The following is a 116,078-nucleotide window of genomic DNA, read 5'->3' as shown; positions in this document are numbered from 1 at the left end:
TCATGGGCAGCCCGAAGGCGGGTGTGTCAGGGTTCTTTCCCAACGCTGAACTCAGGGGTACAAATGTGGGAACCTGCATGCAAGACCCCTGAAGTTTATTTTTACCAGCTTAGGTTAAAAACTTTCCCAAGGCACAAATTCTTTGCCCTTGGAATGTATGCTGCCACCACCAAGTGATTTAGACAAAGAATCAGGGAAAGGACAACTTGGAGTTCCTGTTCCCCCAAAATATCCCCCTAAGCCCTTACACCCCCTTTCCTGGGAAGGCTTGAGAATAATATCCTAATGCTCTAATGGTTAGAGCAGCTAGGGCATCCGAGCCTGTTGCCCCATCTGCCAGAGCTTGTTGTTTGGCCTTGGGCAACTCACTTCATTTTTGTATGTCTCGCTGCTCCCATATAAAACGTAGAGAACGCCTTACATGCACAACCTGCCCTTCTCGCCCCCACAGCCCCGGGCTGTTGCTATGAGGGCAAGTTAATGTTTGTCTGGTGCTTTGAGCTCATACAATCCGGGGTGCCGTTTCAGATTTTGGTGGGGGTGGGGGGGCAACTTTAACCGTGATTCCTGGGGCTACTTAGGCATTTGAAAACTAGTTTTTTGGCAGATAACTTAGCAATCAGCTGACAGGAGCCCTGTATCTAATTCCTTTATAAAAGAAAGAAAATTAAATAAATATTAGACCCACTCAGTTTTGGCCTTCACAACATCCCCTGGCAAAGAGTTCCACAAGTTGACTGTAAAGAAATACTTTTTTTTTAATCTTCTGCCTATTAATTTCATTGGTTGATCTCTAGTTTTATGTGAAGGAGTAAATAACATTTCCTTATTCCATTTTTCCACACCATTCATGATTTTATAAACCTCTATCATATCCCCCTTAGTCATCTCTTTTCCAAGCTGAAAAGTCCCAGTCTTTTTAATCTCTCCTCATACAGAAGGTGTTCTATACCCCTAATCGTTTCTGTTGCCCTTCTCTGTACCTTTTCCAAATCCAATATATCTTTTTTGAGATGGGGTGACCAAATCTGCATGCACTATTTAATATGTTGGCATACCGTGGATTTATATGGAGGCAATATGATATTTTCTCTTATTATCTATTCTTTTCCTAATGATTCACAATATTCTGTTATCTTTTTTAAATGCCACTGCACATTGAACCGATGTTTTCAGAGAACTATCCACAATGACACCAAGATCTCTTTATTGACAGGTTCAGCTAATTTAGACCCCATCATTTTGTATGTATAGTTGGGATTATATTTTGCCAAGTGCATTACTTTGCATTTATCAACATGGAATTTCTTGAGCCATTTTGTTGCCCAGTCACCCAGTTTTGTGAGATCCCTTTGTAGCTCTTCGCAGTGTGCTTTGGACTTAACTGTCTTGAGTAATTTTGAATCATCTGCAAATTTTACCACCTCACCGCATACTCCTTTTTCCAGATCATTTATGAATATGTTGAACAGTACAGATCCCTGAGAGACACCACTATTAATCGCTCTCCAATCTCACCTTTTATTCCTACCCTTTGTTTCCTATCTTTTAACTGAAGTGCCTGGCAATGCTTTCAGGATCATCTAAGGATCCTTAATTTATTTTAATGATAAGCCTTTTGTTATCTAAATCACCCTGCCTGTTTATAAACAAACTCCCTTCCCCAAAGGCTGTGCAGCTCCCAGCTACCGAACTCATCACATATCACACTCAAGCTGTTGCAGTTAAGAGCTCCAGCTGGGGCTAGGGTAGGTAGACCTCCCCTACAAAACTCAGGGCTAGAGCCCTCCCCTGCCATAGGCGCCAACTTCTCCTGGAGCCGGTGGGTGCTCGACCCCCCCCGGCCCCGATTTCACCCCTGCCCCGCCCCCATTCCAACCCCTTCCCTAAAGTCCCTGCCTCAACTCCGCCCCTCCCTGCCCCTATTGGACTCCTTCCCCAAATCCCCACCCCAGCCCCGCCTCTTCCCTGCCTCCTCCCCTGAGCACGCCGCATTCCCGCTCTTCCTCCCTCCCTCCCCCAGCTTGTTATGCCATGAAACAGCTGTTTTGTGTGGCAAGTGCTGGGAGGAGAAGCAGGGACGCGGCACTCAGGGAAGGAGGCAGAGGTGGCGTTCAGGGGAGGAGGTGAGGCGGGGCGGGGAGCTTGGCTGCCGGTGGGTGCAGAGCACCCACCAATTTTTCCCCGTGGGTGATCCAGCCTCAGAGCACCCATGGAGTTGGCACCTATGTCCCCTGCCCCCGCAAGTGGTGCCCCTGCATACAATGAAAAGTGCTGGGGAAATGTAACTTTCCGTATGCCCATACTATCTAAGTTCTCAACCAACATAAAGCTGGTTTCAGATTCTCAGCCTTGTCAGGATGACAGGGGTCAGGTCTCTACATGCATCTCTGAAGTTGCAGGTAGCTGTGCTTCCTTGAATCACCTGCAAACATTAGGGCTTCACAGTGAGTCACTTTATTATATAAATTATCAGCTCCTCAGCACTGTTTCATTAGTAAGAGTGAAGGTGACAAGAAACAAGGTGTGCATTATGGTCCGGAGGACCCCTTATAAAATACATGACTGAGGGTATGTCTACTCTGCAAGCACGTGTGATTGCAGCTTATGTAGACGTACTGGACCTAGCTTTAATTAGTTAGCTCAGGTACTGGAGCAGTGAAGATGCAGCCGTGCACATTTCTGCGTGAGCTAGTTGCACAAGTAACTACCCAGGAGCACTTGTACAGCTCCTGGTGAAGTGTGCACTGGCACAGCTTCACTACGCCTGTATAGAGCTGGATGGGGAGGGTGGAAATGGTTAAGGGCCAACCAAGTCTGAGGTTGTTGGTGAATCAAAAAAGTCTGTTTCGGGTCTGTTCCTGAACAGGCATTTGAATGTAGGTCTCCCACATGCCAGGTACCTTAACCACTGAGCTAAAGGTGATAAAAGTGGGAGGGGGTAGGAAGGACAGCAGCATCATAGCTACCTCTTTAAGCCATTTGGTAAATAGCCAGAATTAATCATGTCAAATTTATGACTAGTTTTTATTTGACTGTAATCACGTTTTTCTTTGAATAACCTACTAATCTGAAAAAATTCACCCAGCTCTACTCCAGGACTTGACCTAGATAGATTAAAGCTAGTTTGTGTATGTCTACATGAGTGTAGTGCAGACAGACCCTGAGTCAAATAAAAATGTTAAAAAATTCTTATGAAATCATATAATCATGATCTCCTTTGTAAAGTGCTTTGATATCTGTGCTACCATGGCATCACTACTGTTGGTACCCAATCAACTAAATTAAAGCCAACTAGGTATGCCTACGTGTGTTGCAATCATACTTCTTAATTGCAGGGTAGACAAATCCAAAAATAAAGGGAGAACAACATTGACTTAAAGCCATCTTTCCCACCTAAGTGCAGAAATAGAGCACCTGAGAATCAGGGCCCAAATTTCTTTCAGGTGATCCAGTAGAGAATAAGAACCTGATGGGGGACAATGTTGATCCATAAAGTAACCATAGGCCCTAAAAATGCTGTCTTGGAAAGGAAAACAGATGAGCTTGGTTTGGGTAAGAAGCCAATGAGTTACAGAGGTGGGAATTGAAAGAATGGTAACCAGTGGTTTTAAGGTGACCTGCACAGGCAGAAGTTATTTGGATTATGTTCTTTTTTGTTTCTCTGTGATATATTTTTTAAAAGCCTAAACTTTTTTGGCTTTGTTTTAATATATTTTCCTGTATATTTTACATTAGAACTTGAGCTTCAATCTAGGTTGGATGATTGTAGGGTGATTGAAGGGTTCATTGATGAGACACATAAAAGATAAGCTATTAAAGGGATTTCTGTTTAAAAACCTTTGGTTTTGACGTAAAAAAAAAGGCAAATCCCAATTAAAAAATCTTTTGCTGGTGACTGGTGAGGGTGGACATTGCCAAAAGAGAGCACAGGGTGTTCCTCTCCATTTATTTTCTGGGACAACACTGCCCTTTGTCCCATTTCCTGGCCAGGCTGAAAATAAAGTTGGGAAGGCATTCATGAGCTGTCTCACTTGGGTCTTTTGCTCTGAGTCAGAGGTGGATGTTTGGGGTCCCAACTCTGGCCCAGGGGGATATGAAGTGATAAACAAGCCCACCTGCTCTTTCCAGGGTTTCTGGTCTTCTTCTTCTTCTTGGATTGTCTGATTTCAGATTTAACTGGCCCTAACTGATATATTACTTTGTACGGTCCTTGGCATTTACAGTCCTTTGGATTTGGCACTTGGGAGAAGCAGAAGTATCCAATCTCTAGGTTTAAATGTGCTTTCCTGTGGAGGAGCCTTCAGGACCCCCAGCATCCTTTGTCCAGGCTTGGCTGGCCTTCGAGAGGGACCAGGCTGAGGCACTGCAGTTTGCTGGGCCCCACAGGAGGCTGCTGTTTCTGGAACTGGGTGTGATACACTGTATCTAAGTAGCACCCTGTAACCCCCATATTCATCATTTGTATGTGGTTGTGATATTTCATACAAAGCATGCCACATGAGATACCATATGAAAGGTCATAATCTGCTGAATCTCATTGTTCTGTCAACATATGTATATCATTAGTATGTATGAATTTTTAAGATTTTATAATATAATTGTTATTGAAATATGTTGTGAGTTTGGGAGACACCCACTGCTAGCTCTCCAGTGACAACAAAGTGACACCCAAACAGGCATTAAGCGACCATCATGAGCCATTGACCATCAGGGGAATTATAAATCAGAGATTTACACTTTTGTAAGAAACAGTTGCATGAGCACCACACAATGGGGATTGCTCAACTCTGGGACTCAGCAAGGCCCACAGGACACATCTGGGCCAGTATCTTCTCTGGGACATGAACTGAGAGTATAAAATAAGGGACAGTGGGATCACGAGACCACCTCCTCCTGCCCCACCTACAATGAAGGCAACAAGAACACTGGGAAGACAAAGACTTTGAACTGAGGAGATTGATCTCAGACTCAGAAGGAAATTCAGCCTGTGTGTTAAGAACTATAACCTACCTGCAACATCCAGTGGGGGGGGTGTGTGTGAAAAAAACTGTTTGATTCAACTCTTGCTTAGTCTGAAAGTTTAGGGTTTAGAACACACGTTTATGTAAGAAGATAAAATATAACTATCTCTGACCTTTATGCCTACCACTTATAATCACTTAAAAACTTTCTGTAGTTGATACACTTGTTTTAATGTTTTGTCTTTACCAGTGAGTTTGTCTAACGTGTGTGGGGAATCTGCTCAGATTACACAGGCTGTTGTATGTCCACTCTCCTTTGACAAAGTGGCGAACTAATTAAGGAGCTTACATTATTCAGGAGAAGGTCTTGAGCAGTATAAGATGGTACATTCTGAGGTGCAAGGCTGGGGGGATTGGCTGGTGTCTCCCTTTCTATAGTTCATGAGTGGCTTGCAGAGCATTCATGCAACTTAGCTGGCTGTGTCTCTGCATTTTGGTGGCTGAGTGATAAAAGCACCTGGAGGAGTTTGCAGCTTGGCACTAGCAAAACATTGTGAGAGACACCCCAGGCTGGAGAGTAAAGGGGGCACAGTTCCAGGTTGTACACTGGGGATTCCATCACACCAGAGGATCACATTACACTGGGGCATCAGGTCACTGATTCCCCAGAGAGATTCTCAATGGGGCTGCACCTAGCCCTTGGTCTCAGCCTGTGCTGATCCAATCAAATAAGGTGCTTCCAGGATGGCTCACTGAACTGCTGTCACCACTTGCTCAGACATCATCAGGAAAACCTTCGAGTCATCCTCAGGGCCCATTTTCATGAGGTTTCACTGACATGACTGTGGCTGGCCAGGTCTACAGCCCCTGGAGATGAAATCCCAGTAAGACCCTGAGGCTACATTAGGGCCACTACCTGTTGGACCAATTGTTGCTGCTGTGCCCCTAAGTCCCGGATCTGCTGTTGCTGCTGGACAGCCAGTTGCCACAGGAGCTGCTGTTGCTATTGCTGAATCTTGGTCATCCACTTTAGAAGGCATCCCAGATCCACGCTGTCACCATCTTACCAACTCACGACCTTAGGTCGAGGGTGTTCAACAGTCTGAGTCAGTCTCCAGGGATGGGAAGATCATGCCCGCATTCTCTACCACATGGTCACTGGGTTCTTATGCCAGGTAGGGTTACCACCTTTGAAATGCAAAAAAGCCCGCCGCAAGCCCAACCACAAGGCAACTCCACAACCCCCCCCTCCTTCTAGAGCCACTTCAGAGAGAACACGTATAGATAAGATTGATAACATCATTTTCTTATTTAAACTGCAGAAATAGGAACACTGCAGCATCATTAGCTGGGCACAGAAACTTTTAACATTAGCTAGCCCAATGTATTGTGATGATAATAATACAAACCTTTAGACCCACTTAAAAAATAAACAAGCAGATTAAATTATTTTTCTGGCAACTGGCAAATCCGTAAAAAATCTGGCCAGGCCAGTCAGATACTGGCCAGGTGGTATCCCTAATGCCATGGTGCCCCTTAAAGGCCAGGCCAGGCTCCAGCACTCATCTAGGCCTCTGCTCTATGGTGTCAGGGTATTCCAACACTCCAGTCCAGTCTTACAAGGCTCAGCCCTCCGGCTGAACCTAGGGTTGCCAACTTTCTATTTGCAGAAAACTGAACATCATTACCCCGCTCCCTGCCCTGCCCCTCCCCGAGGTCCCTACTCTACCCCCTCCCCGAAGCCGCACCCTCCACTCACTCCATCCCCCCTCCCTCCATCACCCGCTCTCCCACATCCTGGCTCACTCGGCCATTTTCACCGGACTAGGGCAGGGGGTTGGGGTGTGGGAGGGGGTGAGGGCTCCGGGAGGATTTTAAAGCCCTTCATAGTACTTTCCAAATGTCCGCTATCATGATAGTTGTGGGAGGAAAGGCAGGAAGGTGTTTTTTCCCTGTATACTATGTCTTCATTAACTTTTTCTTTGTTGATTTATAATAACCATACAATAAAACAAAAGCATGAGAATGACACTAAGGACCCAAGCCTGCTCTCAGTGAAGTCGATATTAAACTTTTAGGTTTGAAGTGATTGTTTCTGGATGTAAAATTCATACACCATGTGGAAAGTAGTGGGCAAAGAATTCAATTCTGGAATTCCCTACAGAGCTCTGTTTTCTGTGTGCTTTGTAAATCTGCATGTCCACCATGATGAAAGCTCTAGAGGCTAAGAATGATGAAAAGGCAGATCTAAATCTTGCTTAGCGTCTCCCTGTCTCCTCAGCACACATAATAGCAGACAAGTTACTCCAGTTACTAGCAGGTTAGGCTAGATGCAAGGTTATTATTGTCAGGTTTTGCCCTGCCCTCTATGCACACTCCCCTCCTATAGCTACGTGTCTGCATCTCCATTGCCTTCTTGCTCTGTCTATCACATTGACTGACAGTTCTGGGTAACTAGGTTGTGGGAAAGAAACACCTCTTCAGTCTGTTTACTGAGCTGCAGAGTTTTGAGCTTCAGCTGGGATCTTACTCTCCAGTGTATTTGCCAAGAGAAATATATCCTCTCAGCATGGCTCGTAGGTAAGGGAGAATCACACTGGCCCACTATTCCTCTTTTTTTAATGCCAAATAGACAGAGAGTTGTGCTTCTCTGGGGCACCTATATTTAAAGGGGCTTTAATTGGAGTGCAGCATTGCAATAACATTCTGCTTATTGTTTCTGTTCTATTGTAGTAACTTGCTTCAAGTTGAAAAGCTGCTGGGGGCTAAAAGGGCAACTGAATCATATGCTGCTTTATGTAAAATAATGTGATACTAAGATTAGATGTTTTAAGACAGCTGATGTTGTAGGATTCCTTGCAAAGCTAAAGTTATAATGATTCAAGGCCCTCCTTCTAGACTTTCATCAAGCCCTCTTGTGTTTTTCCTGAATTATAGGGTCTTACTAGACTGTTTATTGCATTGATACAGTTGTTATTATCTTGAAACTTGAAGTGTGATCACCACTCTACAGATACAGTTCTGTTTAGTGGATCGGATTCTTCTCTCAAATGTATCATAAGGTTGTAAATCAGGTGTAATTCCACTGGAGCCCATGGAGTTGCACCTACACTGGAATAAATGAGAGGAGAATCAAGTCAATAGTTTATTTCTTTTACTAACAATTTCATACAATTTTAAGGGAAACTTTACATGCATGTTAAATCTTTATGCAAAGGGTTTGCTTAGCAACCTGGGCAAGTGTTTTGCTTCTTTTAAAATCACAAATGATGCGAAGATTAGGAGGACTTTTAAAAATCGCCCTGCTGCTGAAAGTCTCCTGAGGATAAAATTACACTGCAGAAGATGTACACATCCCAGCCTTCTGTTTGGGTGTTGCACTGCACATTTACAGTACAGGTTTGGTTGCATTGATTTTGTTGAATTCTTTAGAACTAGCTTTCAGGCTGGTTGTGTCTGCTGGTTACAGCAGCACTTATTTCCTGCTCAGAAACTATTTGGACAAAGTGAAAACGGGGGGGGGGTGGTAAGCTTTTACAACTGAGTTGCACAAAAACCAAAAGGCATATCATGCAAATGTCTTGTTTTGAATTAGCAGCAATGCTAAGATTAGAGTTTTAGTTTAAGTGTACAACTGTTAGAATATAGTAAAGTTTCAGTCAAGAAGCTACATCCCAGCAGCCGTCTTGCTTCTTACACTCTCAGTACACCTTTTATTGCAAAGAAACTGAAAGATCTGAGATGGCTGCAACCAGCAACACTCCTGCAAAATTCACTTTTAATCCTATGCAAAACACGGCCTGTCTTGTCCTGCAAAAATTGTTTTAATCTTTTTTTATATGGAAACACTATGCTAGGAATTGGGGTGATTTCATCAAGAGTATGGAAGGAGGAATAATAGGGAAGGGATCAAGAACATACGTGACTACTCTCTGATTGCAAGCCACAGATGCTATTATATTGAAAATTAGAGGGGGAAGTATTATAATTTCTTTCAAGAAAACTTTTATCCAAACATTGACTGCATCTTAAGATGTATTATGTCCTGGGGCTTCAAAGCCTCTGCTTGAGGTTATCACACCAGATGGTGAAGGTATTTTTGTGACATTTAGAAATACTTTGTACCGAATGACAATGTAACTTGTTAAGTAAGAGCTCGGTCTTGGCAGGGTTTGGTTTTCCCTTTGGTTTTTTTTCACCTTCATTCTAAACTTCAGGTACAATTTGTGCATGTGCTCTGCCCTGTTTGAAAAGAAAAGGAACAACAAAAAGAAGATGGAAAGTCCCTAAGTTTATGGATGCCATTTTGATATTTTGGTCACGGATAGGGGAGAAAGGAGAGAAAAGAGAAAGTCATTGTGTCCTGTGAAGTGACTGCATTTCTAGGCACACATTTTTTGAATTGCTGGCAGTAGCATGCTTATTAAATTAATATCTGAGCATAACCACTGTCTGTGTGTTCGCTCACTCTTGGTCATCCTCTTTTGACTAAAGAAGCATGACGTGTGTTGTGGGGATGGGATGGGGGAGTAATTTGGAAAATTAAAAAAAAAATTACCCTAGAAGAGGAAAGTGCAAATGGCACCTTCCTATCCAATAAACACTGCCAATTTATAATGCGAACAGATGGGTGACTAGCAGGTGTTGTTCCATTGGAGACAGATCTCCCCTATATGAAAGAGAATTTTTACATAAATGCTGTCAAACTCTTACCTTACTAAATCCTTATTTACAACTCCAGCACACAGCAGATTCCCCGTCACCATAGCAATTGGCTCAAGTGTGAATATTCTGTGAAGCCTAGCACAGAGGTAGTGTAGCTGATGGTAGTAGAGTTGCCAACTTTCTAATTGCACAAAACTGAACACCCTTGCCCCGCCCCTTACCTGATGCTCTGCCCCTTCTCTAAGGTCCTGCCCCCCACTCACTCCATCCCCCCTCCCTCTGTTGCTCGCTCTCCCCCACCCTCACTCGCTCATTTTCACCGGGCTGGGGCAGGGGATTGGGTGAGGGCTCTGGCTGGGGGTATGGGCTCTGGGATGGGGCCGGGGATGAGGGGGCTTGTGGTGCAAGAGGGGGTTTTGGGCTGGGGGTATGGGAGGCGGGTGAGGGCTCTGGCTGGGGATGCCGGCTCTGCGGAAGGGCTGGGGTTGAGGGGTTTGGGGTGCAGGAGGGAGCTCCGGGATGGGTCAAGGGGTTTGGAGTGTGGGAGGGGGCTCAGGGCTGGGGCAGGGAGCTGGAGTGTAGGAGGATCTACAGAGTGCCAGCTCTGGGCAGTGTTGACCTCAGGCAGCTCCTGGAAGCAGTGACATGTCCCTTGGCTCCTAGGCACAGGGGCAGCCAGGCGGCTCTGCGGCGTCCGTGCTGCCGCCGCCCGCAGGAACTGCCCCCACAGTTCCTGTTGGCCGTGGTTCCTGGCCAATGGGAGCTGCAGAGCTGGGGGCAGTGCACAAAGCTCCCTGGCCGTCCCTCTACCTAGGAGCTGAGGGACATGTTGCCGCTTCTGAGAGCCGCGCAGAGCCAGGTAGGGACCCTGCCAGTCCCGCGTCAACTGGACTTTTAATGGCCTGGTCAGCATTTCTGACCGGAGCCACCAGGGTCCCTTTTTGACCAGATGTTCCAGTCAAAAACTGGACACCTGGCAACCCTAGATGGTAGCAGCAGAAGCAGGGAGATAGACAGCATGAATGTACAGAATGAATGGATAATGGTAAGAGTAAAGGAATAAAGGAAAACAAAGAGTTCAGTATATGAAGTTGTCCGTTGCATTGCTATATTTACTACTCATTTTAACCTCTTCATCCCTTGTTTGTTGGGTTTTGTGTTTTTTTGTTGTTTTTTAAGATCTGTGGGATTGGGGAAAATCATTAGTAAGTCGGGATGATTTGTGGAACAGCAAGAACAGCAGCACTGGATTGGAACGTGAAATGAAAGGTAGTAGGGAGAGAGAAGGCAAGGTCAGAAGTGGGAGGAGCTTCAAAAGCAGCTAGGAAGGAACATAGGAGATGGCCAGTTCTGTGACATTAAATGATTGTAGCATGATGGGAGTATGGCAACCTGTTGCTTCCAGTATGCTCCCTAACATGCAACTGAATTGGCATTTTGGTAAGAAAAGAATTAATTTGACCTGCAGGTACGGTCTGATACAAAGGAATCTGCCCAGGAACACAGTAAGTGAGCAAAGTGACTATTGTTATACCACTGAAATTTATTATTGGGGCCTTGTGCTGGGAGATATTTTTAACACGATGTGAGGAAAAATAAAGGAGACCTGAGTTCAGTTTCTGGTTTTGGGGCCAAGTTCACCCTGATGTAAAAGCCTAAGTCAGCACCAATAATGGATTTAACCTTTGTTCCAGGTGCTTAATGCTAGTGATGGAGGTCCTTATTCCCCTTGATTTCAATGCAAGTTTGATTGAGCCTTTACTTCCTCAGACCAGCAGGAGCAGGGAGTACCTCATATCAATCAATGACAACCTTCTTCGACTAATGAAAGAGAATGGTTTAATGGGATTTGATGTGTATTCTGTCCAAGGCCTTCAGGGCTAAATGAACTGTGGCTGCTGAAGAGGCCTGGATTGTGTGTAATGCTAGAAGGAATACAGGCTAGGGGGGCGAATCCACAGGGCAGTTATTGCAAGGAGACCCACATTTCCACATCCCCTTTATAACCAAAGCCATTGTTTTAAGGGCAGTTTAATATTTGTGCACATATATTGTTACTGTCAGGGAAGCAGTGTGTGGAAGTTCCCGTTACCACAAGACATGGAGTTGATTTTTAATGTTATGTAGATTTGTATCACATGGTGCATACAAGAGCCTGTCATTTCCTCAAGTGGTCTTGTTTCCTCTCCTGCACTTACATGGCATATTTTCTGTGGGTTTTGTAATCAGCGTCTGATTTCTACACCATGTATTGTGGAGTAATATTATTTGGCAATTCAGTTTTTTCAAGCAGCCTGTTCTAAAGCTAATTTAAGAACTCCAAATAGAATTACAAATATCTAAAAATAAATAGATGCGTGTGCACAAAAGGACATATGCTGTTCTCTTTCACTTTCATCCATCTTTTGCTTATGCTTAAATTCTAAAGGGCAAAACTCTGCCCTCAGATACATGCAAGAGTCTCCCATTGAAGTCAATGGGACCCTGCATGAGTGCACCCAAAGGCAGAATTTGGCCCATAGCTGTCAGTTTAGACTTTTGATTTGACACCATTCAGACTGGCATTTCAGTGATCAGTGATCAACGTCTTGTTTATCTACACTTGGTTCTTGTGCCAATATAAATTTGCATAAGTCCTCATTGTATCTTTCTGAACTAATGTGCTGGACTTGCCAATTCAAATAGTTAAACCAAATAAAGTTTACTTTGTAAAGTCAGAGGGATTATAAATGAGCCTATTTGAACAGTCACAGTAGACTAAGAAACAGAAACTAGATAGGTCCTACTGGCTGTATTTTCATATTGTCCAGACCCTGTTAGCTTTCTTCACAGTTGAAAGAAATGAGTCACAATCACTTGGTGACTAAGGGTGTATCTTCACTGTAAAGTTAACTTTGGTGATTAGCATTTGGGTCTGGGCACCCGGATGGGCCTAGCCTGGGTGCGAGCAGCCACACTGCACAGCCATAGCCGAATTACTGTGTCCTCACTGGTACTACGCTCACCCATGTGAGGCTCTAGGAGTTCTGGGGGGCACATACATTCAACAGTTCTTTGTGCTCCAGTAACCTGAACTTGCCTGATTCTTGCCTAGTGAATTGTGGGAGAACTTGTCCTTCTGCACACATGGGGGGAATTGGAGGACCGTCAGCGCTTGGGTGGTTTTGCTTGTGTCCTCAGTTCAAAATGATCAGGTACCCAGGCCAAGTGAAAGCCTCACTGGGGCTTTAGCCTGCAGCCTGAGATGAGTCAGCTAGTCCGCGTTAAAAGCACCACCACACTTGGGTCATAGGGTCTTGTGTATGGACTGGAGCGAGGGCAGGGGTAACACCTAAGGAAGAGCCCCAGTGAACTCTCAACTACCCCAAAACGAAGGCTAGTTCCTTAAGCTTAGCGCCGCTTGAAGAAATAGGGTCAAAACTCCATTGTAAATGTAAAACAAAGGGAAAAATACTGTAACCAGCCCCACTTCAGGGTACTGTAGTGAGTGCTGTGGTACATCAGTCCCCTTTGACCCCTTGTAGCATGTCCTGTGTACCACGCGCTCCAAGCATTAGGCTCTGCAAGGTCCAGCCCTTGTTGGGTTCTCATAAATACTCACACATTTTGAGTAAAAGGATTGCTTTACTATACAACCAGTTATGCTCCATGGTGGAGGGGTGGGGTCTTCTATCCTGATCCCTGCAGGCAACTGATGCATGAGATTTTATTATTGTCATTGTTTTAATGCAGAGCTGCCAGTGTAGTGAGCACATTGTGGGCAATGTAGTCAATCCTGTTCTTCCCATGGACCACAAAGGAACGGGATGAATAGGCTAGTGCCCTCTATCCTCCAGCTCTGGCTACTGCTCTCCCCTGCCAACAACAGAGCGTGTCCGGCCCACTCTCAGTGTACTCATCCCAACTCATCCCAACTCTCAGGTTGACTTCTATCTGGCCTTCCCGCATGCTGCTGTCTCTGAGCTGCTGTTCCTGGACTCATGCAGCTTCTGTCCCCTTGATAACAGTTTTCAAGTACATAAAAGGTTGTTACAATGAGGAGGGAGAAAAATTGTTCTCCTTAACCTCTGAAGATAGGACAAGAAGCAATGGGCTTAAATTGCAGCAAGGGCAGTTTAGGTTGGACATTAGGAAAAAAATTCCTAACTGTCAGGTGGTTAAGCACTGGAATAAATTAGGAGGTTGTGGAATCTCCATCACTGGAGATTTTTAAGAGCAGGTTAGACAAACACCTGTCAGGCATGGTCTAGATAATACATAGTCCTTCCATGAGTGCAGGGGACTGGACTAGGTGACCTCTTGATGTCCCTTCCAGACCTATGATTCCGAAGTCTGGTCCACTCTGACCTCAGCACGCTACTTCCTTTTCTTGCATTCTCAGGATTATGGAGCTCTCTACTGGCTGGATGGTGAACTGGAGTGCCCTGCCCTGCACTCTCCACCTCAGCCAGGGTGGAGGTAAAGTAGGAACCCAGTTATCAGCTAGCAGGTTCGTCACAAATATTAAAGAGAAACAAAATGTCACCTTCACAAACCTTCGTGATGAATGCTCCTTGCTGGTGTCTATGTAATTCTATTTCTAAGTGAGGCAAATGTCTTTTAAAGTGTGGAGGGGCCAACATCGTAGCCTTGCAGTGAGTGCTTAGTGCCACTACATGCTGGGAGAAGACCACAGATACAAGACTCAATTTATCCCTGGATTATATCCCTAGTTTTATGCTGGTGTTTTCAGCTCCACTGTTTTTTTTGGAAGGGAGGAAGCACCATGAATTGCCCCACAACAATCTTCCTGACTGCTCTAGGAGCAGCGCTGATGTACTCTGAAGGAAGTCCCCTCCAACCTCTTTGAGCAAAGGAAAGCTGCTCTGACAGGGGCATTTGAAGGATTGGAAGGTGGAGAATTGGCAGGAATAGGGAATGTGATGAAATAAGCGATCTTCCCTAGAAAACCAACCATAAAAAAAATGGAATTCTTCACTTCTTTTTCTATTCTGTTGTGTAGTGTTGCTGTTGGCTGGTAGACATCTGCTGCATTCCACATTAGAGATGGCTGCCTTTTTGTGATGAACCTATAGAATCCTTCTAGATGAATAGTTGTCATCTTTATTTTAAATTTTTTTATTAGTAGAGTTCACTAATTATAAAATAAAACTGAAATCTACTGTTCAAAAATAATAACATCAATTGCTTTGAAAAGGAAACATTTTTCTTTAAAACTTACAAAATAAACCATTTTCCATTTCTTTATAAAGTACTTTAGGTATTATCAGCAGACCATACTACTAATTAATATTGTCCCTCAGGTGAGAGCAGCACTGACTAAGAGTGTCATGAGGCGAGAAAGCTCCCTTGATATCCTGAGAGCACCCAGAACGCTACTAAAGTGGCACCAGAAATGTGGATGCGGCCACTGACAAAGTTGTGTTGATCTGTGTCTTCTTTTTTTAAGCATTGATATTTTTCTAAATTTCTTTGCAGGCTGGAGTTAAATCATGAACTTTCTAAACTTTTCAATGAGCTATGGGATGCAGATGTTAATCGCTTTGTGCCCGGGAAAGATTATACAATTGACTTACAGGTAATTTAGCTACTAAATATCATGAGGAGTGAGGACAGGATGAATCTATATGAAGTAGCGGGAGTAGCAGCACAGAGGGTGTAGCTCCCAGAACTGCACACAATATTCCAGCGGAGGCCTCACCCAGTGCCAAGTAGAAATGGACCAATTACCTCCCGTGTCTTACATACAACACTCCCATTAATACATGCCAGATTGACTTTTGCCTTTGTTGCAACTGCATCTCACTTTTGACTCATTCAATTTGTGATCCACTATAAACTCCAAATCTTTCTCTTCAATACTGCTACCCATATAGTTATTCCCCATTTTGTATTTGTGCATTAGATTTTTCCATCCTAAGTGTAGTACTTAGTGCATATCTTTATTGAATCTCATGCTTTTGATTTCAGACCATTTCTCCAGTTTGTCAAAATCATTTTCAATTCTAATCCTGTCCTCCGAAGTACTTGCAAATCCTCCCAGCTTGGTGTCATTCACAAATTTTATAAGCAAGCTTTCCATTCCATCATCCAAGTCATTGATAAAAATATTGAATAGCAGCATACCTAAGACAGACCCCTCTGGGTTCCTACTTGATGTGTTTTCCCTGTTTTACATCGAATCATTGATGACTCTTTGAGTATGGGCTTTCAAGCACCCACCTTATAGTAATTTCATTTAGACCATATTTACCTAATTTGTGCATGAGAATATCATGTTGGACTGTGTCAGAAGTCTTACTAAAATCCAAATATACCACATCTATTGCTTCCCTGCTGCGCACTAAGCTGATAATGCGTGTGAGTGACTCAGGGTATGTCTACACTGCAATAAAAAACCTGCAGCACCAAGTCTCAGAGCCTGGGGAAATTGAATCAGGCTCACAGGACTCGAGTTGTGGGGCTAAAAATTACAGTGTAGATGTTCGGGCTCGGGCTGGAGCCTGAGCTCTGAGACCCAATCTGCTCATGAGGTTTCAGAGTCAATAGTTAAACAGTTTTTTTCTGACAGATATTCAGCCAGGGGTAATTTACTGATATTTAGCTGGCACAAAGCATTTAGAGAAGCATCTGCTTCTCTAACACTGATTCTTGTTCAAAATCCATGTATAGATTAAATGTACTAGTCATCTAACATTATTGCATCAAAATGTTCTGCTTTTCTAACAGGATCCTTTAGGAAAGTTTTGCAGTTCACATGTGTAAATCAGCTCAGAACTCAGCAGCATAAAACATATTCCACTAAACATATTCCACTAAACAGAATTTTTTGTTGATGCCACATTTGCGGGAATTATTCTGAATACTGTTGCTGTTATAAATTATATACACTGGGCTCAGTTCTGCCCTCATGAAACCCCACTCACTTTGAGGGGGTTGCACAGTCAGGGCACAATGTAGCTCACTTTGCTTTTTTTTCTTTTCTTCCTATGGAGTTAACAAGATTTGTCAGATTTCTTCCTCTTATGTAATGCCTGCCTTCTCTAACAGAGACCATGTGGGGAAGTGCCAGTACAGTTGTTAATGCTTTTGAGTTTTTTCAATACCAGGTAAATCAAATGTTATGAGAATGAGGAAAGGAACGTATTTTGTGATGCCTGAAATTAGCTAACTGCATAATGTAGCAATGGGGGCCAATGAAATCTAGCAGTAACACGTTGCTTATGAATGCAATATGTTTTTAGCTTGGTAGATGTCTTCATTTAGCACATCTAAGGCCAAATTCTGCTTTCAGTACCACCCTGAAATAAGTAGAGTAGTTCTGGATTTATGCCATGTAATTAACATCCGAATTCAAAAATGCTGAGTACCCAACAGCTTCCATTGGCTTCAAAATTAGACCCCCTAAATCCATACTTGGGCACTTGTCTCATTTTCAGAAGCTTCAGTGGGAGCTGTTTGGAGCACTGTTGAAAATCAGGTAGGTCTCTATATAGGGATTTTAAGCTCCTGCTTTTGAAAGTCTGGCCAGAAGGTTTATTCTGTAACAAATCTGTCTCTTTATCAGATATTCATCTGAGTTTCATTGTATTTCCATATATATCTATGATCTGGGTTGGTCCCTGGAAAATGTTCCAGAATCATGTGACTATTAAATAGCTATCTGCTAAAGAAGCAGATCTAAAGGGAATTTGGTCTCATGGTTAGAGCAAGTGATAAGAAGCCAAGTAAAAATGTTGAACATCATGAATGCCACAGGTCCTTGAGGAATTCTGTATTCCATATTCCTTGGTGATAGCATACAATTTCCTGTTTAGAGGTCAGTTTCTCTCACCCCAGCAACACCCCTTAGTCACTGAGGTCCCAATCCTGCTCCCACTGAAGTCAGTGACAAAATTCCATTGATTTTAATACTGTAGGATCAGGTCCCAAAGCAACCACCCGTAATGAGTTGCATGAAAAGCTGCTGAAGTGTCCCACCTCACTAAAATGTTGAACTTAGCCAATCTAAAACAAGCAGGAGATCTTTCATGACCTTAATAAGCATACCCTCACATCCAAAAAAGGACACAAACCAAGCATGGGACCTACCCTTGATGTCATTGGTATCCAAATGATCTTGGAATTGAACAACCACTGCCTTCTCAGGTATCTAACCAAAAAAGAAAAGGGTAAAAACTGGACCTCAATTGGCAAACACTCCAGCACCAGGAGGTGAAATCAATGAACCAGTACAGCAAATCAGTCAAGCCAGTTGATTTCAGTAGGACTATTCATAGAGCCCTGCAAAGCTACCGATATCTGCTTTATATCTGCGGATATCTATATCCGTGGACCATGTTTGCAGTCAGATCTCAGATGGATGCAGATCCAAACTTTATATCTAGAGCCCTGCAAATCTGCGGATATCCACAGAACATGTCTGCAGATCTCCGATCGGATGCAGATACAAATTTTGTATCCGTGCAGGGCTTTATTCACAAGCTAAAATTTATGAATGTGATTAAATGCTTTGCTGGATTGAGGCCAGAGTGCTTATTATTGTTTGTAATTATTATTATAATAATATTTATTAGTTTTACTAAAGAAATCCACTGTGCTAGTGCTCAAAAGACAACTAGCTATTGAATTAATATTCAAGTGAGAAGTAAATTAACACAATAATTCGTAAGTATCAGAGGGGTAGCTGTGTTAGTCTGGATCTGCAAAAGCGGCAAAGAGTCCTGTGGCCCTTATAGACTAACAGATGTATTGGAGCATAAGCTTTTGTGCATGCACCCGGCGAAGTGGGTATTCACCCACGAAAGCTTATGCCACAATAATTCTTAGTAAGCTAGAAAATATTCCATAGTATATTCTGTAAAAGTAATGAAATCTTAGTAGTAGCAGACCTCTCTACAGTGAGTCTGAGCTTATATTTTGATCATAAAGTGGGAAGAGATGGGTGTGTGTGTGTATAAGTTATGAGGGCATGGACTGGCAAAGCACAAAGTAGTGAGGTTCTCCTGTCTAGCAGAATTCTACCGTATACAGCGAGAAGAAACAGTTAACACAATGGCTGGTGAAACCACCACCTCTTCAGAGCATTTTATAATGCATGGCAGGCAGGAAAACAGATAACTCTCACAGCATCCATTCAGAATGACAGTTCTGTTCTTCAGCTAGCCGACATGCACTTGGAGTAAGAGCAGCGACTTCCAGCAACTGAAATATATAGAAAGGCAAGTTGGCAAGTGTCAAATAAAAAATATTAGGGGAGTATTTTTTTTAAATGAAGCTTAAGTCTCAAAAGTTTTGTGCAAATTGTTTTCTGTTTTCTTCTAAAGATATTGATTTATCTGATTTCTGTTGTCCATGAATACTAAAATTTATTAGTGTTATAATTTATTAACACCAAGTGCTAAGTCTAGACTCCTCCCTTTGCAGGGGAACTGGTGCGGTTCTGCTTTGTGATGGAGCAGGGAACTCAATGTGGGAGGCCCTGCAGGGGATGTGCACCCCTATTCAGTGTGGAATGCAGCAGCACATGGGAGTGCACCATATGGGTGGGCTAGGGGCAGCTGGAAGTGGGGCTAGAGGATCAGTTGCTATGTTCTTCCTCCTTTCCTTTGCACCAGGGGTTTGGGTATGTACACACCAGCTCCACAGTGCATCTACCCAGTGCTTGGCCTGGATGCTACACTCAGGATTTGAATCTAAGAGAAGAATTTCTACTCAGAAAACTTAAATCTCTTGTTGAAACAGGGCTGACTTTCAAAAACACAAAGGACAGTTAAGTGCCCAACAGTCAATGTGGGTTGGGTGCCTGGCTGTCCTTTATAGCTTTGACAATCTCCCCTTCTGGGCCTGATTCCACAATTCTAATGTAGGCACCAATTCCCCTGAAGTCAATGGGAGTTTTGCTTGTGCCAGGAGAGTAACATCAGACCCACATTGCTCCACTTGATTGCTTATTATTTATATAACACAGAGGTGTCCTTGGTTATTCATTATTGTGATGCCCCCAATGAGCTATCACTGTTAGCCCTGAGAAAGAGGCAACAGGACCCTTTCAAATACTTACAATGACAAAAAAGAGTATTTTTTCTCTCTGCTTGATGTTGTGATTTATTATATAACTATCTCTATTGTTTTGTAGTATAATAAACAGTTTTAATAGCAGTTAACTTCTTGCTGTGCTTTGATTACTACTCGGAGAGGGATTATCCCCTTTAAATACATTTTGCATCCTTCATTGTTTCGTTCTGATGCTTCTCATAGGAAAAAGCAGGCTTTGTACAGCAGGGCAGCAGCATTGCAAGGGACAGTGCATCTGAACCTCTGTTTCGCTACGTAAATGAAGAGCGTCTGAAGAGCACAAAAACTTTTGCAGGTGAGATCTTCCTGTGATTTGTTCTTCAGTAATTGTGCATCCTTTCTTCTCGTTGTTGTTTTGGTAACATGGGAAATGGAATGATGAATCTGCATTATTTTTTTTAAATGTAGACTTAAAATGTAGCATTATGTACAGCTTGAATGATCAAACAATTTGGAGCTGAAGATCAAACGTCATTTGAAAGGTAATTTCCCGTAGATTTGCAATCAGATCTTGGAGTTTACCTGTGGCCTCTATTTCAGAAAGTACACTGATCTCCAGAAATCCAGAAATACGCAGGTAAACAAATGTACACATTTTTGGTAAGATTGGCTAGAATTATATGTATTTGCAAGAATAAACTCAATCAGCAGAACCCAGCAACTTTTAAAATTTAACTTGTTTACACTTAATACTTTCATTGCTCAGACGGTTGGCTACACTGGTATTAAAATAGAGTACTAACTACAAACAGTACCTTTATTTCAAACAAACATCTCTGAGCAGTATTCTGATATCTATTACACCTGTGAGGCAATGCCAATAAAATCAATAGAGGCAATGTCTCTGTATATACACAGCCATGTAACTCAGAACAGAATTTGGCTTTATGCCTATTAAATGGCAGTTCCAGAAACTGCTATTCCAATTTATTACTTATTCCTTGGTGCCTCTAGAAACTAATTAATTGGTCCTAACATTATTTCTCATATTGCAGCCATTCAGGTTCACACTGACTCCTTTTCTGCCTGGAGGATGTTTTCTGGCATTACTACTTCTACTGTGGAACAAGGACCTATTATTCACACAGATCTTTTTTTGTCAGGATTAGCACCCACTCCAGGGTTGGGCTCACCTGGGGATGGACAAACTTTAGATTGTTGAGTAGAAATGCCTACTGGGCCTAAAACCCCTGATCAGAGCAAAGATGCAATGACAGAGTGATTAGTGGAGCTTCACCAGAACACTGCTATTTATATATCTGCTAGATAGAATACCAGAACTGATCTTTTTTTTGTGATTCTGTTGCCATCTAGAGGCCAAACTACAAAGGTGATTTTGGTCTACACACTGTTGAACATCTATACCAGGTGCCCTGCTGAATGGCATCTTTCTTTGCAGCTTTTGTTTCCCTATTGGACAACTATGAAACGTCAACTGGTGTAGCAGAAGTTGTGACCCCACAAGAAATGGCTGAAAACAATCGTTTTCTTGATGCTATCTTAGAAACAGAAGTAATGAAAGTGAGTACAACAGCTCTTCGTGCTTTATCACTTGCCACCGTTAACTGTAAATTAAACTAATTATATTTCCTTGTTTTCGATCCTCCAGCTTACTCATCAATATTTAGTTAGAAAAAATTGGTCAAAACCCAGTCTTAACGATTTCAAGTCTCAGCTCTATGACATCTGGTTTCAGCTATACACCAGGGAAGCAGGAAAGGGGTATGTATGGTCAATATGGATCCTAGTAGTAACCATATTTAATAGGATGTAAGAAATAAGTCTTACATGTATGTCATACAGACATAACCACAAAAAATGGAGAAGGTTATGTATTAATTGGGCGAAAGTAATTTTTAATGTCCCACTGTTTCTGTAATAGACTGTCCTGGCTTGTCAAAGAGTATTTATTTTATTTGTCGATGACTGAATGATTATTAGGTACATAGTCCTTTTTATGAAAACAGATGCATTTGAGGGACAAAAAGCAATTTACAGATAAATGTCAATTTATAATGGAAAAGACAAATAGTCTGGTCCATTGGGTTTTTTTTGTTTGTTTGTTTTTTACTGGTAGTTATTCCTTTAACATCAAATAGCAACTTAGATTTCGTGACCAGATCTTTATTTTAAGTTCCACAAAAAAGAAAAACAAAACATTCAGAACAGGAATGTTAATGGATAACTCTTAGCAAGTGCCAATTTTGTTCATTTTCTGGCCTTTTGCATCCAGCAAATTAAATTTTTTAGCTAATTATTATTATGCTGATTTTATTGTAGGCCTGATTCCTGTGGATTTGAACACGTGTTTATCGGAGAAACAAAACATGGAAAAGAGATTCTGGGTTTGCATAACTGGGTACAATTTTACCTTCAGGAAAAGCATAAACAAATTGACTACAAAGGCTATGTTGCCAGGAGGAAAAAGAGCAGGGTAAGAGAGACTTAGGGTTGTCTGTTTGTATGTGTACAGTTTATAGATAAGGTGAGTAAATCTACTCAGGATGTCTCTGGTAATGAGTCCAGGGCGTGATGGTGTTGGGGGAGACAGATTATTTTTATTTTTGCTGTGGATTTTGTCTGCTATTAAAGCTCAATGCCCACCTAATTTTTAACTCCCCACTGAGACCCTAAAATTCTCTCGGGCCACCTTTTCCCCAATACCTCTTGTGGACAGAGGGGATTAATAATCCTCTAGTGGTTAGTGTCTTCATTGACTTTACCATGCTGGACCCAAGACAGTGGGCCTGATATTGAAAGGTGCAGAGTGTATTCAACCACAAAAATCCCTTGGAAATTCCTCTGCCTTTCATACGACATTGGACAGAACCCCGTATGTTTGCTGCCTTTCTGCTAAGCCCCAATGCACTAAGTTTCAAAGGGCCCAATTCTGGGACCTGATGAACTCTGTTAGGATAATGGGTTCAGACAAGTGTGTCCAGAAAAGCAGCATAATTCTGTCATTCACATGATTTATCAAGGTTAAAGAATGGGACTGGGGCTTTTTGTTACTTTCTTGGTCTGAGATCTTGGGACTTAGGGTCTGATCCAGTACCCATTGAAGTCATTGGAAGACTCCTATTGACTTCAGTGGGCTTTGGATCAGGCATTTAAACATTGTGTACTGTAGTTTCCCCATCTGTAACACAATGCCAATAATACCTAGCTTATAGTGGTGTTGTGAGGCTTAATTAAAGGGACACTGACAACTTAATCTGCTGAGTTTCAAAAAAATGTGAATTAAAAATAGTTTTGGCCTTGGAGAACCCCCTGCCAATTGTTTGGTTTAACAATCGTTTTCTGATTTAAAAAAAATGATTTCTCTGCACTATGGCTGTGTGAAGTGCCTGTACAGACAGGGGACGCTGACCTGACTGAACAGAGGGAACAGTGAAAATGACTCTTTTTCAAACTGCTAGCTAATGCACAAAGGGAACATACAGAACATACAGAGAAAATATTCTCTCAAAAATAATCATCGTAGGTGTTACTTGTAACAATAGTAGGTTAAAATAATCAAGCAGGTATCAACTTGAAGTTAATCGTGCCCCTTAAATGCAGGCTATGTACTTTGAGAGCTGTGAGTGAGAGGTGCTATAGAACAGTGGTTCTCAACCAGGGGTACGCATGCCCCTGTGGGTACACAGAGGTCTTCCAGAGGGTACATCAACTCATCTAGATATTTGCCTCGTTTTACAACAGGTGACATAAAAAGCACTAGCGAAGTCAGTACAAGCTATAATTTCATACAATGACTTGTTTATACTGCTGTATATACTATACACTGAAATATAAGTACAATATTTATATTCCAATCGGTTTATTTTATAATTATTATGGTAAAAATGAGAAAGTCAGCAAGTTTTCAGTAATGTGCTGTGACACTTTTTTAAGTAGTTTTTAGGTGAGGTGTAACTTGGGGGTACGCAAGACAAATCAGACTCCTGAAGGGGGTAGAGTAGTCTGGAAAGTTTGAGAGCCACTGCTATAGAAGTGTTTCAGGGTAGCAGCCGTGTTAGTCTGTATCCGCAAAAAGAAAAGGAGTACTTGTGGCACCTTAGAGACTAACAAATTTATTTGAGCATAAGCTTTCATGAGCTACAGCGCACTTCATCGGATGCATGCAGTGGAAAATACAGTGGGGAGATTTATATACACAGAGAACATGAAACAATGGGTGTTACCATACACACTGTAACAAGAGTGATCAGGTCAGATGAGCTATTACCAGCAGGAGAGTGGGGGTGGCGGGGGGGGAGAAACCTTTTGTAGTGATAATCAAGGTGGGCCATTTCCAGCAGTTGACAAGAACATATGAGGAACAGTGGGGGGGGGGGAGGGAAATAGTTTTACTTTGTGTAATGACACATCCACTCCCAGTCTTTATTCAAACCTAAGTTAATTGTATCCAGTTTGCAAATTAATTCCAATTCAGCAGTCTCTCGTTGGAGTCTGTTTTTGAAGGTTTTTTGTTGAAGAATTGCCACTTTTAGGTCTGTAATCGAGTGACCAAAAAGATTGAAGTGTTCTCCAACTGGGGTTTTTGAATGTTATAATTCTTGACGTCTGCTTTGTGTCCATTTATTCTTTTACATAGAGACTGTCCAGTTTGGCCAATGTACATGGCAGAGGGGCATTGCTGGCACATGATGGCATATATCACATTGGTAGATGTACAGGTGAATGAGCCTCTGATAGTGTGGCTGATGTGGTTAGGCCCTATGATGGTGTCCCCTGAATAGATATGTGGACACAGTTGGCAGTGGGCTTTGTTGCAAGGATAGGTTCCTGGGTTAGTGGTTTTGTTGTGTGGTATGTGGTTGCTGGTGAGTATTTGCTTCAGGTTGGGGGGCTGTCTGTAAGCAAGGACTGGCCTGTCTCCCAAGGTCTGTGAGCGTGATGGGTCGTCCTTCAGGATAGGTTGTAGATCCTTGATGACGCGTTGGAGAGGTTTTAGTTGGGGGCTGAAGGGGACGGCTAGTGGCGTTCTCTTATTTTCTTTGTTGGGCCTGTCCTGTAGCAGGTGACTTCTGAGTACTCTTCTGGCTCTGTCAATCTGTTTCTTCACTTCAGCAGGTGGGTATTGTAGCTGTAAGAATGCTTGATAGAGATCTTGTCGGTGTTTGTCTCTGTCTGAGGGATTGGAGCAAATGCGGTTGTATCGTAAAGCTTGGCTGTAGATAATGGATCGTGTGGTGTGGTCTGGATGAAAGTTGGAGGCATGTAGGTAAGCATAGTGGTCAGTAGGTTTCCGGTATAGGGTGATGTTTATGTGACTGTCGCTTATTAGCAAAGTAGTGTCCAGGAAGTGGATCTCTTGTGTGGACTGGTTCAGGCTGAGGTTGATGGTGGGATGGAAATTGTTGAAATCAGGGTGGAATTCCTCAAGGGCTTCTTTTCCATGGGTCCAGATGATGAAGATGTCATCAATGTAGCGCAAGTAGAGTAGGGGCATTAGGGGACGAGAGCTAAGGAAGCGTTGTTCTAAGTCAGCCATAAAAATGTTGGCATACTGTGGGGCCATGCGGGTACCCATAGCAGTGCTGCTGATTTGAAGGGATACATTGTCCCCAAATGTGAAATAGTTATGGGTGAGGACAAAGTCACATAGGTCAGCCACCAGGTTTGCTGTGACATTATCGGGGATACTGTTCCTGATGGCTTGTAGTCCATCTTTGTGTGGAATGTTGGTGTAGAGGGCTTCTACATCCATAGTGGCTAGGATGGTGTTTTCAGGAAGATCACCGATGGATTGTAGTTTCCTCAGGAAGTCAGTGGTGTCTCGAAGATAGTGGGAGTACTGTTAGCGTAGGGCCTGAGGAGGGAGTCTACATAGCCAGACAATCCTGCTGTCAGGATGCCAATGCCTGAGATGATGGGGCGTCCAGGATCTCCAGGTTTATGGATCTTGGGTAGCAGATAGAATACCCCTGGTCGGGGTTCTAGGGGTGTGTCTGTGCGGATTTGTTCTTGTGCTTTTTCAGGGAGTTTGAGCAGATGGTGTAGTTTCCTTTGGTAACCCTCAGTGGGATCAGAGGGTAATGGCTTGTAGAAAGAGCTGCCAAGCAGCCTCTTGTTCATATTCCGACCTATCCATGATGACGACAGCACCTCCTTTGTCAGCCTTTTTGATTATGATGTCAGAGTTGTTTCTGAGGCTGTGGATGGCATTGTGTTCTGCATGGCTGAGGTTATGGGGCACGTGATGCTGCTTTTCCACAATATCAGCCCGTGCACGTTGGCGGAAGCACTCTATGTAGAAGTCCAGTCTGTTGTTTCGACCTTCAGGAGGAGTCCACCCAGAATCCTTCTTTTTGTAGTCTTGGTAGGAAGGTCTCTGTGGGTTAATATGTTGTTCAGAGGTGTGTTGGAAATATTCCTTGAGTTGGAGACGTCTAAAATAGGATTCTAGGTCATCCCAGAACTGTATAGACGTGCTGTACATAGTTCTATTTTGTTTTCACAATGGTGCAGTTTTCATTTGTGCCTATAGATGTCACCTTTCAACCATAAAGGAGGCCATAATTTTAGACACTGATGCAAAGGATACTGACAGAGATGTCACTTGACTGTGCTAGTTAGGGCTATGCAGTAAGGGCTTTTAGGCACCCCGCTAAGGGGCTTAGGAATCCATCTCACACTGAATTTCAGTGGGAGTTGGGTGACTCACTTCTTAGACTCCCTTGAAAATCCCAGCTACAATTGAATTGAAATGGAATTCTACCAAAATATAGGATATTTCTGAGCATGCCACAAGCACCATCCTTTTTCTTACTGCCCTCATGAAATAGGAGACCACACTCCTCAGCCACTTGGATACTTACAGTGATGAGTGCTATAGGAAAACTTAAGGAAATGTAAATTGGCATAAATATATAGTGCCATTTACTTCAGAAGTACAGGATTGGCTTAGGATACTATTCTCGTTGTTAGGAAAGACAAACCTGCTGCCTGAGTTCTTGACCCATAAACAACAGGAGCGTCTAAGATTCTAAAGAAGATTTAATGTGAGATCCAGGGCTGTGTAACCCCCTATAATAGGTCTGTTTTACCTCCCACATTTTACATATACACAAGTGATACAAGCACTATAGCTGCTCAGAAGTAGAGTCTCCCACATTTGTATTTGCAGAATAACCCTGAATGTGAAAATGTGTCTGTCTGGTCATATTCAGTATTCAGGGATTTTCATGTCTTTTATTTTTGATTACAGTCTGATGAAGATGATCAAGTTCTGAGTCTACAGTTCAGCTGGAAAGGTCTAGTAAAACCTGTGGGAAGCACCTTTATTGGTGTCAGCCCCGAGTTTGAATTTGCCCTCTATACAATCATTTTTCTGCAGTCTCAGGAAAAGGTCACTCGTGAGATGGTGCAGATAGAGGAGTATGAACTACAGATAGTTGTGTATCGCCATGGTAAATACATTGGAACAGCATATCCTGTCCTCCTTAGCAGCAACAATGAAGATTTGTATTGAAAAGGATCGAGTTAACCTGAAGTTCTTTCTGAGTTTAATTGTAATTTTGTATAATTTTAAATGGTCTGTTTGGAATAATATCCTTTTGTTCTGTATTAAGATGCTTAACCTAAGCTGTGCCTTTTAAAGAACTGTTCAGTGCCTGTCCAGGCTTTGAAATCCTTTTTATCACTATAGCCAAGGATGAAAGAAATTGTACTAAAGTGCCATCATAAAGCTGTACTTTCACTTCCTGACCAGATATCAGTTTTTTAAACTAGGCCCGATTAAAATGGAAATAGGGGTTTTATTTGTTAACTACTGCACACCTAGAAAGACTGATCAAACCATATAAAATACGGACCAGAATATCCCATAATAAATGTATCTTGTGGCATTAGTGTTGAAATTAAGCCCTCTGTTATGACAGTGTAAAACAATACTGTATAGCTATATTTTGTGTTGCCGTCCTCAGTTATAGGCTGAGAAAAGGGTTTCTGCCAATGGCAATCTGGACAATTATGACATTATCCCTCCCCTTCCCAACCAGCACAAGCCTTATGGGCACAGAAGGACTTCCTGGAATGAAAGTCAGTGCAGCACTTATCACGCTACATCCAATCACTCTTCTGCAGGCCAGGCCACATCGTAAAACAATGATTCATGAAGACTAGCAGGAAGCCAGAATAACTTGCTTTCCTGAAGCCTGAGCTCTGAGGAGACAGCAAAGTAATCTGCCTCTGTCAACCCCCAAAACCTACTAAACTCCCCCCAAAACAGAGCAGAATGTGGCAGGGGATGGATTCTCCAAAAACAATCAAAAAATCAGTAGCATACAGTAAGAGACATTAGGTAAGGAAAAAATACACTCGTGTCACTTGGGATAGAAATCCAAATCTCAGCTGTACAAGAGGATTCTCCTGAGGTAGTAACTACAAATAACATGCTGAAAAACTCTTGGCAGACAGTGAAACTCAGGAAAAGGAAGAGAGACAAAGACAAAAGACTCTAGAGACCCTGCTAGCAATGGCAGAAGTGAAGCTGAACAAGAGAATTCAGATATCTGGGAGTAAACTAAAGATTAACTAAAAGAGATTTCTTGGAAGTCACCAGGAATGAATAGTTAGCAGTAACTATGTTAATGTTATAAAGAAAATAGTTTGCTTTAAGTGGGGAGATCATAACTCTATGATAGCATGTTCTCTATTTTAAAAAGTAGCGAAGACAATAAGAGGGAATGGATTGTTAGGGAGATCCCTAACGGGGTGGAGGAACCTGGAGAAAATAGAGAGGAGTTTGGAGGAACCTTTAAGAGTTCTGTATAAATCCTCCCCATGTAACTCTAATAAGTGGATGGTAATCTATCCCTAATGGTGTGGGTTAAGGTCCCATAGGACGAGAATGTACCTTCTTTGGATTGAAAGAGAAGCAGTACAAGTGTTCATGGGAAGAGTAGAGGGATTTGGTATTAGCAAAGGGATTTGGGTACTCCTTAACATGCTATGTTGGTATTTTGTGTGTGGATTTAAAGTAAGAGGAATGAAGGAGAGGGGAGGGAACTGATGAGGCAGGGGGGAATTACTACAAGAAATAGGTAGGGAGGTTTAAAAAAGAGAAACCAAGGTACACACTTGCAAACACAGAGTGATAGGAAATGAGACATTGGCCACATAAGTGGTCATGCCATGAAACAGCAATCAAGAATTATCATAATTTCACATTTTCAATAAGCTAAATAGTTATTCTCAAAAGCTCGTCCTTTCAAAGTAATATCTTTGAATATCAAAGGGTTAACTACTGTCATTAAAAGTACAAAACACGCTCAGATTATTCTACTTTGAGAAAGTTAGTTTCAGAAGGGACAAATTAAAAATAGAAATATGAATAGAAAGATCTGACTATATTCTAGTATAATGTCTCTTTAAATCAGTGCTCACGGTTGTAATGATTGTTGTGTTTCTGATATTTACATAGCAAGGATTTGTAAATCTATTAATATTTCCTAATTAAATAAATAGTATTAAAAATGATTCACCTCTTAGGCCAGTCATAGTAACACCGAAACACCTCTCCCCCCTGCCCCCCCCCACACTTTCTGTTCCTTTAACCAACATCTGCTTTTTAAGTCCTTTTCCAAGCCATTTATCTGGTCACTGTATCCCTGCCCTATGGAGTACCCACACTGGGCATCTGCCCCACATAATGAGTGGCGGCTCCATAGCCTAACACCCTTCCTGCCTCACCATAACAAAGCCCTCCCCAATCCCACTGTGGGGAAGGTGGAAAAAAAACCCACGCCGCCTAGGCCGATCTGGTGGTGAGGGAAAAATTCCTTCCCAGCCCCCCTAGAAAGGAACAGCTAGCGCGATGCCCAGAGCAGAGCCTGGCCAAACCCGGTGTTTTGGCACCTCAAGGAGCAGGAGGCTGACTGCTGCTCTGCCTGCGCCCAGGAAAAGGGGCTTCTCTTGATGGGCTTTCCCCTTTTGAACTCCCGCACCCGTCCGGTCCCTGGGGATGAATCAGCATTGCCAAGCTGACCCACTTCCCCTTTTGCAGCTTCTGAGCCTCGCTCACCCTCCTGGCCATAAAGCACTATTCTCTCTTACCAGGCAAGCTGGACAACACCTACCCCCCCTGCTTAAAGGTGCAGTGCAGTCATTAGCTCTTAACTGAATCAGAGGGATGCACGTATAATACTGAATCACCCCAGCCTCCCCCCCCCGTGCGCTTTATAAGGCCCAGGTGCCTTCCCTTAAGACCAATTGGGCATCAGGTAATCAGTCCAGGTTGCGCTGCCTTCCCCCCCGCCCCACCCACACTCTTAAAGGGGCCTCTTACAGGGGCCATCCATGTGTTAATAAAGGCCTCTTCATAATTTTAACTAAATGAAATTCTAATGTAGTTTAAAATATGTTTGTTATTTAATATTTCTTATTGCTACACTGGGCTCCTCAGGCCTGGCTTCTTCTCAGATGTCTTGCTGGGCTCCTTGGGCCTGGCTCCTTTTTGTTTGGGGAAAAAAATAAGGGTCCAAGCTCTCCCATCAACAGCACCAAACTGAACGGGCACACAGAGCAGACTGTGCAGCTTGTCATACCATGTTATTTTCCCTCCTGTCTTACATACTCTGATGAGTAGTTAAATAATTAACTGGGGTCCTTCTTCGTGCCAGGGCTAAAACGGCCTGTGGGCTCTGCGTGGCGATGAAATTGTGTATTGTCTCCACAGGCAGCTGTGCCCTTGGAACAGCGATCCTAATTAATCGTTGTTGCCTTTGGGCACAATGGCACCTGAGAAGAGAACTGCTCAAAAAGCCCCGTCAGTGTTCAACTTTATTGATATTAATTCTAGGCTGCTGGAGGTAGATGGTGAGCAGGTAGCAGCTATGCTACTCCATCGAGGCTTGAGGCTGGGAGCTGTGTGAGCGAGAACAATGTACTAGGTGCAGATGGCAGGTAAACACATGAAAGATTGCATGCTGTTAATCACGCATCAGGAGCTCGCACAGGGTTATGCTATCATTGCCTGTAGCCTGTCTTCCAACCAGGAATGCACTGATCATTAAAATGGAAACCCAAGAGCAGAAATATGCTTTGCTAAGCCTTTGTTGGCCAGGACTGTGAGGGAGGAGGGTTCTTGACAATTGAGTTAAATAACAGACAAAGGGTCTTATTTAATTCTTGGTGACTATGGACACCAGGCAGGTATCACCCGCTTGATCAACACACCCTTACGCAAAAGAGACTTTCTTAGATGTGATCCCATGAGATGGGCTCCCACATGGTGCTTCTGAGCTCACAAGGCTTAATGATCAACACACACCACTACACACCCCTACATGGACACTGCTTGTTGAATACTTGACAGAGCACAGCCATCGAGGGGCTCTTGACTTGTACACATCTGACTTGTGCCCAGATAGTGTTTTCTCCCCAAGAAATATGAGATTTTTAAGAAAAGCTGCCTGCAATATCATGCTTCCACAATTCCAAGATGGAAATGTTGCCTGTGGTGATCATTAGGTAGTTTGTTTAAGAGATTATCTTTTGAACACTCTTTAACATTCCACTCTAAACATTCTGCACAAAATTGACCTGCTTGTGCAGCATTTAAAAAAAATAAGGAACAAAGACTCTGTCCTGTCCAGACCCATTCCAAACATATTTCACCATTGCCTCTGGCAGTGAATTTCCAAACCATGTTTCTCAATAACTCCATCCTGTACACCACCATCGCATAAAGCAATTGTTGGCTGGCTTTTTGTTCTCTCTGACAGGATCAAAGTAATCACACGTAGACTGTCAAAATTTTAGATTGATAGAAAGTTTATTTAAAGCAAAGCTCTATGAGCCAAAAAAAAAAAATCACATTTAAAAAATGTAAGTCATACTAAGCCAAGGAGGTCTGTGAAAGAATTATTGCTTTTTATGGAAAAAAATGCTAAAAAATTTATTTGCTGAGTTTTCACTGTAATAAGATGAAAAAGCTGCTTCCTTTTTTTCTTTATTACAGTATGGTGAATTTTAACAAATTAAATTTTCATTAAATCAAAAAGGTTTTATACTAATTGTGGTAGCAAGTTTTTCATTTGTTTGACACCTAATATCAGATGTTTCTGTGAAAGCTTCAATTAAAGTCCTGGTTCTTCTTTACATTGGCCAGTCTGTGAAATTCTTGATTTAAGTAACATCATATGTCACTCGTTTCAGGGCAACTCCGGATTCAAGTATCTTTTAATGAATAGCTGTAAAATATATTCAGAAGGAACTTGCATCAATTCACACCAGCTAAGGATTCTATTATTCATAAAATAAACGGTAGTTTGCATTGTAGTAATGGGGACATTTTAAACAACTTGTAGGAATGCTTGTGTTCTCTCTCTTTTCGCTTGTGTTGTATAATGTGGTGTTGTACAAGAGAGCTTGAAATGTCGTTCTTGCACAATAACTTCTCCCTCTAATGTCAAACTGAAAATCTAAAGTCAGATACAAATGCATCCTCTATTTATTTTCAAATACAAAGAAGTTAAAAAGTAGCCTCTGTTTATATTCAGCTCAGCTATTTGTTGCAGCAGAATAAGAAAATGTAAAACAGAGTAAAAAATGACTAATCATCTCGTTTGGCTATGTAGCTGTTGTGGGGGGGCTGCTTCCTCAGCTGGCATACCCTTAATGCTCCATACAAGAGAAACATTCCAATAAAATGAAATTTGAGTCAGCAGCTCCAGGCCTCTGCTCGCAACCCTTGGCTGCTTACTAAAAGCACATTTAAAAAAAAATCTCTGGAAAAAAAATGATAAATTGTCATTTCAACATTTTCAAATGATTTTTTCATTTGGTTCATCTTTTCATTTAGAATTTTACTGCGATTTAATTTTTTTTTAAAATGTAGAGTTATCAAGTTGTAGAATTTAAGGCCAGAAGGGACCTCCAGTGCCTCTAGGCTGACCTGTGTAACACAGGCCACCAACACCACTAAACCCAACAACATCTATGCCAAACCCAACAACCGAAATTAGACCAAGGGATTACAGCCCATAGGAGACTGCACTAGTATGTGTCATAGGTACAGAGTAGGAAGGCCTGAGGTGCACCAGTGCTCAAGGCCTCTGCAGTGGCAGGGAAATGATTAAATGAGACAGACATAGATAATCCTTGTAAGCACCCAAGCCCCCAAACTGCTGAAGAAGGCAAAGAGGGTAAAACAAAACAGAAAACAAAACAAAACATTTTGTTTTGGGCCAAAAAAAAAAAAAATGTTGCATTTGACTCAAAAAAAATTTTTTTTTAGTTTGGATTTACAAAAAAAAACCAACAACACGCCCCTCCCCCCCAACTCATTTAAAATAAGCCAAAACAATTTTTAAAAATGGTTCAGTTCAGCCACTGAATCATCATTCATACAGCTCTACTCAGCAAGCATCTGCACTTAGCAGAGTTAATACTCTGCAAACCTGGCACAGTTCCTGTTCGCAAGCTGTTTTCGCTATGAGATACGTGCTGCAGTTTCCTTCCCAGGGAAGAACTCTTCTCTCAAAAATAGACCCAGCTCTGCAGGGATCAGAACTCATCTCAGGGCAGTCTCACTCCGAGCATGCTGACACAAGAAATATGTTCTATTTGCAGGTCTGGGAGATGTTACATGTTCCAACCTTTACTCTCCCTCTCTGTGTCGCTCATTCTGCATTCCTTCCCTCTTCTGGATCATCATGGGTAAAATCTAAATCTCTTCATTACACTGTGTTCAGTACACTCTGCCAAGGTAAAAACACATGCTATAAAAACAAACCTATGAATTACGCTATGCCATTACCTCAGTTTTGTTTCTCTGTTCGATCCATCTTTGCTACGAGAAAAGCAGTCATATCTTTATTATTTGTTTTTGTTTGGCAATGTCCTGCAATGTCAGTTTGGATTAGTAATTCCATACAGTGCACTAACGCTGATGCCCAGTCTGGGAGATAGAGCTGGGACAGTGGCAACAAGAAAGCCAGGCTAGCAACAGCTTTGACACCAGCAGAAAGGGTCACTGACTGTGTGGCAGAGGTTCCAATGCAAGATGTAGGAGCCACAACTTTGAAGGAGGCACAGCTGAAGCTCTGGAAGGAAGAAAGCCTGTTATGTCTTCCAGAAAAGGCATATGACAGACCCAGGCATATGACAATACAGAGAAGACTGGCCTGACTTGCAAGGCTACTGGTTAGACACCAAAGGACAGAGGAGAGCATGAGCCATAACAATCAACTAATAGACCTGAGGGGATTCTGAAGGCTTTACATTGCAGCAAGAACGTGGGGCAAGATCTCAGCAAGATCTCAGTAGATAGTTGTGGGCAATTGTTCCTCTTCTGTAAGGGCTATCAAGTGTGGCGTGTCACAAGGTGCCATTCCTGTTCAATGTGTACTTGGGGGTGTTAGGAGAGTTAATAAAGTGGCATGGAATGTGGCATTTTCAATATGCTAAGGACACCCAACGGTATGCCCCTATCTTGTCCAATTCAGATAATGTAGTTCGGCTCTTCAGTGCCCACTTGAGACTGAAGGAAAGCGTGCTGGGTGAAGCTCAGGCCAGATAAGACTGAGGTGTTGATGAGAGCAGAGAAGGCGGCAGCAGAGGGAGTGCAGCCGTTCAGCTGCTGCTAGATGTTTAGATCACAGGAGTAACCCAATCCGCTTTTTACCCTCTGTGCCTGGTTAGGAAGTTGAAACCTTTCCTTTCAAATGTGGCACTGGCACAGTTATTTATACCTTTGTTCCCTCAAGGCAATGACATCAGAGACAGAAGCTGGTGCAGAATGCAGCAGCTCACTTACTGACTATTTCATTGAGAGTACATGAAACCAGTGCTCCAGGATCTGAACTGGCTGTGTATTGGTCCGCTAGTGGTGATTAAGGTGTTGGTCATGATCTTTAAAGCCCTAAGTGACCTGGGACCTGCCTACCTGAGAGAATGCCTCTCTTCCCACACCATACTGCCCCAGCTGTGGCCAGCAGCTGCCCTCCAGTTGGATTCCTCTTGATATCTCAGAGAGGAGTCTCAGCCTCTGGAACTTCCCCGTTGGGCTGAAACAGCCACAATTGATGCCCTTTTAGGCCTGCTGTAAAGGACACTTACTTGACAGGGCTTTTGAGGAATATTAAGGGGATGTTCCTGGAGGAGGGGCTGTGGGAAAGATGGTGCTGAAGGGGCTGTTTTGATTATTGGTGGAGGTAATTCATTTTTTCTGTATAACTACTATTTGCTGCTGGGTCATCATTTGTAACCTTCATTAATTGGTAGGGCACCAAGAACTTTTTTATGAACATTTTAAAATTGTTATTAAAGGTACAAGTTGTCAGTGCAGCCCTCAGCCCATCAGGCTTTGGCCCCTTTGATCTAAGAGGACCAAATATTTCCCCCCACCAGCATTAGCTCTGTTTACAGCAATCAGATCCAGTACCTCCTATTTGGTCCATGCTGGAGCTCTTTTGCAATTCTGGGACTGAATGGTCACCGCTGCTGCTGAGCTCGCCACGCTGGCCAAACAGGAAATGAAATTCAAAAGTTCCCGATGCTTTTCCTGTATACCTGGCTAGTGCATCTGAGTTGAAAGTGCTGTCCAGAGCAGTCACAATGGAGCACTCTGGTATAGCTTCCAGAGGCCAATACCATTGAGTTGCGTCCACATTACCCCAAATTCGACCTGGTGATGTCGAGTTCAGCGCTAATCCCCTCATCGGGGAGGAGTACAGAAATCGATTTTACGAGCCCTTCAAGTTGACAAAAATGGATTCATCACGTGGACGGGTGCAGGGTTAAATTGAACTAACGCTGCTAAATTCAACCTAAACTCATAGTGTAGACCAGGGCTGAGTAACAACTTGGTAAAAGCTTTAACACCAGGGGGAGTAGGCAGCTTCAGTAGAGGAAGACATAATTTCCAACTTCAGACACCTCAAAAGCAATAGCAATAGCGTCCAGAATTTTAGCTTTCTCTGTAACTGTGGATGATTTAACCAGTGATGGGCAAACTTTTCTTGCCTAATTCTATACTCACTTCAACATCATGGGTTCAAAAACCCAGCTCTGACTCAAATGAGACTAGGTTAACATCCCACTTAGGAAACACTGAAAAGAGAGCAGAAACGAGGGAGAGCAAAAGTCGAAGAGAACAAACAATATGGAGCCAGATCTTCAGCCCAGACTAAATCCTCCACCAGTACAAAGGGGATTTAAGGCTGCCCTAACACAGCAATTAGGAATTCCCCTGTTACAGGGGAACTTGCTGGCAATGTAACACCAACTACATATAAGGACAGTCTGGGGTGGACTGGAGTGCAGCCAGAGCATGCAGTGTTCCAGCAACCTTGGGTCAGCAGAATGGTCCCTATGGGACTGGTCTATGCAATGGAAATTAGAACAGCCCAGTGGTTATTCTAACTTGTGTTAGAGACAAGTCTGGCCCCAGGATCATGGGTGATGGTCAGGTGACTTAGAGCCGTGTTCACAGTCAGTGCACCTGAGGCTAGTACCCACAGTACAGATATGTGTACGGCACCGGTACATGCCAGACTATCTTTTGGTGGTTATTCTATCATTTATACATATTATGAGTTTCAGTGTTTAAAGTAGTGGGGAAAATAGTGAGGGAGCAACTCTGGTAAGACATAATCTGGGAGCAGCTGCTTTGGTAAAACAGTATGTAAAGTGAGCACCTCAGCAACCTGGCTCCACTTCTCACCCCACCTCTCTGACCCCTCAGTGACCCAGCTCCTTTTGAAATATTTTTTTAAACTGGGCCTGAGCTCGCTTGCGATGCCCTCTCTCTCACACACACATGAAGCACTGAGAAAGTAGCTTTAAAGATAATGCCATATTCCTTATTCTAATAAAGTTCCATGTTCAGCGTTCGAGGAAAGCTCTTCCAGTGACTTTACCATAGTCCCATGACAGTGAGCTCTTGGATGAATGAGTCTGAAGTGGAAGATTCTTTGCCTGAAATCCAGCAACACATTGGTTGCTTAGAGTCAACCAACAAATAAAGTCATTAAATCAGTGGGCTCAGAATAAACGGTGTTACAACTATCAAAAAGAATGTCATTATACTTTCTGGTGAGTTGGATTATCACAGCCAGTGCTGCTCCCTCACTATTTTCCAGGCTACTTTAGGATTATTCTGAGCTATCACAGATGACCTGCTGCAAATTCCTGGAGTCAATTCAGGATGAAGGTACCTTGGATGCATTAACATCCCCTCCATTTTGCAAGTACAACACAATATAGGAAACAAATGCTCCCTGAACTGGTGGATGTTGGTTTTTACATTAAGATGAATTGTTCATAGGGGAATGTCTACTTTTTTCTCTGTATCACGTTTTACTAAATTGTCTTGTGTGTCTCTGCATTCAGGTTCCCCTTATTAAAATTCCACTCCCACAGGCCATGCCTGCTCATTGCTTCACAGGGAGGGATAATCCTTTGAGGCCAGTAGAGCCATACTTGCTTGTTAGCTTCAGAATGTAATGTGTTCACCTCAATGGTTTTCTCTGTGTGCAGGGTATGCTAAGTTTCATTTTATTTGCAGAGTGTGGCAAACATTCCTTCTCTGCATGGGGACTATGGCAGGCTGCCGGCTACATCCTGTGTGGAGGAGACTGCTTCTGTACAGTTGCTGCATATGTGGTACAACTGGTGCCATTGTGCAGTCCCAGAAAAGTATGTCTTTTCCTTTGTATCACTGTCTTCATTCTGTACCTAGTACACTCCTTTCAATTCTACACTAATCTGTATAGCTGGTTTGTGGGCTTTCACCTGCTGCTTTGTCAATGGTGTGACCGGCTGCCTTTGAAATACATTGTATGTTGGATTTCAACCTATGTGTACAGCAGGCTTGGGATTTTCACATTAAACAAGAAGAAGCCTCCTTTGTTGTTTTAGTCCATATTCAGTACAGGACTGTTCTCCTAATCAAAATCTACTGCAAGCTTCTGATTCATATAGATGTCCACTTTCAGCTGGGAGAATGGGTGCTCAGATAGGCTTCTTTCCGTTCCCATCGCTTGAACCTGCTCAGTTCTTAACTTTAGCATAACAATATTTTCCACCAAGCCATACACCTATTAGTCCTACTTTCTTATTTATATATTCATATTAAGTGATCACCACTCAATAGAACTCTCTCTCGAGTTTGCCATGTGGGCGTTCCCATTCACCATTCTGAGTTACTGGGACTGAAGTAAAAATGCTGCCAATGGACAACACTGGTCTGTTTCCATCTCTAAGAGACATGTAGACCGAATTAATAAATGTCTGAGATATTAAGACCAGAAGGCACTATTGTGATCATCTAGTCCGGCCTCTTGCTTAGCACAGGCCATAGAACTTCACCCAGCAATTTCTGCATTAAGCCCAAACTTCTGTTTGAGCCCTAACATAGTTTTTGGAAAGATATCCAGCCTTGATGTAAAGAATCTACAATCTCTCAAGGTAAATTCTTCCAATATAAAAAAATTGCACTGTCTTTCTAGTCTCAGTTAGTCTAGAATCTTAATTTTTTAAGGCGAGAAGGAACTATTACGTCATATAGTCAGACCTCCAGTTTAACTCAGGCCACAGAACTTCATCCAGTTACTCCGTACTGAGCCCAATAACTTTTCTCAAAACATTTCTAGTTAACTAAAGCACATCTAGCTTCAGCATCTAAGCAGGAATCACCGGACCTCGTTACCTCTTTCTGCTAGATTAAAGAGGCATCTACTATCAGAAGTGTTTTCCCCTTATTAAGTATTTGGGGACTGTGATTAAGTCACCTTTTAACCTCTCTCTTGAATAAACTAAGTAGATTGATTTTATTAAGTCTCTCACTATAAGGTATCCTTCTAGACCTCAGATCATTCTTCTAGATTTTTTTCCTGAACCCTTTCCAGTTTTTCAACACCTTAACTGAAATGTGAATGCCAGAACTGGACACACTATTTCAGTAATAGTTTCACTAATGCCATATACAAAGAAAATACCTCTTTCTACTCCTGCTTGATATAGGCCTTCCTTATGCATCATCTTGGCCCTCTCCGTTACAACATCTCACTGGGAGCTCATTATAACTTTCATTATAATCTCACAGAGAATTTACCTTCCAGTAACAAGTAACACGCTGGGGAACCCAGTTAACCCCATCATGGCCACTTTACTATAATCTTGATGCTTTTCTCTGTGTGCTGAGTATGCTAAACTTCATTTTATTGGCGGAGTGTGGACAACTTCTTTTCTTTGTATAAGGACTATGGCAAGCTTCAGGCTGCATCCTTCATGGATGAGATAGTTTTTGTACACTGCTTGCACATGTGGCATGAGACATTCCATTGTGCTCCCAGAAAATATATTTTCCTTTGTTTTCATGCTGTGCTCCTTTTACTTTTATTTCTGTATAGCTGATCTGTTGGCCTTCCTCTGCTGCTTCATGAATGGTGCGATCGGGTGCCTTTGGCATCCATTGTGTGTTGGATTTCATCTGGACTGTGCAGCATGGCAGGTTTGGGGTTTTTACATTAAACAAGACTAAGCCTCCTGTTTTGTTTTCATCCGTATCTGGCACAGGAGTGCTCTACAATTCAACATCTGGCACAAGCTTCTGACTTACACAGATTTCCACTGTCTGATGGGAGATTTCTACTTTCTGGAGGTTCCTGATAAGCCTCCTTGCCCTCAGCTGTTTAGTGCTTAACTTGCATCACAATATTTTCCACCAATCCATGCCCCTACTAGTGGGGGTGGCAACGGACATCCTTCTTGTGGACCCCTGTTGCAGACTGCATTTCATGGAGCATGATTTCCCCAGTCATGCTTTCTAGCTCTTCTACTACTCTTAGTTTGCCTCGGGTGGCACAGGCCTGGCTAGCTGACAAACCAGAATCACCTGCTGTCTGTGGGGAAGTGGTGCAGGTTTTTGCTGCTATGAACTGCACACTAAACATTACTCCATCTGCAACCCAGAACAAACTCCCTCATAGAATGATGGACTCAGGATTTTTGGACCTTCATGCACAATATAGAGTTGATGTTTGGAACATACCCTAAAAACTATTGGTGCTCCTACCTTCTTGCCATGTGAATTGAACCAATACAACATTTTAATGGCAGGACTGCACAAGACCCATTGGAGTAGTGCGGGTTAAATGATTATTAACGGCTCTTATTATCTGTGGCGAAGCCCCAGTGGGGAGGGTGGCAGCTGCGTCAGCTTCGGTAGTGTTGTCTTGGCCTTGTCAAGGAAAGCTTGTAAAACCCTCATAGACAATACATGAGCCATGTGTGATGTCATCACCAGAGTATCCACTCATGACGACATTACCATTGTGCTATGCAATGCCAACACCATGCTGGGAGCTGATGTTAGAACAGCTTGGCCAGAAAGCATCAGGCATTTCTTTATGGAAGCAACCGTAAACAATAATAGTAAGTGATTGCTTGTGCTTTGTGCTGCAACCAGACTCCATGTTTCTGACCCCAATTTCCAACAGCAGAACATAAATATGTGGCTGTAGTATTCGAATGATGGACGAACCCACAAAGCTGTAGAGCACATTCTCATATCCAGTCCATGGAGAAGCTGTATAAACACTGCTGGGTGTTCAGGGGTGCTGAAGTTGGCAATATTGACCATGGGTTGCTCGTGGCCACAGTGAAACTGTGGTTGAAGGCTACCCAAAGGAAGCCTTCCGTTAGTCGTTGAGACTTCCATTCTGACAGCAGCATCTGTCAGTTTCTATAATACAGGCTGAAACCTACAACCTATTTGAAGCTCTAGCCCTTGCTGATGAAAGCCTTGAACACAAGGCAATCAACAACTTGTGGGACCGTTTCCAGGCTTCTATTATGGACGTCACCAGCAAAGTGCTGGGGAAAACATGCCCCAGCCCTAAACATCAATAGATCAGTCAACAGATCCTGGACATCATAGAAAAATGTGTGTGGCTTGCTTAAACAGGAACACCCAAGAATACTGACACCTCAATGCCTTGTGTAACACAGCTTTAAAGCAGGACCATGAGCTGTTTTGGGCAAATAAGTCTCAATTGATGGAAGCTGCTTTATCCAGAAACAACTATGGCACTATCTGTAAAGAATTGTGCACCTTAAAAGCTGGTCCAAGGAATAGATCTTCACTCATCAATGATAGACATAGTAACATACTGAACACCAAAGCAGAATGTCCATTCAGAACTGCAGATCCTCAGCTCCAGGAGGATGTGAAGAGTCCAGTGACTGCCCATCCATGTAATGTAGAGGATGTCATTCTCAAGGATGTTTGAAGAACAGCTTATAAACTCAAGAATAGCCATACTGCCAGGATTTGTGGTAAAGCTGCCGAGATGATCAAGCATCGTGGGGATTCCATCTTGTAGTGACTGACCCATATTATCACCAAAGTGTGTATTCATGAGAAACTACCCAACAACTGGCACCATGGGATTATTGTGTTGTGTTCCAATCACAGCAGCATCACTTTGCTTTTCATTCCAAGCAAACTGTTACACTGGTTCTTCTTGAGTGTGTCAAGCCTACCATAAGGAATCTACACCATCTAGGGGGTCACCAAGTTTACATCCAGCCAATCAACCATGGAGCAGCTTTTTACCATTAGACAAACTATTGAAAAAGGAGTTTTGGCATAGGAAGGATAAGGTGTATATAACATTTATTGATTTAAAAGCTTCCTTTGATTCTGTTGATTATTACTCTCTTTGGCTCTGCCTGCAAGCTGCTGGAGTGACTGGCAATCTCCTCTGGTGCCTCATAGAAATGTACCATCAAAGTGAGAGCTGGGTCCACTTAGGTGCTAGAATGTCTAACTGGTTTGAGCACAACAGAGGCATCCATAAAGGATGTGTGGGTTCAACACCATTATTGACCAAAAGTTGAAAGCCATCACTAGCCACATACTGGAAGTGATGCTGCATGACTTTTGCATAACACACCTGGAATGGGCAGATGACACAGCTATATTCACTCCCTCACAAGCCAATCACAAGCCAATGAACTGAATTTATGGATGAAGCAAGTAAGCTTGGTCTTCAAGTCAACTGAAAGAACATCAAACTGATGAAGTGGCTGATGAACAGATGTCTAGCCCACCCATTGTAATCAATGGACAAGAAGTTAAATTCATCAATGTATTTGAGTATTTTGGCTCCATTGTCACCAAGGAGGGAGGTTGCCTTGCTGACATGAACCATTGAATTGGCAAGGCTATAGGTGTTATGCACACTATTTGGAAGCTTCTGTGGACTCAACATCACATATCAACTCAGATTAAGATGCGCAGCTATCAAGTAGTAGTGGCTTCTGTCCTTTTGTTTGGCTCTAAAACCTGGGCCACCACAGTGACACAAATGTGCCAGCTGGCATGAAACAACAACGACATATTGAAGTCACATGGTGGCGTCATCATGTTATGAATGAGGATGTTAGGCACTGGACTAACATACCTTCATTGTCTACCCAAGTGTCTTAACATCAGTTCAGGTGGCTTGGCCGTCTGTTCCATATGCCAGAGTCCATACCAACCCACCAATTTTAAGTGTTTGATCCAACAAAAGATGGATGGAGATGATCTCATGGGTGGCCCCCACACATGCTAGATGGATGTTGTGACTGCCAGTCTCACTCGCCTCAGCTTTAATATAGAGCAGGCTGCAACACTGGCAGAAAACTGGGCATGCTAGAAAGAGGTGACTGAAGTGTGTACTTTATGCCTTACAAGCAGAAGAATGAATGAGCAAATGAGTGAATGAATTAATGAATGAATACCGCTCTTAGTGGGTTTTCCTGTTTTCATGTTTATATTTTCAATTAATTGGGCACCAATCCAGTAGAACTTTCCTTAGTTTACCACTCAGGGACTTCCAGTCACCATTTTGGATTACTAGAGCTGAGGTAAAAATGCTAACAGAGTTGCAACACTGGTCTGTTTCTATCTCTGAGAGCCATATAAAACTAATTTATAAATATGCATCATAGAAGGGTTCAACTTTCTCAGGAGGACAGGCAGGGGAAAAAAGGGAGGCGGTGTTGCCTTGTATATCAATGTATATACTTGGACTGAGTTTGAGATAGAAGTGGGAGGCAGACCTGTTGAAAGTCTCTGGGCAAGAATAAAAGGGGCAGAAAACAATGGTGATGTCACGGTAGAGGTCTACTATAGACCACCTAATCTGGAAGAAGAAATGGATGAGGCTTTTTTTAAACAACTAACAAAAATAATTTGAAGCACAGGACTTGGTGGTGATGGGGGACTTCAACTACCCAGACATCTGTTGGGAAAACAATACAGCAGGGCAAAGATTATCCAATTGGAGACAACTTTTTATTACAGAAGATGAAGAACATGATTAGGGGAGAGACTATACTGGATTTGATTCTGACAAAGAGGGAGGAACTAGTTGAGAATCTGAAGGTGGAAAGCATCTTGGGTGAGGGTGATCATGAAATCATAGTGTTCATTATTCTAAGGCATGGTAGGGGGGAAAACAGCAGAATAAAGACTATGGACTTCAAGAAGGCAGAAGTTATCAAACTCAGGGAATTGGTAAGTAAGATCCCATGAGAAGTAAGTCTAAAGAGGAAAAGAGTTCAGGAGAGTTGGCAGTTTTTTAAAGGGCATCAGAGAAAATTATCCCAACACATAGGAAAGATAGGAAGTGTTGTAAGGGACCACCCTGACTTAACCAGGAGATCTTGAACGACTTGCAACTCAAAAAAAAAAAAAAGTCCTACAAAAAGTGGAAATTGGGTCAAATTACGAAGGATGAATTATAAAAAATACCCCAAACACCACAGGCATGTAGGGGCAAAATTAGAAAGGCCAAGGCATAAAATGAGATTAAACTAACTAGGGACATAAAGGGTAGCCAGAAAACACTTTACAAATCAATTAGACCAGGAGTCTCAAACTCAATTTACCTTAGGGCCAGTGCCAGTCCTCAAATCCTCCCAGAGGGCCAATGTCACCGAAGATGGTGTTCAGAAAATAAAACGGTTTATATTGTATTTTTTATTTTGAATTTCTTAGAAATAATAAAACTGTCATACAACTTCTTTGCCTGCCAGAGAGTTTTTAGTGTTTGCCAGACACCTGGCAACGCTTCAGTTCTGTCAGTTTGTTAATTTTTGGCCTCGGTGACTAAGCAGTTGAAACCTTCAGGAGTGCAGCAAGGTGTGCATCAGATAGTTGTATTTGGTATTTTGACCTGTTTATATTCATTGTGGAAAAAATTGATGGTTCCTCCATGGCTGACTCTGCCCGGCAACTAATGATGCTGCCTCTATGGCTGACTCTGCCCGGCAACTAGTGATGATATTTCTGTCCCTCTCCCCCAGCTAATGGGAGCTGCGGGGGCCAGTGCCTGCAGCAAAGATTGCTGACAGCGTGTCTGCATGCATCTCTCCTCTGCAGGCCGCAGTGGGGAGGTTCTCGGGCCGCAGATGGCCCACGGGCTGGGACTTTGAGACCACCGAATCAGAAGGAAGAGAAAGACCAAAGACAGGGTAGGCCCATTACTCAATGAGGAGGGAAAGACAATAGCAGAAAACTCAGCAATGGCCAAAGTGGTAAATGCCTTTTTTATTTCAATGTTCACCAAAAAGGTTAGCGGTGATCAGATGACTAACACAGTGAACATCAGTGTAAATGGGGTAGGATCTGAAGCTAAGATAGAAAAAAGCAAGTTAATTACTTAGACAAGTTAGATGTCTTTAAGTTGGAAGGGCCTGACTAAATATATCCTACAATACTTAACTATCTGAAGAGATCTCTGAGCCATTAATGATTACCTTTGAGAAATCATGGAGGACGGGAGAGCTTCCGGAGGATTGGAAAAGACAAATATAACACCTATTTATAAAAGGGGGTATAAGGTCAACCCAGGGAATTATAGATCAGTCAGCTTAAGTCCGGTACCCAAAAAGATAATGGAGCAAATAAACAACCAACCAATTTGTAAGCACCTAAACAATGATAATGTGATAAGTAACAGTCAACATGGATTTGTCAAGCACAAATTGTATCAAGCCAACCTAATATCCTTCTTTGACAGGGTATTAAGTATTGTGGCTTGGGGGGAGGGGCAGGGAAGCAGTAGATGTCGTATATCTTGACTCTAGTAAGGCTTTTGATACTGTCTCACGTGACCTTCTCATAAGTAAACTAGATAAACATAGCTTAGAAGGACTTACTATAAGGTGACTGCACAACAGGTTGGAAAACTGTACTCAGAGACTAGTTGTCAATATTTCACAGTCAACCCAGAAGGGCATATCGAGCGGGGTCCCACAGGGACCTGTCCTTGGGCCAGTTCTGCTCAATAGCTTCTTAAATTATTTGGATAATGGCACAGAGAGTACACGAATAAAGTTTGCAGATGATACCAAGCTGAGAGGGGTCACTTTGGAGGACAAGATTAGAATTCAAAATAATCTTGACAAACTGGAGAAATGGTTTGAAATAAATAGAATAAAATTCAGTAAGGATAAATGCAAAATACTACACTTAGGAAAAAATAATCAACTGTACAATCAATACAATTATACAATCAATACAAAATGGGAAATGACTGCTTAGGAAGGAAGACTGAAAAAAAGGATCTGGGGCTTAGAATTTATCAGAAACTAAATATGAATCAACAATGTAACACTGTTGCAAAAAAATGTGAATATCATTCTGGGATGTATCAGTAGCAGCATACTAAGCAAGACACGAGAAGTAATTCTTCCGCTCTACTCCACACAAAAAGCCTCAACTGCAGTATTGTGTCCAGTTCTGGGCACCACATTTCAGGAAAGATGTGGACAAACTGGAGAAAGTCCAGAGGAGTGCAACAAAAATGATTAAAGGCTTAGAAAACATTAATTTTGTAAATGGTCCATGATTTTACAATGGGACAAACCCTAAATCCATACACCCCTGAAATTGGAGTTGTTAAAATCCAGTTCTGAGCCCTGATCAGAATTTTACGATTGGAACCCATCTCACCTTAAAAGGCAATAAGGATTACCTTCAAGCAGATGAACTTCTAGAAATATCAGCTAATGCCCAGGTTCAGAGTCCTAAATGGAAATATGAGACAAGCCTGCTGGATTGATTTTTAGAGGCAATGTCAGTGGAAGCTGTGGATGTCCAGCACCTCTGAAAATCAGGCCAGGGCTCTTTTGAAATGTTATTTAATAACTTTCGTGGAACTGTATGGAGACTGAGCCAAGAGAAGCATTGCCAGGTGAGGCTAATACAGGACAGGGATGTAATTTATGGGTGGAGAGTAACTTCTGCCTAAAGCTGAATGAGATTAGCAAAGTATGTCTGTGATAAATGTTCAGCAGAAAGCTGCTACATCTCATTTCTTTCACTCTTTGCTGAACAAACGAACACACTGAATTTTTATCATCCCCAGTATTTTTATCCCTCGCAGGCTTATCTTGATGTTATAGAGCAGTTTGTACTGAAACAACTCAAACCTGTGGATCTCCATTCACATAGGTAGGGTCTCATCCTTAGAGTGAGAATCTGTGATCTCCATCAAGAAAGGGCCGAAGAACATGATATTGCCATTCCCTCCATGAGTAACAGTAATAATTTGAATTTATATAGCTACTTTCTTCTAAGGATTATAAAGGTGGGCAAGTATCACTATACAAATGGGGAAAGCTCAGGCATAAAACCAGTTTTGTTATCCAAGGTTATTCAGCCAAATAAAGCCAGAATTGGGAATAGGGCTCAGGTCTTCTAACCCTCACTAGACCATGCCTAGGTAACATTGTCAGTGCCAGTAGCCATAATGGGGATAGTGGACCTTAAGTAGGGGCAGCACTAGTTCTAGAAATCATAGATCAAGAAGCAATAATAGTAAGACTAGTGCGTTCATTTTGGAGCTGCAGTTGCTAATTTTCTACATGAGGTTCTGGTGCTAATAGCTAAAGAGGCAATACTTCCCCTCTCGCAAGCACAGAGCCTGAGTGTAGCAAAAACCTTTAATAAAAAGGAGGGGAGTGACTCAGCATTAATTTGGGAAGACAACAACTAGGGCTCCTAAACACAAACCATGAGCAAAAGACCCACCCCCAAGTAAATTGGGCAGCGTTCTTTTCCCCTCAGGGTCTTAAGTCCAGCAACCCAAAAGTCCCTTTAACGTGCCCATCCCTTCTTTGCATCCCACTCACAGTTGCTATCCTTGGCCAGTGCAGCCCCAGAGTCCAGAGGTTCACATCAGTGATTGCAACTCTTCGGTGTGTAACAAGACTCTCGATTGAGTCTAAATTAACTCTTTTTTTTTTTTTATACCGTGGAGAGAGGAAGGGTCAAATGGTGTCTAGAACCCACACCACACCACCAAGTACATGTGCCTATCCCCACCCTCTCTCAACTCATTGGGCTTTGGAACCCATGTTCCCTGCCTAGCGAGTGCCGTTCAGTTGAGGGAGGTTTAGACTGGACATTAGGAAAATCTTTTCATCAGGGTAGTTAAGCACTGGAACAAATTGCCCGGGGAGGCTGTGGCATCTCCATCATTGGAAGTTTTAGGAACATGCTAGACAAACACCTGTCGCAAACAGTCTAGTTATTATGTAGTCCTGCCTTGAGTGCAGGGAACTTGACTAGATGACCTATTGAGGTCCCTTCCAGTCCTACACTTCCATGATAGTTTCTACCAATTTGTCCAGTATTAAAGTTAGGCTCACTGTCCTATCAATGCCAGGTTTGCCTCTGGAGCCCATTTTTTAAAAATTGGTGTTGCATTAGCTACCTTCCAGTCATCTGGCACAGAGGTTCGTTTCAGCAATAAGTTATATACTCCTATTATTAGCTCTGCAATTTCATATTTGAGGTCCTTCAGAACTCTTGGGTGAATACCATCTGGTCCTGGTGATTTACTACTGTTGAATTTATCAATTTGTTCTAAAACCTCTACTACTGACACATCAATGTGGTACAATACTTCAGATTTGTCACTAGGGTTGCCAGACGTCTGGTTTTTGACCGGAATGGCTGGACGAAAAGGGACCCTGGCAGCTCCAGTTGGCACCGCCAACTGGACCATCAAAAGTGCGGTCAGCAGCGCATTGGGGGCCCAGGGCTAAGACAGGCTCCTTGCCTTCTCTAGCTCTGCATGGCTCTCAGAAGCGGCTGCATGGGTGGCCAGGGAGGTTATGTGCACTGTCCCCGTCCCAGTGCTGGCTCCACAGCTCCCATTGGCTGGGAACTGCGACCAATGGGAGCTGTGGGGGTGGCGCCCATGGGTACGAGGACAGCACGCGGCACCTCCCTGGCCGTGCATGTGCTTAGGGGACCTGGTGGCCGCTTCAGGGGAGCCACAGAAAGTGCCACTGGGACCCCAACCCCCCCCCCCCACACACACACCCCCAACCCCCTGCCCCAGCCCTGAGCCCCCTCCTGCACCCCAAACCCCTCATTCCTGGCCCAACCTCAGAGCCCACATCCCCAGGGGGAGCCCTCACCCTCTGAGGTTGGGCCCCAGCCTGGTGAAAGTGAGTGAGGGTAGGGGAGAGCAAGTGATGGAGAGAGGGGGGATGGAGTAAACAGAGGCAGGGCCTTGGGGAAGGAGCAGGGAAGGGGGCTGGACAGGGGTGTATGGTTTTGTGCCATTAGAAAGTTGGCAACACTATCTGTCATCCCAAAAGAATAGCTCTGCTGTGTGTATCTCCCCCATGTCTTCTGCAGTGAGGAGAAGATGTGAAGAGTTCATTTAGCTTCTCCACAATGATCTTGTCTTCCTTTAAAGCTTACGTGGGGTTAATTTGACAGGGGATACAGCTCTATCATAAAAGTAAACAGAATTTGTGATATGGATAGTTTCCCATTATATTTCCTCACCTGGATTTTCTCAGTCCTCCGTGGGCAGCAGTTTCACCTTGTTAAAAAGGTCACTGTCTAAAATGTCAGAACCACAAGACCTCAATCAAGCAGCAGTCAGAGATGATCCACTGCTTCCCACCCTTCCTTGAAATTGGGTTAACAATTAAAAGAGAAAAAGAGATGAGGTAATATCTTTTACTGGACCAACTTCTGTTGGTGAGAGAGACAAGCTTTCAAGCTACACAGAGCTCTTCCTCAGGTCTAGGAAGAGCTCTGTGTCACCTGAAAGCTTGTCATTCTCTCCCCTACAGAAGTTGGTCCAATAAAAGAAATTCCCTCACTCATCTTGTCTCTCTAATATCCTGGGACTCACACAGCTACAACACCGCTGCATACAATTAAAAGAAGAAGATTACAATTTAATATTTAAACAACATGTTTAATATTTGCACATTAAAAGTGAAATCTGTTCCCTTCATTCATGATCCAGTGTGGTCACAGTCACTTTGCTATTACATGATCTGAACAGACTGGAAATGATTTTATCATCAGATACACTTTTGGGAACAAGAGATCACACAATCTGCCATTGCAAAGCTACAGAAATAAAGCTGAGCTAGTATTTAATAATTGAAAAATTGTTATCAGGTATTTGTATATTGGTGCAAGGTTGGGTGTTTATAAACCTGCCAATTTCATTACCTATCTGAACCTTAACAAGATACAAGACAAACCTGGGAGCTATTCATTTTGCAAATAAGTCAATTTGGTGATCAAAATGACAGTACTGGTGCACAAGGTCCTTTATTCTATTCATCCATTGCCTTACTCAAAAAACATTGAAATCACTGGAAAGACTCCCCTTGACTTCAATGGGCTTTGGATCAGGTCCACAAATATAGGTAGGGCAATGGAAGAGCAAACTTTCCACTATTAAGACTAAGAGGGTAGTCAGTGGTTAAATATCAATGCTAATTTAGGGCCTTGATTATTGACCTCACTGATAAGAGTAGTGTAAATTGCAACACAATTTTTATGGTGTGGACATCTGTCCATTTTCTGGACCAAGATCACCAAGCTTATTTTACATAGGTTACCAAATAGTCATTTTGTATGGTCACCATAACCCTGGATAGAGAGCAGGAGCTGAATATTTTGCACTGACATTACCAACTGTCTACACATCCAGCCTGCAGGCCGTAATTTATATTTTAAAAATTGCTTAAACTCAGCTAGTCTAATGCTATTTCAACAGTGCTAAATTTAATCAAAGTTGTTTCTAGTGATAAGATGAAAATTTCTTGTCTTGACGATAACTAATGCAGATTACATAAAGTTTCCAACAATCACTTGAAAAACAAAATGAATTTTTTTTTGTAGAAACATGAAATAAAAAGGTAAAAATTACATTTATTTCCCCCCCATAAACACTGAACAGTAGGAAAAGGCCAAAGGCTGCTTTGGTTTCATCCTCTTCTTAAAAGAGATCATCTCTGAAAAGGCATCAATTGGCATAAATCCAGACAACAGCAGCACTAATTCTTGATTTTAAAATATGCCAGAATTTCTACTTAAGACACCTCTGGCAATAAAAATGATGCCTGTGGTCTCTATCCATGCCAAAATACAAAACAAAAACAATTTTAAAGCTCTTTTTCACCCAGGGGGTGCTGCAATATTGCAGGAGTTTCCTTTGCCTAGAAGCTAAAATCCTGACCCAGGTTGCCTTGTAAAGACAGCACCATGAAAAAGGTGAGAAAAGATCACAGTTAACTGTTCATCTCTTTACCTTTGATCATCAGTGTAAGTCCTGGCTACAGCTTATAGAAAGTCCCCACCAGTTTCCATATCTCAGTGCAAGCTAAGTAACAGGAGCACCAGTTAAATTTTGACAGTCTTCAGGGAAAGACATAGATGCTTGCTTATCTGATTAACAAAAGGTCACAGTGGACCTCTTCCAGATTATTTTGAATTATTTTTTATTTTTATTTTTTAAACCACAACCAAATTTTCCCTTTCCCTTCTCGATAATGATTCTTCCGCATTGAACTGCATTTGGCTGGTGCGTCAGACAACATTACAGCTTATTACAGCCGGTTGGGAGCCACAATTTCCATTCTGCAGGAGAGTCTGACCAAAAAAAAAAAAAAAAAAAAAATTGTTCCAAACCAGAATAAAAAGCCAAAATTTTGTAATTTCTTGTGAACCAAAAATTAAGAGGAAAAAAAAAAATCAAGATGGGACCATCTAAACATTTAATTTCAATAGCTTTGAAATATTTCATCAATGTAAAAACATTTCATTTCAAAAAGTGTCATTTCAATTCATTTTGTTGTGACTTTTATACCATATTAAATCATTACATACATGTATTTTAATAGAATACCAAAAGCCAAACAAAAATCAATCAAAATTACTCTGAACACAAAATGTTTTGACTTTTACCCATTGCAAAAGTAAAAAAAAAAAAATCTCTCTGTTCCTGCAAAAAGTTTTGATTTAGTCAAAACTGCATTGTGACAGAAAAGTATTCTATCCATTTTTTTTTTTTAAACCAGATCTACTATTTAACCCTTGAGGTGGGACCATCGGGGCAAGTGACTCAAATACAACCAGTACATGCTCAAGTCTGTTTCCTCGTGCATGGATGAGAGAGAGATGCTGTATTGATTTTCCTCAAAATGGAGAAGGAAACACCAGGCAAATGAAACATCTGAATTCCACTGGGCACCCCTTTTATATGTATGATCAGGACCAATAAGGCAGCAGTCAGAAGGGAGATATTCAAGGCACGTGAGCCTTAATTTGCAAAGGCCTTTATTAAGCATTTCACTGCAGACTAGATCGGCCTCTTCCTTTAGCCTGATATTAAGCTGCCATAAATCAACAATGTTCCACCCAAATCCTAAATTTAGAATTTTCCTAATATACTGCAAGCTAATCTGGCAGGACACAACTGACCCAACTTCCCATGTTCTACTAGGACAGAGGGACTTCCTCCCAATTTAACAACTGACCTCTATTCTATTTACAGTAGTGGAGAGAACATGGGATTAGTGCAAAGCTCTTTACGCAGGTCATGAGTTGCAGAGAAATCGGCCATTATATGAAAAGGCACTTTTTTCACATAAGCAGTGCTATATTTTACATGAAATTCAGAGGCAAAGAGTGTGACTAAATAAAGTGCACTCTTTGTGATGCAGCCTGACCAAATTAAGTCTATGCCTTTACCATTAGGTTGTCCCTGGCTCAGCTAACATTTCATTGCTCAGCTGGACTGAGGCCAAGTAAAAGAGAAATACCAGAAATAGGATACCATACTACCCAGACCAGGGATCTTTTCCAGCCTGGCAATTTCTTGCATTTCTATCAATTTATATAGACAGGAATAGCAGCTGCACTGACATAAGCTGAAAAAAAAATTCAAGGGCTACCAATGCTAATGTCTCAGATATTCAGGAAGATCCCCAGCCTATAGTGTTGCAAAGTTACAATGGGTATACAGTTTGCCTTCCTCTGAAATAGCCAACACTGGCTCCAGTGGATGGAGACAGGATACCCATGGTCTGTGTAGGAACACAGTTCCTATGCTCTTCGACATTTTTGGTTTTTGGTAAGTACACTTGTTTTGAAAAGTGTCTATTCTGTATTTTGATGTGCTCAGGTGGGGACTGTGGGGAAACCAACAAGATCCAAAATGACTGTAGGACATATAGCAGAAGGAGAGTAAAATGAAGAATGTGACCTAAGGTTTAGAGGGAAAATAAACCACACCTGATTACTCATAGTCTTGTGAAGGGAGGGGGATGAGTTCCATAGTAGGTTAGGGTTCTTTTGCTCTGCTGTTTCTGTTATTTGGGTGGTTGCAAGTAAACCGAGAGAAAGAAATAAAGAGATTTTGTCCTACTATGCTTCAGGCTGTCTTTTGTTTTACACATTTCCTTCACTTAGCTGAGCAAATCCGTGCTTGCTTGTGTTTGAGCTGAGAAACAGAAAAAGCCCTGAAGCAGCTGCAGACTTGAAGGTCAGATAGAGCCAGAGCAGTCAGCAGTGTTGGTGGGATCATGACTTAGAGCAGTTTTCCAGAAGTGCCAGATGATGCCATCCCATTAGGATTCAGCATTAGTCATGTTCATGAAATGGAGCACTGAATCAGCCACTGTCCCTGAACATCAGACAAGCTTATTTTTAGCTCTGAAGTTAACAGCTTGAGTCCATCTTTATTCATAAGAAAACCAACTGTTTAAGGCTCAAACAAGGTGTTTAAAATATTTTATAGTGCTATGGTTTCCTTTACGGAGTACAGGGTAGGAGATGGATGATGCTCCACTCGCCCATAACAACCCATCTCACCACATGTCTGTGTCCCTGGGTGACCCCTCTTACTATACATCTTGTTTTAGAGTGCGTGTGCACGGAGACTGATGTGTTAGCTGGAAACCTGCCTCCCTTATAGCTACTGATGCTTCTTTGTCGGTTCAGCTGTGCTCCAAATCATGCTATAGACTCACAGCTGAATCAAAGAGCAGGAAGACGTGGTGGTCAAGACAGAGGCAGGCAGCACGTTTTCCCCCCACTGTGGAAGCTACAGTTGAATCTAACTTAACCAGTAAGAGCCCATTCCTGCAAGGTGCTGAATGCCTCCTGTGAGACTAATTTTTTTCAGCTCCCATTCACTTCACAGGAGATGTTCAGTCTTTTGCAAAGTCAGGTCTCAAGATTGGAGACAGCCAGGTGGGAGGGTGGTGAATCAAGGACAGGAGAGGTGCCCTGTGGTGGCAGCAGCAGAAGCTTCAAATGAAGGCTCGAAAGCTGGGAGATGGAGCAGTAAAATTTCTCTCCCACCCAGTGCTTCCCCCTCCTTTCCACCAAAGTATATCACCACTTTATTCTACCTGACCCTTTCAGTGACAAGTACCTTTAATGTTGCAAAAGCCATCCCATTCATTGCCCTCCATCACTGCTACGCTTCCCCTGACAGGTCTGTTGGCAGCTCATCTCTGCCTTCATACAGAGCAGATAGTTCACTGATGTTGTAATGCTTACATGACCCCATTAGTAACAGCACACAGCTACAATCTGTTGTGTAAGAAAGGAAATTCAGAATTCATCATTTATTTTACACTGAGTTTATGAAAACTGGAATTTCCTGTCAAGATAAAAAGTCCCAGAACTTTCATGGTCTCTCCTTGGGCTCATCCCAGTGCTGGGAGTCTGCAAAGACAACTTTTTCCACAACATAAACTGTCTTTCCCTGCCCCACGCATCAGTTAGGAAGAGTCAGAGCCACTGATGCTTTCAGTAGCATTTATTCAGGGAATCAAAGAAGACCCCTGCACTTCCAGGCTACTTTCTGTGCCAGAAATAGCAGCAGAATGTCACAGAAGATTTGAAAGCGTAAGAAGCATGGCCTTTCAGTTCTGGTGCTAAAGTGAGGTTCAGAAAAATCTAGGTTCAACTCCCAGTTCTACCATGTATTTCCTATGTGATCTTGGGCAAGGAGCTTAGGCCCAGATCCTCAGAGATATTTAGGCAACTAACTCCCATCCTTAATCTCTCTGTCTCAGTTCTCCATCTGTAAAATAAGAGAGTGGTACTTCCCTGCCTTCCCGTGGTGTTGTGAGAATAAAATGATTAATAGTTGCTCAGATACTGCAGTGGGTGTACACACATAAACCCAGATCATTCCAATAAAAGGAAGTGATATTTTATAGCTCTCCAATCAGAAGAAAGTAAGGACATGATTTGGACATTCATCACTTGCCTCTTCATAGCATATTAATTCTGACCATAGTCTAAAATAAAGTTTGTCCCATGGCTGCTTAGAAGTTTTAATTTAAAAAAAAAAACAAAAAACCAAACCTTTGGACAAACCCTGAATTCCTTCCCCAGTCAAACCTCACGTTGGAGACAATGGGAATTTGCCCCATTAAGAACTGAGCAAGGACTATACAGCACATGGCTCCTTGTAAACACAGAAGTGTCCAATTAAAGCTTTGTAAAATAAAAGCTGGAACATGTGGAAGTTCCTTTCGGCCACTGGTTTCTGCAGTAAGGAAAAAGAAAAAAAAGGTTGTTTTTTTTTTAAAAAAAAACCTTCCCTTTCCTTCTTCTCTCATCTTCCTTATTCTCTTCCCTTGCTGCCTTTTCTGATCCTCCCTTTAACTCCTTCCTCAATTCATCTTCCCTCTACTTCCCTCACTTTATTTCTTTGGAGATATTTGGGAGTTCACTGGTTGATTCTTGTGAACTGGGTCCAGCTTTTCATTTATACTAAGGCCTCTTTACGCCCTGTTGGCAGAATAAAGACCATTTACTCTCACTTTAAGACCTCTTTATGCTGACAGAGTGTTGTAACATTTACTCCCGTCTTAAGGTCCCTTTACACAGCCAGAGTAGTGTAAAGGGACCCAGGTGTAAGGAAAGGAAGGAAAACGAGGTAAGCACTGCTCAGTCTTTAGTTAACTCCTGTGTTCAACCTACATTCACCCTGCCCTACATTTATCTTTGAATTTCACTACATCACACTGCCTGGTGCTTGATGTTTCACAGAGATATAAGTACTTTCAAATGTATATTTTTGCTCAGAAGGCTGAACAGTTTTGGCTACTTCCTTTGTTCAGTTAGGTGACAGGTGGGTCAATCAATTCCTTTCAAAAATACTTCTTCATTATCCCGTATGTTGAAGGGCAGTAGTGGGAATGCAGCTGAGCCAGCAAAGCTTTTGAGGTGATCTCAAATCTTGTTCCTTGACTCTTTTTATTCCAAATATGCACCGCATAGGTGTTCTTGAAGAGTCTGTGAAGCTCTGAAGAGCTGACCACTTCAAAGTATTTCTTCCAGTCCTGCCAGCGGATGGGATAAAAGGCTTCTCTGGGAAGAGTACTGACTCCTTTACAGCTTTTACTGCTCCGGAGACTCCTGATGGAGCACCATTTTTTGAAAACACGGGTTAAAAGCTGTGGGCCCTGGTGCCCCCAGATCCAGCCGTTGTAATTATCCACATAGTCCTGCATGCAAAGCTCTATGAACTTGTGTTTGGCTTCAAACGAGAGAAAAGCCCCATTCAATACATATTTGGACTGTGTTCCAAGCACATTGGTGAGGTTCTTTAAGTTCTTAAGGACTATGAAGTCTGTGTCTAAGTAGATACCCCCAAATTTCCACATGATAGCAATTCTACAGGCATCAGAAAGTATGGGTAAGAAATAAGGCTCCCATCTGTGCTGGGCCACCGAATACCAGTCAGCTAGAGGGGTACCAGAGAAAAGGTCATTCAAGTCCAGTGGGCGGATTTCCACATTGGGGAAGCAGCTCAGCAGAGAGAAGCCCCAGTGTTTTGGCAGAGTGAAATTTCTGTTTGCCAACCCCTTCATAAGGATGACTATTTTGGTCTCAGGGTGAGCCCTGGCTGCTGATTCAACAGAGCACATAAAGAGAAAACTTGGGTTGGTTCTATCTGAGGTTTCCACAAAAAATATATCCCCAGGCGGTGGAGGTGGCCTGCCAGATACAGCTGGGGGAGGAGAAGGCACAGATTGAGGACATTTGACTTCCAGAGGCAAGCCATACAGCAGACTCTTGCTTTTGGCATCCTCAGTGATTCTCCAGTAGAACATTATGGAGACAAAGGACATGAACTTAAAGGTGATGATAAACACAGCCCAGAGCTTGTGGTTCATCACCACCCTGCTTAGCTGTAGCACGCAAATGGGCATTTTGTACATTTTTGCCTCTACCCCGGGGCCTTGTTCTTCCAATAAAAAATAGGGTGATCTGGAAAAAAATAAAGGAAATTATTAAACACAAAATACAAAGAGTTAACACTAATCCATATTTTGTAACCTTATGCAATTATATATTTTTGACTTTCACAATACACCGGCTTATTTTATCAATCACCATTATTATTTATTTGTATTGTGGCAGCATCCAGGGGCCCCAATCAGAAACTGCAGCCCTATTGTACTAGGCGCTTTACAAAACATGTAACTAGAGGACATTCCATGCTTCCTTTAACACCATGCAGCCAAATTCTCCTGTCTGTTTACACCCATGCAACTGTATGGATTTCAGTGGGGTTGCGTGGAGCAGAAGTTGGCCCATAATTAGCTTTTTCTTTCACTTCAGACCACATTTTTCACCAGACTAACGTAGTAATGATTCTAGAGAGCTGGGAATTGGCAGCTACTGTCTCTGTAGGGCTGCCATCCAAACAATCCTAGAACCCTGGAAAAAAGTATTGTGTGGAGCACTGGACAGGATTTCCTGCCATTCAACAAGAGAAGTTATTTGATCTGCCCAGGCCATTCTACTAGGCAGTTTATTTTACCCTCTTCTGATTTACATAGTGTAGCAGAGCTCCAGCTTTGCCTCAGGGAGTCCTGTGCTTCCGAGCAGTTAGGGCTTGCCTCAGAGGTTTGCTCTGCCCCTCAGTGTAGCCTCTCTCCCCTCCTAGAGGCAAGGGTTACAGCTTACTGATTCACCTTCATCATTGGCCAGTCAATGGGTTTGGTGTAAGAGCCCTCTTTAGCCCCAGTCTTCCTTCTCCGGGAGTGTTTTTGTAGCAGTGTGAGGAGGGTTGGGGGAAACCCAGGCCCGCCCTCTTCTCCGGGTTCCAGCCTAGGGACCTTAAATCACACCGGCAACAGGCAATTTTCCTATACTACCGGAGCTATAGCCCTTCCCTGGGCTACTTCCCCAAACGGCCCCTCCTAGCACCCTGCTTGGTGCCTGACCATGCTTGTCCTCCCGGGTCTTTCACTGCACATCTTCTTTCTCCCAGTCTTCCCACAACACACCTTCTTACTCCCAGCTCCTACCAGCTGGCCTCCCTGAAGGAGCTTCCTTTTAAACTAGTCCCAGCTGGTTCTGAATGGCCTTCAGGGGATCTGATTAGCCCATTTCCCTTGATTGCTTCTAATCAGTTCTTAATTGGTTCCAGGTGTCTTATGGAGTCTGCCTGACTTAATAAGGGTGGGCAAACTATAGCACACGGGCTGGATCCGGCCCCTCAGGGCTTTGGATCTGGCCCATGGGATTGCCCCCCGTGGTACCACAGGCCCCGTGCCTTTCTCAGAAGCGGCTGGCACCACATCCCTGGGGCCCCGGGGGCAGGCAGAGGGCTCCATGCATTGCCCTTGCCTCCAGGCACCACCCCCCCCGCAGCTCCCATTGGCCGGGAACGGGGAACCGTGGCCAATCGGAGCTTCGGGGGAGGTACGTGGAGGCATGGCAAGGGCAGTGCACGGAGCCCTGTGCCCTCCCCTCCCCCAGGAGCCATGCAGGTACGTGGTTCCGGCTGCTTCCTGGAGCGGCGCAGAGTGGGGCCAGGGCAGGGAGGCAGGGAGCCTGCCCTGGCCCTGGTGCACGCCGCTGCCACCCCAGAGCCACTTTAGGTAAGCGGCGCCGGGCAGGAGCCTGCACCCTGAACCCCTCCTGCACCCCACCCTCCCAACTCCCTGCCTGCACCCGTCACCCTTCCTGCACCCCCAACTCCCTGCCCTGAGCCCCCTGCTGCCCCCTGCACCCCAACTCCCTGCCCTGAGCTGCCCCCCGCAGTCCGCACCCCTCCTGCATCCCTGCCCTGAACCCCCTCCTGCGCCCCAACCCCCTTCCCTGAGCCCCTTCATACATTCCGCACCCCTCCTCTGCCCCAATCCCTTGCCCTGAGCCCGTTCCTGCACACTGAACCCCCTCCCACACCCCAACCCCCTCCCCCGGGGAAATGCATAAAATTTCCCCACCCAGATGTGGCCCTCGGCCCAAAAAGTTTGCCCACCCCTGCTATAGAGGGAGTCTTTTTCAGTTTCTCCTGTTGGATCTATTCCACTTTGTACAAATAATTAAATATCCACTGGGCCAGAAAGAGAGAGTGACTTTATAGGCTGGTGATTAAGATAGCTCTCAGAGATCCTGTGCTCCTATCTGTACTATAAGGTGAAATGAGTGAACCATGGCAGAAATGGAGCAAAATTGAGTCACCCAAATTCTTCAGTCTGGAAAGGAACCAATCAGAACTGGACAATTAGTGTTTCCCCATTTTTCCCAGAAGCATTTGATATTGTTGAGACATAGGCAAGTTGTTAGAGCTGAGTAAATACAAAGCCAAAAGACAGAAATAAAGGATGGTTTTGAATCAACTTCCCCCCCCCCCCAAAATAGAAACAAAAAACATTTCATTTGAGTTGAGCAAAATGACATTTTCCAAGTGAAATTTGATTAGAACTGACATTTAGGGAACAGAACCATTTATTTCCAGACAAAATGTCAAAAAGGGCTGTCTTGAAAATGTCAGAATGAACAGTTTTGATTTTTTTTTTTTAAACCTCATTTTTTTATTTGGCTGAAACTGTTTGCCAAATGTGACCCAAATTCACCAATGCATTTTGGAGCAACCAAATTTTTTTTTTCCGTGAATTTATTATTTGCTGAAAAATTGTCACTCAGCCATAGCAAGGGTCGTATTTTCCACAGTATTAGGTATCAGGCCTACAGGTGCTGGAAATTGACCACACATTCCAGTGTGAGCATGACATGAAGTGCAATCTGCTAGACAAAACTCATTAAAATGTGTCAAGACTACTGTGAACTCAGCAAAAATGTCATTTGGAGAGGACACATTTCCTTTACAATAAACTAGCTGCTAGGGGAGACCATTGACCATTAGAGTTTTGACCTACTTTGTATAGCCAAACCCTATGAATCTGAACAGTTAACAAAAGGAATCATTAGGGACAATATTAGATCAGAGAAAGTTTGCTTGCAAAATCAAATCCAGTTCTTGAAAGGAGAGTGGATATTTGCAAAGCTAATGAAATTTGTGCACAGACAATTAACAGAGAGAAAAACGTATATTATGTCAAAACTAGGATTGGTGGAGTCTGATGTCACTGTTGCTGTCCAGGGTGTTCCAAAGGTGCTTTGTCCACTGTCCTGTTTCTACTGCCTGGGTCCTGCCAGGAAAAGGGGAAGCCTTTTCAGAGACCACAAAAAGGTTCCACACCCAGAGGCTCCCTTTTCTTCTTCTCCAGGCAACATGGTTGGGAGAAGGTAGCTGTCACAGGGCTTGTGCTGCAGATGGAAAGAAGGTTTACCCTGCTGGGGAGCCCCGCTTGATGAGTATTAGTTCAGAGAGGTTTTTTGGTGTTTTTTTTTTTTTTTTTTGGGGGGGGGGGGGGAGTGGTAGGGGGGAGAAGGGGAAGGATGACAGAGAATCCACTACTGCCCTGGCAACCAACTCCTGCCTGGTTTGGTCCCTGTGATGGAAATTAATTGCATGGGGAGTGGGGAAGAGCGTTTTTGTTTTTTTAAAGACATCTCTCTCTACCCAGCAACTGTTCTGCCCCACATATATAGGGCAATTCCACTGTTAATCAGGATGTGAAACAGCAAAAAAAAAAAAAAAAAAAAAAAAAAGGCAAGACTGTCCCACAGAGATTGAGACCAAAGTGGGCTGAGAAACTGAAATTCACTACATGGAAAACTTCAAGTTAAAAAAAAACACAAAAAACCAGTCATCACAAATTGAGACAAAAAAAGTTTAAAAAAAATGTACTGAACTGAAATTCTGAAATATTTGTTTTGGAAACCTCAAAATGTTCCCGCTCCCTGGGCAGCAGGAACGAAACAATGTTTCCAAAACTAAGCGTGTCCCCTCTCCCCAGCATGCCCAACAAGATAGGCAGGTGGGATGGCTGACAGGAAACCAGATGAGCAGGCAGGCTGACCAGCATTTTCAAATGGAAAAGTGTTCCTTTGTAAAGGAATAACTAAAGACAGAATTTGACATCAGTCTTGATACCCCTTTCATGTTGTCATCTCACAGACATCTCTGGGCCTTCTTCCATGCTGCTCCCTATGTATGACCATGAGATGGTAGAGTTAAAAATCCTGACAAAACGAAGAAAGGAGAGCAGCAGAATACAGACCCTGGACTTCAGAAAAGCAGACTGACTCCCCTAGGGAACTGATAGACAGAATCCCCTGGGAGGCTAATATGAGGGGGAAAGGAGTCCAGGAGAGCTGTCTGTATTTGAAAGAAGCCTTGTTGAGGGTGCAGGAACAAACCATCCCAATGTGCAGAAGGAATAGCAAATATGGTAGACGACCAGCTTGGCTTAACAGAGAAATCTTCAGTGAGCTTAATCACAAAAAGGAAGCTTACAAGAAGTGGAAACTTGGACAGATGACAAGGGAGGAGTATAAAAATATTGCTCGAGCATACAGGAATGTAATCAGGAAGGCCAAAGCACAACTGGAGTTGCAGTTAGCAAGGGATGTGAAGGGTAACAAGAAGGGTTTCTGCAGATATGTTAGCAACAAGGTGGTGGTCAGGGAAAGTGTGGGACCCTTACTGAATGGGGTGGGGGGGGCAACCTAGTGACAGATGATGTGGAAAAAGCTGAAGTACTCAATGGGGAGGAATTGAGCAGCCCTCAGTGGTGAAAGAACAGGTTAAGGACTATTTAGAAAAGCTGGACATGCACAAGTCCATGGGACCAGATGCAATGCATTTGAGGGTGCCGAGGCAGTAGGCTAATGTGATTGCAGAGCTATTGGCCATTATCTTTTAAACTTGTGGTGATCGGGGGAGGTCCTGGATGACTGGAAAAAGGCTAATGTAGTGCCCATCTTTAAAAAATGGAAGAAGGAAAATCCGGGGAACTACAGACTGGTCAGCCTCACCTCAGTCCCCAGAAAAATCATGGAGCAGGTCCTCAAGGAATCCATTTTGAAGTACTTGGAGGAGAAGAGGGTGATTAGGAACAGTCAACATGGATTCACGAAGGGCAAGTCATGCCTGACCAACCTGATTGCCTTCTATAATGAGATAACTGGCTCTGTGGATATGGGGAAAGCGGTGGATGCGATATACCTTGACTTTAGCAAAGCTTTTGATATGGTCTCCCACAGTATTCTTGCCAGCAAGTTAAAGAAGTATGGGCTGGATGAATGGACTATAAGGTGGATAGAAAGTTGGCTAGATTGTCAGGCTCAATGGGTAGTGATCAATGGCTCGATGTCTAGTCGGCAGCCAGTATCAAGTGGAGTGTCCCAGGGGTCGGTCCTGGGGCCAGTTTTGTTCAACATTTTCATTAGTGATCTGGAGATGGGATGGATTGCAAGTTCGCAAATGTCACTAGATGGGGCAAGAGGTAGATGCGCTGGAGGGTAGGGATAGGGTCCAGAGTGATGACCTAGACAATTTGGAGGACTGGGCCAAAAGAAATCTGATAAGGTTCAATAAGGACAAGTGCAGAGTCCTGTACTTAGGACAGAAGAATCCCATGTACTGCTACAGACTGGGGACTGACTGGCTAAGCGGCAGTTGTGCAGAAAAGACCTGGGGATTACAGTGGACAAGAAACTGGATATAAGTCAGCAGTGTGCCCTTGTTGCCAAGAAGGCTAACGGCATATTGGGCTGCATTAGTAGAAGCATTGCCAGCAGATCGAGGGAAATGATTATTCCCCTCTATTCTGCACTGGTGAGGCCACATGTGGAGTATTGCATCCAGTTTTGGGGCCCCCACTACCGAAAGAATGTGGATAAATTGGAGAGAGTCCAGTGGAGGGCAATGAAAATTATTAGGGGCCTGGAGCACATGACTTATGAGGAGAGGCTGAGGGAACAGGGGTTATTTAGTCTACAGAAGAGAAGAGTGAGGGAGGATTTGATAGCAGCCTTCAACTACCTGAAGGGGGGTTCCAAAGAGTGGGGAGCTAGGCTGTTCTCAGTGGTGGCAGATGACAGAACAAAGAGCAATGGTCTCAAGCTGCAGTGGGGTTGGATATTAGGAAAAACTATTCCACTAGGAGGGTGGTAAAGCACTGGAAAGGTTATCTAGGCAGTTGGTGGACTCTCCATCCTTAGAGGTTTTTAAGGCCCAGCTTGACAAAGCCCTGGCTGGGATGATTTAGTTGGGGTTGGTCCTGCTTTGAGCAGGGGGTTGGACTAGATGACCTCCTAAGGTCTCTTCCAACTCTACTCTTCTAAGATTCTGTGGAACATATTCCCCAAACCTGTTCACTAAGTCCTCTTACCTCATTCAAATCCTTTCTAAAAATGTACTTGAGCTGTCTTGCAAATGAATGCAAAAAAAAAAACAAAAAACCAACACAACAACAAAACCCATCCACACATGCATAGTTTAGTGACAGTTAAGGTTGGATAAGGACACACTAGGCTAACCCAAAACCTGAAAAGCAAGGAAATAAGTAGATAAGGGGAAAAGTCCTTGTCTTCCTTGCCATTTTCACATCACATACAGTGCTGTCGATAATAAAATTTAATAAGGCTTTCACTTCCACAACAACATGTACAGCAAAGTGCAGATCCCAGAGAGCTTTTTTTTTTTTTTTTTCTTACAAAGCATGTCCAAAAACAGGTGAGACAACCCAGTGAAAAACGGCAACCAAGGGGGTGATTTTGGAACACTTACCATCATTTCTATATCAAATGAATTTGCATCAAACAGCCATGAAAAATTCAAATAGTGCTCAAAGTTTTGTCCTATGCCATTTTATTGGGATTTTTATAAATGAAAGGTTTAAAGCTCCTGCTAAACTGAAATGACCAGTCCCTCCATAAAACACACAAACACTTGTACACTTTTTTAAAATTAATGGAACTATCAAGCTATACACTTGCCTTACTGCAAAAGTGTATGAACTTATTGTCAGTCTCATCCTACCCTCTCCCTCATTTTTCTCTGTTTATCAGTCTTACTGGTGTCATTTAGAATTTTGACTGAACTCTTTAAGGCAGGGAACAAACAGGTTTGCCCGTTTAGTGAGACACCGAGCAAATTTTAATGTAATTTTAGTTTAATATTAACAAAGTTAAGATCACTGATGCCAACGTTATGGCTGTTTCTGTGTAAGATTAATTAGCTGTACCACTGATGTGGTTTCTAGGTTAAAGGTGGTCTTGTATATTTGATGCCATGTATGATTAACAATGTACAAAAGAATCAAGTTTTTAAACTCACCATATGAAGTCTGGGTAGCAACATGCATAGAAATATAGAAACCCTGACAACAACCAAGTCTACCATTGGAGGTTTTCCAAAAAGCAAGGGCAGCATTACAGGTAAGTTATATTATCCTTGTGGCATGCAGATATCTGTAAAAATGTTACACTTGTATGAGAAGATCTCTAAATGCTGGCCCATTGGCTGGTATTAGTTACATTCATAAAAAGCAAATCTTTTTCCATTATTGAAATTTTAACAAGAAAATGGCATTCCTGTTTCTCATATTCCTCTACTTTAGAATGTATTACCAGTTCTAACACACGGGTTAAATTATTAACTGTCATGATACATGGAGATATTCCAAATGACCAAATTGTCTATTACTATATTTTGGCAAATCTGCACATTCTACATTTATCTCCAACACTGAAAGCGGGGGGGGGGGGGGGGAGGGAGAGAGGGAGAAGCCATTACAAATTTGAAAAACTAAACATATTACTGCTCTTTTTTTCTTTGGGGCCTGATCCAAAGCACTTTCAAGTCAATGGCAGTCTGTCCTCTATTTTGTTGTATTGCAGGCAGAAGGCAGTGAGAGACAATAAACACAGTACTCCACAAATGTGGTGTTTTTTTTTTTTTTTTTTTTTTTTTTTTTTTTACAAAGTCACTATTTAAGAGTACAAGCACACGGATGGTGCACAGAAAACTACACAAAATAATCAAAGGCAGAAAGTGAAAGAGTTACCGTAGTCACCTAAACAATCGGGGGTATGTAGTTAGGTTGATACAAGTCTCTAAAGGTTACAGGAGCCCCTCAACTTTCATCCCATTTTGTACATTTGAAACAGTTACCTGTTAGTCTAAAATGATGGTGCTTGCATGTGTTTCCTGGCCTCTTTTACATTTTGATCACAAGCTCTTTATTACCTGCAATCTTCTCTTCCCCTGCATCACACAATTAGTACTGTGAACAACAACTTTGGTATTTCGTACTGCATTAGCTTATGTTATTCACTGGTGCATTATGAAATGTTCACAAGGAATCATCATGACAGGTAATATCAGATGCATACAGGTGTTCTGCTTATAACAGCATCAGTAATAATGACAAGCAAAAACTAATCGTGTACCTCACATACAATTAAAGAGAACTGCAAACACATTTTTTTAAAAAAAAAATCTATGGGGATTTATCAGCATGATTTTCTGAATGGCAGGAACAGTATGTTGGACAAATAAAGGCAGGTTTACAGACTATAGCCTACAACAGGGTTTCTCAATCAGTGGGTCAGGACCCAAAATTGGGTTGCCAAAATGTTTCGAAGAGTCATGTGGCAGCTCCTTGTGGCGCCTGTTCCATGGGGCTGGCTGGGCTCACCTCCCTGCTCCAGGTACTGCAACCTCTGGGGTCCCAACACCACTCAGGTTTAACCCAGCTGTCATGATGATGGGAGGCCAGGTAGGACAAATGTGAGTGACAGGCACTGCAACCCCCTGAGCCAGGTCATAACTCCACTCTCACAAATTTGATCCAGTTGGGAGCGTGGACCCAAACCTGAGTGACACTGCAACCCCGGAGGCTGCAACGCCTGGAGTGGAGAGCCAGCCCCACAGCACAGGAGCTGCAGGACCCTCCACTGTGTGAGGAGTACTGGGCAGGACTCCAGATTAAACCTTTTCGGGGGGGGGGGCCGGGGGGGAAGAGGGGAAGAAAAAGAAAAAAGGGTCATTTCAGTTCCACACAGGGCCAGGATATTTCTCCTCCTTCAGCGAGATGGAGGTGCCATCACCACAGGTTCTCAGTGTCCGTATCAAAATGGCACTGGAAAAAATGCCAACAAGACTCAGTGACCCAAAATCTACCAAAGAACATGTGATGAGAGGACAATCCCTTCCTCAAAGCTTTTATAATTTAAGTGAAAATTAGCAATATGGCACAGAGGTTGATTTTGATCCATTGCCTCTCTCTCACACACACACACACACACACACCCCTACCTTGCAACCAAATTCACAGTCTACACTAGAGTTTTGTCAACAAAACAGTAAAGGTGTACATGCTGCGATGCAACTTTTGGCAGCAAAGATGCCCTGTTTTGGTGACAAAATAAAACCACCCTGATGAGAGACATAAGGCTTTTTGTGCAAAATTTTTGTTGCCAAAGTGCCAATGTAGTCACCATGCTTGATTTTTTCGCTTTAATTGGCCTCCAGGAGGTGTCCCACAATGACCATCCTGACCTCTTTGGTCAGCAGTTTGAACTCCACTGCCCTGCAGCTAGGTAACATCCATCCACCCGTCTCCCTTAGAAGCCCTGGGAATTTTTGAAATTCCATTTCCTGTTGGCTTGGCATGGAGAGGTCTCATTGCATCTTCCCAGGTGACCATGGCAGCTTATTGCAGCAAACATTCTCCTGCTTGGACCACTGCGGAGCTGCTGGATCTGCTCAGTATATGGGGAGAGGAGGCTGTGCAGTCCCAGCTAGACTAGAGTCGTAGGAATTTTGATACCTACGGACAGATCTCTCAAGGCGTGTGCAAAAAGAGCTGTGATCAGGACACGCTGCAGTGCGGAGCGAAGGTAAAGGAGCTGATGCAGGCGCACCATAAAGCGAGGGAGGCAAACTGTCACTCCAGTGCTGCGCCTAAGACCTGCCAGTTCTACAAGAAGCTGGACACTATCCTCAGTGGCGATCCCACCTCCAATTGCCAAGAGCCCTGTGGATACTTCGGTGGGCCTAGAAGCAGTGGAAAGAGGACCTAACCCAGAGGACAAAGTCATTGATGAAGAGGTGGAGTTAGACGACACTGTGGAGCTCCCGGTGGGGTCGCCCAGTGGGGCAGGCAGCCAGGAACTGTTCACCACTCCAGAACTGTCTAGCCAGTCTCAGCAGTTGCTCTCCAGCGAGCAAGAAGCAGGAGAGGAGACTCCTGGTAAGTGGCTGTGGTTTGTGTAGTGCGGAGATGGGTTCAGGGTATAGAAATGTATAAGGCTGGCTATGTTTCTGTGTGCTGGACATATCCCTGTGCAGCTAATCAGTACAGCGGAACGGGGTGTTGATGCACGACCAGATCTCACTGGAATCCTACAGAGAGATCTCCAGGAAATTTTCCTGGAGGTAATTGGCAATCCTCTGCCGAGGGATCCTTGGCAGAATTGCTTTGTTCCTTCCCCCATTGTAGGAAACTTTCCCACGCCATTCGGCAATCACTTGTGCAGGGACCAGAGTGGCACACAGGCAAGCGGCATAGGGACCAGGGTGGAAGCCACAAGCATGTAGTAGATGTGCCCTTGCTTCCCTGCTTACCCTCAGGAGTGAGATATCTGCTACAATGACCCCTGCCTGTGGAAAAGCGTGGGAGAATTTTTGAATTTTTTCCCTAGTCGGCTGCAACGTAACCCTTGCTGAGTGCTCTTTTCCCCATGTAGAGCACTCCCCCCACAGCCAACACTCACCATGCTTTTGGTGTTCGCCGAGATGTGTGCTTGCCAAGGGTCAGTGAGAAAGCGATTGTTATGTTACCAGAGGTGTATTTTACTGAAATGTTTCAATGCTGTGCATGAATTTAACAATCATGCTTCTGTGCATTGTTCCTTGTGCTTCAGCAGATGTAGCCTTGAGGAACACCCCATACACCCCAGCCGAGCATCTCCACCAGATAAAGTGGAGCAAGAAGACCTTTTCCGGGAGGTATTGCACTTCTCCAATGCAGAGTAAAGGGAACACAAGGAGTGGAGGGAAGCTGAAAGGCAGGACAGAAAAGAAAATCAGGAGTTTGTTAAGGATGCTATTGAGCGGATGATTAAAGTCATGGGGGAGCAAACGCAGATGCTGAAGTCCTTAATAAGGTTGCAGACTGAGCAGATGCGTGCAAGCCCTCCCTTGCAGCACATTCAGAACTCTCTTCCATGCCCCTCCCCCAAATTCCACCTGCACAGTCCTTCCCGCTTTCTGGGACGTCTCGGTTTCCCTTTCACTCTGCCCCCTTGCACAACTTTAAAAATGATAGCTGGACCTACACACAGCTCTGAAAGTTTGCCCTTCCCTGGCACCTTCTTTCCCACCAAGCGTGTGTGTGCGCGTGCTGTTTCTTGTGAAAGAAAAGCAAAGTTTTTGAATGATAACTCATCTTTATTTGTTTCCTACAAACTGAGATAGCAGGCACTACCAATACATACACAGGCAGTTTAATCATTTGATTACTGGAACGTAAGGCCCCAAATTTCACCATTGCCTCCTAGGAAAACTACATGTAATGTAACGATGCAGGACCAATCACAGAGATATACATTACTGGTTCTCATTTTCAAAGTGTTGCTTCAAAGCCTCCCTGACTTGATTTGCACCCCCGTGTCCCTCTGATAGCCCTGGTATCTGGATGCTCAAAATCAGCAGCCAAGCAGTCTTCCTCAACACTCCATCCCTGAGCAAACCTTTCACCCTTAGATTCACAAAGATTATGCAACATACGGCTATGATCATGGGACTCTTATCCTCATTGAGGTCTAACCAGCCATAAAGGCCTCGCCAGCACGCCTTTAATCTGCCAAAGGCACATTCCACTGTCATCCAGCATCTACTCAGCCTGTTGAACTGCTCCTTACTGCTGTGCAGGTTTTCCGTGTAAGGTTTCATGAGCCGTGACTGAAAGGGGTACGTCGGATCTCCCAGGATCACTATGGTCATTTCAACATCCCCCACTGTAATCTTCTGGTCTGGAAAGAAAGTCCCTGCTTGCAGATTTCTGTACAGACAGGTGTTCTTGAAGATGCGTGCATCATGCACCTTCCTGGACCACCCTGCGTGGATCTCAATGAAACGTCTCCGTGATCCACAAGCAACACCATGGAGAAGTACCCCTTCCTATTGATGTACTCTGTCACAAGGTGGTCTGGTGCCAAACTTGCAATGTATGCCATCTATCGCCCCTCCACAGTTAGGGAAACCCATTTCTGCAAAGCCTTCCACTATTTCACGCACATTTCCCAGAGTCATGGTCCTTCATAGCAGGATGTGATTAATTGCCCTGCACACTTGTATTAATAAAGCCCCAATGGTCAACTTCCCAACTCCAAATTGATTTGTGACCAATTGGTAGCAGTCTGGGGTTGCCAGCTTCCACACAGCAATTGTCACGTGCTTCTCCACTGAGAGGGCAGCTCTCATTCGGAAGTTCTTGCACCACAGTGCTGAGGTGAGCTCCACACACAGTTCCAGGAAGGTGGCTTTCCGCATCTGAAAGTTCTGTAGCCACTGCTCGTCATCCCAGACCTGCATGACGATACTATCCCACCATTCAGTGCTTATTTCCCGAGCCCAAAAGCAACAGTCCACCATCTGCAGCTGTTCCATGAATGCCAAAAGCATATGTTCCTATCCATATCACACAGCATGTCAGGCAACTGGGAGAGTTGCTCAGTTAGGAACTTCGTGATTAACTGCACTGCCATCTGTGATGTCTTCATGACAATTATCAGAGCATAGCAGAGCAATGTGGGATCCATCCCTTCTCACAAAGATGCCGGGGTGCAAAGAAAACAAGGGCCATTGAAAAATGTAGTGAAAAAGCCGGAAGCCCATGGAATGCTGGGACATTGAGCCCGGTCCCAAGATGCGCTGCAATCTGCTCCGCCTTCCCACAAGACCTAGCGGCAGATGGTGTCGAGCTGGACTGTGGGATAGGTACCTACAGTGCATTGCTCACACTGTTGATGATAGTGCCCCAACTGCAGACGCGCTCTGCCGACAGAGGGAGCGAGTGTGAACATGCAATACCGACTTTTGTTATAGCGCTTTTTGAGCGTGTCTACATAACTTTTTTCAGAGTAGCAGCCGTGTTAGTCTGTATCTGCAAAAAAAAAAAAAAAAAAAAAAAAAGAGTACTTGTGGCACCTTAGAGATTAACAAATTTATTTGAGCATAAGCTTTCGTGAGCTACAGCTCACTTCATAGGATGCTCATGAAAGCTTACGCTCAAATAAATTTATTAGTCTCTAAGGTGCCACAAGTACTCCTTTTCTTTTTACATAACTTTTGTCAACAAAACTCTCTAGTGTAAACAAGGTCTTACTCTCCTGATGATTTGAGAGAGAACAGCAAAATCTCTCTTCTGAAAAGACCACCTCCCCATAACATTTTGGAAGGGTGAGAAAAAGCATCTCCCTTCCTGCCTTTGCTCAATATAGCAGCATCTTACTTCTCTGGTTTTTTAAAAGAAAACCACCACAATATATTGAAAACAGGGCAGTGAACTGCAAGCCAGATCCTCAATTGATCTGCAGGTAGTGTATGCCAGCTGAGGATTTGTTTCTAAAACAGGGCTTTTTTCTAAAACAGGGCTTTTACCAAGTCAGCGCTGGCATAACTGCAGCGTGAGCTTGAGAGGAATTATAGCTGTGCTAGTGACAAGCAAACCAAAACGGTTCAGTTGTTCCAGATAAGCAATATGTTTGGATTCTTATATGAGCCTTTTATAGACTTTCACCATCTACTTCTCTCCCACAACTGCAAGAAAAAACCCTCCCTTTCTGTCTAGCTTCTCATCTCCCCCCGCCCCCCAGTTGGTATCCTAACTCAATCCCCCACTAAGGACATGATATGGACATGCCAAAGGAGTTGGCGGATGTGATTGCAGAGCCATTGACCATTATCTTTGAAAACTCATGGCGATCCGGGGAAGTCCCGGACGACTGGAAAAAGGTTAATGTAGTTCCCATCTTTAAAAAAGGGAAGAAGGAGGATCCTGGGAACTACAGGCCAGTCAGCCTCACCTCAGTCCCTGGAAAAATCATGGAGCAGGTCCTCAAGGAATCAATTCTGAAGCACTTAGAGGAGAGGAAAGTGATCAGGAACAGTCAGCATGGATTCACCAAGGGCAAGTCATGCCTGACTAATCTAATTGCCTTATATGACGAGATAACTGGCTCTGTGGATGAGGGAAAAGCGGTGGACGTGTTGTTCCTTGACTTTAGCAAAGCTTTTGACACGGTCTCCCACAGTATTCTTGCCAGCAAGTTAAAGAAGTATGGGCTGGATGAATGAACTATAAGGTGGACAGAAAGTTGGCTAGATTGTCGGGCTCAACGGGTAGTGATCAATGGCTCCATGTCTAGTTGGCAGCCGGTATCAAGTGGAGTGCCCCCACGGTCGGTCCTCGGGCCGGTTTCGTTCAACATCTTCATAAATGATCTGGAGGATGGTGTGGATTGCACCCTCAGCAAGTTTGCAGATGACACTAAACTGGGAGGAGAGGTAGATATGCTGGAGGGTAGGGATAGGATACAGAGGGCCCTAGACAAATTATAGGATTGGGCCAAAAGAAATCTGATGAGGTTCAACAAGGACAAGTGCAGAGTCCTGCACTTAGGACGGAAGAATCCCATGCACCGCTACAGACTAGGGACCGAATGGCTAGGCAGCAGTTCTGCAGAAAAGGACCTAGGGGTTACAGTGGACGAGAAGCTGGATATGAGTCAACAGTGTGCCCTTGTTGCCAAGAAGGCCAATGGCATTTTGGGATGTATAGGTAGGGGCATTGCCAGCAGATCCAGGGACGTGATCGTTCCCCTCTATTCGACATTGGTGAGGCCTCATCTGGAGTACTGTGTCCAGTTTTGGGCCCCACACTACAAGAAGGATGTGGAAAAATTGGAAAGAGTCCAGTGGAGGGCAACAAAAATGATTAGGGGACTGGAACACATGACTTATGAGGAGAGGCTGAGGGAACTGGGATTGTTTAGTCTGCAGAAGAGAAGTGTGAGGAGGGATTTGATGGCTGCTTTCAACTACCTGAAAAGGGGTTCCAAAGAGGATGGATCTAGACTGTTCTCAGTGGTAGAACAAGGAGTAATGGTCTCAAGTTGCAGTGGGGGAGGTTTAGGTTGGATATTAGGAAAAACTTTTTCACTAGGAGGGTGGTGAAACACTGGAATGCGTTACCTAGGGAGGTGGTGGAATCTCCTTCCTTAGATATTTTTAAGGTCAGTCTTGACAAAGCCCTGGCTGGGATGATTTAGTTGGGGATTGGTCCTGCTTTGAGCAGGGGGTTGGACTAGATGACCTCCTGAGGTCCCTTCCAACCCTGATATTCTATGATTCTATGACAGGACATGATGCTGCATGTCTACCTTGAATGGCCTGGTTACAAGGCTTAGCAGCTGCTCTCAATATCTTTAAGGTACCTGCGATAGGTTTCTGTTTGTATGTATCTCAGATGAAAAACCACATCACACATAAAACCTTTGGGGAAATAATGCCCCAGGCTTCCCGCTGCCATGGTCTCTTGCTATTGCTAACTGGTTTCTATGTTTATTAGTACAGGAATAGATCATTACACACCGACTCCTGCCATAGCAATCTACAGCCCATTTCTTGCCACCCTTGTAAATAGTTGTGTTAGGTTGCTAGAAGTCCACACATCCCAGCTAACAAACAATGCCTTAATTGCGTTTTTTAATCTGTAGCACACAAGGAAATAACTACTGTCAATATCTCTGTTCTGTAGCCCTCGCAAGAGTTGGACTGATAATTCACGCTGCTTGGTTGGAAGCAGGGAAAAAAGCTCTGGTTTGACAATTTACTGCTCATCTGTTATTTGGCTGAGCTGAGGCTTATGTCTTCATACAAACTAATGCACACTGGAAAACAATCCCAACTATACAGACAAAATAATGGGGTCTAAATTAGCCATTACCACTCAAGAGAGATAGCTCTCTCTGAAAACAACTGCTCAATGTGCATCAGCAGTCAAAAAAGCTAGCAGAATGTTAGGAACCATTAGGAAAGGGACAGATAATAAGACAGAAAAAGATTATGCCACTATATAAGTCCATGGTACACCCACACCTTGAATACTGCGCGCAGTTCTGGTTGCCCCATCTCAAAAGAGATATTAGAACTGGAAAAAGTAAAAAGAAGGTCAACAAAAATGATTAGGGGTATGGAACAGCTTTCATATGAGGAGAGATTAAAAAGACTGGGAAGGTTCATCTTAGAAAAGAAATGACTAAGGGGAAATACGATAGAGGCCTATATAATTATGTCTGGAGTGGAGACAGCAAATAAGGAAGTGTTATTTATTCCTTCACATAATGTAAGACCCAGGGATCGCCCAATAAAATTAATAGGCAGCAGTTTAAAAACAAACATAAGGAAGTACTTCTTCACACAATGTAGTCAACCTGTGGCTAAAAGTATAACTGGGTTCAAACAAGAATTAGATAAGTTCATGGAGGATATGTCCATCAATGACTATTAGCCAAGATGGCCAGGGATACAACCCAATGCTTTGAGTGTCCCTAAATCTCTGACTGCCAGAAGCTATGAATGGATGACAGGGGATGGATCAACCACTAATTGCCCCATTCTGTTCATTCCCTCTGAAGCCAGCCACTGTTGGAAGACAGGATACTGGGCTTGCAGGACCATTGGTCTGAACCCTTATGGCCATTTTTATGTTCTGATACATACCTTGATCTAGCCGGATTTCCGTTCTCAGCGTGAAAGACTAAGTCAAGTATGATCTGAAAGTTGAAGTGCTGCATGGCCACTGATAGCACTGATTGCTAGCTAGTCCAGAGACAAGAAAATTTTTCATGGTCTGATTTCCTTAAGATGCCCTCAGTTGAACTTAAACTGGGATAACTGTATATGATTTGTATACCTCTCTGCTTATGATGCTCTAAAAAGCAGCTGCTCGCATAACTAAATTTGGTGAATTATTTTTATTCTGGCTGGAGTTGGTAACTGGTATTCAACACAGGAACTAAGAGGAGACGACTCTCCTGTGCGCCTGACTGGGCAAGGAGACAGACTGGGAACCAGGAATGAACTGAGATCAGACAAGGAGCCAGTGGGGAAGACTGGACTAAGAGGTCTGTGTGGGGAGGAGGAGATGAGACTGGGATGAGGAGCTTGGGATGGAAAAGTGATTCTCGGATGGGGGGTCCTAGTGAAGAAGACTAGGACTGGCTGGGAAAGGGGACTGGGATTAGGAGTCTGTGGGGTGGAGACCTGGGCTGATTAGGTGAGGTCAGTGGGTCTGGTATAAGGAGCCAAAAGGGAATAAGAGACAGAACAGGGACAGGCTGGAGGCTACAGGGCAGGAATCAAGTGTGGGGCAGGAAACATTGTGCCCAGTAGACGTCTCTCCCCCTCTTGCTCGAGCCTGGCTTCTGTTCTTAGTGTGAAAGATTATCCTTCATATAATCGGAGAGTGCTGCTCAGCTACTGACAGCATTGATTGTTAGCTAGTCCAGACACAAGAGATTCTTTCACTGTCTACATTCCCCCTACAGAGCCTGGAATGGAACCCAAGGGTGCGGAGTCTCACAACCCCTCTGATGTCTGCAAATATCTGTGAAACCCACCTGCAAAGTACTTGTCTCACTCCCCTCTAGTGCTGGTCCATATACATGATGACAACTTGCTATTGCTATCAGTTGCTGCTTTAGCTCAATGGCAGAGCTCTGTGCTGTGGATATAATGGTTCAAGCTTGCAGTGGTTCTCAAACCTTTTGTATTGGTGACCCTTTCCCACAGCAAGCTTCTGAGTGCACCCCCCCATAAATTAAAAATACATTTTTTAATATTTAAACACTTTTAAATTTTGGAGGCAAAGCGGGGTTGAGGTGGAGCTGCACTGGAGGGGCTCCAGCTGTCATCTCCATGCACGCATAGGCATAGTTTGGGGGAACAGAAGGGGTGTTGACCCACCAAACTGCAAGCCTTGGGTAGGTGTAGAATTTAATCATCTTATGCATGGTCCCATTGCCTGCATGCTGCTGGCCCCCCCAAATATAGAAGTCAAGCTATGCCTAAGCTATGGCAGGGCTCCAGCTGTCAGCAATGTGCGGGGATGACAGCTCGTGACCCCCACACAATAACCCCGCAACCCCCTGAGGGGTTCTGACCCCCAGTTTGAGAACCCTTGAACCAGAGTTAGTCAGAAACTGGAGTTTCCATTGCACTGACATTTAAAAAAAAAAAAAACATGCACCATTCTAATTAAAAACTGAAAATTCTAAATTTCCCACTAAATGAAACTTAAAAAAAAAAAAATAGTTGCAGGTCAAGCAAAACATTTTGTTTTAATAAAGTCATTTTGGTTTTATTTTTACTTTTAAAATGGTTATTTATTTTATATTTTAGGTATAATGTAAAACAAAGTCATTTAGAAACAAAACAAATCAACGCACATTTTGTTTGTATCTTATTCTAAATTAAATTGTCAAAATTTACATACTCCCACAGAATGCTTAGATTTCAATTAATCAGACTTTTCCAAAGGAAAAAATGTTCCATTGGAACAACTTCAAACAGCATTTAGTTCCAACCCTGCTGATGACCAATGTGGGGATCAGTGTGATTACACATGATGGAATTTGCTTTTAATTTTTTTTTTAAAAGCGAGGATATTACACATGTTAAAATAATATTGAGTTGCCAAGTCAAACATTTAATTGTTAGGAAGAGCCAGAATTAAGGTTGTCTGTGCAATACTGTTTTTGCATAGAACCCCTGACTCAGTGCTCACAATGGATTGTGTTCTGGGCCTGAATCAGGACTGTGTAGTGAAGGCATGTGTTGTCATTTGTTGCTGCAGTAATTGGTAGGTGAGTAGCGAATGATTCAGGGAATTACAAGAACAAAAAGGATGGTCTCACAGTTAAGGCAATTGAATACTACTCTGAAGAACTGGATTCTATTCCCACCTCTGCCCAGCATCACATGGGCACTCTGTGGCAAGTCACTTAAATCAAACTTTTCACAATTGGCCCCTAATTGTGTGTGCCTCATTTTCCAGGTGCCCAACTTGAGGGTCTGATTTGCTAAGCTTTCACAGCTGAACCTGAAGTCAATGGGAGCTGAGCTTTGAAGTTATAAAGTGCTGTATAATCAAGTGCTCTGAAAAGTCAGGTCCTACTAGGCATCTCAAAATGGACATCCAAAATTAATGGACATTTACCTTAACAGATCTGTTCCTCATCTCCCCATCTGTAAAATAGAGCGAATACCACCACACTCACCTCAGAAGGGTGTTGTGAAAATATATTAACATCTATTCATAGATTCATAGATACTAAGGTCAGAAGGGACCATTATGGTCATCTAGTCTGACCTCCTGCACAACGCAGGCCACAGAATTTCACCCACCCACTCCTGCGAAAAACCTCTCACCTATGTCTGAGCTATTGAAATCCTCAAATCGTGGTTTAAAGACTTCAAGGAGCAGAGAATCCTCCAGCAAGTGACCTGTGCTCCATGCTACAGAGGAAGGCGAAAAACCTCCAGGGCCTCTTCCAATCTGCCCTGGAGGAAAATTCCTGGTCCCTGTCCCCAAATATGGTGAGCATAAGGGCAAGATTCACCAGCCAGATACCTAGGAAAGAATGCTCTGTAGGGGGGGAAGGAAAAGAAAAGAATAGAATAGAGGCCATACACAGTTCCCCTTAATCTACATACTTTGCTATATCATTGAGATTGCTGGCAGTTTGCTGATGTGGAAAAAAAAATCCATTGACTTTGTTTCATACATGACTGTTCAACGTCATACTTAGTCCAATATCTGTTATGGAATGACTCCACTATTTATCATGGGCCAGATTGTATCCAGGCCTAACGCAACCATGCATGAGTGTAACACACGTTCACTCCTGCATCTCAGCGCAGGCACTTAGAAGAAAACAGTAGCTACACGCCCAGCACTTGCCCCCAAACATAAGACCAGGGAATGGATATGGCAGACACTCCTTTGAAGTTTCCAAGCAAAGGAGTCGGATGTGCCTCCTGGGGCAGCATAACCACACACTGTCTCATGCCAAGGGGCTAGAAGCAAAGACTCAGTCCATCACTATCATACCAAGCCAGTGTTCCAATTCTGACTGAAATCTGGCATGTCTGCTGCCATAGGATCTAGGGTGGCAGTACATCTCATACAAGCTAAACTAGGTCAGCATTTGAATTGGAGTCTTAAAGGACAACCTTGCCAAGTAATATTGTAGATCCAAGAAATAGCACTCTCCTGTCAGCGTCAATACCTATCCAATGACCACACATGGTTATAGAAAGAAATATGCTGACAGAGGAGTTGCTTTTCAGATTTTTTTTTTTAAGTTCTTTCTCACTTTTTGTGGTCTTTTAAGATCCCTCAGTACTTTGGCTAATAAGAAGAATGTTGGCCATGGTGTCCTAGCTAAATTCCAAATGGGGTGATAATATTCTTTGTCTTCCTAATTTCTCTCTGCAGTTTCGGTTAGATATACTGTAGTAGTTGTCTTCATTTCTTGCCCTAAATTGTATGATTTTACTGTGTCTTTACCAGCAGAGGGCAATTCACCTCAGACTTGGCTGTATATTGTTGATGGTTATCTTTTGTAATGAAATGTAGCATGTATTTATATTACCCTTCTGCCAGGCAGAGCCAGCAGTAACCAGAGCCGGGATCAACATCTAGGGATTCCTTTCCATTGATACAACACAGAACCGGCTCAAGCCCCCACCCAGTAACCTGGGAAAATTACACACCACCCCTGGGCACCTCTGAGAGGCAATACTTCCCCTCTTGAAAGAACAGAGTCTGAGTGTAGAAAAGAAACTTTTAATAAAAGGAGGGAAATAATTCAGCATTAATTTGGGAAAACACTGCAAACAGGGTTCATAAACACAAACCATGACCAGAAGACCCACCCCCAAGTAAGTTGGACAGTGTCCATTTCCCCTCAGGTTCTTAAGTCCAGCAATCTAAAAGTCCCTTTAACGTGCCCATCCCTTCTTTGCACCCCACTCACAGTTGCAGTCCTGGGTCAGTGCAGACCCAGAGTTCACCTGCCATCCTGAGTGGAGGCAAGGAGGCACCTCACTTGTTCTGCAGCCCCTCACTTGTAACACCAACAGATCCTAGTCATCGGTGGGCAAAATTGAACCTGGGACCTCTGGAGCTAAATGCATTAGTCCTATGGCTCTTAGCTAAGGCTGTACAGCAGACTCATTAATCTCTCTCTAAGACTATGTCTACACTACAAAATTAGGTTGAATTTATAGAAGTCGATTTTTTAGAAATCAATTTTATACAGTCGATTGTGTGTGTCCCCATTTAAGACCATTAAGTCAGCGGAGTGCGTCCACAGTACCGAGGCTAGCACTGAATTCCGGAGTGTTGCACTGTGGGTAGCTATCCCACAGTTCCCACAGTCTCCTCAGCCCATTGGAATTCTGAGTTGAGATCCCAGTGCCTGATGGGGCAAAAAACATTGTCGCAGGTGGTTCTGGGTACATGTCGTCAGGCCCCCGCTTCCTCCGGGAAAGCAATGGCAGACAATCGTTTCACGCCTTTTTTCCTGGGTTACCCATGCAGACGCCATACCACGGCAGGCATGGAGCCCGCTCAGCTCACCGTCACCGTACGTCTCCTGGGTGCCGGCAGATGCGGGACTGCATTGCTACACAGCAGCAGCAGCTCATTGCCGTGTGGCAGCAGATGGTGCAGTACGACTGGTAGCCGTCATCGTCATCTCCTGGGTGCTCTTGGCCAGCCTAGGTGAGGTCTGTCAGGGGCGACTGGGCAGACATGGGAGAGACTCAGGTTATTCTCTTCTTTAAGTTTTGTCTAATGGAAAATCAGTCCTGCCTGGAATATTGGCAGAGGGATAGCTCAGCAGTTTGAGCATTGGCCTGCTAAACCCAGAGTTGTGAGTTCAATCCTTGAGGGGGCCATTCTGCTTCAGGCTGCTCTCCCAGCCAGCAGCACTGCGAGCACCCAGGAGACGATGACAGCTAGCAGTTGTACTGCACTGTCTGCTGCCAGCCTACCCCTTGCTCCCCTATCCCTCCGTGAAAGCAACGGCTGACTATCGTTTCGTGCCTTTTTCGGTGCGGGCGCCATATTGCTGTTAGCATCATCATCCGCCCGCCGCTTCTGCTGCCACGGTGCTCTCCTGCTCACGCCATACCACGGCAAGCGTGAAGCCTGCTCAGATCACTGCGGCAGCTATGACCATTCTAAACGCCACGTGCATTATCCAGCAGTATATGCAGAACCAGAGCCAGAACCTGCAAAGGCAGGCGAGTAGGCGACAGCAGCGCGGTGAGGAGAGCGATGAGGACATGGACACAGACTTCTCTCAAAGTACAGGCCCCAGCAATGTGGACATCATGGTGGTAAGCGGGCAGGTTCATGCCGTGGAACGCCAATTCTAGGCCTGGGAAACAAGCACAGACTGGTGGGACCGCATAGTGTTGCGGGTCTGGGACGATTCCCAATGGCTGCGAAACTTTTGCATGCATAAGGGCACTTTCATGGAACTTTGTGACTTGCTTTCTCCTGCCCTGAAGCACCAGAATACCAAGATAAGAGCAGCCCTCACAGTTCACAAGCAAGTGGTGATAGCCCTCTGGAAGCTTGCAACGCCAGACAGCTACCAGTCAGTCGGGAATCAATTTGGAGTGGGCAAATCTACTGTGGGGGCTGCTGTGATCCAAGTAGTTAACGCAATCACTGAGCTGCTGCTACCAAGGGTAGTGACTCTGGGAAATGTGCAGGTCATAGTGGATGGCTTTGCTGCAATGGGATTCCCTAACTGCGGTGGGGCGATAGACGGAACCCCTATCCCCATCTTGGCACCGGAGCACCAAGGCAGCGAGTACATAAACCACAAGGGGTACTTTTCAATGGTACTGCAAGCACTGGTGGATCACAAGGGACATTTCACCAAATGATTGCTTCACCCCTCCCCGCACTGCGTGGCTAACAGCAGGGAAGATTTCTGTTCAGCCACAGGCAAATAGCCCAGCAGGAACGACCACCTCTGAATGTCCCCTTAATAAAATTACCCTATTTCAACCAGGTGACCATGAATGATATCACTCTCCTGAGGATAACACAGAGAGATAAAGAACAGATGTTGCTCAAATGCCAGCAAACACCGGGACCATATGCTGCCATGCTTTGTTATGCAATGACTTCAGACTAGGTGCTACTGGCCTGGCGTGGTAAAGTGCCCTACCATGAAGGATCGGAATAAGGCTGCCCTCCCCAGAAACCTTTTGCAAAGGCTTTGGGAGTACATCCAAGAGAGCTTTATGGAGATGTCCCTGGAGGATTGCTGCTCCATCCCCAGACATGTTAACAGACTTTTCCAGTAGCTGTACTGGCCGTAAATCAAATCATTAAACGCGCTTGCTTTTAAACCATGTATTATATTTACAAAGGTACACTCACCAGAGGTTCCTTCTCCGCCTGGCAGGTCCAGGAGCCTGCCTTAGGTGGGTTCGAAGGGTACTGGCTCCAGGTCCAGGGTGAGAAACAGTTCCTGGCTCTCAGGGAAAAGGGTTTCTCCGCTTGCTTGCTGTGCGCTATCTTCCTCGTCCCCAAAATGTTTATCCCTGTTGCGTGATAATCCATTGATGGAGTCAAAGCACAGGGGTGGGGCAGTGGTAGGGGCACCCCCTAGAATGGCATGCAGCTCATCATAGAAGCGGCATGTCTGGGGCTCCAACCCCGAGCAGCCGTTTGCCTCTCTGTTTTTTTGGTAGGCTTGTCTGAGCTCCTTAAATTTCATGCGGCACTGCTGCGGGTCCCTGTTATAGCCTCGGTCCTTCATGCCCTTGGAGATTTTTTCAAATGTTTGGGCATTTCGTCTTTTGGAACGGAGTTCTGATAGCACGGATTCATCTCCCCATACAGCGATCAGATCCAGTACCTCCCGTTCAGTCCATGCTGGAGCTCTTTTGCGATTCTGGGACTCCATCATGGTCACCTCTGCTGATGAGATCTGCACTCACCTGCAGCTTGCCACGCTGGACAAACAGGAAATTAGATTCAAAAGTTCACGGGCCTTTTCCTGTCTACCTGGCCAGTGCATCTGAGTTGAGAGCACTGTCCGGAGCGGTCACAATGGAGCACTCTGGGATAGCTCCTGGAGGCCAATATCGTCAAATTGCGACCACACTACCCCAAATTGTAGTACCTTGCCAGGTCGATTTCAGCGCTAATCCTCTCCTGGGGAGGAGTACAGAAATCAATTTTAAGAACCCTTTAAGTAGAAGTAAATGGCTTCGTCGTGTGGACAGATGCAAGGTTAAATCGATCTAATGCTGCTAAATTCGACCTAAACTCGTAGTGTAGACTAAGTGGTCTCCGTGCCACTAAATGGGACAGAGCACCACACCCAGGAGGTGTGCGGATTACATTTATTTCATAATGTATTGAAATAAAAATTAAAACCCAGATACCTATTATTAGAATCATTTGTTGAGAACCAACAGCATCCTTGGAACTGGACAAACATAAGATGAGATAGTCCCATATTGTCAAGGACTTTACAAACTATCAGATCAAAAGGATTTGTTGGGATTGCTAGGTTTCAATGACTTGGGCTCTAGACTTATTAGGATGCCACTCTCACACTCTGAGACCATGGTGATAGACATGGTATAAAAACCTAGACAGATTTTATATGATCAATCTAAGAATAGTGAAGATGATTTAGTGAGGACATGAAACACTCACTCTCATTAGGACATATGAAATAAACAGCAAACGATGATGTTAGCGATGTCTTATTGCACAAATAGTTTTATGGTTCTGAATTAGAAGTGGAAAATATCACAAGAAAGCCTATTGTCCTGGAATTTGCAGCCCATTTTCCGGATCTGAGAGATTTAGACTATTCTGAATGCATCTAGGACCACCCTGTGTCACTCCTATTTGGATAGCTCCTTACAGCTTGAGTAGTCCCACCAAAATCAATGGGGATGCTCACAGAATAGCGTAAAACTCACTGTGATCCCAGACTTTTGGTGACTAAACCAAACCCCAACTCCAAACCTTAAAAGATAGACTGTAATTTTACAATCTGCTCAGAATGAGTGGGGGATGTAGTTGTATGCCTCAGGAGTGGAAATGACTCACTCCTCTCTCTCTCTGGTTACACTGCGAAGGGGGTTGTAAGTTACTTCACCCCTTTTACATGGAGGAGCTCCTGATCAGATACACTGGCAGGGAAATTAGGTGGGGTGGAGCCAGGACTACTCCCATTTCCTGTCTTTCCATCCACTCCTTCCAGGAGAGAGTATAAATGTATCTACTCACCCCTAGGTGCGCCCTCAGTTGCTCTAGTGCTGTGGCAGCTTCTCTGCCTGGTAACTCATCCCATGACTTACCTCTTCGGCCAGGTCACAGTTCTCCCCAACTAAAAGTTCAAAAGTATTTTAACACAACAGAAGCTTCTGCTCTCTCTGGGGCTATTCCTCATCCTCTTCCCTGCTTTTAGTCAGGGTCTCTCCCAGGCCTCCCTGACAAGAGACTTTTCCTCTGCCAATTTAGGGCCCCGCAGGAACCTTCCTTCTCCCTACAGCCTGAACAACTATAGTAACGGTGATTTCCTTTCCTTTCCTTTCCTTTCTCTTGTTGGGCTTTCCCACCAGCACTTTCTGTGTATCCTGCTTTTAGAGGAACCTCCCTCTGTTTTTTGCCCAGCTGGACTTTATCACTACTTAGGCCTGGCTCCTTTTATACAGGAATCACCTGATTCCTCTCAAGTGGGGCCCATTCTATAGTCAGGTTGGCTTAGCCCCGGGCTCTCCAGCCCAAAGGCAAGCCATCCTGTTACTGAAAGTAGCCAGCTGACATCCCAGGTCTCACGGCCACAGCTAGTGCCAGAGTATAAACAGGGGCTTACTCCTCTGTACTATTTGCAGGTACTGGGACAGGTGGGATTGGCCTGCCCAAAGCTAGAGGCCCGCCTCCTCAACTGAGGGGGAGGAGCCACTGGACCCAGGCCACAAGTTAGTTAGTACTGGGGACAACAAATGAAAAAAAACAAAGGATGGGAGTGAATGTTAAAAGTTAAAATTAAGATATCCAGAGGGGAACTCTGAGCAGAGAACCCCCAAGCAACACCCACTGATCCTCACAGGTATCTAAGGAGCCAGCGGACACTGCCCAGAGAAACTCTGCCCAGAGACATGATCGGATAAGAGCCTAGAAATAGGCCCCACAGTTGCAGAGTACCCCTGCTCCCCCATCCAGCTTCCTCCTCGTGGTATGATGAACGGCCACCGGCGGTAGGTGTAATAGGACAGGGAGAGCTTGGACCCTGCTGCTGGACACCTGGACCATGGTGGCCATTCCCCTTCCCCAAGACCCCCACTGCCTGCCTGCTGCTGCTCACCTTGTCCCTCCTCCTTGGGGAATGCGGTGAGCCAGAGGTGGCCGGGAGGGTCTGGAGAGGGAGTGAGGCCGCAGCAGCTCGGCCATGTGCTGGGGCTGGCTGGGGGCTGGCCCGGCACTCAGGGTGGCTGGTGGCTTGGCTCAGAGCTCAGGCCGGGGCCTGTCTGGAGGCTCAGGGTGGGGGCCTGGCAGCGCTACCCAGCATGGCCGGGGCCCGCCTGGCAGCTCAGGGTGGTGGCGGTGACTCGGCCCAGCATGGCTGGGACTGGACTGGCGCTTGGGGGGGGGGGGGCGGAGAGATTGGAGGAGATTGATGAGGAGGGCCACAGATGGGTTGTGCATAAATGAGGAGGTGTGGGAAGAAGTGCAGCAAGAACCTCATAAAGAGGAGCAGCAGCAGCTAAAACAGAGGCTGCAACCTGATGCAACCTACATGGATATGTGCCAGGGTCACCCTCTCACTGCAGAAGGAACAGGTGTCAGGGGAGTTAATGCCTCTTTTATGGCTCCATGGAGGAGCCATCAAACTAATATCCCTGGCAGGACATGTAACCAGAGTGGAGTACAGATTGGCGCAGTGGGATTCCTCACCTTCCTCAGGTGGCAGCAGGGCCCACCACCTGATGTCAGGACAGGCCATAAGGGCGAGGAAATGGATAGTATGAAGCACAAGTGTGTACAGATGCTTTTTGGGCATGGTTGGGAGACACATAGGCAGGATGTTGTGCAGCTGACTCAGGTTGGGCGTGTCAGGGGTGGCTTATGGGGTAAGGGCCCAGTGACAAGTTCCAGAGGCCCAGGGGCAGGCAGGGAGCAGTCTCCTGCCGGCCCACTCAAGGAAAGTGAGAGAAATAGAAAGCAAGGTTGCCCTCACCTCTGGGAGCACACGACAGGGAACACACAGAGCAGGCAGCCCTATGTTCTGGCCGAGTGCCGCAAGGTCCGCCCAGTCCCTCTGATCATAATCCAGGAGGTCTCTGGCACACCAGGGGGGATTACACCCAGTGATGAGCTGCCAGAAGCTGAAGAACTGGTTCCTTCAGTTGCTCCGAGCCTTCGGCGGCACTGAAGGACCCGCTGCTGAAGTGCTGCTGAAGGCCCGGAGCAAGTGAAGGACCCGCTGCCGAAATGCCGCCGAAGGCTCAGAGTGCTGCCGGGTGAGTAAAATTTCACAGAGAAGCCTCCCCAGCCGAGAGCTCAGGCGGGACAGACAGGATGGTCCCGCGGGCCGCATGTGGCCCGCAGGCCGGAGTTTGCCCACCCCTTTAACAACCGGTTCTAAACCGGCTTCAAAATTTAACAACCGGTGTGAACCGGCTCCAGCTCACCACTGATTACACCCCTATGTGGCTAAGTAAGGGTTGTGGCAATCTAGTCTTCTGAAATTTGCCCATCTCAAAAATGCAAGTACCAGGGAGAGTTTTCCATTATAAAATGCTTTCAGTAGTGTATTTCCGCACACACAGAGGTGCAATAACTTATTTCAGCATTAACCGAAATAGTCATTGGGCCCACATGCTAAAAAGCGCATTCCAAACTACTAAAGAAGGGTGTATATACCTGCGTCAACTTCAGCCATGACAGTTAGTTAAGCGCTATCAAACCAATTGGCCATTTGTGGAGGGAGGCATAGGAGACTATCAGTTAAGTATTTCCATAATGCAGAAAAGCATAATATACTCAAAGTGACAGAATAGTACAATAAACATGTAAGGCATTCTTAAGAGGCCAGAGTAATATGTTGGTTTTAAATGCTTCATTAAATATTCTTCCTCATATTGAGCCCAAGATGTCTCAGATGTTTTCCTAGATGATTATAATAAAATATTCAAAGCCTGGTGTTTTTCCACTGCTTAATGGAAGAGAATACTTCCAACATTTCATTTCCCTCCTTTGTTTGCTATAGTGTTTACTTTTTGCTATTCTCTGATCTACGGGAAGCAGTGAGTTTTCAGTGAAAATATCTACATCATAGCTACTAGGTCATTCAAAACATTTAAATCTAAATTACAGGTCATGAAGGTCTCCATCATGGCTCCTGGAAAACCCCAAAACTGATGTTAAAAGCACCTCACCAAATTATCTTGTAACTTTTTAGAGTAGTTTGCTGCCAACATGTTACCTCTCGTTTGTCTTGAATATAAAACTAAGGGTTATCTCCATGATGACTAAAGATTCATGCTTGGGCCCGATTCTCACCAAACCCACTTTGTACCATTCTGGCAGTGATAATGGCTCTTAACGTGGCCTAAAGTGGTCTCCCACTCACTTTAAGCCCCCTTAACACTGCTAGAACAGTGACATTAAAGGGGATGGGGATAGTGTAAATGAGAATCAGGTCCCATCATAGAAATGTAGAGCTGGAAAGCTCAAAAAGGTCATTTAATCCAGCCTCCTGTGCTGATGCAGGACCAGGAAAACCTAGACCATACTTGACAGATGTTTGTCCAAACTGTTCTTAAAAACTGCTAATGACACGGATTCCACAACCTTCCTTGTTAATCTATTACAGCACTTAACTAGCCTTATATTTAAAAAGTTTTTCCTAATATCTAACCTAAATCTCCCTTGCTGCAGCTTACACCAATTATTTCTTGTCCTACCTTCAGTGCACATGAACAATTGTTCACTGTCCTCTGTATAACAGCCCTTAACATATTTGAAGACTCTTCTCCAGTCCCCCTTAATCTTCTTTTCTCAAGACTAAACATGACTTTTTTTTTTTTTTTTTTTTTTAAAAGCCTTTCCTTATAGGTTAGGTTTTCTAAATGTTTATTCATTTCGTTGCTCTCCTCTGGACTCTCTCTAGTTTATCCACATCTTTTTTAAAAAGTGTGGTATCCAAAACTGCACACTGTACTCCAGCTGAGGGTTCATTAGAAAGTTAAACAATTTATAAAACTATGGACAAACTAAAGCTGAAAAAAACAGGTGGGAAGTATGCGCATAATAAAAGAAGAGCAGCCTTATTTTTACAATTTAATAAGGTAATATTCAAATTTTTACTGAACTTTGTGACTAAAATGCATATGCAAACTCAAACCACATACACACAAATCTTCAGTTTACATGAATCAGTAGATAAGGGTTCTGAGACAGGAGAGGCAGACTCCTGAATTGCTACTATATGCTGCAGATGAAGATATCTTGAAGATCTATTTTGGGGGGGGAGGGGGGATCAACTAAAGGACTTTAGGTGTTACAATGGTGAACATCACAGCACCTAACTTTTAGGTGCCTAGAAAATGAGAGGGACAACACTGCAATCCATAAAACTGTCTTACGCTGGTCTACACTAAAAAGTTAAATTGACCCAGCTCCATCACTCAGAGGTGTGAAAAATCCACACCCCTGAGCAACATAGTTAAGTCAACTTAACCCCCAGTGTAGAATTCTTCTGCTGACCTCACTACAGCCTTCTGGGGGACGTGGGTTACCTACCTCGACAGGTGACCCTCCCATCAGCATAGGCAGGGTCTACATTGAAGCACTACAGCTATGGCATTTCAAATGTAGACATGCCCTTAGGTGCCTAGGCTCCCTATAAGATGAATGAAGAGGGATAAGCACCTTAGAATGCGATTCACAAAAGCCAGAAAGCTAGGCAGGGTGCCACCTAAACTAGGCAATAGGAGATACCTTCAAGAGGGGTGTGTGCTAATCTCCGCCTTGTTCCACCTTTGGAGCTAGGGGGCTTAAGAGCTTGTCTACACTGGCACTTTACAGTGCTGCAAAAACACCTCCCTGAGCGCTGGCAGCTGTGCCCCCAGCGCTGGCAGCTGTGCCCCCAATGGAGGTGGTTTTTTTAAGAGTTCTCTCCTGCCAGCAAACAGTGGCTACAATGTGCACCTTTTAGCAGCACGGCTATGTTGCTAAAAGATGCGTAGTGTAGACATAACCTAATTCTTGGAACTATTTAGCAAGGGTCATGGTGGATTCTCCCTCATGGACAATTTTTAAATCAAGATTGGATGTTTTTCTAAAAATTCTGCTCTAGGAATTATTTCGGGGAAGTTCTGTGTTATATAGGAGGCCAGACTAGATGATCACAATGGTCCCTTAATAGATTCCAAGGCCAGAATTAGGGAGTAACAGATGTTGCCATAGAATATACAAGTAAGTGTCCTGATTATGAGCATTATAGAATAGATCAGAGTTTTGTCCAGGAAAGGACTGTAGACTTTGGCCTTTTGTTCCCCTTAACTGGAGAAACTATTGTTTACAGCTCTTAGACTCTGAAAGGCATATACAAGCAGAATTTACAAATCCTCGCCAATATTTACACTAAAATGGAATGTAGGGTAGGTGCTGGAAGAGACAATGGAGAGAAAGGATGGAAATACAGTAATTTGATATTGTAGCAATAGCTACATGCGTAAGAGTGAGTAAATTGATACTAGTAATATGGAACTGAATTGTAAGCTCTTGGTGGCAAAGATAGTATGTGTTTGTACAATGCTGAGCACAGTCATTGCACAACTAATACAGTCCAGTGGGGACATTAAGTATGAGCAACATTTTAGCCCTCACAATTATGTGTTCCTGAGTTTAATCAGAAAGGAAGCATGAGAAGAACCAACCTTTTTGGAAGGATATGTGCCAGGATATTGGGAACATATCTGTCTTTCAGTTGCTATTACCATGATTTGTGGTCATTTTGGAAATTAATACATTGGACAAAAATATGGCAATATTAATCTGAACTATTTGGGAAAAGCAAGTGTCTAACCCTGTTTTATAAACTTACATAATAGGGACTGCACCATGGAAAGGGGCCATTTAGAGTTTGCCCTGTTCTACTGCACTTCTGTATTATAAAATAACAAAGAAGAAAAGCCTTATATGTAATTGAGCATCAAGTAGCAGATCAGTAGCCTGTGTATTTTAACAAGTTGCATAAGTGCCTAGAGCTCTTTAGAATTAGGCACTTCTAAAGTATTTAAGACTTTAAAATTCTTTGAATACAAAGAATAGTTAGTCTTAAATAAATATTACTACCAATGTACTTCTAGGGATTTCTCTCTCTTTTTTTCCCCCTTCCCTCTCTAGTCTGGTAAAAGGAATTGATTTATCTTTTCCTATTTGTAAAATCTGAAAATATGCTGGAAAGGAAAGATGGTCTAAAAGGAGGATGACACTCATTTCAGATTTAGGACACCTGCATGCAATACCCTGCTCCATCACAGGCTCTCTTTGTGACCTTGGGCAAGTGACTTAAGCCCAGATCCTCAAAAGGTATTTAATACCCGAGAGGATCTGAGCCTTAGTCTCTCTGTGCCTCAGTTTCCCATCCATGAAAATGGGATAGTACTTCCCTACCTGACAGATGTGTTGTGAGGATAAATATATGAAAGATTGTGTGTCACTGACACTAAAGTAATGGGAGCCATGTAAGTACCACACAGATGGACAGTCTGGCCTATGGGCTTATAGGTCTCAGTATTTTAGTATTCTTGGCCATAGCCATAGGCAGCAACTTTTATTTTTCACCCAGGGGGTGCTCTGCTCCCACTCCGCTCCCTCCCCGGAGGCCCTGCCCTCGTTCCGCCTCTTCCTGCCCCACTATGCCCTCTCCTGGAGGTCCCTGCCTGCCCGCAGCTTGCTGCTCTCTGCCCTCTCCAAGCCCCTCCCCCAGCCACTAAAGAGCTGATTGGCAGGGCCCTGCCCAACAGTTGTGGCTGGTGGGTGCTGAGCACCCACTATTTTTTTTCCCCAGAGCACCCATGGAGTCAGCACCTATCGCCATAGAAAATCAATTCCCCCCCACACCTTTTGTGCTTTTCTATCTCGCAAAACAAGTTTAATGTAATTCAGAATTCCATTACACTGTATGTGATTTTATTTAAACATGGCATTGTGGGCGAGATAAGGGATAATAACGCTGTTGTGAGAATCCACCAGAAGGGAGGAATTTTATTCACACATGGTGAAATTCACCCTGTGCAGAGATGCAGCATATGGCCTGTTGCACCACTTAAATATTACTCAATGTAAGGCTTGAGTGGTGCATAGGCCTTGTGTAGGTTCTGCACAGAGGTAAGCTTCATCCTAAAATAAAAACAAAATACAAATCCTAGGGCCTGATCCAAGCACACTGACGTTGATGGAAAGACTTCAGCGTACTTCAGACCACAGTCCCAACCCTAAAAAAAACAAAAACAAAAAAAAACCCACATAGAATGATTCTGCCATAAATGCACAGCTTCTCATGACAAAGCTGTCCTGTGACTAGCATGTCATAAGTTACATGTCTCCATACTACCCACCAAATGATATAAAAACATTGAAATGACCTTATTTATAAATGTCATTTCATGAGTTCCAATCATGCTCCAAAATGTTTAACATTTAAAAATATGGCTTTGTGAAAGCAACATTTAGAATAGTTACCGAAACCCACCCCTAGAATCAGACTGACTACTGGCATGTTCTATATGGTGAACAGGAAAGTCTCATGTCATAACTAAAGTAACTGCCAAGATTGAGTAGATTAATGGATAGTGCTGCTCAGTCTCAATCCTGAATTGAGCTGTACAAGCTCAAATTGATTAAAGAAAGCACATTGGCTGGTATAGTATAATATAACTTTCTCCAGAGATTAAAACCACATTGCTGTTCGATAAATTGGTGACTGCAGTTGCATAGTAATAAATATAAATTGCATATCTATAGCACCTGTAATCTGGGATCTCAAAGGGCCTTATAAATACTAAAAGCCAGATTCTGATACTCTGATTAATGGAATGAAAACTTGGCTCCACTGAAGGAGTGGCAAAATTCTCATTGACTTCTATAGGGCCAGGATTTCACTCATAGTGAATAGTACCTTGCTCAAAAATAGGCCTATTTAAGTCAGTGGGACTACTCATGCGTAACTGCTCATCAGTAATCACATTCTCACACTAATTAATTAGGCCTCAAATACTCCTGTGAGAGAGAGAGAGAATTTATAACTGTTGTATAGGTGGGAAAATGTCCTGAGAAGTTAAAAGTCTAGGTCAGTGGTCATCATGACTGCCAGCAATGACCAGGCTGAGGGGCCTGAATCCCACACCTATGTTATTTCATGAGCATAAAGTAATTACTGACAGGTGGACTTAAATAAACTCACCAGCAGACCCTTAACCTTCTACATTCACGTAGAAACTAAAACCATAGGCACTGTGCTGTGCATGAACCCCCAACAGGATAGTAAAGGACTTCAGAGATGAAAATCTTCATCCATTGCTTCCCTACAGAGGTTGAACCAGTGACTCTCTACACATGTCCACTGGCTTGGAGCTCACCTTACCCAAACAATATGAGGAGTTTGAGGCTTTTTCCTCATAGAGGGATACAGAAGGGTTAAAATGTCAATTTGACCCATTCAGTGTCCTAGAAGAGCATGTGGCACTCTACCTTCTGAGCGACACTGCTTTGATTTCCTGCTCTAGGAACCGTCAGAGTAGCAGCCTCCCTATGCTTGCCTCACTGAAGAAGTGAAGCGCAGGACTGGGAATTGACATGTTTACAAAAAACAATTAATATTTATTTAATAATAAATCCTAGTAAGATTTGATTCTAATAGGCCTTCCACTTTCTAGACAGCAAGTCTGTCTAAAATGTGATGATGCCCACACTATCAATAGCATCTGTTTACCTCCCAGAACTCTTTACAGTACAAAATTTGGTTTCTGGCCACACTTTCCAGGGGGCCCAATGAAATAATCAGAGGCAAACTTCTCATTGACTTCAAGAGAAACAGGATCAGGATCTATATATCTGTACTGCTTTCTTTTACCAGTCAGTGAAACACATAGAATATCAGGGTTGGAAGGGACCTCAGGAGGTCATCTGGTCCAACCCCCTGCTCAAAGCAGGGCCGATCCCCAATTAAATCATCCCAGCCAGGGCTTTGTCAAGCCTGACCTTAAAAACTTCTAAGGAAGGAGATTCCACCACCTCCCTAGGTAACACATTCCAGTGTTTCACCACCCTCCTAGTGAAAAAGATTTTCCTAATATCCAACCTAAATCTCCCCCACTGCTACTTGAGACCATTACTCCTTGTTCTGTCATCTGCTACCACTGAGAACAGTCTAGAGCCATCCTCTTTGGAAGCCCCTTTCAGGTGGTTGAAAGCAGCTATCAAATTCCCCCCCCCCCTTCTCTTCCGTAGACTAAACATCCCCAGTTCCCTCAGCCTCTCCTCACAAGTCATGTGTTCCAGTCCCCTAATCATTTTTGTTGCCCTCCGCTGGACTCTTTCCAATTTTTCCACATCCTTCTTGTAGTGTGGGGCCCAAAACGGACACAGTACTTCAGATGAGGCCTCACCAGTGTCGAATCTAATCCCGTCCCTTGTTTTGCGAGTTGTGTTTTTAAATCTAGCCTATTTTCTTCATTTATACATACTAAATATTCTCCTTTCCTCCTCCCACGGTCATACACTCTGTTCCTTTAGTACATCTTTATTCATCTTCATTCTCATTAGATTACTGTCCTCCTCTGTATTCTTCCAATTCCCAGTCGAAAGTCTATTTTTAGTTTCCCTGTCATTTTAGAGTTGTCTTTGGTAATGCTCAGCACTGCAGCACTCAAGCCACCATTAGCAAGGTTACAACCTTTCCTTATGGATTTAAAAAAACATTTTGAAATGCAGTCTTCCTTCACAGATCAAAAGGCGATTTAAATGTATACAGTGTCTGCTATCCAAAACACAGACACTGCTATAACCACCTTCTTATTTGCTATTTCTTCTTGAAATGCTAGCAAAAGACTGCAAACCAGTAATCACCAACAACTAATTCATTACACAGCAGAAGAAAAATGTTTGTCTGCGTGTTTCTTGACTTTCATTGTGAAAAAGCATCATTGCTATCCACCACTGAGAGAAGTTGTATGGCATGTGTTATGCAATATGCATTATTGCAGACTAGAGGACCATAGTGGTCCCATCTGGTATTAAAATCTATTACTTACTATCACAGTAAAGAGACCGCTTTGAAATAATGTATGTGTACCTGGGGCATTTTGTATAACCATAGCATACACGAATATATGAAAAGATGAACACACACATACACCCCCTAGGATACAGCTTTATTTAGCTCAGACACTTTATAGCCACTTCTTTTACTTTACCATGGAACACCATTAATCTAGTGGTCAGATCAGGGGACTGTGTGCCATAGCTTCTGAGTTCTTTATATGGCTCTGTCACTTATTCCCTGTGTGAACTGGAGCAAATCATAATCTCGCTGTAAAATGGGTATAACGCTTAACCCTTCCATAGGGATGTTCAGTGACTTACACCCTTTGAGGTGCTATAGAAGTGCAAAATAATATTATTGAGAGACTGAGTTGCAGTGGACACTAGAGATGGCCAGAGAAAGCTGAATTTTGGCTCTGAAAAACTTAGCTAAGATTTGCTTCCTGAAGCACTACTGTGATACAAATAATTATACAACTGCAAACCAGTGAAATTCCAAAGGGAATAGACCTGGTCAGGATTGGAAAAAGTGTTTCCATTTTGACCCATCTAATATTAAATTACCAGAAAGGTGCTCACCTATATTAAAGAAGAACCAACTTCGTTTAGTAGGTTTGATCCTAATGACCTGCTCTTGGCCAAGATCAGAGACAACTTATCTTAACTCATCCTTCTCAATCTATCTGCTGCCATAGGCACCGTTGATTTCTCTGTCATTCCATGGCTCCAAATTCTCCTCTCACCTCTTCTGTGACTCCTTTCCTTTAAAAGTTTCTGTCACTGTCCCTCATGGCTCTGTACTTGGTCCTTTCTTCTCCTCTAACCCTTTACATCTCATCCCTGAGTGATCTCATCCATTCACATGGCTTCGTATCATCTCTGCTTAGGAATCTCATGTTCTCCTTTTTACATCAAGTTCTCTCTTGCAGTCCTGCCATGCCTCTCAGACTACTGTCTTTCCAACATCGCATCTGGACTGTCCTGTCTCCACTGTTTGCTACAGACTTCTAAATCACACTAGAGAAAAGGATGACCGGCTCCTTAAGCAGTTATCTACAATGTGTCCAGAAAAAAGCTGCATTATCTTAGGGTACATCAGTCTGAGTAACATATGGTAGAGGTATGCAGTGTTGTTGTAGCCATGATGGTATCAGACTATTAGAGTGACAAGGCGGGTCAGATAATATATTTTATTGGACCAACTTCTGTTGGTGAGAGAGACAAGCTTTCAAGCTGACACAGACAGAGCTCTTCTTCAGGTTGCGTCTTACACAGAGCTCTTTTTATGGTTGCATGCTGTCAGTACTTAAAACATCCTCAGAATTTCTAAATAGTTCAGATGACAATATCTTAACGCAAAAAGCATTGTATCCACCATGGGGGAAATCTTTATTAGACCTCATCCTGACAGATAAAGAGGAACTGATCACAGAACTAAAAGTTAGTGGTGGCTTATGTACAAGTGGTCATGACTTGATCATATATATGATGTGCAAACAGAATCAAGTACAAATCTCTAACATATATATGGTGCTTTAAAAGTGAGCCAGATCAGTTGGGGGAGAGAATTTAAACAGTAAAATGTGAAGAATAATTGGGAACTATTTAAGAACATTTTACTAGATGCCCAAGAAGCCACAATTCCACAATCAAGAAAGCTGTACTGGTTTAAAAAAAAAAAAAAGCCACCTGCCTTAGAGTGGAAGTGAAAGTAACATAAGAAATATCTATCTCAAATTAAAGAAAAGAATATAAATCAGAAGCTAGGAATTGCAGAAAACTGATAAGGGAAGCAAAAGGACACAAGGATAAATCTATGGCTAGCAGAGTTAAGGACAATAAGGAGGAGTTTAAGTATATTAGGAACAAAAATAATCCTAAAAATGGTATGGGTCTATTACAAAATGGAAATGGTGGAATCATCAATAATAATGCAGAAAAGGCAGAAGTGTTCAATACATATTTCTGTTCTGTATGGGGGTGGGGGGGAACAAAACACATATGACGTAGTCACAGCATATGATCAAACAATTTCCCTTCCAGGCACGCATTAAACAGTAGCTACAAAAGTTAGACATTTTAAAATCAGCAGGTATGGATAACTTTCATCCAAGACTTTTAAAACAGGTGGCTGAAGAGATCTCTGGGCAATTAATACAGATTTTCAATAAATCTTGGAATAAGTGGGGAGAAGTTCCAGAAGACTGGAAGAAAGCTAATGTTGTGCCAATATGTTAAAAGGGTAAATGGGACAACCCCAAGTAATTATAGGCCTGTCACCCTGACATGAATCCCAGGCAAAATAATGAAACAGCTGACGAGTAACTCGATTAACAGAGCATTAAAGGAGGAGAATATAATTAATGCCTATGAATACGGGTTTATGGAAAATAGATCCTAACAAACTAATTTGATATTTATTATGTGATTATAAGTTTGGTTGATAAAGGTAATAGAATTGATGTAACACCATTCTGTAAGGTGTTTGAGTTGGTACCCCAAGGACATTTTGATTAAAACTAGAATACAAAATTAACATGGCACAAATTGAATGGATTAAAATGTAGTTAACTGACAGATCTCAAACGGTAATTATTAATAAGGAATCATCATTTAATGGGTGTGTTTCTAGTGGAGTCTCCTAGGGATTTGTTCTTGTCCCTAGCTTATTTAACAAACTGGAAGAAAACACAATCATTACTGATCAAGCTTGCAGGTGAAATACAGGTTTGGGAGGGGTAAATAATAAAGAGGACAGGTAATTTATACAGAGTGATCTGAATCACTTAGTAAGCTCGGTGTAATCAAACAATATGCTTTTCAACATGGCCACATGTGAATGCATACATCTAGGGACAAAGAATGTAGGCCATACTTACAGAATGGGGGACTCTATCCTGGGAAGCAGTGACTCTGAAAAAAAACAAACTTAGAGATCAAGGGGGATAATCAACTCAACACAAGCTCCCAGCACACTGCTGTGGCCCAAAGGGCTTGTGCGATCCTTCGAAGTATAAAAAAGAAATCATGAGTCACAGCAGAGGAGAAGAGCAGGTTCTATGACCTCTGTATTTTGCACTGGTCTGACTATACTCTGATACTGTGTTAGTTTCTGGTGTCCATAATTCAAGAAGGATGTTCATAAACTGGGGATACAGTGATCTCCAGATTCAGAGAACAATTAAAGGGCTGGAAAACATGCTTCATAGTGACAGATTCAAGGAGCTCTGTCTGTTTAGCTTATTGAAGAACAGAAGGTTAAGGGGTGACTTGATTACAGTCTGTAAGTACCTATGTGAGGAAGAAATATTTGATAACAGGCTCTTCAGTCTAGCAGATAAAGATATAACAAGACCCAGTGGCTCCAAGTTGAAACTAGACAAGTTCATACTAGAAATAAGGTGTAAATTTTTAATAGTAATTAACCATTGAACAACTTACCAAAGGTTGTGGAATTTTTAAAAACAAGATTGGATGCTTTGCTAAAAGATATGCTCTACTTCAACAGGAATTAATTCAGGGAAATCCTGTGGCCTGGCTATACAGGAGGTCAGACTAGATGATCACAGTGGTCTCTTCTTGCTTTATAATCAATGAATCTCAAACAACACAGCAAAATTTAAGCTTCCATCTTTCCTTCTAAACCCTCTCTCCTCTTCCTTCTTTCTTCCCTGCTGTTGAGATCACCACCTCCCCAATCACCCAAGTCTCTCATAATTCTGTTATATCTGACTCATCCCTCTCTTTCTCCATTCACATTCAGGCTATTGCCAAATCCTTTTGGTTCTTTCTCCACAATAGGTCAGCTGTCACTTTTCCCATTGATACAGCTAATAGTCATCTCCCTCTTTTACTTGTGCAACTTACTCCTTGCTGGCCTCCGATTCCCATCTCACTCTCATCCAATTTAAGCAAAAAGAATGTGACTAAAATCATCTCACCCCCATAAAACAGATCGAAAGCATTTAAAGAAAGGAGTGAGGCAGTGACTTTCTCTCCTTCCCCTCCACATCAAGCTCAAGCCTCTTGTCCTAGAGGACTCTGTGTAACTCCATCCTTGCCTACCTCTCTCCTTGCCTTTCTTCCTACTCTCTTCACACCATACAAGCCTCCTATCTGCCTGCTTCCTTTTTCTCCATCACCTACTTATATTTGGGATTTTGTCCATAGTGCCCCATGGCTTGGAACTTCCTAGTGCATTGGGTGACCACCCTTTTTCATTCAAACCCCTTTTAAAAACTCACTTCTTCAATGACACCCAGCAGGATGAATTCATATTAAAAAGAATTTCTATCCACAGCTCATTAACAACAAGATATAGGGACTAATCCTCAACAGTTATCAATGGCATAGCTCCAAGGCTTGATTTGAAAGGGGGAAAATGTCATAGTATTCTTATAGGCTCACTCTACAAGCCAAGGTCAATAACGATTAACTTATCATCATTGAGCTTCTGAGTTAACACCCCACCTAAATGAATGGGGCAACTTCCAGAGCTAGAGTTTCAGGCTCTCTGCAGACTCAGCCAGACGGTTTTGCATCATTTTATACCAAGTTCATATTCTGAAGGTTTTCTTTACTGCTATTAAAGCTAGATACTTCTGCTTTGTTTTTAAATGAAAACAGAGACTTTAGAGAACAAGATGGTATCCTTAAAAAAAGTGTTATATTGCTGACCTGTCCCAGTTTGAACCCTACATAACTGTATTGAAGTCAATAGAACTATGCCAATTTATACCAGCAGAGGATCTGGCCCATAATTAACAGGCCTCCCTATCCTCTGATCATCCAAGACATTGTGTCTGAATTGTTTCTCTATGTCTTTTTCTGGTTTACACACAGAGTCAAAAACACTGTCAGCCCTTAAAATGATCATAATCCTACCACCTTAATTGATGTAACTTAATATAAAACTGAATTTATACACAGCATTCTGTAGCTATATTGCATGAGTTACTGCCACTCAATATGTGACACTTGCAGTCCTCATCCTGTGCTGTCAGAGAAGTCACCATCGTTTTCTGCCCTCATTTTGTATAGCTTTCTAGCAGGTCCTTCTCCAAAGATATAATACATCATCTTGGCTAATTCTGACAAATTGGGATGAACTAAGTAAAATAGCTGCCTCTATGTTTTCTCGGACACTGGAGTATGTCTCCTCTGGTTTCTTTGCAGACCTTCTCTGAATTTCCAGCCTCAGCTCAAGGACTATTATTTCAAGTAAAAAAGAATCATTTTTGATCTTAGGAATCATTCCCTGTCTAATAGAACTGATCAATAAATAATGAAAATTGTTCAAAAATGTTCAAGAAAATATTTTGTTGCAACAATGAAACATTTCTACCAGCTCTCCTGTCTATTATATCCTTAAGACTACAATAAAGATCTTCTGATCCGTTACCAATGTCTTTGTGCACATGGATCTGGTGACAGTATAAAACTGCTTCCTCCTTCATACTGCTATCCAGGAACTGCGTCAGTGTATTATAAGTCCTGAGCCTCTCCTTCCGCCTATATTACAAGTCCCAACATGTGAATGTTTTCTTAGTCCTAATTTGATCGTCCAACATTTTAGGATACCTTTCCATGCACTGGATAGTCTTAATGACACACAGAGGTGCTTTTGGTTTTGCTATTCATCCCCAATTTTAAACTCCATGAAGGAAGGGAACAGGTCTCCTTTTCTGGAGATATGTACCCCACTCTCTCCTCTTCTAAAGTCACTCACGTCAGTCTTTTCTATTTTATGGTATATCTAAAAAGTACACTTTCCATTTTTTTTGCTGAAGGACTGTTCCTAGATGTACTTTATATGTTGTTATTTAATAGTAGTTGAACCAGTTTTGGAGAATTGCAGTTTCAGTTATGAAAAAGAAAAAAAGTCAGATGGAAGTCGGAGGCTTTCCATTGACTTCAGTGGACTTTGGATCAGACCCTAGATTACGAACAGTATTAATAAAAATATCAAATAGTAGGATTGATGCCATGTTTTATTTCATACAAAAGAAAAAATGTAACTTAGAAATTACATTTTAACGAGCTTATCAAAAATACCAAATAGTATAGTTACTTAAAATTTTTTTTGTTGAGGACACATACAAGATAAATCATTTGTATGCTGCAAAATGTATCTTGTTACCATTAGCAAGATTTAAACACTGATGTACATTAAATAACACTTAAAATGTCTCATGCTAAACACAACATTTTTATTATTATTTAGATTAGAGCTTTCTGTCAAAAAATGCCAATTTCTCAAAACCAAAACTTTTTCAGGAGATGTTGGTTTTGACAAAATTTCCCATTCCCAATTTTTGAAGCTTTTCTTTATAAGCTTTATTTTTATACAAAATAGAAACACAATTAAACAAAACATATATAAATACACACACGATGGAAATAAACAACAAAATTCAGTGTTCATTCTTTGTAAAACTTGGAGGGGAAAAAAAAGAAAACAAAAATCCCTGAACCTGTAGAGGTTGTGCAGAGCATAATTATTACAGTGACTAAATAGATAAATAAAAGTGAGACATAACCTATGAGTATTGGGTACTACTATATACTAAACTGCAAAAGTATGCAATACTTTTGTGTGTGACCAGACATCCTCATATTTTTTCCTATTACAGTCAATTTTCTATTAATGCAGTAGTAGAGAGCTCACTAAGCCAGTTTGCCTATGAGAGAGGAATTGCAGATTTCCATTCTCTCAAAATAACTCTTTTGGCCACTAAAATAGTTACTGCAATCCATTCCTTAGTATTCACTGGTAATACCAACTCATCCAGCACCCCTAAAATACAGAGGCTTGGTGAAGGAAAGATAGTAACACAAATTTTTTGAGAGAGCACTTAACATGGCATTCCAGAACATTTTTTGGCAGGTATAGAGGATGTGTGAAAGGTTGGCATGTGGCTGTCTGTGTCTCTAACATTCACCGTGTGTTGCCAATCTACCCTTAAACAATCAATCATTCTTGAGTCCAGTAGTGCCTGTTTAATAACTTGTTCTGGAAGAATCACAAGGATAAGGAACTTGAAGTATCTTTCACATTAAACCAGATATCCTCCCAGGCTTCTGTTGCGATAGTAAGGCTACGTTCTTTTTCCTATTTTTCTCGAGACTGACATAGTAATGCAAAGCATTAAACCACTTATAAGTATAATTCCTACAAACTGACTTTTGTTTACATATTTCTTAACATGTTCCTCTAAAGATGAGAGAGTTGAAACAGACCAATTGTCCCCTAGTCTTGCCTGAATCTTTGAGGATAGCCACTGAAAGAAGGAACTGAGAGATAGCGGTAGCTGATATTTGTTACACATGTAATCCAAGGAGGCCAGTCTATCATCCCATATTATATCTTTAATTTTTGCTAATCGTTTTTCTATCCATATTGTCTTAACCGTGAAGTTGATCTTGATCCTGAGGCACAGGTTATCCCATAGTGGTATGAGAAGAGAATGAGTAAGATAGGATGCTGTAATCATCTTAACACATTGCAAGATGCCTGTGTAGATTACTCCTGTAGGAATTCTGTGCAACTGTGCAATGCAGAATTTTGCAGAAATTAATGTGCGCGCAAAATTTCCTTTCCCCCATAGAAATGAGCTGCTGTACTGCTGGCAGCCACTAGGGGGCACTGGACCCAGCAGAGCCCAGCTCCCACATAAAAGACACTGCCGGTGGGGGGAAGGGGACAGAGCTAGGGGGTTCCCGGCAGCTGCAATTCCCTGCACACTGTGAGGTAAGGAGACGGTGCCAGCAGGAAACTCCACACAAGCCTGGGACTGAGCATCGGGATGTTTCTCCCTCTGGATCCCTGTGCTCTGAGGGGTAAGGGGTGGGTGTCTGGGCAAGGGGGGGGGCCGCACCTGGGCTCTGGGGGGTAGGGGGTTCAGGTGTATTGGCTGGGGGTGTGTGACTGGGCTCTGGTGGGGGCAGGTTATGGGTGTCGGGGGGGGGCAGAGAAATAGGAACTGGGTTGTCATAGGGGTTTCTTTAACTCTCTTCTCCTGGGGGGGATGTGTGTGTGTGTCTGTGTTGTTACAGACATACTTGCTGACAGGTATTTTGAAATAAATTACCAAAATAATTGAAACTGGCGTGATTTTGTAGTGTTATTTTAACAAATAAGATTTGCAGAATTTTAAAATATTGTGTGCAGAATTTGTATTTTTTTGATGCAGAATTCCCCCAGAAGTAGTAGATGCAAAGACTGGATTTTTTCTTAAGGGTATGCATAGCCTCTTAAAATATGCAAAAGAAGAGAGGAAACCAAATGGCACAGCTAAGTTTTTTTTTTTTAAATCTCCAGGCTAGTATGTATACAAAGCTATTGGAGGGGAAATCTAGATAATATAGGTACAAATCTGGCAACCCCATGCCTCCAGTTGCCCAGGAGTTTTTAAGTGTCTTGTGTGACAAGCAAGGCTTTTTTTTTTAAATCCCATATAAATTGGATGATAAGCCTATTTATGAGAGCAAAGGAGATAACTTGAAAGGCAATAGACTAATGATACAAGTCATTCTTGGACAGATATTCATATTGGTTATTTTCTATTCTCCCCAATAAGGACAGAGGAAGGAGATGCCCCCTCTATACATCTTTGAAAATTTCTTTTAATATATAGTCCATATTTATAAAGACAATTTTGGGAAGATTAGGACTAACTTCAACACCTAAAGAGATAATTTCTTTGCATATTTACAAGTGAAAATACTGAAACTGAGAAGGATCTGGTCTTTTGGATATATCCATTGCATATGACTTATTCTAGTTAATGCAAAAAATCACAGATCTTTTCAAAAATATCAACTCTTTTCAATAAAGTTGGGCTTCTTCAACAGCACAAAAAGTCATCAGAATCCAAACTGATTGTTTGATTGACCTAAATAGATTTTTTTAAATTGTTTTTGGTTTGCAAAATTGAGATTTTGACTTTGCATCCCCCTTTTTTTTTTTTTTTTTTGGTGTGTCAGAAACTTTCCTGGGATGGCAAAACCATTTCTCACCCAACTCTAATTTTAGACTAAATGATGCAAGAAGAATATCAAAATGCAATTTTTAGGCATTAATAAAAACAAATTTCCTATCTTGCTGCCCTAAATGGCTTTCTTTTGGATCTGCATTGTGAACAGGTTTAAGCTTCTTTTTCACGTCTTCTCTTTTGGGTTCTTTTACTCTTTGGAACCCAAATCGTTTATAACCACATTCTCTATCAGCCTGCTAGGCCAATGTCTGTATCTTTTAAAAAAAAACAAAAACAAAAAAACTCCATCAGCTACCATATGGTAAAGGAAGTTCTCATTTTCTACGTCCAGTGTACAATCCCACACTTCCAGAGTTTTGTTATAGTAACAATAGAAACTGACAAACTGTACAATGCACAATTCCTTTTAAATAAATTTTAGCACCTTCTAAAATAGCAGCTTCATCTTTCTTGAAAGGTTCCTTCCCCACTCTGAACTCTAGGGTACAGATGTGGGGACCTGCATGAAAACCCCCTAAGCTTAGTTTTACCAGCTTAGGTTGAAACTTCCCCAAGGTACAAACTATTTTACCTTTTGCCCTTGGACTTTATTGCTGCCACCACCAAGCGTCTAACAAATATATAAACAGAGAAAGACGTTTCCAAGCAGGCTCTTTCTCCCCAAAATCCTCCCCAAACCCTACACCCCCTTTCCTGGGGAAGGCTTGATAAAAATCCTCACCAATTTGCATAGGTGAACACAGACCCAAACTCTTGGATCTTAAGAACAATGAAAAAGCAATCAGGTTCTTAAAAGAAGAATTTTAATTGAAGAAAAGGTAAAAGAATCACCTCTGTAAAATCAGGATGGTAAATACCTTACAGGGTAATCAGATTCACAACATAGAGAATCCCTCTAGGCAAAACCTTAAGTTACAAAAAGACACAAAAACAGGAATATATATTCCATTCAGCACAACTTATTTTATCAGCCATTTAAACAAAACAGAATCTAATGCATATCTAACTAGATTACTTACTAAGTTCTAAGACTCCATTCCTTTTCTGTGTTATAACCTTGTCTATGTTATGCATTTGATTGTACATGTGAGCAATCTGCGAGAAAAAGATAAATTTGGAGATCTTCACACGCTCCCCAACATCATTCAGTATGTGTGCAAGTACATGTTTGACTTTTAAATCAACAGGATTACTCACATGTGTAAAGTTAATCATATGCTCAAGTCTTTGCAAGTTATTGGAAGGTTTAACTGATCTACAACAATTCTAACCATGCTTGTTTACTGTTAGAGGTCCCAATCTTGGGACTTTTTACATATATATTTAACTTGACAACATGAGTACACCCATTGTTTTAAAAGTTAACCACAAACATAGGTGTTTGCAGTACTGGAGGTCTTTTAGTATTATAAAATGTGTTCTAAAAAGTAAACTTAATTTCCATCTGCCAAGGTACTTATACTGGCACCCATAGGATCTCAGTAATTAATTAAGACCCAGACCTTGCGAAGACTTGTGCTGGTGCTTAACTCTGTACATTGTGAGTTGTCAATAGAACTACTCACAACACATAGTTAAGTACTTACATAAATCTTTGCAGGATCAGGGCTAGACAGACAAATACATGAAAATCCTGCATTTTTTAAAAAAATGAATTGAACTATGATACTCCAAAACCATAACTTTAACTGTTAGCTAGCTCCTGAAATATTTTAAAGATGTCATTAGTTAAACTTTATTGCAAAATATCACTTGTAACAAGTTCCCCCCCCCCCCCCGGGGTGGAGTGGGAGGGAGAGGAGGAGGAAACTACTTGCTACGTACAATACCTTAATTAGGCATGGTATAAGAACATAAGTACCTTCTTTTCTTTCCTCTGCATTTTAAACTACTAACATTTTACATTATCTTGGGGGATGAAGTTCTTTCACTTCAACCAGTCCTCCTGCATCCCTGTAGAAACAACTCTAACAAGAGATTGACATACTTAGTGGTGTTTGTCCGTTTTTTGGGGGTGAGATGTTGGGGGGGGGGGGGGGGCGTTAGTGCATTCATTTTCATTATAGTTGGAGACTGGTTTGGAGAAAAAAAATGTGGAAACTTAAGGAACTCAAACCATTATTGTTTACTTTTTCATAAGACAATAATAAAGTACTATTCAGAAGGGCCCTGATCTGTAAAGATTTAAGTAAGGCCATACGTAACTTTACCCATAAGAATATGGCTGTAGTGGAACTGCTCATGTGTTTAAAGTTAAGTCTTTGCAGATTTGGGGCCTTAGTTTTTCCTCATATTTACTTTGTACAAGTATTAATACATTGTTCCTCTTAATGCTATAGTTATTGCTGTATAAAATATCATTTAATTTAATCTGTTTTTTTTCCTTCCTATTCTGATAATTGTATATGGATTATTTTAGAACAAACACAGCATAGGGTAAAATTTAAACAACAACTTTCATAATTGGGGAAAAACATATGTACAGGCCAAAATTGTGAAAAATGGGGCCCTAGTAGCTCCTAAAACCCACAATGGCCTGTCAGGGACCAGAACCAACACCATGTGACATATATGCTCACTCAAAACAGCATAGTCAATATTCACTATTCAAAATCTATCTGAAGCTATACTCACAGCAAAACAGTCACATAACACAAGCAAATAATTCTAATCAACTACATCGTTGGCAGAAGTTGTGATCTATTCAGTCAACTCAAAAACATCATCAACAAAAGGGGGGAGGAGGGGCTAAATTTAACCAATAAATTATTCACTGAGCAGTTTGCTCAGCTCCAGCAGCTATGCAAAAATAAGTCATGCAAACCTTGGCAAGCAAGGTAATAGGAAGGACTTTCCACATTATGAAATCCAGTAGAGGCTGAATGTTGTACGTCAGTGATTCTCCAGCTTTTCCATTCTGCAGACCTTTTCATAAGGGATTAGGGTCTTAGGCCCCTGCAACCCATCCTGACTGCAGCATTTCCACATTGACCTGCCTCTGAGCACCTCCACCCCTCTGGCTCACCGGATGCTCTGCAACCAGGAGGGAAAGGGGCTGCCTGGCAGTGCAAGGGCCAGAGCTGCCAGGAGCCTAGGGCCAGCCAGACCCAGGTAGTGGGGCCACCTTTACAGTGGAGCCCCCAGTGGGGAGCAGGAAGGAAAAAGCTGATGCCCGGTGGGCCAAACAGAAGGCCCTCACCAGCAGCTCCAGCCCTGTTCCCTCCCCTGCCAAGCAGCCCCCTTTCCCTCCCCTGCAGAGCACCCTCCACACCAGCTGGTGCCAGCACTAGGCCTGGGCAGGGGGGTCAGCACAGGGAGGTTGCAGCTTGGGACCAGGCAGTGGCCAGAGCTGCTGGAAGCCTAGGGCAAACCCAGAGGTGGAGCCAGATCTGAGTTTTGTGGCCACGTGGATAGTGGAGCCCACAGCTGGGAGCAGGAGCCAGCCACAGGCAGGGGGAGGTGCGATGGGTCTAGAGGGCTTCCCTGGGCCTCTCCTAGCACCCCCACTGCCCCCATCTTCCTCACAGTCCCAGGTAGGGGACCCAGAATTGAGCTTTGCAGGGTGCCTTCATGGGCCAAAGACCGCCACTGCCTCCTCCCCTCTAAGCACTGCTTGGTTTCACTCTGCGTTAGTCTTCACTACCTGAGGCAGTAAAGCTCCCAACCTGGGTCAGAAGTCTTGGGCTAGTGGGGCTTGCAGTAGCAGTCTAAAAATAGCTGTGTAGACAGTGCTTTGCAATTGTGGCTCGGACTGGAGCTCCGGCTCTGAAGCACAAGGAAAGAGGGGGTCCTAGCAGGGCTGGATTTACCCCTTACATGCCTCTAGGCACAGCAACTTCAGCGCCCCCTGCCGCCTACAGCTGACCCTGCACCAATATGAATGTGAAACTTATTTTGTATTGTATTAAATCTGTGCTGGCCTCAATATACTGGCCCCTTTCCTCCCTGCAGCAGCCCTTCAAAGCAGCGCTGCCCAACCCTAGCCCCCCACTCTGCTGGCGGAGTAGCCCCCAGGGCAGCGGGGGAGGCCGGGGCACAGCCTTCCTGGGAAAGCATGAAACCCTCTGCCATGCACGGCCTCCCAGCCAGCCCACCTGCCCCAGGCGAGGTGCAAGGGGGGAACTGTACCTCTCCCCGTGGCTAGTGGTCCCCTGGTGTCTTCCGTCCCTCCCACAGCCCGGCATGGCAGCCGCACTCCGACTCTGCCCGTGCAAGCGAATGGGGCATTGGCCATGCCCCTCCCTCTCGCTTCCCAGCACGGGGCGGAGGCAGCAGGGCCCCAGAGATTGGGAAGGGGCTTGGATGCTCCCAGCACCTTCAGCAGCTGCCCTACTCACAGCGCCCCCAGGCGGGCTGACTCGGATGCTCACCCTGCTCCATCCCCATACCCTGGGCAGCCACCAACCCCTGCCAGGAGCCCTCTTTTAACTTTTAGGCGCCCCTAGAATGCCAGTACCCCTAGGCACGTGCCTACTGTGCCTAACTGGAAATCCGGCACCGGGCCCTAGCCGAAACCTCAGAGTCTACAAAGCTGTTTTAGACCACTAGCTCAAGTCTCTCTCCCGCGGGCTGTGTTGAGGTCCATTCCGAGAACCAGAACAAAGGGCTCTACGTAGAACCTGCAGTCCAACAAACCACACTTCACTTACGTCTACAGTGTAACTGGGAGGCGTACCCCGTGCAGCTCAGGTAGGCATACGTGCATTAGCTGTGCTCGAGCTAGCATGCTAAAATCAGCAGTGTGGTATATGTGGTGGCTCAGACCAGCTGCTCAAGTACAACCCTGGCCAAAATCCGAGGTATGTACTTGGAAGGCAAGTCTGAGCCAGTGCAGCCACACTGCTATTTCAGCCTGCTAGCTCGAGCAAGTGTACCTCTACCCGAGCTGGGAAATTACATCTTCCCAGCTGCGGTGTAGTTGTACCCTTTGTGGACATGTGCTGAATGTCAAGATGAAACTGTACTTGTGGCTTAACGAACTGGGCTGTGGCACAGGAGAGGTCAATCTCTGTGTGCCTCTGTAAAATGGGGATGATAATAAATCCCCTTCTCCTATCTTGTATGTGTCTTTTCTATTTAGTTTGCAAGCTGATCAGGACAGGGACTGTCTCCTATTAGGAGTGTGATGCCCAACACAATGGGACCCTGACCTCGGTGAAGGCTTCCAGGCACTGCTGTAATACAAATGATAATGAACACCACAGAGTTTGCTCCCACTATGCTAATTTCTTAAATACACCAGAAAGGCAATACTTTTGCCTTGATTTTTATGACTTCATGCTGTCCAGTCTTACTGTCATTGCTTTTTTGTGCACCTATTGCTTACAGGCATAAGATACACATGGGCAGTAGTGCCTATCTTTGAACGGTAAACCTGAATTTAAAAACATTAAATGGTAGTAAGCATTGCTCAATCCAGCCACATCAGCACAATCTCCTGTACCTAGTGAAGATGTTAATCAGTTCCAAACAACTCTTCTACCTACTCAGTACAGTTGGGGGACGAAGGCCCTGACCCAGTTCACTTTTGTGCACCCTCCGTTCAGTCTGAGTTGATGGCGTAAAGCACCTCACAAGAGTGGGTATTAAGGGCTCATCCTGCAAACCCTCACTCACGGCAATAATCCTATCTGAGGAAGTGTTGGGGGGGGATCAGGTCCTAACTTTGTGCACACTCTTTCTCTTTAGATAAAATGAAAGGAGTTTGCTGTGCTCTGTTTAGACCATCAGGATCCATAACAGAGAACACTTCTCTCCACATTTCAATGCCTTTGGTAACTTGCAGTTCTTCACCAATAATTATTTCACTGTATTATCTACAATTTTCACACAAATCAGATGAACCCTCCAGAATTTTGCCTCTATCTAGACAGCCCAATTCAAGATTCCTGGAGCATCTAAGACATATTATTGTACCAATACAACATCCACACACCTGCACGTTTTGAGGTGTTTGTACACCCAGGATGAAATCCTGGCTTACTGAAGTCAATGGGAATTTTGCCACTGACTTCAAAGGGGCCAGAATTTCACCACCAATACTGAGCTTATGTCATGTTATTTTAAAGCATTTATGCCAAATAACGTCAATGGGCTAAACAACCTATTTGCATCATAGGCTCCTCCAAATGAAGACACAATGACAATCAAATGCAAATACATGGAGGTTCCATGTTGACAGGCACAATGAGGTCACTCACTATGTGATAAAATGTAAAGCAGAACCAGCTCACAGAAACACAAAACAAAGGAAAAGGAAAGAGTCTCTCTGTGGTGAAAACAGGGCTTTGGAGCTGTGCTCTGGCTCCGCTCCAGCTCCAGGCAAAAACCTGCAGCTCCACTGTTCTGGAGCTGCTCCGCACTCCAGCTCTGGACTCTGCTCCAAAGCCCTGGGTGAAAAGCTCATTCTCTGGAGTATAATTCACTCCTGTGAACAGAGCCTCCACAAAGCCAATACACCATTTAGGGTTGAGATTACCAAAGGAGTTTAAGGAATTTAAGCACCCAACTCCCACTGAAACTCAGTGAGATTTGTCCAGCTATCTCCTTTAAGTTCCCATGAAAATACCAGCCTTTTGCTCAAAATATGATGCATAAGCATAGTGATGCTGGCTCTCTGCAGTGGGGCGATTCTCTCCTTACAGGCTCAATCGTGCAAACCCTTATCCAAGTGGTCCTTGTTACCTCAATGGGAGGATGCACATGTGTATGGATTTGCAGAATCAGACCCTACCCTTATAGAACTTCTCAGAATGCAACAGAGAGAGAGAGACAAAGAAAAGCTTCCAGCCAAGGAGAGTTACCACAGCTTCTACTGTCTACACCAGGGAAGGCTTCCTTTTGACTCGCCTGGTAGACCTGGTGCCTACAGACCAGAAGGTCCCCATAATGCACAGTACGAGTATGAAGTAAGTCCACCCACAGATTGGGCTACTCTGCTTATTGATTATGTCCATGTTAGTGTCTGAGCACCAAATAAAAGACACAGGGGCAGGAGTATGTTACTAACATTTGTGAAATTAAAGGATTTGCTTTCCCTAGGCAAGTCAGTTTAAAAACCAAGCAAGAACTGTCTAGAAACAGATGATGTCCTTCAAGCCCAGGGATAGGAAAATGTTTTTATTAGCAGTACAGATTGTTGGGAAAAAACACATTTTTAAGAGTCTGAGCTGGCTGCTATACAAAACTAGATTAACATTCACTGGGATGGGCACAAACCAAAACTTTGGATCCAAATTCCCCGTGGACTATGGATGTTCAAGATCTGGATCTAATTTTGTGGTTTCTGCCCACCTTCCTGATTAAATACAAGAACGTTGCCAAAAAGAAAAAGGAGTACTTGTGGCACCTTAGAGACTAACAAATTTATTTGAGCATAAGCTTTCGTGAGCTACAGCTCACTTCATCGGATGCATGCAGTGGAAAATACAATGGGCAGATTTATATACACAGAGAACATGAAACAATGTTACCATACACACTGTAACAAGAGCGATGAAGTAAGGTGAGCAGGAGAGCTGGGGGGGAAAAACCTTTTGTAGTGATAATCAAGGTGGGCCATTTCCAGAATGTTGCCAGTTCTTCCATCAAGTCCTTCTCATTCCTTCCTATACACCCTACTCAGAAAAATTACATTCAAGTGTCCCTATATAGTCACCTGAATAGTATTGCAGGTACAGTGGCTCACAGGCTAATCACTGGAAACATACATCTCTTCCACGGCCCTTAGGCGCACACTCCTCCGCCCATCCCTTCCTTCCCTGTCCTCCCGCCCCCAATGCACTTCCCAGAAATTTCCATCTGTTGCTCCAAAATTCAAGTGCGTTCCAGATGTTGGATCTGTTGCTCCAAAATTCAAGTGTGTTCCAAATGTTGCAGACAATGGCCCCACATTCTCATAAAGCAACACTTCATACTGCCCTATTGGAAACACCATTTTGCCCCAAAGACCTGTGTGTTGAATGCTGTTTCCCTGACAAAACCCGGCGACGCTGCCTTAAGTTGGCCATTTCTGTGCTCCCCTCTCTTCCTAAAACCCGCCAAGCCACACGTGAGTCTTGGTGGTGCCCATCTTGTGAATGAGCAGGTGCCTGCTCCCCTGTTAGTTACCCCTGAAGCCAAAGCAAGGGGGCGCGCTCATACTTCGCCACTGTGAGCTATTGCAGGATGCGGGGATGCCAGGGCACATCCCCTTCTCCAGCTCCTTACCCCCGGCAAGGGCTACACAGGAGGCTGGGGGGGAGCGGGGATCGCAGACCCCAGGGATCGGGAAAGAGAATTTCAGCCACACCCCGGGAGCAGGCGGCCCCCAGGGGATGCAGTCCCGGAGCGGTGCCGCTTCTCGCCTCGGGTCCAGTTCCCAGCCTTTGACTTCTCCCCTCGCCGCCTCCATCCCCCTCGCCGGGCAGGCTCCCTCCGCGGGCGCCCCCCTCGCCCAGCCCCAGCGGCGCAGAGAGGGGAGCCCGCAGCCGGGGGAACCGGGGGCGTGTGGGTGGGTGGGGGGGGGGTTGTTTTTCTTACCCCCTCACCCCATCTTTCTTCAGCCTCAGTGTGTCCCAGGCAGCCCCCTGGTGCCCCTTAGCTGCCCTCGCCTCCCCCGCCCCGCTCAGCACTGCCTGGAAAAACCTACCTTCAGCCACTTCCCCCGCCGCTGACCCACGAGGCCCCTCCCGAGGCGGCCGCTCCCTGCTGGGAGTCGAGCTCTGAGCGCCGGAGGAGAGAGGCGGCTCCCGACAGGAGGAGCCCCCTCCCCCGCCTCCAGTCACTTCTTTTTCTTCCTCTTCAACCACTCGGCTTCCCAAGTGCGGCCAGCCCCGCTTCCCGCACCCCGGCGCGCTCGCAGCTCCTGCGGCCCCACCTCCCTCCCGGGACCGAGCCCCGCTCGCCAGAAACCACAGCTGGCAGCGGACGCGCTCCTGTGCCCCGCCGTCCCAGCCCCCAGGCCAGTGATCTCTCGGCTCCCGCGGCCGCAGCCCGGGGATGGCGCGTTAATTGGCAATTAGCTGCCTTTGTTAGCTGCAGGTGGCAAAGGCAAACGTTGTCCCCTCCTCTAACGCTTACTGCCTCCTTCCTGGGGGGAAAGGCCTACAGGGGAAAGGTAGTCAGCAGGCAGATCAAGGGCCAACTCCAGAGAGCCAGAGGCTTTTGAAGGGACCCCACCATCTCTTTATTTACTTATCATTATTATTGGGGGGGGGGTTTATTATGATTTTATCTGGAATCGAGACCTTCACTATACCTTGGCCATGCAATTAGGACAGTGACAAAAAAAAATAATTGACTACCCCTGTTCTACATCCTAAATTGGCTTCACTCTTCCTTAGCGGGAGAGGGGTCTCTTCTCTCCTATCTTTTTAGGTCTTCACTTCCTCCCTGAATAGCTCTTTGGAAAAATCACAACCACCCCCGTGAAGCTTTAGGCAGACCCTATAGCTGCTGGGCAGGCTGGGCCAAATTCATCACTGGAATAACTCCATTGAAGTGACTAGAGCAGCAGGGACTGCGTTGTCAGGGTTGTGAGCACCCTCACGTATTAATCAGCTTGTTTGCCTGGCATGAACTGCAGCTGGAATGAATACTGCTGAAATCTTCCCCCCAGTCATGGAAACAAGTTAGCTGGGGGATATTAATAGAGCCTGGATAACTTCCTAAAGCGCCTCTCTGAAAAAAATCAGCACTATAATGCCAAGAAGTTAATTCCTATGTGAGAGCACATGAACAGGGAGAAAATGAGGTGGGGACAGGTCTGTCTAGCTTTAAGGACCTGATCCTGGAAACCCCAAGGACTTGTCAACATTTAAAAGGTTGGCCACTTGAACTAAACTTCTCAACTAGTGTGGTTGATGTATCAAAAGTAAATGTAGCTACACCAGCATAAAAGTGCTTATACCAATATAGTTTATTCCTGTTCAGTAATCTAAACTACAAGGGCTGGTCTACGCTTGGAATTTAGGTCAACATAGCTATGGTACTCCAGGTGGTGAAAATCTCACTTTTACATCCATCTAACTGCATCTACACTAGGGGTTTTACCAGTATAACTATGTCAGCAAAAAAAATAAAAATAAAAATAAAAAAAATCCCATCCCTGTCATGTTCATAAGAGTAGACCACACCTTAGGTATATGAATAGTGATCCTGTAAACACTAAGCACCTGATAACAACATAGTAATATAAAATATAGTAATTCAATTTGATATCACTGGACTGAAACAGAAAGACAAAGAAATGTTACACACTTCTAAAAAAAAGTGCATGAAGGTTTAATCACAAGAATGATGTGTTCTCATTTATTCCAAGTTATCAGAACAAATTCTATTTGTCAGGTAGATTTAACCCTAAATCCTGAGATCATGAGGATTCCTTGAGTAACAAAGGGGATCAGAATTTGCCTTCTTAATGTTATCAGAGCTGCACCATTAACAATGGAGAAGCTACCACCACTTCATAAACTAAATGCTTGCAGAACTGGGACTGGAACCCTGAATATCCTGTTGCTCTTTTTAATCTGCTATCACACAGCATGCTCTGAAAAATCTAGAGTACCCAATACTGGTCCCACTGCAATCAATGGTTAAAAAAAAACGGGAACAGGATTGAGCCCAAAACTCTCATCAATTCACCTCCCAAAACAATTAACACAATATATTATTATTAACATTGCTTGATCACAACAATTTTTCTTCAACTATGGCCTGCTCTGTAGCTTTTGACAATAAGGAAAGTTTGAAGGGCTAGTAACACAAGTTTCATTGAGCCTGGGGCAGGCAAAAGACCATATCAAATCAGGGTAATTTTTTTTAAATGACCAATAGCTCAAACTAACATTTGACGAATTTTCTTCAAACGTTGTAGGTTTTGTTTTGTTTTGTCATCAGAGTAAATCTAGTAATTTTTCAGGCCAAACTGATTTTCCAAGCCAAAATTACAGAGGCCAAAAATAGGGCTTCAGAATGGAAATTATTTTCAACCCTCACTCTAGAGAATCTTCCATTTGTGTGGCTGTCTTGGATCTTAGATGACCCCATCACCTTATTATCCGAGTGCCACCCAAAAATTATGAAGAGTGCACATAAGATGTTTTGCTGTTCCCTCCAGTCAGCAGAACCCAGATTTTGTTTTTATTTTATTTTTGCAGTGCTATTGTGCGAAGGCTGGATTTGCATTTTGTTTTGAAGATGCTAAGATTCACATTCATCCTGATAGTCTCCAGCAGTGATTTCCAGAGTCATAAGAGAGTTATTGATAAAGTTTAGATCCAAAGTCATGCAAATTATGAAAAAATCTCTCAGCCTCAAAAAATCTCAAATGAACCTCCTATTAAAGAGACTGTACCAATTAATTTAGAGCCCCCCCCAAAAAAAGAAAGTGTGCAGTTTGTTAGAAAACATAATTAAAGACACCTGCTAGAGTCTGAAATGTTTTAAACACAGGTTTTTTGGAACACCTTTTCAGCTGATATTTTCTATACAAGGGCTATATGGCTTATACAAAGCGGTTAGATTTTTACAATGGGAAAGTGGGGTTTTCTCCCACGTTTCCTTAATTCAAAAATGGCTGGAGAGATTTTCCTAAAATTTTAAACACACATGCACACAAAACCCTAGGGAAACACCTTATATTATCAGCCCAAGAGATTGTGTTTCGTTCTGTTACATAAAAGTGGATCTATATAAGCAAAGGTAATCAGAAAGGCTAAAGTCTGAAACTTGCATGGACACAGTACTCATGGAGAACTAGTGGGCCAAACTGGAGCTACTCTAGATTTATAACACAAAAATGGAGAACAGAATATGGCCCTAAAACATGTGATTGGGTTAGTGAAAAAAAATTAAATTAGTGAAATCTGGTGGAATGATCCTGATAACTGGGATGCCAATAGAAATCAGTGCAAGCTAGGAGATACAAATGGGAAGAGAAAGTGGAAGACTAGAGATACAGCTTTCAAGTATTTACAATGTCAGAGCACTGCATAAGGAGCTGTATTAATAGAGCAGATAATAGTAAAAGCTTATTTTTTGTCACTAAACTAAAATGCAGCAAACAGAGGTGTTTTCTGGGAAGTTGCCATTTTTACAGTCACTTTTTCTGATATATCTGTTTTATAGCACACCCAAGGTGCATGTATCTGGGCTGATGAATGCACACTTAGTATATTTAGCCACCACCACCATCATAAAGAAATTGGCCCGTTAGCACTGTGCAAATAATCCTCCAAGGAATGACCCAGAAAAAGGGCAGAACCACTTCTGTGTTCAAAAATTCCCTATGTGCCAATTCCACATTCCCAATCAATGAGTGCAAGAGACCATTTGTAAACACTCCCAGCCCATTCCTCCTTTTCTTATAGCTCCCTACTCTGCTCCTTCCTGTCAGCTGGTATGGAAGTTTTCATTTGAACTGGCTTGTGGGTGCAGGACCAGCAGTAGCTCAGAGACACAAGATGACCCTAGCAAGGAGCCTAGGGCAGGGCTGGATTTAGGGGCAAGCAACCTAGGCGACCACCTAGGGTGCCAGGCTTTAGGGGCACTGGGCTTGGGGTGCTGTTTTGTTATTAGCAACAAAAGAGAAAATAGAATTTGTGAAGGTTTCAGAGTAACAGCCGTGTTAGTCTGTATTCGCAAAAAGAAAAGGAGTACTTGTGGCACCTTAGAGACTAACCTAACTAGAGACTAAACTAACTAAGGTTAGTCTCTAAGGTGCCACAAGTACTCCTTTTCTTTTTGAGAATTTTTGAAGTAACATGTTTCAGGTATTCCATGGGTGGATTCATTTTTCACTAACCTCCTAGAATATGCTGGACCTTTGTAGAATCTCATGGAACGTTCCAGACTTTCTGAGAACTACATTTTAGCCGAACCTCCTAGAATGTTGTCAGCCATGTCTTCATGGGTATATAAGGGACAGGGGGTTGCCAGTCAGTCAGTGAGATACAAGAACGAACTGAAGTGAAGTGAGAGCCCAGCTGCGATATAGTGAACCTTGTTTTATTGTGTAATTGTGAAAATGTACTTGTGTTTTAAGACTTGAAGAGTCATAAGTAGCAACTAATAAAGGACATATTTAAGGAGACGCCAGAGCTATCTATCAAATCTATATCTAAGCAACAATATAACAGAAATACTGTTACTTCTTTCCCATGCTTAACATGTAATGTTTGATGACATATTGATGTGGCTCGGCAAAGCAAAGTACTATGCCGTAATAATGGACTGTACTCCCGCCATTAGTCACAGTGAAAAGATGTCATTTACAATAAGATTTGTTGACTATGGGGATGGCTGTATCCAAGCAAAGGGACACTTTATCTGTTTCCGGTCTGTGGACTATTCTACTGCAAAAGGCCTAAACAGAACTGTTTATGTACATTTTGAATAAGAATAAAATAAAGTGTTAGGACTGCTGTGGCCAAGGCTATGACAACAGTGTGAACATGAAGGGAAGAAACAGTGGTGTCCAGGCAAGGACCCTTGCACTGAATCTGAGAGCTTTCTTCATGCCTTGTGACTGCCATTCCCTCAACATGGTTGTATCAGAGGCAGCAGCAGCATCTTTAGATTCAGTCTCTCTCTTCAGAGTACTGCAAAGGATATATGTCCTGTTTTCAGCACCAACTATCAGGCAGAAGATCCTTATGGACAGTGTTATAAATCTGACTGTGAAGCTGCTAAGTGACACTCACTGAAGAGCCGTATTGACAGGGAAAGGCCAGTGAGGTACCAAGTGACTGCGGTTTACGATGCCCTGATGGAACTGGCGCAATCAAGTAAAGTCAAGGCCAGAATCTGACACCAGGCTCAATGCCTGGCAAACCAGATCCCTGACTTCAAATTTCTAGTCTCAGTTGTGGTTTGGCATGATATCCTGTTCTAAGTAACATTATAAGCAAGACAATACAAACTGATTTGATGGACATCACAACCGCTACTACTTTGACGAGAAGCTGCTTTGATTTCGTTTTGGCCTACAGAGACAACGGATTTGAAGACGCCATCACTGCTGCCAAAGAAATGGTGGAAAACTTAGGAGTTGAGCCTGTCTTCAAGGAAACTCATATTCGATGGAAGAAGAGGTAGTTGGTTATGAGGGCAGAGACGAGGTGATGGGAAGCTCGGAAGAAAAATTCAAGAGGGAGGTTTTTTGCTCACTCATTGACACTGCTACAGTGTGCACTGAAGAAAGGTTCGGACAAATGAAGCACCATGAAAAGAACTGGGAGTTTTTGCATGACCTTAGTAAGCTGCCAGTGGACAGGAAAATACTCTTGAACAATTGTACAGTCCTTCACTGGACACTGACACATGGGGAATGTTCGAACACCAATGATAATGACCTCTATGTCAAACTGGACAACATCCATCACATTTTGCTACATGGGAAGCACTCTCCACTCCAAATTCTCCAATTCATTCATCATGAAGAGCTGAAGGAGACTTTTCCTAATGTGTGGATAGCTTTGAGGATTCTGCTCACGCTGCCGGTCACAGTCACAAGTGGTGAGTACGGCTTTTCATTTCAAAGCTCAGGCTCATTAGAACAGATCTTCAATCAACAATGGTTAACAAGAGACCGACATCGCTTGCTATTTTACTGCTTGAAAATGCCATTGGCCAGTCTTTGGATCTCTCTGATGCTGTGCTTCAGTTCACGAGGGCAAAGGTGAGAAAAACGATCTTTTGAACTAAAGGACTAGGGTTAACATTCTAAGGCTGTCATCTACCGTAACGCTGTTTAATACTGGTCCACCCAATGTTGGTACACAGTTCAGTTTCTTGATGTTAGCACATTTTAATTAGTCTTAAAATTAAAAAGTTTCTATAAGCTTAGAAGAAACTATTTTTTTATTTGCTTATATATGTCATGAATAAATACAGATTTACAGATTCTAGCGTGAAAATTTATCATCTTATCTGAGAGGAATAAATCATGCATGCAACTCATGCAAAAAAGTTGTGAAATGGGCTACACATGCAATAAAAAATGGGCTACACATTCAAAAGTTTTAAAATGGGGGGGGGGGGGCGCGCCAAAGATGCTCCTCACCTGGTGCACCATTTAGTCTAGGGAGTGGCCCTGGCCTAGGGTCCCCTCAACCAACTACACTGAGGTGAATCTTCATCTTCCCTTAACCTACATTAAGATTTTATAATGTGTTAGCTATTTCATTGCAAAAACACACTTTATTCTCCTAGTGTAATCATGGCCTTGGTGTAGCTTTTCTCTCCCCCACATGTTCCAACCTTTGAACTGCTGGGAGCCATTTGGGCACAGAGTCAGAGTTGAAGGCCAGAAGGGACCAACAGATCATCTAATTTGACCTCCCGTATATCACAGGCCACCAAACACCACCCAGCCCTTTCCACACCAAGCCCAAACAACCAGAATTAGACCAAAGTACTACAGCCCTCAAGAGATGAAGCTATTGTGTGCCACAGGCAGAGAACAGAAGGTTCAAGATGC

At 43.4% G+C, this 116,078-nt stretch overlaps 2 protein-coding genes across 5 annotated transcripts; one reads left to right on the top strand and one right to left on the bottom strand.

The window, feature by feature from the left end:
- The first annotated feature begins 7,406 nt into the window (after positions 1-7,406).
- Positions 7,407-29,958, top strand: LOC141976180 (poly(U)-specific endoribonuclease-like). Its single transcript, XM_074936986.1, has 7 exons — positions 7,407-7,544; positions 15,108-15,207; positions 19,890-20,001; positions 21,106-21,227; positions 21,316-21,428; positions 21,987-22,140; positions 26,920-29,958. The coding sequence occupies exons 1-7, from the start codon at positions 7,534-7,536 to the stop codon at positions 27,181-27,183; spliced, it is 876 nt and encodes a 291-aa protein (XP_074793087.1). The 5' UTR covers positions 7,407-7,533; the 3' UTR covers positions 27,184-29,958.
- Positions 29,959-32,994: 3,036 nt separating this feature from the next.
- A4GALT (alpha 1,4-galactosyltransferase (P1PK blood group)) lies at positions 32,995-109,417 on the bottom strand. 4 transcript variants are annotated; one of them, XR_012636081.1, is made up of 2 exons: positions 109,248-109,417; positions 32,995-33,415 (listed from the first exon to the last, which is right to left on the bottom strand). XR_012636081.1 is itself a non-coding variant. In XM_074936956.1 (2 exons), the coding sequence occupies exon 2, from the start codon at positions 56,229-56,231 to the stop codon at positions 55,158-55,160; it is 1,074 nt and encodes a 357-aa protein (XP_074793057.1). In that variant the 5' UTR covers positions 56,232-56,280; positions 109,248-109,417; the 3' UTR covers positions 50,961-55,157. The 4 variants fall into 4 exon arrangements, 2 of the variants coding, with proteins under 2 accessions (XP_074793057.1, XP_074793064.1); XM_074936956.1 differs by lacking the exon at positions 32,995-33,415 and adding an exon at positions 50,961-56,280; XM_074936963.1 differs by lacking the exons at positions 32,995-33,415; positions 109,248-109,417 and adding exons at positions 50,961-56,280; positions 66,940-67,089.
- Between the last annotated feature and the right edge of the window lie 6,661 nt (positions 109,418-116,078).

Source organism: Natator depressus, chromosome 1, assembly GCF_965152275.1.
Source record: "Natator depressus isolate rNatDep1 chromosome 1, rNatDep2.hap1, whole genome shotgun sequence".
Taxonomy (NCBI): domain Eukaryota; kingdom Metazoa; phylum Chordata; order Testudines; family Cheloniidae; genus Natator; species Natator depressus.
Note: the sequence above shows the minus strand (reverse complement) of the source record. Positions and strands in the feature narration are given on the sequence as shown.

Bases quoted from the DNA above. Each gene is read 5' to 3' on its own strand.
- A4GALT (XM_074936956.1), bottom strand. From the start codon at position 56,231: ATGTACAAAATGCCCATTTGCGTGCTACAGCTAAGCAGGGTGGTGATG.
- LOC141976180 (XM_074936986.1), top strand. The intron at 20,002-21,105 runs GTGAGATCTTCC...CTTTCTTTGCAG, and splicing joins GAGCACAAAAACTTTTGCAG to CTTTTGTTTCCCTATTGGAC. The intron at 21,228-21,315 runs GTGAGTACAACA...TCGATCCTCCAG, and splicing joins TAGAAACAGAAGTAATGAAA to CTTACTCATCAATATTTAGT.